Raw genomic sequence first — 144179 nt, forward strand, 5'->3', positions numbered from 1 at the left:
TATCTGTTCTCACACAAGATCAAGCAGGACAATACAAGCCATGTGCTTATTTTTCGAGCACATTAGATCCTGTAGCCCAGGCTCTGCCTGCGTGCCTCAAGTCAGTTGCAGCCACAGCACTAGCTATCAGGCAAAGTGATTCCATAGTCTTAGGACATTTCCTGACAGTACAGGTTCCACACTCTGTGGAAGTTCTTTTGAACCGAACACAAACTCAGCACTTGACAATTGCACGTTTAACAGGTTATGAATTGACATTATTCCAGCCACACATAGAAATCAGACGCTGCAACATCCTTAATCCTGCTACACTGTTACCATCAGTTAATTCAAATCCAGCCACACATGATTGCGTGGAAGTAGTTAACATTACGACAAAGCCAAGACAAGATCTGACAGATACTCCGTTACCAGATCCCGACCTGACACTTTATGTGGATGGTTCATGTATGAGAACAAGTACAGGAGAACTAGTCGCCGCGTATGCAGTGACTACTGACACTGAAGTTATTGAGACACACCGTATTGACACCCTGTCCGCTCAAGCAGCAGAGCTAGTTGCTCTGACACAAGCCTGCATACACGCCAAGAACTTGAAAGTTAATGTCTACACGGATTCACGTTACGCATTTGGAGTCGTACACGACTTCGGAGTGCTCTGGCAGGAGAGAGGTTTCATGACTTCTCATGGAACCAAGATTCAGCATGGTCTCCTTATTCAAGCTCTGTTAGATGCCATACACTTACCGACATCTATCGCTATCATGAAATGCAAAGCACATACGAAAGTTACTGACATTATTTCCCAAGGTAATGATCTAGCAGATCGCACAGCCAAGCTTACAGCACAGACTCCAGACATTCCAGTTAATCAGACACATACTCCAGATCCGACTACATGTATGACAGTTAAGGACCCTACTCAAGATGTCATAGACATACAGTTACATGCTACTCCCGAAGAAATTAAGAAATGGTCCGAACAAGGAGGGGTCCAGACAGATCAAGGATGGTTAACGAAGGGTAGAGCAACATGGTTTCTCCCCGACTCTATGGTTCAAGTCATTATTAATACCGCACATAGTCCAGCACATTTAGGAGAAAAAGCTATGTTAGACAGTATCCAGAATATTTGGTTCAACAAACATTTACGAGCTGCAGCCAAGCAGAAAGTCCTTACCTGTATGATATGTTGTCAGTTTAATCCAGGTAAAAGTGTCCCGGTGGAACAAGGTGGATTCCAGCCCCCTGACCACCCTTTTGAAGTCCTCCAGATGGATTATATTCAGATGGAGCGATGTCGAGGTTTCAAGTATGTCCTTGTAGTTGTATGCGCTTTGTCCAGGTGGACAGAAGCATATCCAGTCCCAGATTACACAGCCGCGACCACTGCCAAGCAGTTGGTTCGTGAGTTCTTCCCCCGTTATGGACTCCCTAGAGTCGTATATTCTGATAACGGTCAGCCATTCTCATCTGAGTTGATGAAGCATGTTTCCCTTTTGTTAGGGTACCAGTGGAAGTTTCATTGTGTACGCCATCCTGAAGCAGCCGGTCTCGTAGAGAGACATAATCAGACTCTGAAAATCCGTATCGCCAAAGTATGCAAAGGAAAAGGTGTGGACTGGCTGGTAGCTCTACCAGTTGCTTTATTTTATATGCGCATGGTCGCACATTCCAGATCAGGTCTGTCCCCGTATGAGGTCGTATTCGGCCGCCCCCCTAATATGTGGGGTACTCCTAGACCCCGAAGTATTACCGATGTTTCAAGTAATATGCTGACAGATTACCTAGCTTCCTTGATGTCTGCCCTCAACTCATGTCGTTCACAGGTTGCCGCCGCATTTCCAGACAATACCGAGGTGGCACCGCATGAAATCGTTCCAGGATCCATGGTGTTGGTGAGGAATTTTGACAGATAAAGTCCGCTGGAGCCTCGCTGGAAGGAGCCCCGACAGGTCCTCCTCACCACCCGTACAGCCGTGAAGTTGGAAGGTCGCAAAGGCTGGGTGCACCTTTCTCATATAAAAAAGTTTTATGGACTGAAACCCGTCTTAAAGAACATTTCCCAGGATTTGAAGGATTGCCAAAGCACCATTTTTAAGGACTGTCCCGCAAAAGACATTGCTACAAACCCTCCCCTGTTAGAGAAAACTCCGCAACAGGAGTATAAGTTAAAACTCCGGTCTAGTAAAATAAGTCAGTCAGTTTGATTGTCTAAGTCCTCCCCTAGGTGAAACGGTTAGACTGTTTCTGACATGTATAAAATAGACCCCCATAGTGAGAGAGTCAGTCAAAACTCAATTCGATGTATCGTTTTTATATGTTTCATATTGTTTCTCAGCATTATGATTTCCTGCACCAGTTATGCATTTTTACTGTATCTTCCAGTTCCTCATGTAAATATGTCTTCTAATGCTACTGTAGAGCACATGTTTAGTGACCAACCTCCCCATGAACTCTCTTACCGCCTCGCTATGCGAAATAATTCCTTTATCCGCATGTTACATTACTCACACCAGACCAGCAATGCCACTAATTGTTGGGTGTGTGGTCGACTCCCCCCTTTCCAGACACCGAAGGGAGTTCTGCCACTTTTTCCTTATCCATTTTCACATAATGGTTCGTGTGGAGCATGGTCCACGTTAACGTCATCCTCAACAGATATGTCTTTTCTTAACAGTACATGTTTCCCAGACAAGCAAGGTCTCCCCCACAGAACAGGTTTAGATCTAGAAAATGAAGTGTATAATTTAGGTAACTATTCTTCGAATTTCATGGTCCTGAATGTTCAGTCTGATACTACTCCAGACTTACCTGCTATTTCAGTATTACCAGTCAAAGGCGAATTATGTGTCCGAAATTATGGTTCTGTACATGTAGGACATAGTGATTGTACTACTATTGTCAAGTATAGTGACAGTGGGAAATCTATTTTCAAAGCTTCACGTCATTCTTATTTTATTTGTGGTCAAACTGCATATGTTCGTCTGCCCCTCGATTGGGAGGGAACCTGCTACATTGCCTTCCTACTGCCACCTGTTTTCCTAGCCCCATCTGATTATCACAGAAACACACATCTAGTACACATTAGACATAGAAGGGAGTCCCCAATTGTCGATTATACTGAAACTGCTCTAGAACAATATACAGATTTCAACAGAGGTTTCTTTTTCTTTATAGGACCTATCCAGAATAGTAAGCTAATCCGTAGGTTAACCAGAACCCTCGAAGCTGTAGTAAATGAGACTGCCTCTGCTCTAGGTAACTTAACCGAAGAGCAATCTGCTATGAGATTTGTCGTTTTACAGAATCGTCTCGTCCTTGACGTCATACTGGCCGATAGGGGCGGGGCCTGTAGAGTCATCGGATCTAGTTGCTGCATTTTCATTCCAAATAACGCGCCGTCTGTTTATTCAGCTATAACCAGACTCCATAAAATTGCCCATCTGATACACCAAGATCCAGGCACCTGGACATGGTCCGGTTGGTTCTGGAATATAATTTCCGCCTGGGGATGGAAAGTCTTGTCCTTCCTAGGTATTGCAGTAGCGATCATATTCAGCTGCTGCCTCTGTATACAATGTGGCCCTGCGATTTGCGGCATTTGTGCTACCTCTTGTATTCCTAGTCCCAAGCCCCGTTCTAAATCCCGTTCCAGGATAATTCGAGACGAGCAAATGATACTGTATGAAATGATAGATGGTATCATGAATATTGATGTTTCCTGATGGAAACGTAGTGACAAGGAGGGAATGTGGAAAAGTAAATTTTGCCATGTTCTGTGTCCCTACGTGTCATCCATCATATGTTATGTGTGCATGATTAAATATGCATATGCATTCCCCATGTTCGATTCAAGACGCAATTATAGTTGTGTCCACCTCTAGTATGTCAGTTTCCAGTTCTCGTGAATACTACGAATATCAGGCCTATGTAAAGCTACGTTGCCACGTTTCTCAGTGTGCACGTTATTCCATTATAAAGTCCCCGTTTCTAGGCCTCAAAAGGGCCTGGACACCAGATTCAGCTCCTGTCTCCTGAAACATCGCTGAGGAGCGATACAGCCCCCACCTGTATCCTCGACCCTTCACTTACTTCCTGCCTCGCAGTGCCCGGCTCACCCTGGCTCTGCCTCTGAGTCTGCCAAGAATATGTTATGATTCCAGTTATCAGTTCAGTCCTCCTTCTCTGCATTCCTAAAGCTACTGAACTGCATCAATAGTTTCCGTCATTGTCTAGCCTTCACGTCTCCACGTTAGAGAAATACTGCATTTAATGGTCATTTCGTATTCTTCATCACGCACTACATGTAGAATAATGCATGGTCCAGTCTTAGAGTCTGTTAGCCTTTCCCCTCCTGACTTCTAGTTTATATCAACATGTTCTCTAAACATCAGATACTAGATACTGCTTAGGTACATGTCGCCCTGACTCTCCAGACTTCAGTCTCTGCTCCTAGCACAGAGTTCATAGCCCCCAGTTTCTCCTAGTGATACGTCATTGCCAGCTTGCGCGCACCATCAGGTTAGAGGTCCCGGCTCCTTAGGTAGCCCCCTCCATGTTTCCGCCCCATTCATGACATATTCTGTTACGTTTGCATCACATGTCTATGTATACGCCCTGTTACACCCACTTTCACCCTTATCTTTCGCGACTGCTACGCGTCACACCCTTTGCTCCACCCACTGCTCCGCCTATCATATGTACTGTAATGCAACTGTTTTACTATATATGCTTGTGTATTGTTATTAAATGCTAGCGCGCTCATCCCAGATCCAGCCCCAGCAGCTGCTGGGCCCTGCCATCCTATTCCTATGCAGGTTGTCCTGTTCCTGTCCTTTATGCTGTAATAAACCTGCGAAACTCCTACTACCTCGAATCTTGACTCTTATTTATTGAGCTATCTGTTATTCATTTATACATTCAAAAATAGGGTATTATTTATTTATTTACCACAAAGCCACCATCCCAACAAGCGTGGAGGACATCTGGACATCACCCACTCGGGGATCCCTTCAGGCCCAAGATCACCGCCCGTGAGTGCAACAACACCTTGAAGGCTGGGCTGAAAGCATGTACCCCAGCAATGTCGAGACGATCATGCTGTGTAAATAAGTAATGCTTATTTGTCTAACCTTAATCGCTTCAACTTTTCTTTAAATATAGCCTTGAGTGAATTTGCAACATGTATATATGTAACGAACCACTAGTATCTGTAGTAGACTTGTGTACTTACTACCATTCTTATGTGAATTTAGAGTTTATCTGTTTGCATCTTTTATGTAATACATGTATTCTGAAGTTAGCAACAGCTATTAGGAGATAGCGATCATCTTGGGGCCCACTTTGCATGTCAGCGATAATTATCGCTAATGACAAGCAAAGTGGGCGTCCCAAGATGTTAGCGACTGGAAAAAGTCGCTAACATCGCTATCTCCTATTATCTACTTTTGGAAATAATCGCGCTAAGCGCGATTATCTCCTAAAGCTAACGCCTGCCCAGGGCAGTTCTTAGCCATGTTATCCAATGGAAGGTGAATAACATGGCTAAGAGCATTGTCACGATAATGCATGCATATCGCAGATTTTTCAGCGATATTCATGCATTTCGCACGATTTTTACCGCTTTTGAGATAAACCTTGATAATATCAAGGTATCTCAGCTGTAAAAATCGTCGGAGCGTGGCGATATAATTCTAGCCGCTAACCAAGCTTAGCGATAATTATCGCTAGTGCTTGGTAATATGCCCCTCAATCTTTTAGTTATTTCTATTTTCCATTGCATGTCATGGAATCATCAGGCACCCCTTCCATAACCCTATTTGTAGGATGTGGCCTTTACTGCTTGGCCTTAATCATGCTAGTAGTTGTCTATGCAGCACTATGAAGGTATGTCTGTGATCTAAATGAATAATACAGAAAACAAGTGTACATTCCTTGGTATATACATTATGAAATTGGTAAGCCACCATCCCAACAAGCGTGGAGGACATCTGGACATCACCCACTCGGGGATCCCTTCAGGCCCAAGATCACCGCCCGTGAGTGCAACAACACCTTGAAGGCTGGGCTGAAAGCATGTACCCCAGCAATGTCGAGACGATCTTGCTGTGTAAATAAGTAATGCTTATTTGTCTAACCTTAATCGCTTCAACTTTTCTTTAAATATAGCCTTGAGTGAATTTGCAACATGTATATATGTAACGAACCACTAGTATCTGTAGTAGACTTGTGTACTTACTACCATTTTTATGTGAATTTAGAGTTTATCTGTTTGCATCTTTTATGTAATACATGTATTCTGAAGTTCTTATGAAATGTAACTGGTTCTATTGTGAAGCGCTCTGACACCTTCGGGTAAGATTTGTGCTAAATAAAAACATAAATAAATAAATAACTTGATCCTTTCAGCCTAATGCCTTCCATGTTGTATATGTTTAGCATATTATGCGCATAATTAATTCATTTTCTCTTTGCTCTGGAGACAATGATAGGTTTTTTTGCCCAGTCAAAGTTTTATAACTCTTTAGACTTCTACAGTGTTTATGAAGCCATTAGGAAGAAGTATTTTATTTGAAAACCCAAAAGGTCCGGCTTGCCATGAAGTCCTGCCTAAAACATTAAAAGCCTGCTAAAATGAAAACAAGTATTGGCAAAGCCAATTGGTCTCAGCCATCCGAGCACTATGCGCGGTGGCAATGTTAAAACATTTGTGTATATCAATAAAAACAGCCCCTGAATGTACACAAATACATGTACATTTCCAATGCCGATAGCTCTTGGATTGCTGAGACCTACTGGTGTTGCAAATGCTCCTTTTGTTTGCTAATAGCTTTGCCACAGTTTGACAAATCTTCACAAACCTTTCCCCAAAAAAAGCAAATTCATTTTAGCTCCTGTCTGGAAGGTTTTGGTGTGATCTGTCAAGCAAGGGCGAGAAACGGGGGAGGGGATGACGAAAAAGCTAATTTTCTCATGCTTTTTTCCTCAGGCTTCTTCTTCTACAGCAAAACCTGCTAAATGGAATTACACCAAATTTGGCAGAAAGCTAGATCCTGGTCAGTAGTTTGTGCTTTTTGTAATTTGGTGTAAATCCTTTTAGTAGTTTTTGAAAATTAGGGTTTAAAAAATATGTCTCTCTAGAACTTTGGGCCCATGAGAGGCTTTCGAGAGGCTTGCAGGAGCACCTATTTAACAATAGTAAAGAAGATGTGGGAAACCCAATAAACCCTTGAAGGCTTGGGATATGTAATAATTGATAGGTAAAAGTGCCAGCAAGGGATTTACTTTAAAGAAATTAAATAAACACAAATCACATGAATAAATCTATTATCCAGCCCAATAATGGTGACTGACTAATGAACAATCAAACTTAGAATGAACTTATTTGTACTTTGATGAATCTTACAATAAACAATTCGAACACAGGTGTATATATTTCAACAAATTAGAATATTTAATACAAGCAAATGGACAGGGTACAAAATGATATAACTACATATGAAGACCTAGGTAAATCAATATTGTACAAAAGTTGTGACCTCAGGGTCAAGTATGTAAGCATCTATTCCAGAGTTTTTGTATAGTGGAAAACTAATCTGAAATAACTGAAAACAATTCCAAAAAAGCAGATAATTGTGGAAACAGATGAACTAGTCTACAATTATATGCTTTTTTGGAATTGTTCTGTCCACTATACAAAAACTCTGGAATAGATGTTTACATATTTGCCCCTGAGGTCACAACTTTTGTACAATATTTATTTACCTCGGTCTTCATATGTAGGTATATTGTAGTGTAGTTCCTATCATCCCAATAGGCTCTGCGCATTGGAATAATACCTACAGCAGTAAAGGCCTAGACCAGACGTTAACTAGGTCTACTACTGTCGATACTAGACTTAAAGTTTTGGGTTTGCCAGCTTAGCTCAGAGTTCACTAGAAACTTTCTCGAATGTTCAAGGAGGACTTAACTTCCCTGATTAGACAAGAAGGGATTTAGTTTCTGACAACCATAGAACATGACAACTTTGCTCTCCCCTAATCAAGAGTAAATCTCGAGAGTCGTGTGAACAAAAGGCAATTTATTTTACTCAGTCAGTACGTGCATTCTTAGTCTCATCAGATTGTAGAGAAAAGGAAGAGACGGGCGTGTTCAATAAAAAGGTGTTATTTATTGATCAGTCTCTTTTCTCATACAAGAGAAATGGATCGATATTATTGCAATACTTATAGTTAAGTAAAGTGCATACATTAAAAGCAATGGTATAAAATAATACTGTAAAAACATTGATATGGTTTCTAAGCCATAAGATGTTTTAAAATGAATAAAATATATTATATACACATATACATTTGACTAAACGTACTCAACTGGTGTTTCTAAATACGCCTACCCCGTGTACCTGACCTAAGCCTAATACGTGGGCGGGAATAGAAAGTTACAGTTTAAGTTAAGTTTGTTTTTGCCAAGTGAATAACTAAAGAATTCTCTGTGAGGGGTTATTCAGTTCTGTTGCTGGAATCTAGGTTGAATGAGGGATGGTATCTCTCGTCTCTGGTCTCGATATTCCAGGCTGCCTGCGAGGGCTACCCAGAAACGCCGGTGCTGGATTTCTCGGCAGGAGAAAGCAGCTTCTCTCAGCGCGTCAGGAAGGCGGGGCTGCGCCAGCGGGGTCTGCTCTGCTCTTCGCTTCGGCAAGTATGGCTGCTCCGTCTCGTCACCACGCGTGTGTTTGCATAGGGCAATATCGGTAATATTTATACCTTTAAGGTGCCGAGATTGACGTAAGGATGGACATAGATACGTCAATAAGGATGTCATACGACTTGCTCGTTAGCACATTCTTTTACTGAAGTTCTCGGTGAAATCAAAACAATGGCCGCAGGGTTTTGCCCAGGTTGTCATAGGTTTGATTTGTTATGAGAACTCCGTATGCCTTATCAGGGGCTGGAGGAATATCGCTTGTCTAATTAGATCGCAAGCGTTATGACCTAATCAGATAACACGTTCCTGTGCCGTAGTGTGACTGCGTCAGATAACGGTATCTGCATCATGGGGGTTTTCTGCCTCATGGGCTGACTGCTAGTTAACTTGTTGGTTTGTTTAACCAGAATAGGGTCAGGAATAGGGGGATCGATTCAGAACCTATAGGAATACATCACACCCACTCCACGCTAACTATGGTCATATTTACTAATCTATGCATAGTATAACATAGTACAACATACTATAGAGTATAGTGTATACCTTACCACCCCAAAATACATAAATGCATTTTGAAATTTTCAAATATACGGAAAAATTGCAGTCATATGTATTGTATGCACTCAAGCTGTAGAATAATGCCAAAGTAATCACGCATTTGTATACATTATTGCTATTCGGTATATGAGAATTTACACATGAAATGGCTCTTAATACAGAAAAAAAGTTCAAGACCATTCCATCACAGAATAAAATATATATATGTGAACATACCAGCGGGCAGCTAATGTTTATAAGCTATCTAAAATTTAGAAACCTTAGTTCTCTAAGAATAGTTCTTACTTTAAGCAGAAGATAGTGTCCCGGAAAATATGCAAAAATATTTTGGGGCTGCTGAAAAACTTGCTGTCCGTGAACTGGAGGGAAAATTGTTCATGTGACTTTATTTTTAAAGTTGAAGGCCGAATTCAGGGAACGCCGTGTGCGAGCTTGCTCAAAAGTCTCTATTTCTGCTCTGGTGAGAACATCATATCATTTAGGCTTTCGAAAAAGCTGTCAACAGCTTCCTGGGAAAGTTCCACTAACTCGGAAATAGGTGTAATCATGCATTCGTGCGCATGATTGTCTCCATTGACATTCTGATTTGCATTGCTGACAGAAGGTCGTACCTGATCGATGCTGCTTTCATCTTGAACTTCACTACCCATCAATCGTAGTGGTGAAGCTTCCACGAATGCCGTCATCAGGATTGGTAGCCTTTGAGGGCAGCACAAAGCATGAACCTTGATCGGGCTCAACAATGTTTCTGCATCCATTGGCGCATCCGATTGTAGCGTCAGACAGGTGTCTAACACGCATTCTTCTCCGCATAGCAGACACCTTAATACAGGTAAAACACATCTTTGCCACATTGGTCGAAATGATAGAAACCAAGTCATGTTCAGGTCTCTAAGCCGGGAGAGTCCCAGGATTTTTGATATCCGGTCCCGGTATCCAATGGCTAGGATTGTTTCTTCCCTTGTCGCAAGAGTTTTGTCTGTGACATGGGTTGCCATAACGAAAAATAAGGACTAAGAATAGGATTCCTGCAATCAGTCCCAAGATCAGTGGAAGTCCGCCAAAAATCGAATGGACGAAATCTGGAAAAATACCCAGTATGGCTTTGAATGGTGTTAATGCCATCGAAATTACTGTCTTAAATACCTTTGAGACCCCATTGGTATCAGAAATATTTAAGATTTCATTCAGGATTTCTGCGAAATGTATGGGGGAATTAGTTGATAACAATGAATGTATCTCTGCAGTCGTCCTTGCGACTTGTAGATCATACGTTTCTTTTGATGACGTGAGCCTTGTAGGCGTCTGAAGAAGCACTGTTTTCATTCTGTTTAAAGTATCTATTCGAATAGAAGTAATTTTCAAATTGGGCCATGCCCTTGCCTCCCTGTCTGGAAAGGAGCTGGGGAACAACGAGCGTCCACAGCACTTGACCTTCGTAGTCGTAGTTACTAGATAAGGAGTCCCGGGCATAAGACTACAACATCTGCGGTCTACAATTAGAATGTAACTCCCATTATAGAGTCTTTGAAAGAATGGTTCTATTTCTGTTGCAGGTGCGCCTTGCTGGTGACATGAAAGGTTGTATGAATTCCCTTCACAGGCTCCATGCAAACTAATTCCGTCACACAGAAGTGTGCCACTTAGTGACATCGCACAATTGTTGCCACTAAGAAACACTTTCTGTCCTTTATTACTGACACATACATGTGAATAGGGCAGGTTCCATGTTGTTTTAAGGTACCCCTTTCCCAATTTCTCGTACATGCCAGCCTGTATATATTTTTGGCAGTATTGAAACCTGAAGGTTGAGATTGGAATATTTATTATCCCATGTATTATCCATTCACTGACAGGTCGTTCTGACATTGTCACTGGTAATCTTTCGAGTTTCTCAATGCTCAGGATTGTATAATCAGCACCCTTTTGTGCCATACTGATTTGTCTATCAGTAAGGTTAAAGATTTGGAATAGTGACGTTGTGTTGATTAAACGCCAAGGCACATAGCCTGAACGCAGATTTTGTAACGTCCAGCCAAGCTGTACAATAGAGCGCAATTGTGACTGACCGTGTTGTAATAACAGTAAGTCTTGCGACAATATGTCGATTGCTGAAGACACAATGCTGTCCAAAGAAAAAATTCTGGAGGACAGAGTCATTAACCCATTGTCCACTACAGAAAGTGATTTTTCCAAATTAATACGGTCAATTTCCCGTATTCTCTCTGCTGTTTCAATTTGAGTAACCTTCCAGGCCTCATTGTATGCTGCATATACAGAGGCTGCTATGAAACGTTTTTGACGCTGTTTGCGTGGTCCCATTATGAAATCATGCAAGTCAGCACCATCAGTAAGTAAAGTTAGGTGTTGTTTAATTTCTGCCAGTGTGGAGGTGTGTAGCCATTGAAGGCATAATTTGCCCACACTGTAGGTTGTTATTATCCCTGGGTGATGTCTTTGGGGATATCTAGGGTCTGGCCTGGTCATTTTGAACCCCTGTGTTTTATTCAGGAATCTGTCTTGACAGTTATTAGTATCTGTGGGCCAGATCAACCATTGTTTCCAATCAGGATGTGTTCTGTTTTGGTTTAATATATTGTTTACGTCTATCTCTTCATCTGTAGAAGTGTTGCTAAACATTGTTGGCTTTGGAATAGACGGTTTATTTAAATCTTTGATTTTGGCTAGGCCAAGACAGGTGGTTTGTTGAACAGTGTCATTTAAAAATATCATTTGTTCTGGGATCATGCAGGCTCTGAACAAAGCTTCTATACCCTGTACCAATCTTTTGTACCCCAAACACTTTTCAATTCAACATTTTTGTCCCAATAATCAAAACCAAAAGTATTCATTTGTTCAAAGAATGAGTCTGAATATATCAATTTTGTGTTTGTTATCATGGTTTTTGTCCCTGTCTTGTTTGACAATTTAAAATAGAATGCTTCAGCATTACTTGTGTTAAAACCTGAAAAGTATGAATATTTGTCATAGAAGGTCCTTGAGCTTCCTTTTGGAGGGGTTGCACAATGTTCCCATTGATTATAATTTAAAACATTTCTAGGTTGTGCAGATCTATGTAAAAAATGGTTACCATAGTGGTTATAACAGTACATACTATCATAATTTGTAGAACCCTGCAAATAATCATGTTTGGTAAATTTAGCAGACATTACTAAGTCAGACATCATATTATTAATGCTTTCGAAGTCCCAATCATCAGCAAATGAGCTTGGTTTCACAAACTCACTCAAGGAGATCTTAATTTGGTGTGGATATTTCAGGATTTCGATCGGACCATAAATTTCATAGTCAGTGTTGTCCCAGGCTACCCCACCCGGTATCGGATTGGCTGTGAAGTTGACTGAAGAAAGTTCTCTTTTCTCGATGTGTGAAGATGTGTGTGGTTTGAGGATCAAGTTGATTTTCTGACTTGCTGTGTCCATTTTAGCATATTTTCCCTCAATGAAGCGTCCCAAAGTTAGTATCATGATGAGCCAAAGTATGAGGATAAATGCACCAAAACCCACCCAAAATTCAATCCATGGGGAAATCAGATATGTTTCTTTCAGTTGTTTCAAAAGTTCTTTAGCTTTATCTTTAAAGGTTTTTGATGATGGCTGTGTCTTTGATTCACTGAAGCCTTCAGAGGAATCATCGAAGTTTATGAAGTAGCCGGATGCAGTTCTGTCAATTGTTCCAATTGGTTCAGGATTTCTGTTTCTTGCATTTTCACTTGGTACTTCATTATAGATTGGTGTGTCTCTGCTAAATGTTTTTATTTTGGGTTTTCAGAGGTCTGAGTTCTATTGCATTGTTGCATAGTCCTTGTTGTTCTTCTGTAGGCGTTTCGAATGTGATGAGCCTCTTCGTTAGGACCTCTGTACTGGTAGCAAACCTTGGTGTTCTGCTACTTATTGGGAGTCCACTTGGCCTACTGTTTGTTATCGGCCACATGTTGTGGTTTTACCAGGTCGATGGATACAACTCGGTTCTCCTTTTTTCCAGCAAGTGGCGGTAGCACAACTGATCTTGTCCCGTTGACAGACAAGACAGGAACTGCTTTTCTGTAAGAAGGCCCAAATTCCTTCTTTACCGCGATCTTTTCCCTGACTAGATCCCCGACTTTTGGAATCCAGACAGGTCTTGCTGGGACAGGTGGTGGTTCTTCAGTGGTTGTTGGCTGTTGTTTCAACTTTATGTTGCTCAGGTCTTTTCTTGTTTTGTTTAAGTCCTGCAAAATAGCCAAACGGTCTTTGATATCAAAGCTTTTTTCTTCTACCACTGAAGTCTGACTATCAATGTCAGAGATCAACATCCTAGTTCCAAATAATAATTCGTACGCACTGAATCCCTTCAGAGAATTTCTTGGCAAGTTATTTAGACTACGTTGGACACTTATTAGATGTTTGACCCACCCAGCTCCCGAACCTAATATCCTTTCCGCTATAGATTGCTTTATGCCTTGGTTTTTTCTTTACACCATCCCGTACCCTCAGGAAGGAAGTGAGAAGATTCCCGCTGGGCTATGCTCATTTGGTCATGTTTCCCCTCAGGCTGTTGGGCTAGAGTGGAGACAATGGTCAAACGTAGCATGCTCTTAGCGTATATGCCATTTAGACTCGCAAATCTTTGTATAACAGTCCAGACGTCAGCCGAGTGCTGGTGATCTACATTATAAGTGGAACTAGCCTGTATATGTTAATCACAACCCTTCCTTTTTACTCCTGATTTTTCCTGGAGTAAACCGACGAGGTATTAAACTGTTTCTCTCCCCACTGCGATCTCTGTTGCAGTTTGGGCAGTTTTTTACAAACATGGTGTGACGCAGGCTCATGCCTGGCCACCAGTACCGTGATTGTAATTCTTCCAGAGAATCTTCTAGTTTGAGGTGTCTGAGACCCTCGCCCATATGTGCGTCTGCGATTAACAAGTTTCTCCTGTCCATGTTTGGAATCACCCTATCCCCCACTCCAGGGATTCGAGCAAAAGGGTCGGAGTTTGCATCGATTATGTATGTATAATTGAGTGGATAGTTGATCGGTAACGCTGAGCAGTCGCCTTTTGATGACGTTTTCACTGCCAGCACTGTTTCACCGTCAATGTATTTTAATGTACGCTTTTTTCGAACTACGGGAGCCGATTTAGTGGCTGCCGCTGTGGCTGTTTCAGCCAATGAATTCCCTGCAACGTGAACGCCATCACGCTGATGACTCAGTGAGTGTGTCACGTGAATCTTTGGTAGTTCTTTTTGTAAAAGAGCTATTTGTTCCCAGAGCAGTTTCTGCTTTATTGGTGCATCTGTGTCATCTTTGTAACCGTTTCGAATCCATGTCTGCAAATCCTTGTTATATGATTTGACGCAGTAATATGAATCTGACACTATAAGTGTCGGGAATTCGCGATCCGCATTATCTAGCGCCATTTTCAAAGCTAATATTTCAGTTTGTTGTTCTGAATTAGTTTCTACTGAGTGTGTTTTTGTTAATAGAGGTTTTAGTTTACCTCCGTGCCACACTTCTTTTGTAATCCCACATGTGGGGTTGTATGCCTGTTCGCCCCAAACGGGGGGTTGAGCATGTCCGTCTGTATAAATTACACAGGCGTAATGTCGTAAAGGCAGAATATCGATTGGCAGAGGATATGTTTTTTCATATTCTAGATTTTTTAATTCTTCTAGTTCTGGAAGGTTGTAAGCCAGGCTACACTTGATAATTCATATCCTACGAACAGGACTGTCAGATGGGCAATTCTGGATTTTTTAAAGTTGAATTTGTAACCCTCTGCAGCGAACCCAAGTATTATGGTGTTCACTCTTTTCAAGTGAGTCTCCAAGTCATCATCTGTTAAGTAAATGTCATCGACATAAGATAATGCTTCATCATCATATATTTGTAGTAATTCTGTTACTCTCGCTGAGAATACTCCCGGGCTGTTCTTGTACCCCTGGGCTAACCGACAGAATTGTTTTTGAGTGCCATTTATTGAGAATGCAGTTAAATATCTGCTCTCTGGTGCTATGTTTTGACAAAAGAATCCATTAGAGATGTCTAATGTTGTTTTGTATTTTTTGCGCACTATGTTATTCATTAGTGCAGCACTATGTGAGTTTTGCACTGCAAAAGTTTTGCAACATGTGTTAAGGTGTCGGTAATCCAAAACTAGACGATATGAATTGTCTGGTTTGGAGACCGGAAACAAAGGGTTGTTCATTTGTGAGGTGCAAGTTTCAATCACCCCCTGGTATTCTAGCTGATCTAGTATTTCATTTACCTGTTTTTTAGCTTCTTGCTTAATTGGGTACTGCCTTTGTGCAGTAGGTTGTGATTTTAACTGGATTTTGTGAGGAGGAGAGTCCTCATCCCATCCCACGTGATTTTTATATAAAGCAGGAGCTAGAGCTACTGCCCACTTTCTGGCAAGTGTGTATTTTTTATGAATTGGGATATGATTTGAGAAGGCAGGCATAATTACTTCTTCGCCATGAGGGCACTCCCTGACAACCTCTGGTGGCCAGTCTTTTTCAGCTAGAAGGATATCATAGCCCTTGGAGAGATTAACTCAAAATAGTCCCCTTATTTTCCTAGTCTTATCTCCCTCTATACGCAATGTTATTTCGTATATTTTGTGAGGTTTGCTAACTCTGGTGTCCGCAGTTTCCACTTGAAGATATTCATTCGTGTCCACTGTCTCCAGATGATTCATAAGGACTTTGCGAGCTATGCTCACTTCTGCTGCGCTGTCTAGCATTGTCTGAGCCCATTCCCCGTTTTTCAGTTGTGTCCTCAGTATTCTCGGCATTGTTAACTACCTTGATACTGGCTACCTTCTTTTTTGGAAATTGTAATTTCTTTTTTAGCTGAGCAGGTTCCTTGTCTTTGGACTTGGTGTGCTCTTATCTTTGTTCTGATCGTCCTCTTCTTTCCGATTTCTGCGAGGAAGTCTGAAAAGATTGAGAGGGACGTGTATCAATGTCTTGATATCTATCAGGCTTTTTAATATTATCCCTATTTCTAAGGTTATATCTTTTCCCAGAGGGGTCACTCTGTGGTGACCTGTGTCTTTGGTTCGGAGATTTTTCTCTTCGCCTAGGAGACCTTCCTCGGGACTGGAATTTCTTTTCTTTAGGATTGGATTGTTTGTTTCCATCCCAGTTCTTTTTTGGTGATGTAGAATTATTATTAAAAAACATTTTTTCAGGACTTTCAATTAGTTGCGGTTTTACTGGTATTCCACCTAAACTGTCTCTACCTAGTTCCTCTTAGGATTTTTCTATGATTCTGGCAATTTCAGCTGGTTGGTCTGCTATATCTGTCTCTTTTAACCTCTGGCGGATCGCCACGTTTGCTGCTTCTCCTTTTATGTTGGCTAATAGTATAGCCGAGACCTGCTTGAAGTCTTTTAGTAATTTCATACCAAGAGTTAAAGCGGGTTCAGGACCATATTCATCTTGAATTTGTTTTAGCACATCTGGTATTACCGAAATGGATGGAACACCGTGCGTTTTTGTGTAGATGGAAGCAAAGACTGTACCCCAAGTGTCACAGTCCTCAATGTGTGGTGCGATTCCCATTGGAAGACAGATAGTCAGAATCCTGTGCTTTTCTAGCGGGGTGGTGTCTGGAAACACCGCCTCTATTTGGGTGATTTTCTGCGCTAGCCAGAATGGTATTTGTTCCCATTTAGCCGGTACTTTACCTAGGCAGGACTGGATGTTCTGTGGTGTAATTTTATTTGTGTTCCCCTGGTGAGGGGTCAGCTGTGGGAGTTTAATCGCTGGCTGAATTGTTGAAGTCCGCATCACATATTGGACTAATTGTCTGTGTATCTTTATTAGTTGTTTTAGCTGTGTTAACAGCTCTGCTGCAGACATCCCATTGATGTCTGGATGTGGTGTGTATCCGGCTAGGACCGGCCACGTTGCTCCTGGTCTACCTAAAGGACCGAGCCTGGTGATGTGATTATTATGTTTTAGGGCGCCATCAAATAAGAGCAAATGCTCTTGAAATTTGAGTGGTACTTCCACCTCCTCGAAAGGAGTGTACGTTTCAGGAGGTTCCTCTATTTTGTAATAGTGGAAGTACTTTGTTACAGGATTTGCTGCTGGAAAATTTATCCATGAATAGTATACCTCTGTCTGCCGATATTCGTGTGCCTCAATTACGAATATGACTGTGCCACCTCTAGGTGTCAGTCCATTTTCTATAAGTTTTATGGTTATAGATTTCCTTTTGATGACCGGGATGAGTATTATATCCGGGTCTGCGTCTTGCATGGTAGCATCAGCTGCTGCGAGTTCAGTTGCTAATCTAACTGCCTCTCTTTCATCCTCATTGTCTGACATTTTACTGTCCAAAAGGTTATTTTGTTTGTTTGCAGATCAGGTTTCTTATGGAAACAAAGATTAGATGCACAATATTTTGGAACTGTTTTTATCCTTCAACGTTGACTAAACCAAGTACCATACATAGGAGTTTCTTCCTGCGAGGTTTGGCGGATATTACCTTTCACCCACTCCAGACGTCTTTGGAGTATTTGGGAAAAGGGGTCTGAGTGAGAAAGCACGACTGAGTTACTCTAAATGTCTTACGTTAGTTTTATCGCCCTTTCCAAACGCGTTGGGCGCCATGTAGTGTAGTTCCTATCATCCCAATAGGCTCTGCGCATTGGAATAATACCTACAGCAGTAAAGGCCTAGACCAGACGTTAACTAGGTCTACTACTGTCGATACTAGACTTAAAGTTTTGGGTTTGCCAGCTTAGCTCAGAGTTCACTAGAAACTTTCTCGAATGTTCAAGGAGGACTTAACTTCCCTGATTAGACAAGAAGGGATTTAGTTTCTGACAACCATAGAACATGACAACTTTGCTCTCCCCTAATCAAGAGTAAATCTCGAGAGTCGTGTGAACAAAAGGCAATTTATTTTACTCAGTCAGTACGTGCATTCTTAGTCTCATCAGATTGTAGAGAAAAGGAAGAGACGGGCGTGTTCAATAAAAAGGTGTTATTTATTGATCAGTCTCTTTTCTCATACAAGAGAAATGGATCGATATTATTGCAATACTTATAGTTAAGTAAAGTGCATACATTAAAAGCAATAGTATAAAATAATACTGTAAAAACATTGATATGGTTTCTAAGCCATAAGATGTTTTAAAATGAATAAAATATATTATATACACATATACATTTGACTAAACGTACTCAACTGGTGTTTCTAAATACGCCTACCCGTGTACCTGACCTAAGCCTAATACGTGGGCGGGAATAGAAAGTTACAGTTTAAGTTAAGTTTGTTTTTGCCAAGTGAATAACTAAAGAATTCTCTGTGAGGGGTTATTCAGTTCTGTTGCTGGAATCTAGGTTGAATGAGGGATGGTATCTCTCGTCTCTGGTCTCGATATTCCAGGCTGCCTGCGAGGGCTACCCAGAAACGCCGGTGCTGGATTTCTCGGCAGGAGAAAGCAGCTTCTCTCAGCGCGTCAGGAAGGCGGGGCTGCGCCAGCGGGGTCTGCTCTGCTCTTCGCTTCGGCAAGTATGGCTGCTCCGTCTCGTCACCACGCGTGTGTTTGCATAGGGCAATATCGGTAATATTTATACCTTTAAGGTGCCGAGATTGACGTAAGGATGGACATAGATACGTCAATAAGGATGTCATACGACTTGCTCGTTAGCACATTCTTTTACTGAAGTTCTCGGTGAAATTAAAACAATGGCCGCAGGGTTTTGCCCAGGTTGTCATAGGTTTGATTTGTTATGAGAACTCCGTATGCCTTATCAGGGGCTGGAGGAATATCGCTTGTCTAATTAGATCGCAAGCGCTATGACCTAATCAGATAACACGTTCCTGTGCCGTAGTGTGACTGCGTCAGATAACGGTATCTGCATCATGGGGGTTTTCTGCCTCATGGGCTGACTGCTAGTTAACTTGTTGGTTTGTTTAACCAGAATAGGGTCAGTAATAGGGGGATCGATTCAGAACCTATAGGAATACATCACAATATCATTTTGTACCCTGTCCATTTGCTTGAAATACATATTCTGATTTGTTGAAATATACACACCTGTGTTCAAATTGTTTATTGGAAGATTCATCAAAGTACAAATAAGTTAATTGTAAGTTTGATTGTTCATTAGTCCACCAGCATTGTTGGGCTGGATAATAGATGTATTCATATGATTGATATTTAACAATAGAGCATTCTGATTGTTCCAGGGAGCATTTTTTCCTTGGGCGAATTGGCTCTCGACTCCAGTTGGAGTGAGTACTCTGATTGGCTGCCAGCAACAAGAGAAAAAATATTGCTGGCACCCCTACAGTTTTTGAGTATTAATCCCCTAAACTGAACTTGTAAAAAAAAATAGGATACCCTGCCCTCCTATGCCCCATATTTACAACAAGGGGTGGTGAGGGACAGAGTCTCTGAATAAAGCAGAATACTCTCACCCAGTCAAGAGATCAGGGCTAGATCCAACACCGTTTTTTAGCTCATTGCACCATCCCAGTTTCAGAACCTGGCTGTATGCAAATTAGTCTGTCCCTGGCCCAGTGCATCATGGGAACAGGGCAGACCAGACTACAAAAGCCAATTCTTACACTGGGAAGGAAACAAGCTTCCGGGGACCGGTTTCTGGCATTACAGCCGTCTTCGGCCCGGCTTGCTTGAATCCTGATGGTGCAATGAGCAAGGGACTCATGTCTGAGTATACCCTTCCACGCTTAGGGTGGACAAAAATATTTACAACAAGGGGTGGTGAGGGACAGAGTCTCTGAATAAAGCAGAATACTCTCACCCAGTCAAGAGATCAGGGCTAGATCCAACACCGTTTTTTAGCTCATTGCACCATCCCAGTTTCAGAACCTGGCTGTATGCAAATTAGTCTGTCCCTGGCCCAGTGCATCATGGGAACAGGGCAGACCAGACTACAAAAGCCAATTCTTACACTGGGAAGGAAACAAGCTTCCGGGGACCGGTTTCTGGCATTACAGCCGTCTTCGGCCCGGCTTGCTTGAATCCTGATGGTGCAATGAGCAAGGGACTCATGTCTGAGTATACCCTTCCACGCTTAGGGTGGACAAAAATATTTACAACAAGGGGTGGTGAGGGACAGAGTCTCTGAATAAAGCAGAATACTCTCACCCAGTCAAGAGATCAGGGCTAGATCCAACACCGTTTTTTAGCTCATTGCACCATCCCAGTTTCAGAACCTGGCTGTATGCAAATTAGTCTGTCCCTGGCCCAGTGCATCATGGGAACAGAGCAGACCAGACTACAAAAGCCAATTCTTACACTGGGAAGGAAACAAGCTTCCGGGGACCGGTTTCTGGCATTACAGCCGTCTTCGGCCCGGCTTGCTTGAATCCTGATGGTGCAATGAGCAAGGGACTCATGTCTGAGTATACCCTTCCACGCTTAGGGTGGACAAAAATATTTACAACAAGGGGTGGTGAGGGACAGAGTCTCTGAATAAAGCAGAATACTCTCACCCAGTCAAGAGATCAGGGCTAGATCCAACACCGTTTTTTAGCTCATTGCACCATCCCAGTTTCAGAACCTGGCTGTATGCAAATTAGTCTGTCCCTGGCCCAGTGCATCATGGGAACAGGGCAGACCAGACTACAAAAGCCAATTCTTACACTGGGAAGGAAACAAGCTTCCGGGGACCGGTTTCTGGCATTACAGCCGTCTTCGGCCCGGCTTGCTTGAATCCTGATGGTGCAATGAGCAAGGGACTCATGTCTGAGTATACCCTTCCACGCTTAGGGTGGACAAAAATATTTACAACAAGGGGTGGTGAGGGACAGAGTCTCTGAATAAAGCAGAATACTCTCACCCAGTCAAGAGATCAGGGCTAGATCCAACACCGTTTGCCCCATGGCAGGGACCAAGAGGGACCACCTCCCACTGAGGTAAAAATAAATGGCAAGTTTCGCAGTGATGCTGAGGGATTGCAGGCAATAGAAAATGGTGCCCGCCTTTATTTAACATTTATATTAGGAGGGAGCATCAGTAGGGCTCCCCTCCATGCCCATTTGGGGACCCCAACCCCTGGGCCCAATCTATTCCTTAAGGTGAGGGCAAGGGGGCCTGAGCCAAGCTGTTTTCTGCCCCAGGGTTCCCATACCTCTGGGCCCACCAATTAAATTATTATGGGGTAGGGGGCTACGGGCCCCATACCAAATCTGTATTCGGCCCTCAAAACCCAATCCCCCATTGACCAATGAATTTAAAAAGGGGAGGGGGATGTGGGTCCCCATTCCCCGAGTGTGGAGAAGGCCCTGGAGACCCCAAGGCCATCACTACAGAAAAAGGAAGGCAGGCCACGTGGCCACCATCCCTGAGCCATCAATGGCCATAGGGACCCTATCCCTCTGGGCAGGCTCACTTTCTGAGTGCCGGGGAGCCCATCCAAGGGGCATAGTGTTTTCCTGCTTACACCTATGCAGGCAGGGAAACATGTATTTGCTCAAGTCTGGTTGGAGCATTTTTTAAATCTCCTGCCAAACGAGAGCAAAGACACAGTTGATCCCTCACTGAGCCTTACAAAGTCCCTGGGAACCCCATTCCCCAAGGCTGTCACTTAAAGAAAGGAAACAGGCAACGCGTACCCCCTTCCTGAGCCTTTAATGGCCTTTGGGGCTACTTTACACCAGGACAGCCTGTCTCCTGCAAAGCCCACCCCAGGACACAGTGGTTTCCCTTGCCACACTGGTGCAGGCAGGAAAACATGTGTTTGCTCAAGGCGGGCTGGGGCATTTTCAAATTTCCCTTGATGGGAGCAAACACAAAGTCTGCTCCCAGCAGGCGGGAACTTTAAAGATGCTCCAGCTGGCAGAGAGCAGACATGTGCTCTGTTTCCCTGCCTTCACTGATGGAGGTATAGAAACAACAGATTGCTCCTACCCAGAAGGAGCAGTTCCCTCCTGGCGGGAGCAATGCTGACTCCCAAATGATGCAGGGTGCTGGCTCGGGCTGTGGGAGCCTGGAGCTCCCCTGCTGTCCCAACAGTGTGCTTGGTGGGGATAGGGTCCAGGGGCCTTTAAAGGCTTGGGAAAGGGAGCCAGAAGGCCCATTCCCCTTTTTACTGGAACTGGCCACAATTAAGGATTGAGGAGGGGGTGCGCACCTTCTCTCCCTAATATATATGTTTTGGTTCAAAGGATATGTGGTTGGCAGCCACCGGGGATTTGGCCACAGGGCCGGATGGCAGGCAAAGCTCTGTGGCCAACCCCACCCGCTGCGCACATCTAAAGGCCGTGTGCAGCATGGGTTCCGCTGCCTGCATGGAGTTGAGCCTGGCTGCAACACAAACTCCATGCCAAACACGACCAAAGGCCATGAGAGGCACGGGGTTAACTGCCTGTGGATTGCTGCCTGTGAGGGGTTGAATACAGGGCCTGGCTGTAAGAGCCAGCCCCATGCCACATGTGACAAAAGGCTATGCGCAGCATTGGGTTGGCTGCCTGCAGGAGGGTTAGCTGTCTCCAGGTGGGTTGGTAGGCCTCGTTGCCACCCCACCACGGAGCAGGGCCAATGGCCTCATGCTGGGCAGGCTGGCTTTATGTATGGTAATAATATATTAATTTACACCAAAAATATCAAGATGAAACACGTGTTGGCTGGCTGCAATAGAGCACATGAAAATTAAAGAATTGAAGACTACATTTTCTGTTCTGGAAATCACTGTTTTTCTGCTGCTATGCGTTTTTTCTTATTGTATGTCAATACTATTCAAGTTAAATTCGATACTCAGATGTGTGTGCATAGGGTTTGCCTTTCGCTGAATCCTCGTGTTGCACCAGCTTGCTGGTTTAACCTATGAGTGGTTATTAGGTTTTCCCACTCACCCAGTTGCACCACCTTACTTTACTCTTGTGCCTCTATTATTGGCAGTGCGCTCATAGCTTTGCTGACATTTAAAACCTTCCTGAAGTAACCTCAATATTAAGCATTAATAATGCCATCACAGACACAACTCCCTTAGGTGTCACAAGCAAGTGTTATGTGCAACATTGACCCCATACCATACACTACACAACAGAAAACCTAGTCCACATTAATAATCAACCAGAGTTATATGGAAAATCCTCATTGCACAAAGTGTTCAATCTGTATTCAACTGTTCAGAGAAAGAAGAGTTAGGCAAGATACTCAACATCCGTTCCAAAATTAATGCCCTACTATGGAAAGCTTTTATTTATATCAAACTGCTCTCAGTAACTGAACCTACATTGAGAATGAAATTGATATGAGTAGAAAAGTGGATAATGTAGCCAGTGTTTACTGTATGGAGTGATTTTACTCTGTACCACACTGTTTGCAGACAGTAAAACTCTTATGAGAAATACACCACAGAGTATTTTACCGTATCTACTAAGAACAGTGTACACTCTATGCAACACCTGTCAAAAAACACTATTCACTTAAAATAACCAAGGCCTGAAGGTTCTAAAGGTTATACTAGCTGGAGCCTTCACACTGTGGTGAAACAATCACAGATAGCCCATTTTCTGAAGCAAAAGAGGCTCATGAAACCTATGTTAGTATCTGATAACACATTCTTCTATGTTACATAGAAATTGTCATGCTGAGACAATTCTGTGAAATACCTCAAGGCTGCTTACTATACATAGTGTCTACTACGTAGAATTTTTGCCCTGTTTGCAAAAGCAAAAAACTTGTGTGTAACATACTGGACACAAGTCACCAACTGTTATCTGCACACATAGTTACTCTACAATACAATTATTTCTAATGTATTCAATACACCTATGATGCATTAGAAGCATATGCATTTTGTAAACACTTAGACCCTTTAGCTGGGGACAGGCCATACAAAACTAAGATTAAAAGTAATATGGTACCTACTCGCCACTATGTAAACGATAAAGAAAAGTAGCACACTCATTAGATGATGTCTTGAGAGATTCCATCAAGGATGTTTTTTGAGAAGTCATGAGTGATGTCATAAATGTCACAGAACATGCCATGAGTGACGTAATATGTGAGGTTATAAGCAGTGCATGGCTGGGGCACAAGTTATATATAGCTCTGCCAACTATAACATGTGAATTTATGTGGGTTCTTTTGTTGTTCAAAATGTTAATCCTGTCACTAACATATTCATCTAACTATAATGTTACTTAAACCTTCGGTTATTTCAGTGAACTTCTAAGATTGTTTTTGAAACAATTCTTTTCACACCTAACTGTGTTTTTACTTTAAGCTTTGTTTTTTTGAGAGGATAGACAGATAGATAGATAGATAGATAGATAGATAGATAGATGGATGGATAGATGGAGAGATAGCTAGATGGATAGATAGATAATAATAATAATCCACATTTGTAAAGCGCACAATCACCCGTAAGGGTCTCTAGGCGCTGGGGGCCGTCGGGAAGATTAAGCAAGCTATTGCCCAGAGTCACATGGTGCTGGGCTGACCTGCCGCCGGAGCCGGGGATCGAACCGTGATCCCCAGATTCCAGCGTCAGTCGCCCTGGCCGCGGCGCCACACCTCTCCCACTGTGGAGAGAACCCCAGATAGGCTATGGGGTTCTCTCCACAGTGCTTTTCTAGACAAATGACATTACTGGTGAAGGAAAGGGCCACTTTTTTCATGGTTACCCCCTACATTTTTGCCAGATACCTGATGCCAACTTGACCAAGTGTGTGCTGGGACCCTGCTAACCAGGCCCCAGCCCCAGTGTTCTTTCTTAAACCTGTACCTATGTTTTCACAATTGGCACACCCCTGGGCCACATGTAAATCCCTTGTTAAAGTACCCCTGGTACTAAAGGCCTTGTGACCAGAGAAGGGCCTCTGAGGGCTGTAGCATGTATTCCGCCACACTCAGAGACCCCTCACCTTAATACCCACACACTGCCATTGAAGGCTTCATGTTTTGGTGCAGTCCAAACTGAAGAGTCGATATGGCATACATTTCTGAGTGTCATGCCCACCAACACTGACTGTGGAATGGAAAAGTCACTCCTTAAGCATGCCTTACAGCCCTAAGGCAGGGTACACCAAAGCCCTAAGGCAGGGTGCACCATACCACGGGTTAGGGCATAGCTGCATGACCAATATGCCCCTACAGTGTCTGTGCCATTCATAGACATTCTAGGTGCAGTGAAGCCATTTTGAGTACATGGACTGGGAGGTTGTCATTACAAATTACACAGATCCAAGATGGCGTTACTGAAAACTGGGATGTTTGGCATCAAATGTCTCCGCATAATAATTATTTATTTAACGACTTGTAGAGCGCCTGGTGACCTGAAGGCATCCCCGCGCTGTGATGATTTTGATATCCAGATGAGATGGAGGAAAAAAGGGGGGGACGTTATTTAGGGAATAGGAGTGTTTTCAATTTTTTTCTGAAAATCAGATAGCTGGGTTCCAGTCTGAGGGTGCGGGGGAGGGAGTTCCATCCGCTGGAAGCTTTCACAGAGAAGCGTCGGCCTCCAGTGCGTGTCTTTTTAAATTTGGGGATGTTGGCTAGATGTTCATTCTCGGACCGCAGGGATCTGGGAGCTTTATAAGGAGTTACCAGGTCGCTGAGGATCGGGGGGCCAGCTCCGTTAATCAGTTTGTATGCCGTGCACATGGCTTTGAATTCTTACCCTTTGACGCACCGGGAGCCAGTGCAGGGCCTTGATGGCAGGTTTAGCTGACACTCTGGAGGGAAGGTTCATGAGTAGTCGGGCTGCTGCGTTCTGTGTTCATTGCATTTTAGCCAGGGAGGCCTCTGGGGCTCCCAGGTAAACCATGTTACTGTAGTCCAACCGTGACAGTATTAGCCCTTGGACTAGGAGTTTTCTGGAGGCGGGCGGGAGTAAGGGAAGAATCTTGCGGGTGGTGCGCATAAGCCCAAAACAGGTTCCTGCAGTTTTGTCCGCTTGCGTTTTCATTGAAAGCTCGGGTTCTAGCCAGACTCCTAGGGTCTTAATTTCTTTTTTCGGGGTGGGAATTTCCCCGAACACGTCTGGCCAGACCGATGGGGGGATGGTCACCCATTGCTTTCCCATGAGCATCACTTCGGTCTTCGACCCGTTTAATTTGAGTGAAGATTCACACATCCAGCCGTGAATTTCCGTAAGGCAATTTGCCAAGTTGTCTGGGTGGTCGTCTAGTTGGGATAGGGAGACGACCAGCTGTGTGTCATCCGCGTAACTCACTATTTTAATGCCGAAGGGTGTCACCACGTCTTCAAAAGGGGGCCATGTAAGCATTAAAAAGCGTAGGGCTTAGAGATGATCCCTGGGGGACCCCGCTCGTGAGGGGGAGGGTGGACGAGTGGTGATTGCTATCCCATACCTGGAACGTGCGCCCGGCAAGGAAGGACTCTATCCACCTGAGCGCCATCCCGGTGAGCCCTGCTGCCGGCAGCCGCTGGAGAAGGACACGATGGTTGACTGTGTCGAAGGCTGCACTAAGATCCAGGAGGATCACTGCCACTGACCCTCCTGAATGCAAAATGCGCCTTGCTTCCTCGATAACGGCCAGAAGGGCGGTATCAGTGCCATGACCCGGGCGAAACCCAGTTTGGGATTGCCGTAAGATGTTATTTACCTCGAGAAACTGAGACAATTGTCCATTGACCAATTTCTCTGCTACCTTGCTAATGCCAGGGAGGCTTGAGATTGGCCGGTAGTTTGCCATATCTGCTGGGTCTAGCTGGGGTTTTTTAAGGAGTGCTTTCACCACTGCGCTCTTCCAGCTAGCGGGAACAGATCCTTGGGCAAGCGAGCTGTTAATAAGCTCTGTGATCGTGGGGACGATGACAGGGGCTACGGTTTTGAGGAATCTAATTGGTGCGGGATCCAGAGGTGATCCGCTTTTCATTTTGGCCATGGTTGCATCTACCTCGTTGCAGGTTACTGCCCTAAATGTAGCTAGTTGGGGGCGCATGCTGCTTCCTGCCTGGCTGGGGGGTGATTCATTGTCCATGTGGCTAGAGGGACAGGGGGGGGGGGAAGGGATGCTAAGATACGGGCAATTTTGTCATTAAAATAGGTGGCTAATTCGTTGCTTCGGTCCACAGGGGGGGCGTTGGAGGAAGGAGTGGTTGGTACTTTCAGTAGCTCTTTTACGATTAGGAAGGATTCCCTAGCTGAGTTGGTAGATTCTCTTATCCGAGTGTCGTAATGGGAAGCTTTAGAGCGCTTAATGGTAGCTTTGTATAATCTAACTGAGTTCTGGTAGGCTTCCTTGCTGGCGTGCTGCCAGTCTTTCCTCCATAGCCGTTCGGCTTTCTTGCATTTTTTACGTAGTAATCGAAGTTCCGGGGTATACCACGGGGCGGAACCTGGTTTCCCGTTTTTGTCCTCCCGGGTTCTAAATGGGAGTACGGAGTCCAGGGAAGTAGTAATCCACTCTCTGAATTTACTATCGGCGATAGCCGGGTCTTCTGCATAGGCAGGGGTAGTTGACTCTAGGGTCCTGGCCCAGTCTTCGGTGGGGAGCTTGGACCAGGCCCTGTCCCTGGTGTAAGTGGGAGGATTTTGAGATTTCCTAAAAGGTCCTGGTAGTTGGAAAGAGACTAAAACGTGGTCCGTCGAGGGGAGGGGGAGGGACTCACTGAATTGCATGGTGGGGGTGCTCGTAAACACAGGGTCCAGCAAGTGACCTTTGTTGTGTGTAGCTCCGGAGTTTAAGAGGTGGAGGTCGAGAGCCGCCAGATCGGTGATCAGGTCGGCTGCCCCAGTATCTAAAGGGTCATCAAAATGAATATTCAGGTCTCCTAGTATCATGAAGTTGGTGATGGAATGGGCCTGTGTTGCTACCGTGTCCAGGAGAGCACTAGAAAAAGGACCTGGGTGACCGGGGGGGGGCGGTACAGTAGGATGCCTGTGAGTGAGTTAGTCGGGTCTAACTTGATTGTGAACTGTAGGCTTTCAGAGTCAGGAACCTGCGCATCGTTGGATTTGCAGGGGAGATAATCCCGGTGAATAATGGCGACACCACCACCTCTACCTAAAGGACGAGGTAGGGACTGAATGAGAAAGCCCGGAGGGGTAGCTAGAACCATATCTGACTCCGAGTGTGGGGGGAGCCACGTTTCCGTCAGAAATAGAACGTCGATCTCATGGTCTTCTATGAGATGGTTAATAAGCGTCGCATGTTTAGGGAGAGAACGACAGTTCAGAGAAGCAAGTTTAAGGGCTGAGGGTTTGTAGGGTCGAATAGGGAGTTTGAGCAGGACTGGGTGGCAGTGAGTGCAGCTGATGAATGGTCCCTCTAGATCGTGAACATACTCACACGAGGAGGCGATGGTGGGTCTGAGACTTAGGAGGTCCCGGCGTGAGTAGGTTACCTTAGGGGCAACTTTATCCGACAGGGGTTCTGGCCCTAGGCCCGGCCGTGCGCGGACGGGCGCAGACGGGCTTGCCTTAGGCGCGCCTTCGGCGCGCAAACGGCGCTCCCGCTGCGCTCGTCCGCTGCGCTGGTATGGCCGGAACATTTGTAGTGAGTGTTATGGGCGTGGCCTCGCAGTGGGCGTGGCTTCGCCTAGGGCCCGCGCTGGCGGTGTGGGCGTTTTCCCCTGTGTCAGCGCTGGAAGTCGCTGTGTCAGGGGGGGTCTGGGAGGGCTGCTTTAGCGCGTGAGAGCCGGCGCTTCAGTGCAGGTATGCTCAGTGCTTTTTTAAAATCAAAGACAGAGAGAATTACAAATTTTAAAATCAATTTGCAAAATGCAGTCCTCCGGCTTCCGCCTCAGAGGATAATCAAAACAATAATGCGACGCGCTTTCTATCAGCGTTTTGTAGTAGTCCTGGTGGGCGTGGTCTCGCAGTGGGCGAGGCTTCGCCTAGGGCCCGCGCTGGCGGTGTGGGCGTTTTCCCCTGTGTCAGCGCTGGAAGTCGCTGTGTCAGGGGGGGTCTGGGAGGGCTGCTTTAGCGCGTGAGAGCCGGCGCTTCAGTGCAGGTATGCTCAGTGCTTTTTTAAAATCAAAGACAGAGAGAATGACACATTTTAAAATCAATTTGCAAAATGCAGTCCTCCGGCTTCCGCCTCAGAGGATAATCAAAACAATAAATCCACACTGATATTAGTGTTAGATTTATTATACACTCAGAGGGCACCTTGGAGATGCCCCCTGAAAAATGGCAAACTTTTAGTGTATTGGCTAACTGGTCCCTGCAAGCTAGCCACCACCAGACAGGTTTCTGAATTCATGGGTGAGAGCCGTTGTGCTCTCTGTAGTAAGGAACAAAGCCTGCTGTGGGTGAAGGTGCTTCACACCTCCACCTGACAGGAAAATCCAAACTTGGCAGTGAGACTCAACTGCTCTCACCTGGTGATGTGCTGAACTGGGCAGCTCCAACTAGTGGAGATGCTCACCCTCCCAGTCCAGGCCCCACTTTTGGCAGTGGGACGGGTGAGTAAATTAGTAAGCAGAGTGGGAGTGTCCACCTCAGCTTGGCACACCCCTAGGGTCACCAGGAACTGAGGTGAATCCCTCTCTTAGAAATTCTCCATCTTGAATTGGAGAATTAGGCCAAATGGGAAGAGGGATGTGTTCCTCTACCTAAAGGGAGGGAGAACCCAAATGGTGTAGTCACCCTAGGGGACATTAGGCAAAGGCTACTGCCTCCTGACCTCAGTAACAGCCTAACATTTAGTATTTAAGGACTCCCTTGAACCTTGTTCCTCAGGTTCGTCATACCAAAGAAAAAGACAGCCCAGGACTGCTGCTGGGCCAGGAACTGAACACCTGCAGACAAAACCCTGCAAGAACCCCACCACCTACACCCGGTTCAACCACTGGATCTGCTGTCCTTCCAGAAACACTGTCGGCCTCCAAGAACCCGGGAGACTCTGCAACCTTCGCCACAGTGCCAAGAACCTCCCTATTGAGTAAAGGCTCTAGTTACCAGCATCCACTGGTACAAGACCTACCAGCCACCACAGGGGGGACCAACACTTTTTTTGACGCTACTCCCTGCTCCAAAAGAACTGCAAGAGCCACCACAGTTGTGGACCAACACCGCTGTCACAATATTCACTGCTACCCAAGGGCTCCAAAGGCTGCAGTGGTAGAAGACTGGCACCTGTGCCAACGTGACTCTGCCCTGCCAGAAGAATGCACTGCAGCCGGATGGCCTCCACGACCTCCAGTGATCTTCCCACCCAACGACCGTAGTTGTTAACAGCCCCATGCCTGAGAGCCCCTTGCCTGAGAGCCCGTACCCTCCTGTAAGTTGCCCAGTTGGCCCCCTCCCACACCGCCCGCCAGACCGCCGCAGGACAGTATGATGATTGCAGAAACCCATCCAATCTACAGCAACCGACCGCCAGCAATCACAACAGTACTTGTGTTGGCCACCTGCTGAAACCTATCCTGCTCATTGTCCCCACTGACAGCCAGGATAAATATCATTGCCAGTATCGACCAACTCTGCACCGATACTGAATTCTGCATATTTTGAGTGGCCACAGCCTCCCACGATTGACACTGTGCTCAGAGGTGGCCTGTATGCAAAGTATTTTCTTCTAGGTTAACATGTGTCTCATATACGTGAAAAGTATTGGTTGAAGCTATATAAACCTATTTCCAAGATTATTGAAAATATTGCATAATTGGAAAGTCTGCATGTCTATTACTGAGTTTGCTTAGTTCCTAAAATAAAAGTAACTTTAATAATATTTTTACAACAATTGGCCTGGAGTTAAGCCATTGAGTATGTGTTCCTGCCTTGTTTGAGTATATACAACAAATGCATTCACACTTCCCTCTGATAAACCTAACTACTCAGTGCAGTTACCACTAAATTGAGAATAATGTAACCACTGCCACACCTGTGGGGACTCACTGGACTCTTTGCACACTATACCTCTTTTTGGTCTAGTAAATACAGAGAGGGCTTCCCACAGCTGGTAAAAACTATGGGCCAGATGTAGGAAAGTTCAATTTACCGACTCATAAATACCGAATTTTACCGATTCGGTATTTATGAATCGGTAAATATGAAGGGGTGAGATGTAGGACATTTTTTAGTTTGATTTACCGAATCGGTAACATTCGGTATTTACCGATTCGGTAAATACCGAATCGGTATTTCCCATTGATTCCTATGGGCTGTGAACCCTAAGGGCATGTCTGTGTGTCACATTGCACAGTGTGCATGCACAGATGTGCATGCACACCTGGATTCCGTATTTTACCACACAATAGGATTGTGTGGTAAAATACCGACTCTTTAAGGCCTGTGGCACTCTCAGGAGTGTCACCTACATTTGGATTTACCGAATCGGTAAAATTACCAATTCGGTATTTTACAGAATAGGTAAATTTACCGAATCGGTAAATTTACAGATTCTGTAAAATAATGGCCCCTACATCTGAAAACCCAAATACCGGTCGGTAACGGCCGAATTCGGCCGTTACCGACCGGTATTACGGCTCCTACATCTGGCCCTATATCCTTTTCTAACGGTCTGTGATTATCTTCCTGTGCCAAGAAAATATTTATGACTGTGGACAGCTGAGGGAGGAGAAAGGTGTGAGGATGTTTAGTGCAGTCAACTCCTGCACTCAGTTTTGCTTGATGCTTTTTCTTGGTATCTTCACAGCTACCAGTTTGCCCTGCCACGGATAGATTGGGACATGGAAGCACCCCAGTGATCACAATCATACATCATGCTGGTGGGAGAGAAAGGGTAGGTGAGAGGAAATGTTAGTGTACTGAGTTGGAACCATGTATTTGAATGTTTCCCCTTGGCCTTCCATGCTAGGGATAAAGACATTGTCTCTTGTAGTTTTCAAGCATGGTATAATACATAAATTAACCATTATTCCTCAGAGCATCTAACATTACCTAGAAAATTATGTAATTTTAATTGGCACATAGGTCCTGAAAAATTGGAGGTGTAGACTCATATCCTTATTTAGGGAAACTAAGGGCAGGCTGCACAAAGAATAAATTCCATACTGAACACAGCGCATCTAAAGCAGTATCGCACGCCAACGGCTTGCGCATCTTTTATAATGCTATGGGTAGAAGGCATTTTTTACATGCATTAATGGTTTTTAAAGTAAAAATTCCATCAACGCAGCTTCATGCCATTGAATCCATCCCTGTCAAAGATTGGAATTTTTTGGACAGAATCGAAGGTGAGATATTACGCAAATTATAATTTTAACACTTTACTCCAAACCGCCGCTATTAGGCTGGAATTTGGCTTAATAAGCTCCTACATCCAAGGTTTAGCTAGGGTATTGCGTTGGGGATACCAGTTGAAAAATAGCGAGCAAGATTCATTAAGAGGGATCATGTGTCAAGAAGTTTTCGGTGTTCGGGCAAACAATTATTCTTTTTATCATGATTTTCTATTTGCAAAAAAAACTTCTCGGTACAAGAAGATTTAGTGAATACTCTTCTTCCTTCAGAATTTAAATCTCTTTTAAAAACCACTAGTGGTAAGATTAGTTTTAATAGGGATATTGAATTCTGTAATTCCAAAAAGAGATTAGAGTTAATTTTAAGGACAAACATACCAAAAACTTCTCAAAAATATGTATACTGGAATTTACAGCATGGAACCCGAAGGCTTCTCACACTTTGTCGCATGAATCTTCTACCTTTAAACGATTAAACCACACACTGGTCCCCAAATCTAAGTAATTGAAAAATCTGTAATCTCTGCAATTTGAGTGTTCAGACCCTGGATCACGTCTTGTTTGCATGTCCTGCATTGACTTTGTGCCGGCGTCGTTGGCTTCGGCCAATGTTCTTACAAAATGGTGTCAAAAATGTAACTTCTGCACACGACTTCTTATTTTGTTCAAAAAATGAAGCAGTGTGTCTTAAACTTTTTAATTATTTTAAAGAGTTCATGTGTATATTTTAGTCATGTTTTCGATGCTGTTTGCACAAAATGGAGTTGCTGTGTTCCTCTTCCCTCTTCCTTCTGCTGCGACCTTAAACTCTCAGATAAAGTAAGATACTGGATTGTGTCTTTTTGCACATGTACTGCTGCTATTGCATTACTCTCTGGTTATGATAGGATATGCTTTATAAATCCAGTTTGCTGCTAAATTCAAATAATCTGCTGACAATGAATTTTGCATTTTACTTAGTATTTTAACTTGTTGACTTATTGTCTCTAGCACATTTTTTTTTACTTTTTAGGATATATTTTGTCATTCTATTCTGTCTTATGGCCGTGGAAACGAGTGTTGCTATATTTACATTTTCATGTATTAATTTGTATGTATTTTATGTGGACCTCATATGAGTTCCAAATCTGGATAAATATTTGAATTGAATTACCTCTTCCAGGTCTTTCCAATAGTGTCTTGATCAAAAGTCGCTCATTATGATTCACACTTGTTTCTTTTTTCTCATCTCAGTCATAGACTTTTTGTAGTGACATTGCGATACTTTCTATCAGCGACAGGAGATTTATTTTCCTTGAGTCCTTGTTTTTTTAACTGTATAATTATTTTTCTATATCATCTACATCAGGGCCCAACATGATAGACATGTAGAATGGATCAATATTGTAAGCATCTAATATTTCTCTGATTCTTCTAGAAACCCATGCTGAGAGTTTTTAAAAAGTGACTGTCCCTTTTAACAGCACATTTGAGGGGACACATAGAATGCGATGTTGATCCTGCTAATACCCTCCCGCTCCATGATAATCTGGGCACTTGGCAGTTCCTTGGCAAATCCTAATCATATTTGTACCCTTAGACTCTATGTAAAAGACATCCTAACTAGCTTAACATAGAAATATTCAAGAATATCCCAATATACATTCCTAGCCAATCCCTCTCAGGCACATTCTGTTTTCACTCACCAAAGCCGACCCATCAGATCCTGATATTTCCCAATAAGTCAAGCATGCCCAGCATTGTCTAAGGACCATCATTAGGCCGAAGATATGCACCATCACATACCCACAACATGCCAGAATGTATTACTATTGTTTCAGGCTGTTACTAGTGGGTGGGCATTATGCCACATATGACCGCAGGTTGCCAAGAAATATACTCATTAGTAGCCAGCATTTTACCATAGTTGGACAATGTGAATCCTCCCTTGGAAGAAACAAAATGCCAAGAATTATCACCACTGTGCTAGGGCCACCATTTAACTAGGTGTGAATGGGCAACATGCAGTAGATGCCCATGAATTGCCAAGTATTGCGACCATTAGTGGGAACCAGCATTTTACCACACAAGGGCAGTAAGTCATTCCATGGATGCCCACAATCTGTTAACAATTCGAACTATTGTGCCTGGACCAGCAATTTACCCAGGTGAGCAGTAGGTACAATACTTGCACACTCCTCATACATGCATGCAGCCTCAAATACACCTGCATTCACACATATGCTTATGCACACTCACACACAAACAGGCTTATCTCTTTTTCTCAGCAAGATCTCGCTCCCAACTGGTGCTCCTAGGAGGAGGGTTTGATGGACAAGAGTCCTTCTAGTGCATGGGCATTGTGGGAGTGCTTGGGGGTTAAAGCAGAGTGATAGGAGAATGAGATACCAAGAGGAACTTATGAGAGGATGGTGTTTCTATCTATGTAAGAGGTGGAAGAGGGCAGGCATGGGGAGTAAAGTAGAAAGTTGCAGTGCCTCTGCGTGGGACAAGCATGACACTAAGCTGGAAAAACTCATGTGCCAAGGAAGAAGCTCTGGCAAACTTTCTTTTTCTGGCGGATATACATTTTTCCCTTGCTGTAAATGCTAGCTATAGAAAAATATTTTTAACCATTTGCTATAGAGGCAGAATGTTTCCATTTAACAAGAATCTAAATGAGAAAAGAAACAAATGTAAATAAGCAGGCATCATTGAGGTGCCGGGTTTTTAAGAACCCGGTGGTGCCAGGGGATAACACCCGAAGACCTCTGAGTTCTCCCTTGTTCCGGACCACAGAAACACGGAGTCTTCTAGTCGCAGTCAGAGATCAAGTTTTATTGGCAGCTACCAAGTAACATGTGTCCTAGAAGCACGACAAACGCGGATCGTGTGTTCTCAGGAGACTGTTCGTTTTTACAGAACAAGCCTTCTCCTTATATACAGAAATAATAGCTGCAAGCAAGAATTCTTGAGTTTATGATATGGCTGTACACATATTTCTACAATAATACAAAGAGCGAAGTCATGTAGGCAAGCCCATATTTTAGACGTCCAGTTCGTGATAGATTACCCGGTCAGGCCCGGAACTCCCATCAGATATCGACGAAACCCCAATAAAGAAGGGCACCTCCTAGTCATAAAACTGGCCATAAACAGGGTGCGTGGACAGGTGTGTGTGTGTAGAAAACATGATCTGTACGCGGTGAATGGTTTGTGGTATGTTATGCATTGATGCTATCGTATTCGGCCACTGGGCGAGGAGCTGCCCAAACAGGTTTGGCTGGAGGCAAGGGAGTCAGTTGAGACAGGTCAGGGGGGAGTCGGGGAGAGGTGGACGTGTCCTTTTAGATCAAGCTCGACCTTACTCAATTGACTTATCATGAGGGCAAGACACAAGATGGATGCCGTTTACAAAATGGAGTCTGAGGGGTCAGAACGGAAACTACGATTTAGGGGCGTTGGCATTCCTCGATCATGACGCAAATGCATAGGAATGATGTCCTAATCATTACCAGTCTGTTGATACCAAATTCGTCATGGGATATTGATATTTTGTGGCACGGGTATTGGATCTCGATATCGTGATAACAGTAGGGTTCAGAATTTCAGAACCACAGACCCTCCTTTTGCCCTTATGTAAGGCAATAACTCATGTTAATCTGAGTCAAAATCTGTATTAATGAATTCATGGAGATGTTGCTGTAGCATCATTCTGTTGCTCAGTTCGTCCCTTGACACAGGCTTCCTTACACATGAGGTAGCACAGAGGCCACATAGTGCAGGAGCGCACTGTACACACAGGCAGAACATAAACAGAAGCGCTAAGATCATCCCAACGAAGATCAGTGTTTTCCATCCCCAGGCAGTGATCAGGCCCCAGAACCACCCTAGAAGGGACCAATCTCCTTTTTCCATGTGAAGGGAACCAGATATTTCTTGTAGTTTGGAGATGGCCTGGTACACTGTCGGTGCATTATCAGGGATGAAAATACAGCAACTAGATTGGATCACTCTGCATACACCACCACGATCGGCGAGTATGATATCTAGGGCAACTCGGTTCTGAAGGGTCATAAGTCGATCCGACTGAAGCTCGGTTGTCAAGTTGTCAAGGGCTCCGGCCGTTGTAATCACGGCGGATTCAACTATCCTCGATAACTGGCGAATATTCCTGCTGTTCACCATAGGCCCCCAAAATGGCAGAAAACCCTTTGCGAAGTCTGCAAATTCCTGACTCGCGGTGTCGTCTTTACTCACAACACCTCTAGCTGTCCTTGTCCGATGGTAATCTGCTCTGGCCGTGTAGGTGGGAGGCAGCAGAAATGAGATGAAGCATGTACCTGAGAAGTCAGGGGGCAACCATGTATAGGCTTGGTCGTGGCAGACGAAATACGTGCCTTTGGCTGCTAAGAATATAGGGGAAGTTCGGGAAGCGAACACATATGTTTCCGTGCATATGCTCTTTCCTAATTGTGCTTTGGGATCCCTACCGATACCTTGTAAACATAAGTGACCTTTGTGGGGCACTATCCAAACTGGGCGGGATTTCTTTGCTGTCTGTCCCTTACTCAGGGAAATCCCATTCTTAGTTATGTTCCAACGACTGTATGGAGTGAGTTCATCTTTGGGGATCGTTTGATATGTGTCGAACTCCCTACTCATATTTCTTATCCCTGCTACTAGTGCCTTGTTACTGGAATCGCTCTCAGTGGAACGGGTCGGGTATGGTTCTAGGGCGAATAGGAACATGGTCTGGAAAGCCCACAGAGAACCATAATAACTGAATGGCAGGATGAAGTATGGGATACCCTTATCCGTTGTGTGTGGCATGAGTCCACATATCCAACAGTTCGATGTGTTCATTATGGACTGGTGTTGGTGTAGGAGTTGAATGAATGAGTTGTTTACAAATTCGAGTCTTCTGGCAGACTCGTGTTCAGGTAGAGGGTGAAAGGAGTGTGGAGAGATAGTAGGAGGAGGTGGTGGCCGGGTGTCATTTGAAAAAGTAACTTGGAATACGAATAGAGTATAACCAGTCAAAAACATTGTTATGCTACACAACATTAAAATACATGTTATCAAAAACCTTCTTTTGGCCAGTACAGTGCATAGTTGTCTTTCAATGTTCGTGAATCTGATAGGTCTCTTTACCCTAGGAAACTCCATCCTCTAGTTGCTGCCCGCAGTGGTAGATTGATTCTGCCAGGGAGTGCGCTCTGTTCAGTCCGGGGTAACTCCCTTGGACCAACCAGAACCGTTGACCTAAATGTCCCCAGTTGCACTCCCCAGACTTCAACCGCGACCCTAGCAGCAGAACCGGATGGCGGTTCGAAAATCAAAAATGAGCAAGTTCCCTGGGCGAGAGAGCTGAAAAATCAAAAATAGTTCTTAGGGGAAGGGAAATCACATTAATTAGCTTTTTTATTAGTCTCTTTGTCTAGACCGTAGATTGTATCGTCGTTTCCCAGGTACGGTGTGGTCTTCAAACAATGTCTCAGGTTCGGTAGTGTCCAACTGCATTGACGGTGGCACAAGTCCTTGTAAAATATGATCACTCTCCTTTTCGGTACCAGTTTCTTTTAAACGTGCATCGCTGAAAGGGATGAAGTGAGGTATGGATTCTGTCTCAGAGTCGGCAAGTCCTTCATTGACCCACCGGTCGTATGGGAGGGGTAGAGGGACCCGTTTACAATGGGTCCCGTGCACCCAGTTCTTTTTGCCTTCCACCCGAACGGCTGATCTCGTGGAAAGAAGTACCAGGTATGGTCCGGTCCACCTCGGCTGTCCGTTGTTTGTGCGCTGGAAATTCCGCACCAAGACCCACGTGCCGGGTTCGATGGAGTGACCTGGATCGTCAGAGGCTGGCGGAGAGGAACTGTGAACCTGTTGGTGTAAAACACGCAATTTAGTTGTCAATTCGCACAAATAGTCAAGCAGTACAGGGTGTTCTATTTTGCTGAGTTTCTTTGGCCTTGGCACGCCCCAGACGTTGGCTGGGCGGCCAAACACTATCTCATGGGGGCTAAGTCCTAATCTGGAATGGACGGTCATTCTGGTTGACAAGAGTGCTAGAGGCAAGGCGTCAGGCCATTTAAGACCTGTACAGGCTTGGATCTTGGCTAATTTGAGTTTTAACGTGCCATTGTAGCATTCTACTAATCCAGCTGATTGGGGGTGATTTGCAGCGTGGAACTTTTGGTGTATGCCTAGATACTCACACACTCTCTTCATCACGCGTCCTACGAATTCACTTCCATTATCACTCCAGACAATTCTAGGCATACCAAATCTAGGGAAGAACTCTTTGACAAGGGCTTTGGCAGTTGACAAGGCGGTATTGTCCTTAAGGGGGTACGCTTCCACCCACCTTGAAAAAGCGCAAACAACAACGAGCACATACTTCAGATTGTTGCACCTCTCCATGTGGATGAAATCGAGCTGCAAAACCTCGAACGGATACGTTGGAGGCGCAAAATGACCAGCTGGAGTTGGGGTTCCCTTACGGATAATGCTTCAAACATACCATACATTTTCTGATCACGTTCTCTGCATATTTTGGGATATTACTATTCTGCCATACTGGGGCCAATAGCTTACATATTCCTTTCGAATTGATGTGCGCAAATCCATGAGCCATCGTTACTACTGCAAGTACATAGGCGTTAGGTAATAGCCATCGCTGGTGTTCTGACAATTCGACCCAACAACCATTCGCATCTAATCTACCTTTACTTTCTCTCCATTCATTCACCTCTTTCTCAGTTGCCTCGGCTTGTATAGATTTCACGCTTTCGATGGTGTCCTGTCCTCACACATTCCCACATCAGTAATCCATCTAGCGGGACCTACAACATACATCCGACTCATTGTGTTCCTTGCAGTCTCTTTCGCAACCTCGTCTGCAAATGCATTCCCGCGGCCAACATCGTCTTGAATCTTTTTGTGTGCACTGCATTTCACGATGGCAACTTGTAGTGGCAAGGTCAGTGACTCGAGGAGCTCATTAACTAGCTGACCATGCTGTATCTTTGCACCATGTGACCTTAGGAATCCACGTTCACGCCACAATCTCCCAAAACTGTGAGCCACACCAAAGGCGTATTGGCTGTCAGTGTACACATTCACTCGCTTTCCTTTCGCCAACACACATGCTCTTGTAAGTGCAATTAGCTCTGCAGCTTGTGCAGAATTGTGGGAAATGCGCGCGGTCTCTATAATGGTGTGTAATGTTGTTACGGCATAGGCTGCAGTCGTATCACCATTTGGCAACTTGAAACATGAACCATCAACCCATAAAGTATCATTGCATTCAGGAAGGGGAGTGTCCTGCAAGTCTACTCTCCCTTTTGTCTCTTCTTCTGTCCTAAAGCAGCAGTCATGTTTATCAATCTCATCTGTTTCTGTCGGGATGGGTAGTAGCGTAGCAGGGTTGAGTGTATCACACCTCTTTATGTGGATGTGACTTGCTAACAGTGTAAGTTCGTAACTGGATAGTCGAGCGCTAGTGAGATGTTGTGTCTTCGTCCTGTTTAGCAAAATGTCTACTGCATGCGGGACCATAACGATCAGAGTATTATTCGTGACTAATCCAGCGGACTGTCGAATGCAGACAGCTGCTGCGGCGGTAGCCCTCAGACAACTTGGTAGGGCTTTAGCCACAGGGTCTAGAGTTGCCGAAAAATACGCGCATGGGCGCTGCTTGTCCCCAAAGTGTTGTGTTAGGACTGATAATGCACAACCTTCCTTCTCATGGACGTATAATGTAAAAGGCTTACTGTAGTTGGGGTTTCCCAACACCGGAGCCGAACACAATGCATCACGCAACTCGTGGAAACTCGTCTGACAATCTTCAGACCAGGGCATAGGATTGGGCGTATCTTTACAGAGTAGTGCCAGCAAGGGTTTGGCTAGTAGTGAGAAATTCGGTATCCATTATCTACAGTACGATGTAATGCCCAAGAAGGCTCGAACCTCTCTCTGTGTCCTTGGGGCACTCAGTTCTGCAATTGCCTGTATTCTTCCTGGTGTCAGTCTCCTTCCCTCCTTCGATAAGATGTGACCTAGGTAGGTTACCTCTTGTCGACAAAATTGTAGTTTGGAAAGAGAGACTTTGTGCTTCATGTCACATAAGTGACGCAATAATGACAACGTAGCTTGTTTGCAAATTTCTTCAGTGTCTGCAGCGATCAGCAGATCGTCCACATACTGAATCAGAGTTGACCCATCTGGCAGAACAATAGTGTCCAGTTGTGTTTTCAGGGCCTGACTGAATATTGATGGGCTTTCGCAGTAGCCTTGAGGAGCGCACTTGAAGCGGAAGCTTCGTCCTCCTAAATTGAATCCAAAAATATCTCTACTCTCCTCAGCAATCGGGATGCTGAAGAAAGCGTTCCTCAGGTCAATCACCGAGAACCAAGCTGCTGAAGCTGGAACCATTGTCAATAAAGCAGTAATGTCGGGGACAACTGGAAACTGTGGGATAACTACCTTGTTCACTTCTCTGAGGTCAATCACAAACCTGTACACAGGGGGCTGTGAAGGATCAGTACGCTTTAAGACTGGTAAAACTGGACTGTTACAAACATTTCCTGTTGTTTCTTCGATGACATCTTTGTCAATCAGATCATAAACAATCGTCAACAACGCTTTTTCGCATTCGCTGGATATTTTGTATTGGGGAATACGTGGCAACCTAACGTTGGCTTTCAATGTTATGACATACGGTGCTATCTCCAAACGACCTACATCATTAGAACCATTAGCTCAAAGTATATCAGGAAGACACGACAATTCAGTTGCAATATTTTCTTTTGACACATACATTGGAGAAACGACTTTCTTACCTAAAGTAAGCTGTACTCCCAAGGGAGAACAGTACAAAGTCGCATACAACCTCTTTAGTAAATCCAAACCTAACAAATTTTCACCGCAACCTGTTGTCAAAATGAGGGGTGCTTCTAATTCGCATGGGCCAACAGAAAGGGACATGGGACTAGAGATCGGGTTTCTAACAGGGGCGCCAGAGAAACCTACTGAGACATTCATTTCGCCAGACAAAGGTGCGCCAGGAAGTTTTGAGTGCATAATAGAACTTTTTGTAGCACCAGTATCCAGCAGAAATGTCTCTGACACTCCTGAGGTAATTACCTCGACATAAGGTCCATTCTGATCTACTGGAACTGAAACGACTCCCTCTCTTTGTCCAAGGCTGTCCTAGCAATCATTACCCTCATTTTCGTGTTCGGTGTAATAGTCGTCAGCATAGTACTGAGCTGACCTAGACGATGCATTAGTCTGTTGGTCAAAGCTGTTCATGGAATTCTGAGGCGGAAAAGAAGCTGTGTTCTGGGAGAAATTTCCACGGCCCCTACCTCTAGGGGCATGTTGAACACCTCTTCCCCTTACACCTGAAACACCGTTTAAACGTCGCGCAAGAGCCGGACAATTACTTTTAAAATGACCCTCTTCCTTGCAATACGCACATTGATTCGGGCCATACGGAAGACGCTGATGGGAAAACTCGTTTCCTTGCGCGTTTCTCGAATACTGCTGTTGTGGTTGATAATTGGGCTGACTAGCCATACGAGGCGGAAAGGCCTGCTGGAGAAGAACATTAGTTTTCAAATCTTTAGTCTTTTTGTCTACCTTATCTAGCTCGTCTTTGCGCCTATTTTCATAGTACTGGGCTGTAGCTAAAATCTGTGCTGACGTAGAGACAGCCCAAGCACTCTCGGAATCTTTTAGTTTAGTACACAGTTCAGGAAGCAAATTATGTACGAATTTGTCTACAAACAATCTTTGACCACCCTCGGTAGCCATATCTTGACCACTATGATCGGTGAAAGTCTCCTCAAATCTCGTGAAAAAGTCAGACACATTCTCATCTTTCTTCTGCTTGCACGCAGATAGCTTGTCCCAGTTTACGCGTACTTCAGGCATTATTGTTTTCATGTACGCTATAATCCTACCGGGAAGTTCGGCTATTAACGGCTCAGGTTTAGAACCACCAATTTGTCTAGCATCTATAGCGGTAATATTAGCCCATGAATCACCTAGTTCTTGGTCATGGTCCGTATGACGAATTTTACTCCATAAAGGATGTGGAACAACATTCCCCAACAACATGTCTACATCCGCTAAATTCATTATACATGAGCTTGCAGTTTGCGATAACTCCTTATAATACCCAGTCGGGTTTTTACGGGGATCAGGTAGTGTCTGCTTGAGCGCTAAAACTTCTGATCTTTTCCAGGGGACATGTACCCATACACGCTGGAAATGTGGCAGAATTGGCGGTACTACATTTGCATCGCCTTCCCTCCAAACCGGAGGAACCTCTCTCATGGGGTACTGTCTCGCTCTTTTCCTACCTGATACGTCGTCTTCGTGCAATGATCTAGAGACGTTTCCCTTACTCCTATAAGAGAACAACAACTCTATCGCTTTCTCAACATCTGCACCTATAATCATACCTTCATGGAACTTAAAACGCGTACGCCATAGTTCGTCCATTGTGTATTTGGGATCATTCGTCTCCAAATCTTCGCACATATATACACACATCTCTTCGAATACGTATCTCTGAGTGGGTGCATTCCATTGACGGAAAACTTCCATAACAGACTGAACATCATATCTAACAGTATCCACAATCCATTGGCGTGCTAGTTCATTCAGCACTTTTTTTTCCTCGTAATCAGGCAGTTGACTACGTAACTGTCTATCTTCTGTTTTAGGGGTCGTTTTAGGCGACCCGAAGAAAGGTGAAAGCAGACCAGTGACGGTACCTGTCACTCTTTGTCTAATAGAAGGAGAACCTTGCGGAGGGGCAAGTGCATCGGAAAAGACAGGCTGAGGCAAAGAAGAAATCGAGGCCATAGCAGAGGAAGTTGAAACAGTGGCAGACGTAGTATCATAGGGAACAGTTGGAGCTGTAGGCAAAGTGGTAGAAGTAGATGGAGTATGTAGCAAAGATGGCGGCCCTTGAGAAGGCTGCGCCGGAGAAGTAGAAACCAGCTGAAGAGGAGCTGGCATTCGTGCAAGAGCTGGGTTACGTGCGCCGGGGCGCGGTATAGTAAAATGCTTCGGTGGTGCGGTAGCGTCTAACGCATACGGCGGTGGCGAGTTCAATAATTGGGACATTAACGGATCTTTCTCGGATCTTTCCTCTTGACCTTGTCCCTTATTTTGTAACATCGGGTAACATTTATCTACTGCTAGTTTCTTGCTCCTAAGTATTTGTTCGCTTTCCTGCTCTTCCTCGTTATCCCTGTATGCAACGGCAGCTTGCACCATTGACATACCTCTTTTATTCCTTTTTGCTAATTTTATTTCTTTCTGTTTGGCTTCTTTGCGCCATAAGCGAAAAGAGTCAAACATCGCCGGCCGGGCTTTTTTCTTGAACAATTTGACCTCTAGGTTGTCTAATATTTCTGAGTCAAAACTACCATATTGGGGCCATTTTAAAACACCATCCTTGCGGGTGTATTTTATCCACACTTCATTATATGTGATGGGACCTACGCCATGCTTCACATAGAGCTCATACGTTGGAGTTCCAATCGGAGGAACCGGACAAGAATCCTCTAATCGGGAGTCCTTACTACAACCAAGACAAAACAAGTTTCCAAGTCTGCTAAAACCAGGCATCTTCGCTCACTAGTCTAGCTTCAAACTTCAAAGGATTATCTGTTACGATATTTCTCGTGAAAACACGAGTCCTTCGGCTTTGGGGCTTGCAAGTACCAAATCAAAGCGTATCTCAAGGATACCAAAAACTAAGGATCAAACTAAGGACTGGGAGACGCTCCACTTATACTTAACTGAAGTATTTGAAGATCAGTGACGTCGCTAGAAGACTCGTCTATCGTTTCGCTCTACCAAGGATCACTGGGTCCAAAACAAGGCGATAGTCAGGGCAGCAGTCCTTCGTAGCCGTCGGGACGCGGGGAACCTCGCAGCAAAGACCTTCGGAACCACGTCGACATACAGGGGTCGCTGAAGTGGCTGGCCGTCCTCTGGAATTTTCACACGAAGCTCCTCACGAACATCTGGCTTGGACCGTCGCCGCTTGATACCGCCCCGAGTTGGGCGCCAACTGAGGTGCCGGGTTTTTAAGAACCCGGTGGTGCCACAGGATAACACCCGAAGACCTCTGAGTTCTCCCTTGTTCCGGACCACAGAAACACGGAGTCTTCTAGTCGCAGTCAGAGATCAAGTTTTATTGGCAGCTACCAAGTAACATGTGTCCTAGAAGCACGACAAACGTGGATCGTGTGTTCTCAGGAGACTGTTCGTTTTTACAGAACAAGCCTTCTCCTTATATACAGAAATAATAGCTGCAAGCAAGAATTCTTGAGTTTATGATATGGCTGTACACATATTTCTACAATAATACAAAGAGCGAAGTCATGTAGGCAAGCCCATATTTTAGACGTCCAGTTCGTGATAGATTACCCGGTCAGGCCCGGAACTCCCATCAGATATCGACGAAACCCCAATAAAGAAGGGCACCTCCTAGTCATAAAACTGGCCATAAACAGGGTGCGTGGACAGGTGTGTGTGTGTAGAAAACATGATCTGTACGCGGTGAATGGTTTGTGGTATGTTATGCATTGATGCTATCGTATTCGGCCACTGGGCGAGGAGCTGCCCAAACAGGTTTGGCTGGAGGCAAGGGAGTCAGTTGAGACAGGTCAGGGGGGAGTCAGGGAGAGGTGGACGTGTCCTTTTAGATCAAGCTCGACCTTACTCAATTGACTTATCATGAGGGCAAGACACAAGATGGATGCCGTTTACAAAATGGAGTCTGAGGGGTCGGAACGGAAACTACGATTTATGGGCGTTGGCATTCCTCGATCATGACGCAAATGCATAGGAATGATGTCCTAATCATTACCGGTCTGTTGATACCAAATTCGTCATGGGATATTGATATTTTGTGGCACGGGTATTGGATCTCGATATCGTGATAACAGTAGGGTCCAGAATTTCAGAACCACATCATTTACAAAAAATTAAGATACATTCACACATGTGTGCACATTCACAAACATGCACACACACTAAAGTACACTTAAATAAACAAAGAAAAAAGCTAGAAGAAAACAAGTTGTCCACTGTTTATTTCTTTACTAAATAGTAATTTTTATCCTCCAGTTGTGGAGCCTGTCTCCAACAACCTAGCACAACCTCAAAGGCACAGAAAGTATATGGTTCCTTTGAAGAATCTTGACCTCTCAGGCACATTTGAATTGCTCTCAAATCTCTTCTGTAGATTGGAGTCTTGTAATAAGCTGCCCAAAGTTGGTCTAGCAAACGATAAAAAGCAAGAAATACCCATGATTCCTCTGAATATAGCCCCAAGAATATGTCGGCCTCAAGGGTCAAAAGAAAGATTAGATGCATGAGCAGGGCATTTTGGGAACCAAAATGCCCTGACAAAGTGCCCAGCCGCCCCTCTCCTATGGGTTTGGGTGTACAGCCCAGCAGTTTGCCAGGGCAGGTTTCTGCTGATTTTGTTACAGGGGCCGATATGGCAGCTCTGCTGCAAAACCGGCCCGGTAACAAAAAACGGCCCCCCAGGGGTGCAAAATGGCCCCACCCTGGCGGCCGAACAGGGAAACGCCCGGTGCCCGCTATCGCCAGTCCAGGTCTTGTCCATGAGTAACAACAGATCACTTTTCCATAGACTGATTGGCCTTTTTGTACTGTCCTCGACAGCTTTGCCATCTAATGCATACTGATTACTTCATGTAGGATCCTCAGGAGAGCACAAAGATAACAGTAATTGCATTGGGGTTTCTGATACATGTCAACTAGTACAACTGCTAAGTACTGCAGATATGGAAGCAAAGTGGGCATTTGGTACCCTCTGCATGTTTTGCAACTTGTTACTTCAGTGACATAACTTCTAGAAGGGACTGCTATGATGTGTAATGGTAAATAATGGTGTTATTTTTAGATGGTGCTGGATTGCCCTCTAACATTAGGGATTATTCATAGAATGTGAGTTTTTAAAGAAAACGGATGCTAATAGTGTTACAGGTAAATGCTATATCACCTGCTAATCAGCAGGATGTCACAGAGCCTACATTGATGATTATGTAGTATTCACCCTACTTAAACTGAGTAACTTGGAAAGTGTGGTCAAGTGATCATACAAGCATCATTTATGGTGGGCAGAGAGGGTGGCCATTAGAAGTGGCCCTTGGACTGAGTGAGTGCCTTTTTGTGTATTTACAGATGTCTGGCTGGTCATCCAGAGACAGAATGACACAGGGGAGCAGCTCGTGATTTTCAGCACCATACTGTATAAGACTGATGGAAACTGGGTAAGTGAAAGGGGTTATCAGTAGGGCCGAATTAACTAAATATTTAATTGTTTTCTATACACCCCCACACCTGCATTTCTATTACACGTTATCTGTATCCGGAAAAATCGTTCAATAGAGCTTATGCAAAGCATGATGCTGAGTTCTGCTATGATGAAACATCTTGAAGCTAAACATTCAAGAAGTGAACTGCTGCGACAATAATTTAAAGATAAGCACAAATAATGAGGTGCTTTTAAGTATGCAGAAAAGTGGCAACATGCTTATTCTTCTCAAATTAAAAAAACAAACATGAATCAATTCTTACATCTGAAAGATAAAACATGTCAGCCAAGCCAGACTAAGAGGCCTGGTTTGACCAAGCTCTAGAGCTTTGTTTTGGGCAGCACATCTGTATTCTGCTTAATTGTTGGTAAACTCACATCTGTTGCAATAGTGAAATCTCCGATTAACTATGAGATTTGATTTATCCATCAGAAAAGGCCAACTAGTTTAATTGCATTCTCTAATACTTCAAAGTGTTAAAATGAAATGTATTATGTTGATCAGTCATAATTGGCAGGGTGTAAGTCTTTCTGTGTTTCTATAAAATATAATAGCTGGAAATACTAATAATCTTCCAGCACCATGTGCCTTAAATGTTAATTTTTACATTGCACGCTGGTAGATGACTGCTTTCATTTCCTTTTATTTCTGTAAATTGGGCTTTTTTTCACAATGGATCACTGTCATTTCCATTCCTCAACCACTAGATTGCAACATGTTTTAGCTGAAAAGATAAGGAATTCATTATCTCGTTCTTTGACAAAAATATTGCAACACTACTCACACTGGTTAAACGGGTGTCACTAACTGTGATTTGTCAACATTGACAGTTCTGCACCGCGGGGCAGATATACTGAACCCAGCGAAGCTTAATAAACTGTATCTCTGATGTACATTCATGCAGGACATGCTTATTTAGTTTGACACTTTGACAACGTTGATAAAGTGTGTGAAGTCCAGTGCTGGTAAATGAGTGACAACAGATTGCCAACAGATTACCATGCAATGCAATGAAATCAGGAAGCAGAGGTTCCTTTTCAGTGCTATGAATGTAGCCTAAATGGACTATTGCAAGAGTCAAGAAGGATTTTCTAGGCCGAATGTTCATGGAATCACTGTTTGAAATAGACACAGAAGCAGAGTTGGTGTGCTCTATTGTGAGACACTTGGAAAAATAAAAATGCTGGAATAAGCATTTATGGTTTTGGGCATGTCCAAGCTCAAGAACATAGGGGCCTTCTTATGAGGTCATTTGCATAACTCGTGCACTATGTAGCGTGGCAAAAGTGCAATGCAAACTTTAACCCCTCCCACGCTTATGACGGAACCGCTCCGTCACGCTCCTTGGGTGGGCTGTGCTGGTGACGGAGCGGTTCCGTCACGGCCCGCTCGCCGCGCCTGCGCGGCACTTATTTTGCACCTGCGCGGCGCGTTCTATTGAGCGGGCGGGACCGTGACCGAACCGCTCCGTCACAAGCACAGCCCAGCCGAGGGGCATGACGGAGCGGTTCCGTCATAAGCGTCGGGCGGCCCCCCCGCCCCTTAGCGCTGCGGCAGAATTGCTGCTGCAGCGAAAGGGTTAAGACAGATTTTTTAAGCCACTCAAAAATATCTGGAGTGACGCAGAGCAAATCGCTGCGTTGCATTACTCTGCCCTGTTAAAGCCTTCCATGGGTTTGTGAGGGTGTTGCCATGGATTTTGACACATCCCCAAATTTGCACAAACTTGCATATCTGGTGGATGCATCAAAATCTCACACCTTCCCAGGGGAGGTGTAACAGGGAGACATATTTCTAATTTTCCTTGTTTCTTCCTCTTTATTTCTTCCTCACACACATAAAAAGCAATGTGTCTCCCAGGATTGTTTTTGTGCAGGAAGGTGTCCTTCCCTTGTGCGTCAGCACATGGGAAACGGGAGGAATGCACCATATTCCATTAAATACGGTGCATTTCTGCCATTTCCTTATCACACAGTGCAGTGCATAAAGGCAACTTGCTGTATTGCCCTGCGTCACAAAGCTCATAAATGAGCCCATAATTCTATGTCAGGACAGGAGGCTCCGATTATGCTTTCTCATTTCTTTTATTAGAAATGCCCAGCAGCCAATAAAACAGTAAAAAACTACAGTACCCATGAACACCAGGGTAACAACCATAGTGACCACAGTATAAAAGGCCATATAGATAGTCTCTCTTCCTCTTTCTTTGCTGCTCCGCAGCCAGTTAAGTGCTTTGGACTTCTTATCTACTGTTGTATTTACATTTCATGCTTGTATACTGCTTATATGCTTTGTTTTGCTTGGCACTTCAACTCGCGCTGCATTTCGCGTCTCACGCGCTTTGTTTACCTTTGGCGGCTCGTTCCTTGTTGCCGTGTTCATTATTTCGCGGCTTCTGCGTGCGCTGGTGCAGGGAGCGTGGGCGCACCTTCCTTTAAACTGGGCGCTTGTCGCCAGCGTTTTCATTTGCTTTGTGGAGCGGGAGAACGGGGTTTAGGAGGCCCGTGCGCTGTGCGGGAGCTCTTAACTTTGTGTCCCGAGGCGGCCATTTCCCGGTTTTGTTACTGTGTTTCCACAGCGCCGGGAGTGTTTGCAGGTGGTCTTTGTTACGGCAGAGCCCACAGCCTCGAGATTTAACCCCATTTACGCCTTTTGCTCACAGAATAGCATTGGGCTGTACAATAAGCATAGGCTTTGCCTAGAGTGTGTTTTTTCTTTGGCAGCAAGCCCTCCCTCCACATTTAATTAATTACTGTGCAGGTTTTGCCTGTATTGCTGGCTTGCTGTGGGTTTTTTTGTCACTCCCCCTGCATTGTGCCTTTGGCCACGCTTATTTTAGTCATCTTGTGGGCATTAATTTTACATGCTGTGTAACCATGGAGGATTATTACGATGACGAGGAATACTACTATGAGGAGGATGCCTCTGGCTCTTTGGAGCATTATTTAGTGGAGGCTTTAGATCAAGGTGTGCAGCGCTCCGTGAATAAGGCACTTGTGCGTGCCATTAATACTTTGAAGCGCCATTTGACTCAATATGCTCAACAGCAAGGTTGGTTGCCTGCTGCACGTTAGTCCTCTAAGTCCCCTGTCAATCCTCACAAGTCTGATTTTCAGAGGTTGGCTAAGAGTTTGGCGTCTGACAAATCCAAGTCCACTGTGGGTGCATAGTCGGCCGCTCCTCCTACTACTGATACCGATGACACGCATGCTTCTACGTCTTCAGATCATGATGACCCTCCCCCTAGGAAGAAGGTCTGTAAAGAACATTTCGTGGATGCCCCCACACACCCTCCCGTGTTAACTTTTGATCCGTCGGATATTGTTCACCCTCATTTCACGTCTTGGCTTCCCTCTCCTGCTGTAGCGGAGTATGTCCAGACACACATACGCCAGCCTTTTGAAAAGGATGTCAGGGCTCGACTTCGGTCCGAATGCCCTCGACTGGATCTCGCTGACCACCTGGCGGAGACTCCAGATGGTCACCTACCTCAAGAAGTATGCTAAGGATCCAAAAAAGGGTCTGGACAGGTCTTGGCGCTCCCGTCAAGACAAGCTTCTTGATTTATTGTGTCCTCTCACCAAAATCCTTGATCTTGGGTTTCTGGCCAAGGAATCGTCGGCCCTTGTGGACCCGGATGAACTTATTGAGTGGGCACAAAGGGCTGTTTGCCAGTTGGGTAATGCCAACTGTGTGGTTTCGTGTGAGAGGCGCCGTTCAATCCTTCTCAAACTAGATCCAAAGTTGGCTGAACTCTCCTCCTCGGCTCAAGGTCTTCTGTTTGGTCAACCCTTTTTAAAGGAACTCACCAAATTTGTGGCCACCTTCAGTGGTTTGGCTAAAGCTCAGGCTTCCTTGCGGCACGCGTTTCGTCCGGTTTTTGCAAGGGCCGGATGACACAGAGGACGCTCGTTCGGCCATGGCTCTCAACAACCTTCCCAGAGGGGGTACCAGTCCCAAAGAGGTGGTGGTCAAGATGCCGGCTACAATACCCGCTCCACTTTCTATCCCTCTTGCAAAGGGAGAGGGCAATATAAAAAAGGACATTCCAGTGGAAACCACGGTGGCTACCAGGATTCCAACACTTTAGGTGAGTCTAATTCCTGCTTGCGATGTGGTTCTGGGGGGCAGGATACAACATTTTCTAAACAATTGGCGTCTGATCTCCAACGATGCTTGGGTGCTGGAAACTGTTCAAGGATACAAAATAGAATTTTACCAACCCCAACATCAAACCCACCCTCCCACTCCTCTAACTTTTTCCCTTCAGGATCAGGACTTCATTTTGTCCGAAATAAATTCACTCCTCCAGTAGGGGGCGATAGTTCCAATGGTCCGTCATCCCAATGGGTTTGTCAGCACGGTGTTTCAAGTCGAGAAGAAAGGGTGTGGGTCCCGCCTAGTTCTCAATCTGAAGGAGTTCAACGGAGGGGTCGTTTACAGGCATTTCAAGATGGAGGGGATCCATCTGTTGCGAGATCTTCTGCGAGAAGGGGATTGGATGGTTTGTCTCGATCTCAAAGACGCGTATTTGTCGATTCACGTCTTCGGTCCTCATCGTCGAGACCTTCAATTCCATTGGCGGGGGACTTGGTTCGAGTATCAGGTTCTCCTGTTCGGCCTCTCGTCAGCACCTTGGTGCTTCACGAAACTTCTGAGGCCTGTCGTGGAACATTTGCACGCTCGGGGTGTTCGCCTGATTATTTACTTGGACGACATTCTGATTATGGCAGATTGTCCGCTCAAACTCCTGTCTCATCTGGAGTGGTCCATTGACCTCTTGCAATCTCTGGGGTTTCTGGTGAACGTTCAGAAATCTGTCTTGGCTCCAACTCAGGTGATAGACTTTCTGGGCTTCAAGGTCAATTCACTTTCGTGTCAACTTCTTTTACCCAATCAAAAGATTCGGTATATCAAGAGGGAATTGACTTCGATTATCTCCAGACAGACTGTGTTATTGAGATCGTTAGCACGAGTTATGAGTCTCTTGGCGTCCTCCATTCAGGCGATCTTCCCAGGTCCCCTTCATTACAGAGCTCTTCAGCGTTTGAAGATTCGTCATCTCCAAAAAGGACTTCGCTACTCACATCAGAGTCCTCTTTCAGAGGAAGAGAGGTGGGAGATGCAGTGGTGGTTAGACCACATGGATGACTGGAATGGACGAGCCCTGTTCCGTGCATCGCCGGAACTAGTGATAGAGTCCGATGCCAGCCTGTGGGGCTGGGGAGCCCGGTGCGGTCCTGTCTCGACGGGGAGTTGATGGTCTCCCCAGGAGTTATCTCTCCACATCAATTGCCTAGAACTCCTGGCAGGGTTGTTTGCGATCCGTTGTTTCTGTCCTCTTCAATCCAATTGCTGCATTCTTCTCCGCATGGACAACATTTTGGCGGTTCGCTATGTCAACAAGTTGGGCAGAACGCGATCCAAGATATTAGCGGAAATAGCCAAGGATTTTTGGCATTTTTGTCTGCAACACAAGATCACGGTTATTGCAGAATATCTTCACGGCCGCAACAATCAGATTGCGGATTGGAATTCGCGACATCTTCGGGACTTCAGCGATTGGAGGATTCATCCTCACGTTTTCCGTTCTCTCCTCCGGCTTTGGGGCCGGTGTCAGATCGACCTGTTTGCCTCTCGCCTCAATACTCAGCTCCCGCTGTTCTTCAGTTGGAGGCCGGATCCGGAAGCCCTGGTCATGGATGCCTTTCTGCGGACTTGGCCGTCGAGCCTGTGTTATGCCTTTCCCCCGTTCATGATGATTCCCAGAGTCTTGGCTTACACGAAAGGTTATCGATCCGAATTGATTCTGATTGCTCCTCTGTGGCGGGCTCAAGCGTGGTTACCGGTTCTCCTGGAAATGTGTTGTGCAGTGCCGCTCCTTCTTCCCCAGAAGTGAAATCGCCTACTGGATCCTCTCGGCAATCCGCATCCCCTGATTCTGTCCGACAATCTTCATCTGCTGGCGTGGTGAATTTCGGGGACCGCTAAACTATCTTGAGACGCTTCCAAGTTCATTAGTGAGGCCTGGTCACCCAATACTCACAAACGCTACAAGGGGTCTTGGAAACGATGGTGTGACTGGTGTGTTCAATGGGAGGTTGATCCCGGTTCAGCGGATGTCTCCATGATCATTAATTTTTTGGCCTCTCTCGCTTCCTCCGGTTTGGCTTATTGGACTGTCAACAATTTCCGTTCCACCATTTCTGCGGGTCATATCCCTATTGATGGTAAACCTGCGGGTGAGCATCCTATGATTGCAAAGTTGCTTAAGGGTATCCGTCTGGCGAAACCTCCATGTCCTAAGTACGTCTCTTTATGGGATGTTTCCATTGTTTTACGATTTCTTGAGGCCTGGCCTCCCAATTCTCTATTGTCCCGTAAACAGCTGTCAGCCAAACTGACTATGTTGTTATGCCTTGTTTCCTGCAAGCGGGTGTCTGATGTTCGGGCTTTGGATTTGGCAGGCCGCAGCTTTACACCTGACGGTGTTACGTTTCTCCTTTCCAGACGTACAAAAACGAATACTACTTCGATTACCTATCTATCCTTCCTTTCCCACTAATCCCAACCTTTGAGTTGTTCAATGTGTCAAAGATTATGAAGTAAGTACTGCTCCTTTGTGTTCAGATATGCAAGGTCAGTTGTTGATTGCTTTGCAGAAGTCTTTTCGTCCCGTTACCCCAGCTACATTAGCTCGCTGGGTTCGATGGCTCATGTCAAAGGCTGGCAATGATGTTTCCATTTTTGGTGCCCATTCGGCACGTGGGGCAATTGCTTCTAAGGCATTCTCAATGGGTGTCACTCTTTTTGACATAAGAAGGCCGTGGATTGGTCTTCTGATTCTGTGTTCAAAACTTTTTATTACAAACCGATTGATCATATTTCTTCTGTGGTGGTGAATCAGCTTTAAACAAGCATAATCGGAGCCTCCTGTCCTGACATAAAATTCAAAATTTGCGAACATTCGTGACAAGAATTTTCAATTCTATTAAGGACAAGGAGGCGAGGATTATCCCACCCGTTGTTATTGTTTTCTGCATATATTGCTAATGTGAACATGCTTGATATTTGTATATGGATTTCTTCAAATTCCTTGTTTTTTCTACCCCCCCTGATTTCTGTTTACAACTTATGCACTTGATGTGTATTACGGCTATGTGTCTCTTTTCAGGCTCTGACCCGAAGTAGAGGTTTTTCTTTCCACCTGGCTTCGCTTCACTTTCCAGGGACTTCTGGTTCCAGTATTCTTCAATTGCCTGCATCCTCGTTCAGCTTGGACTTCGCCTGCGTTCGTGGACTTCCTTCTTGGTGTTCTTCGTTTGGATTTCTGTTTTGATTTGACCTGTTTTTTCCTCACCAAAGAAAGAGGAAGAGAGACTATCTATATGGCCTTTTATAATGTGGTCTCTGTGGTTGTTACCCTGGTGTTCATGGGTACTTTAGTTTTTTACTATTTTATTGGCTGCTGGGCATTTCTAATAAAAGAAATGAGAAAGCATAATTCTCGCCTCCTTGTCCTTAATAGAATTGAAAATTCTTGTCACGAATTTTCGCAAATTTTGAATTGTTAACTCTTTTTTGCAAGCACAACTTCACAACCAGGCCTACTCTTGCATGACATATTAATGCTCTAGATCATCAGGTACAGCATCTCGAGTAGGATTTCCCCTCCTTATTCAATAGACTCCTTTTCTTTAAAAGACACTAGTTTTTTTCATACCCTGTAATGTGTTTAATATTTTTTAAACACTGGTAGATATGGCAAGTTGGATCTTGTTGAGTAAATAAAAAAATGGAAGATTAAAACAAATCCTGTTAGGTACCTCCCAAGCTGGGTGACATTATTAGACATCAACATTATGGGTTATGGGGATACCTCTTGCACTGCCTACTTATCCTGCACCAGTTAAAGTCCTCTCTTTTGACCTATATCCCATGGTGAGAGTAAGTTAGGAGTGACAGCACATGTGAGTGGTCAAGAATGCCATGTCTTCCCATATTAAGGTGACTGACTGGTTTATTTGTAAATACCCCTGGAAGTATCAATTAAACTCATTTTCTATACAGTATACACATGGGCAACCGCTTATATATAGACATAGAATCAATAACTATTTTTTTATAAAGGAGTGGATCTCACTCAGTCCCACACAAAAGGTGTGTGATGATCATGAAGGGAATCACACACTCACCTCTGTCATCTCAGGCTCCAGCACCTAAACTGGGACTAAGGAAATATGCTTGAGGTTCCTCACCTCTCAAAGGGGTTAGAAAGTAGTCTAGACTATTGTCCCTAGAGACATCCCACCAGACCCTAGGATAACATTCCAGCCATGTGCCTCTGTGCCATCCACATGAACATAAGAAAAGCATAGTGCGCAGTGCTTAATTTGTAACAAAAATAAGTGCTGTAGCCCTAAATGCCTTCTGTGAATACTGAAAGTCTTAAAATTAGGATTTGTCTCAGTTTAGTAGTAGTAAAGTTAGAAGCCCTAACTTTAGGACTCCTAAATGCCTTCTGTGAATACCGAAAGTCTTAAAATTCATACCTTCAAAGATATCTCAGACTAGCACACTCTGATGAGCCTTCCTCATGGAGACGTTTTGGTGAATCCAAACTCTTCCAGTCAAAGCAGTCCATGAGAAAAGGAACCACATCTCTGAAGCAAGTAAAGATCTTCACTGGCTTCTAATCTCATCATGCATCTAGTTTAAATTATTATGATTGGCAGTTGCAGCTTGGCCTGAGTCAGTCTCTGCTTTTACAATAGATTCTTAAATACTCCATCCTAAAATAGATTCTGTGCTCCGCTTCTAATTCGAAGCAGATTGGAGCGGGTGTCATCCTGCTGTTGGGTCATGTATCCTCAGACACATTGTGATGCACAACAGCTCTTTAACTGCAGTGGCACCAACACTCATGGCACTGCTGTTGTTCAACTCTTCCAGGCTCAGCTGACTTGCATATCCTGAGAAGGATGGCGGGGAGGGGTTGTGGGCTGGTCCTGTGGTACTCCTGGATGAGAGAGTGCTTTATAGATGGACTGTGACATTACAATGTATCCAAGCGTTTGTCATGCAACATTATTTTTACTGTGCCCCTCGAAAACATGGCAGCCAACAGGAAAGACCAATAGGCTTGCATACTTCTGAGGTTAGCAGTTCTCTGAGAAGAGTCAGAATTTGCTTAGGTGAGTGGTTGGCATGGCTGTCCTGTGGTTGGTGGCAGAACAACTGTAAATACTGCACTGTGTTGTAATGACAATTATGCAACTGTATTGCACCGCATGGATGCCTTGCCATCCATGCTTTGCAAAGGAAAACCACTTTAAGGGGATTAATATGCATGTTGGCAACCGAAAAATATGCATAGTACACCCTTAATCCCTGCTCCTGCCCACTAACATACAGCACATTGATGTTAACTCCAGCCTTCCGAGTGTTGTCTGGGCTCTTCATCCCCACAGCATGATTCTGTCAGGATTGCTCCATCCCTGTGGAAGGTTGCAGCAGGGGCGCAGCCGTGCGAGATTAAAAGCACCCAACGAGACGGAAGAAGTGCTTTGCGTTCTAGTTGTGCGAGCGTCTCCTTCACGTCCGGGTTCACTCACCGGCTTCCGGGCCATAGCGGGGTCCTTCCTGATGATTCCTTGCTTCCCTCGCCAGTGTACCCAATTGACATATTGTTGGATGTGGCGTCCTCTGTTCCTCTCTTGTCTTGTTGAACTCCTCCCTGGGGGTGGTCGTGTTGAGAGCTCCACTCCCATTGTGTTCTCTGCGGCATTTTCTGTAAAACACAAAGAAGAAGAAAATACTGCAAGGTATCGACTCATGCTTATGTCGTAACACACTTGCACTGCAGCATAATTAAAGGCATTGATAATATGTATCTGACTAAATCCTTGTGGCCTGTTGGGCATCTTTGTTCTTTTTGTTGCCTGTTCTTGGCTGCACTAGAGTTGTGCAGTCAGTGAGTTGTTTCCTGCAGTTAAGGAAATAATATACTAGCCTACCCAATTTTTGAATTTTTTGTTTGAGAGCAAAGTTATATCTTTCTTGTCCATTGTATATAAATATCAACAGTATTTTGGGTTATATTTTTACTTTTCCTTATTTCTCAATTATGGCAAGCAGGTCACCATGAAAACTTAAATTGCATACAGGAAATTATACATTGGCTTATCTCTGTCTTTTCTGTTCATTTATTCACTACAGGTTTATTTAACTCCTGAGGGAATTCTTTTTGACTATAATAGAAGAGGGGAGTAAATCAGGTAGCAAAGGTAGTAATATAATTACTCAGGTCATATACAACTGTTACTCTCTTCCCTTTACTCCATCTTAATCTGGTTCTCTATATTTAGGGTCACACACATTTCAAGTGACGAGATCTCACTGCCCAGGCCACACCGAGGGACCTTTGTCATTTATCCTTCCCCTGTTCCCTCTCTTCCCCCTGTACACTAGTCTTGCGTTGACTGGGTTGGGCATACTAAGTGATACCGGGAAGTGGGGACCTGCTCTTCAGCTTCTAGCCTCTCGTTCCTGTGGAAACTTCAGGTGAGCCTTGATAGATTCTAGCTGTCCAGGAACTCTATCCCTGTCTTTAACTTTATGTCTGGATAAACGATTGCTTATGTTTTTCTCCCTGCAGGGCTTCTTCTCACATACTCATTTCCAATCTCACTTTCATTCTAAACCTATTCACAATAAACAAATTCTCTAAGCTGCTCATTACCCAAAACAAACGTTTTAGACACCATACCAGACTCCCCAGCTTAAACATAAGGCATCTTTGCGCATAGAGAATCACTTGCCAGTGAAAAGAAAAATATCATTCATTGTCAGCAAAGAGAAAGTGTATGTATTGATAGAGGGGATGATATTTTAACTGGGTTGCATTTGATGCTCTTTTTTTTCTTTTGAAGTGTCTTCACAGCAGCCATCTCACCCCCCCTGATGCACTAGAAATGAGACAGATCCCAGACCTTTTGGAAGTCAAAGGGTAAGAAATTACGGACAGGCGAAAAGTAGGGGGCCTGTTGTGGATAGAGTGAAAGTAGTGGCCCATCTATAAGGGCACAGGAGCCACACCCTTCCATCTTTTGGACATAAAGAGTGTCTGTCATCCTGAGAAAAGGTCAGCCTGACAGACACTTTTTACTTTCAAGTCAGGCAGCCTGGAGCTAGACATTCACTAAATGCGCAGGCTCCTGGATGCTTAAGGTTACTTTACTGTGCTGACGGTGTCTTAACTCCTGTAGGCGTTACCTCCTCAGCTCAGCAAAGGTACCCTAGGCCCTCACCCTTGTGACAAGGGGGAGTGTCAGTGATAGCCTTGTACCTGGGTGCTTCATTTTTAGGCTCTGAAGTGCACATGGCCATGTGTCTATCAGTGACACCTCTTCATAGAGTGGGTGGGGTCAGCAGTCTCTTTGACCTACTCTGTGACGAAGTAGGGATTGCTGTCACCACTCATCTAAGGTTAGCCAATGAAGGGAGGAAGCAGTCCCAGCCCCAATGGCCCCTCTAAAGCTTCCCACCCAAAAGCTGCAGCAGTTAAGTATTAATTGACTGTTCGGTGCATGGGTGTATGTATGAATGTATGTTTATTTGTTAGTGTGTGTTGTGAATGGGTGTGTGCATGTGTGCCTTGCTGTTAATATATGGGTGTAAGTGAGTGTACATGTATTTGTTTGGGCCATCAGCCGCTCTCTACCTTGTACTTACCGACCACCACTGTTGCCTGGGTGTGTTGATTTGGGTAAGGGTCTTGCCTGATTCTTGTTTTGTCTGTCTTCACAGATAATCAGTCTTGTTTACCTCAATTAGAATTCCACAAATCAACAGTGCAATCATGCACCTCATAAATCTCACTTCAGGGAGAAAAGTGGTAAGTGATTGAATACTGGTAGACAGGGTGACACTCATGTCTGTGTGTTTTTTTTGTCCCCAGCACGTGCTCTGTTAAACAGCTGTAGCTCTGAAGCCTGTTCAAACGTTACCCTATTCTTACATATACTGCTCCCCCTAGATGAGCTACTAAGTCTAGAAGTTATTATTTCCTCTACATCTCTGTAGTAGCCTTTACACTCTACACTCTTATTCCATCTACTAACCCACTTGCACTCGCTACATTGATATAATTTCCATACACCCCATCCATACACAACACTTCTTGCCAATCAATGTTTATGTTTATTTAGTTAAGCACTCACATCATGCCGTCATTACTTCTAGGCTTCTGAGAGAGGCATATGTGGTACTGGCTGAGAGTTATTGGGATGTCCATGTTTTCTTAGTCACTACCTTCAGTTTGTAGAGAAGTCAATATCTTGCAGTCAGGCAGTTCTGTGGTTATGGAAAATGCAGCCCTGCCTCTGAAGTCAGTAAATATCTTTATTGCCTTCTTATCTCATCACACATTAAATTCAAATAATTATTATTGCCAGTTGCAGCTTCCCAGCATTGGAATTCATCTTTTCCCAGAAATACTCAAATCGTCCATCCTAAGATCCTGTTCCATGCCCCATAACTGCTGATAATTTTGCCTAAAAGATGCCTAGATAGAGGAGTGAGTGCTTGGATGGTTGTAGAGTAACAATACATGGATGGATGATTAGATGAAAGGAAATACACATGAATACACCATGGATGGATGATTTGATGAAAGAAAATATACATGAAGAGTCAGGTGCCATACATGTGGGGTTAGGGTATCCATGGTAGACAATGGCAGTGGCACATGAATAGGTAGACTGTGGTAAGTTGAAAGCTAATGGTATGGTGCTGCCTGGCTGGTGGAACCAGAGCTCAGGAGAAGTCACCCGTATTAAGTACCGGAAAGCTGCACCCAAACAGTTCCTCATGAAGCACAGGGCAAAGAGGGAGCATCTCACTGGGTAGAAGTGGTTTTGAGGGTTGGGGAAATGGTTGTCCTCTACTGCTGGGCAATGCAGCTCAAGACCCACTTTCTGATCTGCGCCAGCTCTTCAGCAGCAGTGGAACCGAGGCTCATGGCCTCGCTGCATGATCACAGCTGACCAAGAACCCCCTCCCTTGTTTTTTTTCTTTATGTCTAGGTGAACAGTTGCTCATGCTTTCTTCCCCTGAAATATTTCTTCTTGCATACCATCAATTTTCATTCTGAGCCTATTCACAGCAAACAAATGAATTAGGTTACATATTACCCAAATTAGATTTTCTTTGCACTGTACCAGAATCGATAGAAGTAATCATCCATTATCTTACAGAATGGACACACTTAAACATAAGCCTTTTCATTACTTAGAAGATCACATGTCGGCTCCACACCAGAGAAAAGCAAAAGATCTTTCATTGTGGGTAGAGAGACCATGTGTGTGGATAGAGGGGATGATCCTTGGACTGGATCCTGCCTGATGTTTTGTTTGGTGTCTTCACAGCAATAATCCAGCCCTACCACACTGAAAATAGAACAGCACAAACCTCGTACCTTATGCTAGCGGAAATCAAAGTGTAAGTGAAAGGAAATATATTGGGAATTACTTTTCTATATTTTAATGTTCCCACATCAGCTATGAAGGAATGGCCTAGATCATTAATTTTGAAATTCTTCAACACAGGATGTTCTAAAATCCCATCATCCCTTATCCGAACATTAGTTCTATTAGGCTAGCTATTGACCAAACAATCAATGAATCAAACACACTTCATTCGGTTTCTCCATAAAAACATAAAACTAGTCTGGTACAGTCTGTTTATACAAGCATCACAAGAAAAACACATCTTACCTAAAAATGTCATACAATGCATACAATATATTATAAAGTGCATATATCATAAATCATTAGAAGTAAAAAGCTGAAAGGAGAATGACGATTCTCCAATTAACATGAAGAGAGAATCTTGATTTCATTAAAGACATACGGAGGCTAACATTATACAAATACTTTTATTTGCTGCCCAAACATGCAGCCCTTTAAAGAATGTCATTACATCACAATAAATAGAACTTTAACAACATAACAACTACGTTGAGCAGGCTCCTATCTTCCTCGTGGGCTGAGATGACACAGGAGTAAAGTGAAGAAATTTCATCAAAATAGTTATTCCTTAAGATTGTTATCTGAGAAGGAACAAGAAAACACCATATAGTGAAAAAGGCAACAGACAATAATCAAATTTTCAGATATAATAAGAAAACAATTGACATCAATCAACCCAAACCTCTCAGGGAGAGGAGGGTGGGATAATGTTAGCCTCCGTATGTCTTTAATTAAATCAAGATTCTCTCTTCATGTTATTTGGAGAATCGTCATTTCATTACAAGACCGGAGGCTACTATTATGCATGTTTAAAGCCATGCAAAGCTGCACCGCTAACATGTTCTATCGGTCTCAAGTAGAACTTCGAGAAGGTACTTGCATTAGACCAATCTGCAGCTTTAAGTATTTCGGGCAGAGAACCTCCAGCCCAAAAAACTTTGCTAGCCATTGCACCTCTGGAAGAGTGAGCACCAAACCTAGACAGATCTACACCTGCCTCATGCATAATCAGACGGATCCATCTCGCTAAAGTTGCTGATGACACTGGCCTAAAAGGTCTAACATAAGATAAAATAAGTTGATCACATCCAGGAGGTCTAAAAACGGAAATCTTATTCTCATAACACTTCATGCAATTAACAACACATAATTTTTCACATTCATGAAAGAAGGGATAGAAGATAGATTCTGACATCGTTTTCGTTCTTTTCCAGATATCGAAATGGACACCTTCAGAAGAATAAAATCTGTAGGAAAGCTCAAGAGCTTTAATATCAGACACCCTCCTGAAGGATATTAAACACAATAGGGTTGCTAATTTCATTGAAATTCTTTTAAGGGAAAGTAATTGATTAGCAGGCCAGGACATGAAAAGGTTAAAAATAAGATTAACATCCCAAAGGGATTCATAGCGAGCTCTAGGAGGTCTCCTTAGTCTAATACCCTTCATGACCCTTTTGATTAGGGGATTACTTCCGATAGCAAGGGTATTAATCAAACAATGACCTGAAGAAATAGCTGACCTGTAACAGTTGATGGTTCTAAAAGAAAGACCTGACTCAAAAAGATGAGCGAGGTAATTAGCTACATATTGTAAAGGACATTGAACGGGATCCAAATCCCTTTCAAGGCACCAACCAGACCATTTCTTCCATACTCCTCTGTATCTCTTTCTGGTCCCAGGGGCCCATGATTCTTCCAGTAAGCTTTTAGCTTCTCCCGAAAGTTCAGAATATCTCCCTGAATCCCTGATATCCTCCAAACAAGAGGGTTCATTTTCCCCTCCAAGACTAAAGGATGTTCTTCTCCGTCTGGGCCTTGTAGTAGGCCCGGACATGAAGGGATTAACCATGGGAAATCTACCGCCAGTTCCATTACACCGGGGAACCATACTTGGGATTTCCAAAAAGGAGTCACCAGAATTATGTTGCATGATTCGAGTCTCACTTTCCACAACAATCTTTGAATCATTGAGAAGGGAGGGAAGGCGTAGCAGCCCTTCATCCCTTCCCAAGGTTGGAGAAAGGCATCTACTCCCGACGCGTTTGGGTCTGGTCTCCAGCTGAAGTATTTCTGAACTTGGTTCGTCAATTGGCTGGCAAACAAATCTAACAGGATTGGACCCCAAACTTCCTGAATTAGATGAAAAAATCTGGGATTCAGCATCCAATCGCTGGAATCGTGAAGAAAACGTGAATTCCAGTCTGCTCTCAGATTTAGCGAACCGGGAATGTAATCTGCCCTGAGGGTGATTTTGTGTTCCCAACAGAAATACCATATTTTCTTTGCGATATCCGAGAGATTTTTGGATTTCGCGCCACCCAATCGATTTATGTAAGAGACGGCTGAAAAATTGTCCAGACGGATTAGGATACTGGAGTTCTTCAGAACTTCTTTGAAACTCATTAGGGCATTTAAGGCTGCCAACATTTCTAAAGAGTTTATGTGGAGGGATTGTTCTGAAAAGGACCATCTCCCACCGGTTTCTAAGTCGATCAGACGAGCACCCCAACCATGGTTGCTCGCATCTGATTCTAGGATAAAATCTGGTACATTTCCAAATATAGCTTTTCCATTCCAAGCTTGGAGGTTGTTTAACCACCAATGCAGGTCTTCTCGAGCGCCTTCTGAAAGGGGAAGGGAATCTTCGTACCAGAGACCCTTCCTCAGACCTTGAGCTTTTAATCTCTGCAAGCCCCTGTAGTGAAGTGGGTCCGGAGAAATTGCCTGTATAGAAGACGAAAGGAGACCCAAAACCCTGGCTAGGTCTTTCAGACGGATAATATCTTTTGAAAGGACGTAGCAGACGTGCTTCCTGATCTTGGCAACCTTTTGGTGGGGAAGGATCAGGTTGGATAGAATAGTATTGACTTTGAAACCCAAGAATTCTATTTCTTGAGTTGGGGTTAAAATAGATTTTTCTAAATTTATGATAAAACCCAAATCTCGAAGGAGGTTCATAGTGATATCTAAGTGTTCCAAAATGTCTGTCTTGTCTTGAGACATGATGAGGATATCGCCTAAATAAATTATAAGACGAATCCCCCTTTCCCTTAGGTAACTGACCACCGGACGAAGAACCTTGGTGAAACACAAAGGGGCTGAAGATAGACCGAAGGGGAGACATTGGAACTGATAGAGAGTTCCTTTCCAAGTAAATCGGAGATATATGCGACAATCCTCGTGCATGGGAATGGTGAAATAGGCATCTTTCAGATCCAATTTCACTAGCCAGTCTTTGGTCTGAAGAATGTCCCTCAAAAGATGGATACCTTCCATCTTGAAATGTCTGTAGATTAGAAAATTGTTCAAATTCTTTAAATTTATAACAGGTCGCCAACCCTTGTCTTTCTTTTTGACTAGAAAGATAGAACTCAGAAAGCTTTTCGTTAACTCTGAAAGTGGAATTTTTATAATAGCCCCTTTCTCTAACATTTGGGAGATCTCTGTCTCTATTAATTTCGAATTTTCCTCGTCTAAAATGAGTTCTCTGGGAGCTCTTTCCTGAAAGGGTTCTTCCCAAAATTCTATTTTGAATCCCACAACAGTCTCCAAAACCCATGGATCTTGAGTAACTCGAAGCCAATTGTTTTCGAATTGTCTCAATCTTCCTGCCACCTTTAAGGGGATAGAAGGGGTTGTCCTTACCATAGTTTCCTGGATTGGGTGATCGAGGTCTGCCGCCACAGGATCTTGAGCCCCTTCCTCTTTGTGGATAGAAGTTTGAGTTTCCACGGAAATCTCTATAGGGACGATAGCCTCTGTTGTCTTGATAAAACTGGGACCGGAATGAGGTGTGGCTGACAGATTGTCCCCTTCTGTCAGTCCTTCCAAAAAGTGATCTAATTCCAAAGACTCTACGCATATTTGACTGTGCCCCACTAAAGGCATTGAAGGTGGAGACATACTTCCCGAGTGTTTTAACGAAGTTGTCTCCGAATAAGAGTCCTTTGGTGTTGGACATACCTTCACTAGCTGAGAGATCAGCTAGTTTCGGGTTCATCCTCAAGAGAACAGCCTTTCTACGTTCGGTAATTAGATTCGCGTTAGCATTGCCAATAAGGCAAATAGCGCGTTGCGACCGTCCTCGTAGCACTTCGATGTCTATAGGTGAGTCATTCGCTTTAGCTTCCTCGGTCATATCCAGGATTATAGAAAGTGGTCCCATTACATCAAGCAGTTTATCTTGAGCTTGTTTAAGACATCTTTCGATTCCTTTTCTAGGGTCCCTTCCAGATTTGAACAGGAAGGTGATTAGGTCAGGATCAAGATTAGGTGTATTACAAATCTTGTCCTCCGATGAGGGACGAGGGCATTCATTCCTTAAAAGATTACGGGTATTGATATCAAGGGGTTTTCTAACCCATTGTGATAGATATTTACCAACATGATCCATAGGCCACCATTCAGTGCTACGAGGAGGACGGATTGTAGTGGGATTAAACATTTCCCCACCAAATGGGTCTTTGACTGAGGTAGAAGTAGAGGGTTTTTCTAAATCCTCGTCAATATCTTCAAAAGAGTCTTGAGGATCAAAGATAAATTCATCGAAGTCATCATAGTCTGTTGGTTGACTTTCCAAATAATCATTAAAATCATTTGTCCCGTAGAGGGTACTGCCTTCTATTGTGCCGCTAGGGACACCTCTTCTCCCTGCCTCAAGTAATTGAGGTCTATCTATTGTGCTGCAAGCAGCACCAATGACTCTTGTGGCGCGAGGGCCACTAAACTCGTATGCATTTTTGGATGCTTCAATAGAATAATTCCTCTTTTGGAGTACTTTTCCCTTTTTCTGCCCTGCAGATGTTGAAGGAGATTCCCCATCCGAGAGTGAGAAATAATTCTCCTCCGTAGGCGAAACTCTCTTTCTCTTTGCGAGAGCAGCATCAACAGCCTCTCTAATAGAAGATCTAAATTCCTCTCCAAAGAGGTTTCTGATGTTGTCAGGCAAAGGTTCCTTAGGGGAAGCATTTGCATCACTGGTGTTGTCTTCCATGACGATTTAATTATAATAAAAAAGTACACCAGATAGTTTATAGGTCTAAATAACCTCCTCAAGGGTTAATTATAAAGGTAGTATCCTTAAAATAATTTACAGGGAAAGACTCTCTTTGTAAGAGCGAGTTTTTCACTTATCTTAAAGGGAGAGACTCTTGCGTCGATTCTGTTAGAAGACAGTAGATGGCGATCCTCTTCCATAATTAAATCTGTAAATATGAATGTCTGTCGTTCAGTTTTCGATTTAGGCTCTCGTCAGTTTTTCGATTTAGGCTCTTGTAAAAGGACTGTCCTCTCCGTCTCCGTTACACTCTCGAGGAAGGTGTAACTATGGAGACCAGGACAGAATACAAACGAATCTCCGTGTATCGGAGCGCGAGGATGTTCGCGTGAGGATGTTCGCGTGAGGATGTTCGCGTGAGGATGTTCTGCATTTCCGCGTCCCCAGCTAGTTGCTAGGAGACGTGTGAGGTTGCAAGAGCATAATGGAGCATAATGGGCATGCGCAAGGCCCGTTGTCAAGCTGGCACGTACCCGCGTCTCTATGTTGCTAAGAGACGCTTGAAATAAAATGAATGTGTCACCGTTTCCGTCTTTACATTTAAATTCCTTTTCTTTTTTTTTTTTTTGTAAACAAGAGAAGCGCTTCCAAGCTTTAGGTGACCTCACTCGATAGCAAGAGAAGCGCTTCCAAGCTTTTAGGTGTCCTCACTCAATAGGTCTTTACCCGATAAGAAAATGCTCAAATCAGATACACAAGACAATGTTAAAAAACACTAAAATACTTACCATAAATTAATTTCTCCTGATCACATAAAGCAAACAGGAATGAAAGGTTAATCCCGACCATAAATTGGACTGGGAATGATATTTACAATGACGTTAAATTAAACACTATTGAAACAATAAATTGAAGTAAATAAGTAAACATTAGTCGTCTAATAATAGCAAAGTCATAAAATACATCTAAAACATACCAAAATATCTATAAATAAAGCCAAGATGGTATGCTAGAAAAAATAGTACTTATCTGTGTCAGAGCAGCGAACAATAAGCCCAAGGTCCCTAACTAGACTATATAAGCCATCGGGGTACCTAATATAAGACTCTCCCTTCATTTAACCCGTTGGCTGCTGCCATCGGCCATTGGCTGATTGCAGCACTACCTCGCTGGTGCTGCCCTCAGCCAATGGCCGACGCGACCGCGCCCGTTTTTTAAAACGGCCGCACTGCCGCAAAAAAACGGAAGCAGCCAACGGGTTAAAAGCCACTATCAATTAATTGTGACAGGCTCTAAGCTTCACTGCTGATTTCAAAAAGTTAACAATAAATAAAATAGAATCACCATACAGCAATTGTAAATAGATAAGAGCTGGTCGCCCCTGCTTGATCTCCAACCTCTTTAAAATAGGAATAATAAAAGTTTTCCGGGCGTCACATATTGCTTACAGAGTATTAAAAAATGAAGCATGTCCTGTGGAGACTCACCATCACAGCCACTGGGCTCTAAAATCTGGCCTCTGCTACACCCCCATGGCAGTGCCAACAGGACATGAAAAGATCAAAACGAAACCTGGACAATAAAAAACGTTCAAAGGTGTTAAAAGGACCTAGAAGATATTGCTCTATCGATTGTGTTGTTTTCAGAATTAAACATTTACGAACACTGTGTTTCCTCTGCTCAAGCTCTTCCCTCTCTAGTCTCCTCTGGCTAAAAAAAGACTCCCAAGCCCACCCCAAATTCTTCTTGGTCCCTTATTCTGGATTTGTGAATAATTCAACTCTTCCCAATCTTTCAAAGCTACTCTTTATATAGTTAAGCCAAGGGATGTGATGAGCGTAATCAAGAGGCATACACTCCTTCAAAGTAATTCTACTCAAGGATAATCTTTCAATCAGCCAAGTCTTCAGGCAAAATGTTAAAGGGCGAAGTGCCAACAGGTCAGACAGATAGGACACCCCAGTTCCTCATTTACCACCATATTAGACATTCCCTGGGTCACACCTAAAAGATGTTTCAAGAAAGTATTCTCAGCCACTTGTAACTCATCCATAGTGACATGACCCCATATTTCACTACCATAGGAGGCTTTAGCGACACATTTACCCTGATATATCTGCAAGAGTGCTGCAATCTGTCTCCCACCCAATCTGGAGGCAAAATTTGTGCGCACCAAGTCTCTTCTAATTCTCTGTTTTAGTGGTCCCCATTTCATCTTCTCGTCTATTAGAACCCCTAGGTATGAAAAGGCGTCTGTGCAGGGAACCTGAGCAGATCCAGTCATAAATTGATAGGGTTTTTTAGGGTGAGGTCCCACCTGCATCACATAAGATTTGGAATCATTTATTGACAAGTCAAAATCCACCATAAAGGAGGAAAAGGAATTGAGCAATGTTTGCAACCCTCTAGCGGTCCTGGACATGAGGACCGCATCATATGCATTTAATAAAACTGGCAGGCCATGCTGACACTACCCGGGGTAATCTACCTACGTCTTTAATAAAAAAATCCAAATTATTGATATACAAATTAAACAAAAAAGGGGCTAAAATACACCCTTGGCGTACTGCTCTTTTTATAGACAAATAACAGGGAACCTTAAGATCTTGATAAAATCTGATCTGATCCTTTGTTGCTTGGTGCAGGTCTTCCACAAAGTGAACAATATTGCCATCCACCCCGATGGCCAACATGGTCTGCCAGAGTTTAGCTCTATTCAGGCAATGAAACACGGATGACAGATCCATGAAGGCCAGATAGATAGTACCGGGGTGGGCAACTGTATATTTATTGAGAATAATAAATAAGTTAAGGCACTGGTCTTCAGTGGACCACCCACGGCGGAACCCTAACTGGACTTCCGATAAAATGTCATGTTCGTCTGCCAAGCTAGTCAACCTGTCTAGAAGAACTCAACTCACAACCTTAACCGCAGAGTCCAGCAAAGATATTGGTCTGTAGCAATGGGTGCTATCTTGGTTGCCCTTTTTAAAAACAGGAACTATGGTGGAAGTGGCCCATGATTCTGGACAACCGTTTTTTGCCGCTGCGTTCATAATTGCTGTGAGGAGAGATGCCCAAAAGGTTTGGTCAGATTTATAAAGAACCAACGGAATACCATCAGGACCCGGGGCTTTATTACTTGACACCCCAAAGATACCTTTCTTAATCTCTTCTGCATTCAAAACCAGTCTTGAAATTCCTGCTTAACGACCAGAGGAACCATTTAAGTCAGGGGGACACTGGAACATAGCTTCAAAATGAAGCACCCAATCCTCCTCTGTAACGTGGGCACCCATCGCGTTTCCTTCCTCTTGGTCAGGAAACAGCTATTTATTATACTGCAAAACCTAGAGCTGTTGCTCAAAGTGCTAATCTCAATTAACTCCCTCCAAACCTCCTCCTTTAGCATTGTCCTGTCTCTGGCCAATTCTGTCTTATACTCTCTACGACAGGTTCTAACTAATATAGGATCTCTTGGGCTCTTATTTCATACTTCCTTCAATTTCCTGACCGCCCAGGAACAATAGGAATCAAACCATCTAGGAACCTAAATAGCGGGTCGCTGTGCTGGGGCACTGAGGACATCACTTATTTTAGCAGAAATTGTTTTAAAAGCTTTGATGACCTCACCCGGGGCCGATACTGGTATTGTGCACAATGCTGACTCGTTTCACACATGATGGTTAGTGATTCGTAAAATACCTCTGGGGATATCACAGCCCATTTTAACCTTCCTCCACCATCCATTGGTATCGCCACCCCCACTCTGCCTACCCCCCCCCCCTTTGAGCCAATAGGGGCCCACTTAGATAAACACACAAAGGGTATGGCCACTATGTATACTAAGCAAACACAAGAAGATGATGGGCGGAGCGCTGAAACTCTTCAGACACTCACCCCCCAGTCACAGATCTGGGTTGAATTCATCATCATTCTTTAGCTCACTTAGCCTTTCCAGCTTAGACAAAGCTATATGCAAATCAGCCTTGACCCTGTGCCTCATGGGAACAGTCCAGCATGAACTGCCAAGCCATACCTTCCCTGGACCGGAAACAAGCATCCTGTAAGCATGGGCGTAAAATCTGTTCCGCTCGTGGATTTTGCGGATTTTCGGCAAATTCGCAATCCGCGAACTCTCGCGAACTTGCCGAAAATTCGTAAAATCCGTGCGAAGCGGATTTTTTGCTTGGTCGCACTTGCCAACTAGAATACTATACAATTTCGGGGGAGTAAACACTTGCGAACACGTAGATGCGGCGGGCAGCGACAATCTCGCAATTGCGAGATTGCAAAATTTGCAATTTCGCACAAGAAATCCACCAGCAGGCAGCATAAACCTTGAAAATTATGATTTTTATCAGAATAACTCCTCAGGTTGACATTTGCCTGCACTTTTTCTTTGCAAGGAGTCCATTTTGGGGGGGTGGGGGTGGGAGGAAGGAAGTGCCCCACAGTCTCCAACTTCCTGTTCCTGTCCAGCAGGCTCCTCCCAGTGCTTTCTTCATGTGCTGGTCACTTTGATTTGGATCTTGACCTGGAAGGATTACTTTTTGTGGATGCTGCTGGATATTTGGATTTTTGCAAAACTGAAAGCACTCAGCAGGTGCAAAAGTTCAATCTTATCATTAGTAACCATTCCCTGTAGTGCTTCCTGAGGGGCCCCTTCAGAGTTCAGTTGCCTACTTGCAACTATTCTATGACCCTGCTCTGACCCTCACAGCAGGCTCAGAGAATAGCTACAAGTAGGCCACAAAGGTCCTGTGAAAAAAAATTGCACTGCAACAGAAAACAAATTACAGATAAGGAAGCAGGTGCCAGCCAGACTGGAAGTTTAAATTCAGTGACACATTAATCAACCCCAAATTAATTCATGTCAGTTGTAGCAGGGCAGGTTTGCTTGCTTTTTTTCACCCCCCATAATCTACAGTGATAAACCAACCAGAGGGTGGCAGTGATGTACCAGAGGGTGGCATGGGTGTACCAGAGGGTGGCAGTGGTGAAACAGAGGGTGCTGTGAACCTGTGATGATGAACCAGACGTAGAAACAACATAGTCGCGGCCGTTGCGAGCCGACAAGTAAGTTCGCAATTGCGAACTGGTACACAATCCTCGCAAACTGGCAGAAACCCTTGCGAACACACAAAAAAAAACCAAATCCGCAAATTCGCGAGAGTTCGTGGATTTTGCGGATTGCGAATCCGTAAATACGCAAGTTCGCAGATTGCCAATTCGCAAAATCCGCCCTTAGCATCCTGGGACCGGTTTTGGTCTAACAGCCTTCATCAGCCAGGCTAGCTTTAATCCAGTGGCAAAGTGAGGAAGGGACCCTCGTCTGGGCATACCCTGCCAACTTAGGGCAAGCAAAGCAAACACAAGGAGATGATAGACAGAACACTGAAAGTTTTCAGACACTCATCCCCAGTCACAGATCTGGGCTGAATCCATCATTTTTCTTTAGCTCAATTTGCCAGCCCAGTTCAGACACAGCTAAATCCAAATCAGTCTTGACCTTGTGCCTCATGGGAACAGTACTGTACAAACTGCCAAGTCCCAGGATGCTTGTTTCCGGTTGAGGGAAGACCTGGCTTGTCAGTTCGGGCTGGACTGTTTCCATGAGTCACATGGTCAAGACATTATTTGCATATAGCTGGGTCTGAACTGAGGTGGCCAATAGAGCTAAATAACGATAATGGATTCAACCCAGATCTGTGACTGGAGCTGAGTGTCTGAAAAGTTTCAGCGTTCCGTCCATCATCTCCTTGCGTTTACTTAGTTCGCCCTAAGTTGGCAGGGTATGCCCAGACGTGGGTCCCTTGCTCACTTTGCCACTGGATTCAAGCTAGCTGGCCGAAGAGAGGTGTTACCCCGAAACCGGTCCCAGGATGCTTGTTTCCGGGTTCAGGGAAGACCAGGTTTGGCAGTTCGGGCGGGACTGTTTCCATAAGGCACATGGTCAAGACAGTTTTGCATATAGCTGGGACTGTACTGAGGTGGCGAAGTGAGCTAAAGAACAATGATGGATTCAAACCATATCTGTGACTGGTGTGCCTGAAAAGTTTCAGCTCTCCGTCCATCATTTTGTGTTTGCTGTGTTTGCCCTAAGTTGGCAGGGTATGCCCAGACCAGGGTCCCTTGCTCACTTTACCACTGGATTCAAGCTAGCCTGGCCAGAGAAGGGTGTTACCCCGAAACCGGTCCTAGGATTCTTGTTACCAGTTCAGGGAAGACCTGGCTTGGCAGTTTGGGGAGGACTGTTCCTATGAGGCACAGGGTCAAGACTGATTTGAATGTAGCTGGGTCTGAACTGAGGTGGCGAAGTGAGCTAAAGAATGATGATGGATTCATCCAGATCTGTGACTGGAGAAGAGTGTCTTAAAAGTTTCAGCGTTCTGTCCATCATCTCCTAGTGTTTGTTTTGTTTGCCCTAGTCTGGGCAAGGTATGCCCGGACGTGGGTCCCTTGCTCACTTTGCCACTGGATTCAAGCTAGCCTGGGCGAAGATGGGTGTTACCCCGAAACCGGTCCCTGGATGCTTGCTTCTGGTTCAGGGAAGACCTGGCTTGGCAGTTCGGGCTGGACTGTTTCCATGAGGCACAGGGTCAAGACTGATTTGCATATAGTTGGGACTGAACTGAGATGGCGAAGTGAGCTAAAGAATGATGATGGATTCAAACCATATCTGCGATTGGTGTGAGTGTTTAAAAAGTTTCAGCGCTCCGTCCATCATCTCCTTCTGTTTGCCATGTTCGCCCTAAGTTGGCAGGATATGCCCTGACATGGGTCCCTTGCTCACTTTGCCAAAGGTTTCAAGCTAGCCTAGCTGAAGAGGGGTGTTACCCGGAAACCGGTCCCAGGATGCTTGTTTCCAGTTCAGGGAAGACCTGGCTTGGCAGTTTGGGCTGGACTGTTCCCATGAGGCACAGGGTCAAGAATGTTTTGCATATATCTGGGTCTGAACCGAGGTGGCGACGAGAGCTGAAGAACAATGATGGATTGAACCCAGATGTGTGACTAGAGCTGAGTGTCTGAAAAGTTTCTATGCTCCATCCATCATCTCTTTGTGTTTGCTTTGTTTGCCCTAAGTTGGCAGGTTATGCCCAGACGTGGGTCACTTGCTCACTTTGCCAGTGGATTCATGCTAGCCTGGCTGAAAAGGGGTTGTTACCCCAAAACCAGTCCCAGGATGCTTGTTTCCGCTTCAGGTAAGGCCTGACTTGGCAGTTTGGGTTGGACTGTACGCATGAGGCTCAGGGTCAAGTCTGATTTGCATATAGCTGGGTCTGAACTGAGGTGGCGAAGTGAGCTAAAGAATGATGATGGATTCAAACCATATCTGTGATTGGTGTGAGTGTTTAAAAAGTTTCAGCGCTCCGTCCATCATCTCCTTCTGTTTGCCATGTTCGCCCTAAGTTGGCAGGATATGCCCTGACATGGGTCCCTTGCTCACTTTGCCAAAGGTTTCAAGCTAGCCTAGCTGAAGAGGGGTGTTACCCGGAAACCGGTCCCAGGATGCTTGTTTCCAGTTCAGGGAAGACCTGGCTTGGCAGTTTGGGCTGGACTGTTCCCATGAGGCACAGGGTCAAGAATGTTTTGCATATATCTGGGTCTGAACTGAGGTGGCGACGAGAGCTGAAGAACAATGATGTATTGAACCCAGATGTGTGACTAGAGCTGAGTGTCTGAAAAGTTTCTATGCTCCATCCATCATCTCTTTGTGTTTGCTTTGTTTGCCCTAAGTTGGCAGGTTATGCCCAGACGTGGGTCACTTGCTCACTTTGCCAGTGGATTCATGCTAGCCTGGCTGAAAAGGGGTTGTTACCCCAAAACCAGTCCCAGGATGCTTGTTTCCGCTTCAGGTAAGGCCTGACTTGGCAGTTTGGGTTGGACTGTACGCATGAGGCTCAGGGTCAAGTCTGATTTGCATATAGCTGGGTCTGAACTGAGGTGGCGAAGTGAGCTAAAGAACAATGATGGACTCAACCCGATCTGTGACTGAGGGTGAGAGTCTGATAAGTTTCAGCGCTCCGTCCATCATCTCCTTGAGTTTGCTTTGTTCGCCCTAAGTCGGCAGGGTATGCCCAGACGTGGGTCCCTTGCTCACTTTGCCACTGGATTCAAGCTAGCCTGGCTAAAGAGGGGTATTACCCCCAAACCAGTCCCAGGATGTTGTTTCCGGTTCAGGGAAGACCTGGCTTGGCATTTCAGGCTGGGCTGTTACCATGAGGCACAGGGTCAAGACTGATTCGCATATAGCTGGGTCTGAACTGAGGTGGCGAATTGAGGTAAAGAACGATGATGGATTCAACCCAGATCTGTGACTGGGGGTGAGTGTCTGAAAAGTTTCAGAACTCCGTCCATCATCTCCTTTTGTTTGCACTTTGTATACTAGTCAGAATAGAGAATTCTGTGGTTGGTACAAGAAGAGGCGTTGATACCAGTATAAAGTCAATAAATGAACCACCTCCCTGCCCATCAAAGGATGGAGTAAGGGCCTTGCTACGGGGACCTATTGTGCACATAACTTATGATAAATCAAATTCATGTAAAAAACCAATCAGTATATCGCCTTGTGGATCAATCAGAGAATCCCTTACCCTGCATCCAGACCGGGTTATAACTCTTTGGTCCAACCTCTCAGCCACCTACATCGCCACATTGATGTCATCTCTATCTTTCCTAGCCCAACATGTGTGCTTCATCGTTATGTCATGATTTAGGTGGCCACAAACCACCTGTCTTTCATATGGTGCAGCAGATAGCAAAGAAGAATTGTGCTCAGTCTCTCCCCATAAACGCCAAAATACAATGTTCAGGCTTTATTCAGTACTTGGGCACACCTAGTAGGTGGCACGCTAAGGCTTTTTTACCTTGCTTTAAAGCGTCAGCTCCGAATGCAGAAAACAGATTTACCAAACTGAACCATTTTTTCATAACAATTTTAGGTTCCTCTCTGACAGAGACAAACATGCATTTTGGTCCTGATATATGTGTAGGTCAATCTTTTGGAATTAAATAATGTTCCAACAGTGGGTCAACAGGTTTGTGAAAAATAGAGGCTCTTATGATGAGTGTGTGGGTGTGGGAGTGGTTTTGGCTGATACTTTTTTTGTTATCTCCTCAGTTGCCAGACTGGCATACCCTAGGCGGAACAAAAAAAAGCAGCATTGCATTGGTGTTGCACCACATAGCAAAGGGTAAGTGACAGGATATCAGTGTACAGACATTTTTTTGTAATTTCTTTATTGGAATTTAAATCAGACAACAGTACAACTGCATCAACAACTGAGTGTTGCACTGGGGCTTGATAATGGGGGAGGGAAGGAAACAAAGGGAAAGAGAAGGGAATGGACGCACGCTATCAAATCAACTACAAGTGTGCTTACAATGACTTTTAGTACACATCTGTATACCACTCAAACAGACCAGGTTCTGATGTTTCTTCCCCACATTCAGAAATATCAGCAGGGGTTCCCAAATGTCTTTGGTCGGGAAGAAGCGTGGCATTTGTTCTTGGCAATATCCTGCATCTCGACACCACACCTCTGCTGTAGGAGTGGGCCACTGTCCCCAAAGCATTACCATTCTGTGCTTGTCCAGAAGAAGGAGCATAACAGTGAGTCGTTAGTAAGTAGCAGGCACATTTTTAACATAGCCCAAGTGGCACACCAGATGATTGTGAGGAGGGAGATGCCCTGGTGAACAGGCTTATATGTTTGTTTCCTTTGGTCCCGATGTATGGTTGGTTTTAATTCGCTAGCAGTGAATCCTCTGCAAATCTACTGTAATCTTTTATACTCTGCTCCCCTACTAAATCTCTAACATATTATGTACTCTGCACCAATGAAGGCACCATTCAGCTCTATGGTGAAAAACTTACCATTCATGCAATGCAGCACAACAAGCAAGGTTGCTGTGATGGATTGTGTGAAAGAGAGAAAGTGGGACAGTGCTATATATATATAAAGATTTGGTACTGCTGATCTCTTCCCAAGCAGTGATTCTCCTTAAGGCTGCCTAGTGACTGGCACAGACCCATACACAATAGTGAAAATATGTCTGTGTTAAGTCTAGAATAGGTTTTTAATCAGAAGGATACCCTTCCTGTACAAAATACTTTGCTTAGACTTGCTTTTAAACTTTCACACTTTGTATTTGTGCTGTACACACAGCTAAAAATAGAATATTTTGGAAACAAACCTATTTTCTCCTACTTTGCAGCCACCTGAAGGAGGCATAATGTTTTGGTACAAAGCCCTGTCTACCCCTTATAGTAGATAGGTCTTTGCCTTTGTTGGTTGTTTCAAGGGAATGCCAGTCAGTCAGCCAGTCAGTCAAAACTCTTTATTTCGATTAATTAAAATCATAAAAGAAGCAGCAATACATACATACATTGTGCATAAAATGAATAAAATAGATACAAAAATAAATATGCATACATTTGCAGGCATTCATATATACACACTATTTACAGTTCATGATTTGTACCAAACAGTTAATACAGATATCTCCACATAACCTATGAAGCCACAATGTGAGCTGCAATATAAAAATCTAAAAAACATCATATATATTTCCCTACTAATAGGACAGATATACCCCCCCCTTCTCAGTCTGGTGTACTCAGTGCATACAAATACTTCTTCTGTTATTCACTCTGGTTGCAGCCACCAGAAAGCTTGCTACGCTAAAAATAACGCGGACGCTACTCAGCAATTGTAGATGTAAGAGTGCAGGCCTCACCTGCAAAAACCCAGCTTCGCGTAATATAGGACATAGGAATTTTTTACGTGCCCTGGTGAAATTTTCACAAAACATGATCAGGTGAAGGGTATCTTGTGACGAAAAATTATCGCAAGAACATGGTGGAGACTCATCTGGTTTACCCCAGTGCGGGAAAGTTCCTAAAGTGAGGTGAATTAAATTGAATCTGAATCGAGTCAGCAAAAAGCGATGGAAGGGCTTAGTGACGTATGGCAGACAGCGGAGGCAAGATGGCGGCCGCCTTGGACGGCTGAACGGCAGCACGACTGAAGAGATGCCGGCAGACGATTTGACCCGCTTCGTTGCTTAAACCTGCATTCAGCATCCAGTTTCTGTACAAACATACGAGCGTGTATCCCTGCGGTTTGTAAAGGCCTTGCTCCGGAAGGAAAAAACGGTGATTGTGAACTTGCCGTATGCCCCGTATGCCCCTTACCTGTAATCGACCGCTAAGGCGGCTCCTACGGGAGCTGACACAAACTGCGAGGAGGGTTGCGTCAGGAGGCGCAGCAGGGGGAGGTTTGATCGCGGAGCTCACGGAGTTTGCCGATTGGAAGCGGAGCTTGCGAGGAGGACGGCGCTTGCTTCACAGATCTCGGCAACAGCTCCTGAGAGCAAAGAAGAAAACGAGCCCTCAGGGGGAAGGAGAGCCTAAAGGATTACGGAGCAAGCTGGAAGCTCCTAAAGAAGAGGAGGGAAGCGATCAGGACTCTGAAGCTGCGGGTAAGGGGGATTTTGGTGTTAAAGAGAGGAGAAAATTGATAATGGCTCCTAAAATGAATGCTGCAGCCAAAGCGGCTGCAAAAAGGAAAGCCGCTGCGGAGCAGGCAGGGCTGACATTGGAAAAAGGGGGAGATGGAATGAAAAGGAAAATTCAAAGTCCAATATCCCCGGTTAAAAAAGCAGCACAGCAAGGAGTGGCGAAAGCTAGTCACGGTACTACCCCAATTACGAACATCTTTCAAAAGATAAGGAAAGACAAGGAGATTATTGGCGATGCGCTGGAGGACTCTGAATTAGGGTCCAAAGAGAAAGATAATTTGAAGGACGAAATGACGGGTGTACAGGTCTTAGGTCTTCAGAGTCAGGTGATGGGCTCCATAAACAAAGAGGAGGGCGGTAATGTGCTGCCATACGGAGTGGAGAATACTGAAAATCTGAAAAACTCTATTCAATCTGTATCCCAACCCGAGCCTAATATATGTACTATGCCGGTGCTAGAACAAGCCACTAAAATCCCAAATCAGGAGCTGGAGGGGGGAATGGAGCAGGAGCAGGAGCTCAAGGAGAGTGCAGAAACTGCAGAGAATACAGAAACTTTTGAAGATAAAAAAGAGGCTCCTAGCGAGGCCTTCTTCTCACTCTCTGAGGGAGGGGAATGGTCGGATGAAGATGAAGGGAGCTTGGATCAAGAGGAAAGTGGCTCTGCCTCAGAAAGTGACCCTGATCGGGAAGAGGCTTTACCCTCAACATCAGCTGGAAAATCTAGTATAGGACCTGGAATACGCGGTCAGAGACATGATCAGCCTCAGCGTAATCCACTAATAGAGAGCCCTGGTGGAGATCTAGCACAGATGTCACTGCTGGAGGTAATACATCAAGAAATATTGGCGCACAGAGAAGAGGCTCGACAAGAGAGCCGTAAGTCACAAGCAACAGCTAGGAAAATACAAGGAGCGGTAAGGAAATTGGCAAGAGTATGTACGAACTTGGGAGAACGGGTGACTAATCTTGAGGAAAGAATTGTGACGACAGAATCAGAAACGACTACTACCTTGCACAAAGTGGCTCAGCAAGGTGAGCAGCTGATTGACGTGCAGTGGAAGCTCGAGGCGTTGGAAAATAGAGCGAGACAAAATAATCTACGTATTCTTGGAATACCGGAGGGATCAGAAAATACGGACACAAGAGCCTTCGTGATAAAACTTTTTGAGCATGCCTTCACTGAATTGAAGGGGTGGGATTGGCCGAAGGAGATACAGAGAGCACATCGTACCCCCGCTAGAGTTCATAAAAATGCTAAAGAGGGAGATAAACCCAGAGCGATTTTAATCTTTCTGGGTAATTTTAATCTGAAACAGGCAATTTCAGAAAAAGCAAGACCGGATTCGAAAAAGAATATTGATGGCTTTTCTTTCTTTGTCCGACCGGATTTTTGTCATGTCACGGTGGAGAGACGCTGGCGGCTCAGGCAGATGATAAAACCATTTCAGGACAAGGGCATGCAAGTTTATTTAATTAATCCGGCACAACTCAAAGTAATTAATGGGGGCAGAACCCTGTATTTTTCCTCGGAGGTCAAAGCAAAAGAGTATCTTGATTCTCAAAGCTCTTAGACGGTATTTTGCACTGTGGTTGTACGATGGCTGTATTATGGATGTGACTAGATAGAATTGTACAGGGTGTTGGTGTAGGTGCTGGTGCTGGTGTAGGTGGCACATAGGTTTAGGGAGGTAAACGGGTCTACGGGTTCATGATGGTTAATATTGAATCTCTTCAGTTAGTACTGCAACCATCACATGCACAGACCACTGGGTCTGAGCGCCTCTGTAAGGGGGAGGAAGGGGAGGAGGGGGGGAAGGGGTGGGAGGGGCAAGAGTGTTGAAGGGGAGGAAGGGTGGAGCGGGGGGTTCAAGGGGAGGGCAGGGGGGGTGGGGGTGGGGAAAAAGGGAGAAAAAAATATTGAGATGAAAAAGGGCCAAATACCAGTTCGGGATGGTTTTGATAGATGTGTGTATACAATCAGGTTGGAATTGAAAAAAGATAATAATGTCAGACATTAGGATATGCACTATTAATGTAGGGGGCTTAAATGATTGGAAGAAGAGACAGAGACTGAATCAATTTGTGAAGTTTAACAATATTGATGTAGCTTGTATCCAAGAAACACACTTACCCTGGGCTAAAAGGAATTTATTGAGTATCCCTGGCTATAATCTATTAGGCTGCTCGTCCCATACATCAACTACAAGGGGAGTTGCTATTGTAGGGAAACGTAATCTGGGGGGAGCGAGACGCACCAAAACAGATGGCTCAGGTAGATGGGCCTTGGTTGAGCTGGAGCTGGGCATTACTTTAGGGGTAATTTATGGTGCAAATGAGGATGACCCAGAAGTGTTCAATTTGATGGAGGAGGAAATGGCTAACTGGGGTACCCCTGTAGTGTTATGTGGCGATTTAAACATTTCGGTAAATTGGAGTCAAAAAGACAATTACAAAGGACGTAAACAGAAGGTGTATAGAGCATTAAGCTCTCTTATAGTGTCGCATGGTTTGTCTGATGTATGGTCGGAAAAAGTTATTGGAGACCCAGGATACACATACTTTTCATTTCCAGCTCAGAAATTCTCTAAGTTAGATTATTTTTTTATCTCTACGGGTGAATTAGGGAAGGTTAAAATTGCCAAAATGCCAAGATTGATCTCAGATCATAACCCCTTGATATTGACATACAGAGTATGTAATGTAGCTAAAAAGACAACCAAATGGACTTTTGAAAAGAAACTTCTAAACGATGAAAGATTTGTTACACATATAAAACAGTGGGCAAAGGAGTTTTTCGAAATAAATAGATATAGTTCGTCCAGGAATGGGGTTTGGGAAACTTTTAAAGCGGCTTTAAGGGGGGAAATCATTAGTTGCTCCGCAAGATTAAGAAAGGAGGACAGAAAGAAACTTGAAACGCTCCTCTTAGAGCTAACAGAATCAGAAAATCGGCATTTAGAAGAAATAAGATTAGGTAATGATGGGAGGGAAACAGCTAAAAGTATTGCGCTGATTAAAGGGGATGCTCTAAGAATATTTACGCAAAAAGAGACCAGAGAATACCAGACATCGCGAGCTAAAAGATATGAGACAGGAGAGCAAGCTGGCAGGGTGTTGGCATTGCGCATAAGGCAAGATCTCAATAAGAATAACATAAAGAAGCTGGAAGAGAATGGAATAGGTTACACTGAGCCTAGTGAGATAATGGGGGTCTTTCAAAGATTTTACCAAAATTTATATGATCAAGAGGCCAGCCAGATACCATCTAGACTAGATTTCGGAATTCCTTATCCAGTTTTAGAGGAAAGGGATATAGAGCAGCTGGAGAAAGATATATCCCCTGAAGAGATCAGAGTTGCGTTACAAGAACTTGAGGCAGGTAAAGCGGCAGGCCCAGACGGGATACCTATTGAGTTATATAAAACTCTAGAAGAGGAATTACTGCTTATAATTCTAGATCTCTTTAATGGAATAGTTTGTTCAGGGAAGATTCCAGATTCATGGAAACTGACTAATATCGTGGTCTTCCATAAAAAAGGTAAACCAGAAGATAATCCAGGGTCTTATAGGACTATTTCTTTAATAAATGCAGACACTAAACTGTATTCAAAGGTGTGGGCGAAGAGGATGGGAGGAGTCATTGGACAACTTGTCTCTCCTTGGCAGCATGGGTTTGTCCCGGGAAGAGGTACGACGGATCACATCTCGCGGGCAATTTCCATGTTCGATGCGTCAGCTGCCACGGGGAAGGAGATGGCCATGATTCTCCTGGACGCTGAAAAAGCCTTCGATCGAGTAGTTTGGAAATTCTTATGGGAGGTTTTGCTCAGTAGAGGGTTCGGAGGAAAATGTTTGAAAGCTATAAAAGCCATGTATGAAGATCCGGTAGCCCGAATTACAACTATGGGGTTACAGTCAGAAGAAGTGGTTATTAGGAGAGGGACGCGCCAGGGGTGTCCCTGTTCCCCTATACTTTTCGCGCTGTACATAGATCCACTAATTAGAAAAATTCTGGCTTCAGATCAAATCTCTCCGGTTAAACTCAATGGTCATGCCACTAAAATATTGGCCTATGCAGATGACTTGGCGATAACAACTACCAACCCACAGATGGCCATGACAGAATTGATTCAATTAGCTAAAACTTTTGGGTCTCATTCGGGGTACAAGCTAAATGAAGGAAAAACTATAATAATCAGCACTAAGAATATATATAAGGTTGATCGAAGCTATGTGGATTCTGCAGTTTATTTGGGGGTGAGGATTAACGCGAATGTGGAGAAAATTGTACAAGAGAACTATGTACCCTTGATAACATCAATAGATAAAGAGCTGAGAAGAGTAGACGTCCTACATCTATCATTAATCGGTAGAGTGAACGTTTTGAAGATGTCTATGTTTCCTAAAATTTTGTATCTTTTCCGGGCCATACCTTTACTGATAGATGAAAGTGTATTTAGGAAATTGGAAGCAGTTTTCTCACAATTTCTATGGCAATATGGGAAAATTCGAAGATCTCTAGCTAGACTATCAGCTCCATTGGAAGGTGGGGGTTTGACGGCACCAAACTTGAGATTATATCATTGGGTTTGTCTTATATTACAAATGAATGTTCTGTTCAAATATGATGATAATGAGGTCTTAAAAATACTAGATAGAACTCCAACAATATATGAATTATTAGTTGGCAGAAAAGCAGTGGGTTTGCTTACTCGAGAAATAAACTATAGGTATTTTAAAAGGAGTGGGAGTAGGTTGATGATGAGTGCTTGGGGTTTATGGAAAGCAGTAAAGAGATATTTGAAGATTCCGAAAATTAATTGTATTACAGACATTTGGCATGCAAAACCTTTTGAGCATCTAGGGCAGATTAGAAATAGTAAGCGATGGAAGGAAGCGGGGATTAAGTGTCTTGGCGATGTTATGGTAGAGGATGGAATTTTGGGCTTTGATGTGCTTCAACAAGAATTTGGTATACCAACTGACCAATGGTTTCTATATAGACAGCTAGAAGGAACAGTTAAGGCTGTTAGACCTAGGATTCGGATTCAGGAGCTTAACCCAATTCTGAAATATGTGAGGAATGGTGGTAAGAAGATAAAAATTGGCTACAGCTATCTTCTCCAAGGTTTGGGGGATGATATCGGGCGAGTGGAATCTGACTGGGCGGAAAGAATTAGTGATCCAGATGTGGATATTGATTATGTTCTTGCAATGAATAAAAAGGTGCTAAGAGCTTCAAATTTAAAAGCACAGCATTATAAAACTATTTTTAATTTATATTATACACCTGCCAAATTGTATAAATGGGGTAAGAGGGATAATGATAGATGCCCCAGGTGTGATCAAGGACCAGCAGACCTACCCCATATGTTTTATAAATGCCAGAATATGAATCCGGTCATTATGGAAATTGAAAGATTTATAACAGGGTTGTTAGAGGAACAGATTATCTTATCCCCTACGATGGTTTTGATCGGTAGGGATGCTAGTCTAAGATTAGAATATGAAGCGGAAGCCTTTATCTTTATCTCCATGGCTGTGCTGAGGATTCTAATCTCGGCTGGATGGAAAGATCCGGTAGCCCCCACTTTCCAGCTGTGGATTACTAAACTGCTGGGAATACACAATAGTGAGGAATGTTTATACGAGTTTAAAGGAAGAAGAATGAGGGAATTGGGTTTGAAGATATGGGCCCCGTTAAAGAAATGGAGAGAAAATAGATGAGTAAGAATGTAAGGATCATAATGCTGAGATTTAAGTTAGTATTATTAATAGTATATGTTAGTTGCATGTCTTATTGTCAGATTAGGTTGAACTTATATTTGCTGTTTTGTGTACTTCTTTTTTTTTTTTTTTTTTTTGTATATCTGATTTGTACTTTGGTAAGTTATGTATGTATGTGATTTTCTTTTGTTGCCCTGAATTTTCTCAATAAAAAAAAAAAAAAAAAAAAAAGGAAGGGCTTAGTGACGATCTTTAAATAAGGTTCAATAGATGGAGAGGTCTGTAAAACATAGATACTTCTTACTCCTTGTTTTTTAAGCTCCACCTCTTCCCTCTCTGCCTCCAACATGATCCGGAAGTTGTGTTTGATCCACACCAGATCCTCTTTCTTAATTCCCTCTGGGGCTGTATATAGTTCAGGACGTCCCAGTCTGACACACGCCGCTCTAACGTATGGCAGCCATGGGATGCTATCTGCCTTATCGAGGGCCAAGCAGTCTTTTAAGATAAGGTGATTGAGAGTAATTTCCTCGTTGAGCCACGTCTTTGCCCAGCAAATCAGTGGGGCTGCTTTTAAGTGGTCTGTTATGTAACCCAGACCTAATTCGGAGTGAACAGACAAAATCGGGGACGACTGAGGGACCGCCAACAGGGATCTAAGGAACCTATTCTCTGCTAATTGTATTTTATCCACAGGCGCGTAGCCCCATACCCATGCCCCATAGGAGGCGATTGCACAACACTTAGACTTATATATTTTAAGCATGGCCTCCATGGGCCTAGATCCCAGCCTTTTGGCGAAACTAAGAAGGGCTACTGTAGATCTTACAACGGCATTACTTTTATGCTTCTGCTGAGGGCCCCAGTTGCCCTTCCCAGGTAAGTGAACACTGGGACCCTGGAGACTTCCGCACCCAAGCATCTAAAAGATTTAACCTTACTGACCCTCCTGCGGGACCCAACGATCATGACATGGGATTTGTTGCTATTTACTTTTAAACCTAGGGACTCCATGAATGTGCCAAAGTTGTCCAGCAGCCTCTGTAAACCCAGGCCTGTGCGGGCGATGAGTACGGCGTCATCCGCATAGAGGAGGACCGGGATACCAGATCCCCCTGCATGCAGAATGTCAGCACTGACCTCAGCTAAGGATTTTTCCAGGCCATTAATATAAATCTTGAAAAGCAGAGGGGCCAGAATGCAACCTTGTCTGACCCCCCGCCTGGAGCTGAATTTGCCAGTGCATCTGCCGTCCTGCGAGACCCTAATGACTGCCGCAAGGTCCTGGTGTACATCGCTAAGAAAGTGAACCAGGGGTGCATCTATGCCCATTTCCAACAAAATACACCATAGTTTAGATCGGTTCACCAGATCGAAGGCTGATGATAAATCCATGAACCCAAGATATAAAAAGCCCGCTTTTGCTATTGTGTACTTATTGATCAAAAGGTGTAGGTTTAGGCATTCGTCCATGGTACTTCTATGTTGCCTAAAACCATACTGGAGGTTCGAGAGCACCCCCCTGCCATCCATCCAATCTCCCAGTTTCTGAAGGATGACTCTGCCCATGATCTTAACGGCAGAGTCCAACAGGGAGATTGGCCTATAGCAGGCGGGGTCCCCTCTGCTCCCATTTTTGAAAATAAGCACGATAATAGAAGATGCCCACGAGGTAGGGAAACCCACTAGGGTTGCTGCATTGAACACGTTGGTTAAAATCTTCGCCCAGAAATTGGGGTACATGATATAGAGGTCAGCAGGAACCCCATCGGATCCTGGGGCCCTATTTTTAGATGTATCTCGAATAGCCCTTTCTACTTCAGCCTACTCAAATTTGAAAGGGTTTGTGGGACAGCCGCCCATGGTGGGTAGTCCTAAAGTTGGCTCCTGATGCTCCTTATCGTCATAAATACCCTTAAAGTCTGTAACCAGATGTCGTCAGGATTTACACATTCCATGTCTAGATTATCGCTTTCTGAGAAGAATGGCTGATTTATCGTTGCCCAAAACTTTCTGCTGTCCCTCAATACGTCCGTAGACTGCAAATTATGCCAGGCCTCCTCCTTAATTTTATTTTTCCGCCTGGTAATTGCTTGTTTATATTCCTTGCGGAGGGAGGACACTAGAGCCCTATCCCTCGGGGACTTCTTAAGAGCATTAAGAAGAGCCTCATGGGCCTTTGTGCATGAGGAATCGAACCATTTCTGGGCCTTCCTGGAGTGTGGCCCACTCCCCTTGTGTAGGTTTTCTGCAATTTGCTTGCAGATTGCTGTAAAGGAAGTTATAGTTCCTGCTCCTACAGCACAATCGTCCAGGCAGATACCAATGTTGGTTTCTGCCTTGACTACCAGGTCCTTGAAAAAGGCTTCCGAAACTATAGCATCCCACTTTTTCCGCCTGCCTTGGTCTTTTGTGGATAAATCCCGCACTACCTCCCTTCCTTGATCAATGGTGACGCAGTTAATCCCTAGATCAACTTCCAATACAAGGGGATTATGATCACTGAAGGTTGACGTTACCACTCTATAGTCCATGGTCTTAGTCAGAACTAAGGGGGATAAGAAGATGTAGTCGATCACAGAGTTAGCTCCTCGACCTATAAAAGTGGGGACAGTCTCGCTGCCGCTTTCCTGCCTGGTTCAAATAGATTTAAATTGGAAAGCAGTTCCTCCAGGGCCCCACCATGTTTACCGTGTTCAAAATGTGGTACCCTCCCGTTCATCTGCCCATCAAGGTCATCACCATAACAGTCCCACAAACAAGGGTGTATGTTAAAATCTCCCATTAAAAACATCTCTGGCTCAAAAGAATTATTCATTTTATAGACTGACAAAAATTGCTCTAATACACTAAAATGCTCCTTCTGTACTGAGCCTTCCATGGCGTTATACAAATTAATCAAAAGATAATACTTATCGGAAACAAACCATTCTAAAATGAGGAAATTATCTGACTCCCCATTAAGTTTCCTGAAAGTACCAGCAAGATTTAGAGAAATAAGGAAGAGTAAACCCCCCATAGGCCTCCCCGCAGACCCTCGAGCCGCCGGAATAGTGAAGCTGTGGTAGCCATCCAAAATAAAATTAGAATCTGAATCCCAGGTTTCCTGGAAGGCCAGGATGTCGAATTGTTTTAAAAATTGCAACCAGATGGGGTCAGTGTTTTTAGGTCTAATGCCTGCCACGTTCCAGCTTAGAATTTTACATGGGACTGTCTGATTACTTGCTATATTGGATGTACCATCTGTACCAGTCCCAAGTCCTGAAATTTCAGGGCCCAGTCAATCGTTGGACTCCATCTGGGACAAGGGCGAAAATCGGTTACAGACCTCTACCCTCCCCCTGGATTGGGGGTGCACCGGGGATGCTGCTAGCATAGTTAAGGGTACAGTATGCCCTCCCCAAGCAGGTCCCTGGGCAGATCCCATCTGTGTGCTCATCCTGGCCTGGTATGATGAAGTGCATTTGTTATTAGGGTGGGTATAGGGCCGGGTAGATAGCTGTGGGTATCTATAGGTCCTAGTTGGGGGATAAAAGAATCCCAAGGGGAATGGTCTGATACCTTTGTTGTTAAGAACGGAACCGTCCCAAAATAATCTTTCAGCACTATTCTTGTTGTTAAAATTTACCACCACACAATCCCCTGGAATATTCTTGGGGCAATGTCCAACCCACCAAACCCTCCTTGCCATTGTAACAGCACTTGCGACATCAGTTCCACCCGTGCTGAACTGTGTGCACCAATGTCTAGCCTGATTCATTAGGTCAGCGGTTGTTTCACTGGAGCCCCCCCTAGCAGGAGGCACCCCGGTGAAGACAGCCACCAGCGGAGCTGCGGCCGGAGGCTGCTCCAGAGTGTTACCATGATGGCGAGTACGCCTGCTGCTGTCATAAACCTGGCTGCCTCTGACATTGGCATAGAGTTCCCTGGCACGTCCCTTGTGGTTTGCTGCCCTGCTATATCTACAGTCCCTGCCGATCCATACGGTCGGCAAGAGATTGGGTTGATGTTCCTGGTATCAGCTGTAGGGAGGTTATCAGCTGAAACTATTTGCTCACTCAGGCTCCCCTTTGGCCCCCTATCTTGTGTCAACAATACATCAATTTTCTCGCATTTGGATAAAAGCCCCATTACACAGGTGTTTAAAGTGTCCACAATGTCTTTAGCAATGGACACAAGTGCTGGTTCTAAACGTGAGATGAATAGGTCCTCTATTATGCTCCCAATCAGGCCCTTAAATCGATGGTCTGTTCGAGTAGTCTGAGCCAAGTCTTTTTTCTTCCTCCCCGTTGTTCTTAGCAACTTTCGATTCCTATGCTGTTTATGTGGGAGGACAGCAGGCATTATAGGCAATGGGTGGTGTAAAGCCTCTTGTGGGGTAGGTGATACAGTGTTAGTTGGGTTCACTTCCCGATTGGTGATCACAATATTTGGCTCCAGCGGTATCACCCTACTGTAATCTGTAGGTGGGACTGGGTCACTCTCCCCTGTATTCAGACCCAACTCTTTCTCCGCATTTGCGATCTCTTTAGTCAATACCCCTACTGCAGAAGTTAAATACGAGATGATGGACTCGGACTTTCTAGGGTGTTTTGCCTTCGTCCCATCGTCGTCCCTGGCACATACCTGTTTCCTCTTGCCCATCGTGGATGTTAGGGGGTAGCCCGGCCCGGCCTCTTCCGGCCTCAGATGGCCCGCCCTTTGCCCAGGCTTCGCCCGGCGCTGCCCGCGCGCTCTCGCGACGCGGGGGGTGACCTGCTTCTTGTGCGCCTCCTGGCGCGCTAGTCCCGTGGGTGGCTTCCGGCCGCCGAGGCTGCTGGTAGATGGAGTCTGCTCTCCGCTCTCCCCACGGCGGCTGCGCCAAGCAGGGATGTGCTTGCAGCAGCGGGAGGCGGGAGTCGGGTGAGCACAGCAGCCGTCGGCGGAGTTCAAGATGACCCAGGTAAGAGCAGGGGCCTCGAGTGTTACCCCAGATGGTCAGAAATGTTCAAGGGAATGCCAATGTATCACCCATGGAACACTTCTTAGTGCAAAATAATGCACAGTAGCCAAATAGCTACTTTGAGTTGCTTTTTGTCACCCTTCCAGAGTAAATTAAGTTTTGCACTGGTGTGTGTCTTTCTGTGACTTTGCTCTGGCACAAACCCTTGGTATATCTGCCCCTACATTCTTATTTCATCTACCATACACTGATGTCACCTTCATCCACCTTGACTTATGTAACCACTTAATTCTTACACCATGCTTCTTGACAAACATTTATGTTTATTTGTTTAATTGAGCACTCACTTCATTACATAATTGTTTCTAGGCTTCTGTGAGATGCAAATGTCATAAAGGATGAGAGTTATTGCATGGTTTTCTTATTGGTTTTAATTTTAGTGGTAAGTGGTTGTACAAATGTGAAAGGAGGATATTACAAAAGTGAGGATCAGTGACTGAGATGCATCTTCACCTTGGTTTCTAGAGTTGATTTTAGGGACCGTTAGAAGGTTGGTTTTTTTGATTCTTAGATAGCAAGCTGGTGAAGCTGGATTTTGCTGGTTTAAAGGTGTTGAACCTTTAAAGTAGTTTAAAGGTTAGTGTACAGGGTATTGCCATATTCATATTAACTAGTGTCCCTAGCACCAGAGGATGGTGTTTTTTGTGATGTGGGGCAGGATTTTTGAGGATCTTTATTTGGGAGAAAGTGGTGATGACCTTCGCTTCTGTCAGTTGAAGAGGTGCTCTGTGGCTAAATAATGACAAGGTACCTACATTTTATTTTGATGGAACAGTGCCCCAAAGAAGAAGTGGCAGACTGATAGTATTTTTTAAGGGAAGTGTGGTCTCTTATGTACCAGGATTTCTGTTTTGAATCCAGTCAAATTCAGGCTGCTCTAGCTCCTCCACATCTCTTGCTTTAAGGTGTTCTGTCACATTGGTGAATTACATTTTGTGACCCGCCGGTAATACTGCATGCCATCATCATAGGAGTGAGAGGGAAGGCTGTGGGTTCTAGGAGGTCCATGAATGACTTCATGTAATTATTAAAGTGAAGTATAGGAGATATATTCCTATACTTCATAGCAGATTTCACATTTCTTCGCATTGAAAAATACATTCCTTATTAGTTTTAAATATTAGGAAAGGTCGTCAGCTTTACTGTCACATTTTGTGCAGGAGCGTGGTCTATTAATGGGTCCCCCAATACTGAAGGAGTACATTTTCCTTGTTAGTCAGATTATTTATGATTGTTGGGCAAAAATAATGCACATGCACCAGAATGATCACCTCTGAAGCTGAAAAATAAGTCAAAGACTTTTAAACATCCTATGAAGCTGCCGCACAAGGGGGGCTTTCATTGCCTTCAAGGAAGAATCCCATTCTACGATTCATAATTGTTTAGGATGTCATTAGTTTCAACATAAGCTTGATATTGAATGGTGAAGCTTGTCCAGCAATTAGATCTTTCATTGCTTTAATTTTCATCTACTCAGCTTCCAGTGAGGCAGTGACAGGAATACCTATGAGGTGGAAAATCTGCGTGCATTGTAAAAGTTGACCTCAAGTCACATAATCTAAAGTGGATTGTGGAATGTACCACACTACATACAGTCTTAATGGATTCTAGGAGTAGCATGACAATGGGGAGTTTATAATTCTTTCGAAAGTCTATGAAGAGTAAAGTAGACAGACTGCAGACATGAAAAGATAGGGAAATTTTGTAATCGGCAGAGAGAAAATGTGTATACGGAGAGTGACACTATACGTTGAATGAGTCACTCCTAAATGCTCTTTTTTGTGTCATCGCAGCACTCACTGTGGCATGGAACATTGAGAATATTTTAGAAGTGCAGCCCTATAATTATGAAGTGTATCTATCATATTTCTGGGAGAGACAGGGTGAGTGACAGAGAATATCTGTGGGTGGATATGAAACATATGTGTGAGTATTTAGATAGCCCCACCTACATGCTCGGTTGTTGTCCTTCAACAATGGGTGCCTAAGATCCACCCTCATTTCACACCACCTGCTGCTCCTCCTCTGTGCCTGATGTGTCCAATCTCTAAACTAAAATGGCTCCATGACACTCCTGTAACCCACCTCCTTTCACCACAGTAATGTCTCCTCCATCCCTCCTAGCCCAGTCTGACTAACTGACAGCAGAGGCTTCTCCACAATGCAAGAGGAGCTTCCCCACTGGCTGAAAGCCAGTAGCTGAAAAATAAAATTATGTATTAGAATTGTTTTTTTTTGTCCATTTACTGGCTGAGCCAAGCGTGTGCATGGAGGGGCGGGGCCAGGCTAGGCCGTGGGAGGGAGGAGGAGTGAAGTGGCGTACACTTATAAGTGTGCATGTCAGTTAGGCCTGCCGTCTTAGGCCAGTCAAACAGACATGCACAGTTAGGTTTCTCCAATACAGCTGTATCCAACACCCTGGTGGAGAAATAGCACAGACTCCCTGTGCCAGAGCGAGCGTTAAACCAGCCCACTCAGGCCAATCCCCATGCAGCTCTTATGCAGCATGAGAGCAGCGCAGGTGTCACATGTGACTGAAGGCAGTTTTGGCAGGACGGCTGGCTGCACCAACATGGTGGTACAAGTAGACTGCACTACTTAATGTGGAGCAGGGGAGTAGTGTGATGATCCACAGAAGGTCCTAAAGTTAGGTTTACTACTCCTTAACTGTGAAAAATCCTAACTTTAAGACTTTCGGTATTTACAGAAGGCATTTAGGAGTCCTAAAGTTAGGAGTCCTAACTTTACTACTCCTAAACTGAGAAAAATCCTAACTTTAAGTCTTTCGGTATTCACAGAAGGCATTTAGGAGTCCTACAGTTAGGACTCCTTATTTCTGTGAATACCGAACTCAGTAAGTGCCTTCTGTGAATACCAAAATGAGTAAGTGCCTTCTGTGAATACCAAAATGGTAGTAAGTTTAGGATTTTGTCTTAAGTTAGTTCTGTGAATCGGGCCCTGTTTCCCATTGACCCATCCCTCTATACCTTTACCCAAACTTAGAATAGTAGGCCTAGTCCGTCAGAAGAGGATTATTAGGAAATGGGAAAATGTGGGGTATAGGGTTCTTGGTCATGTTTTAATTGGGAGGGCAAATAAAACACAGGCATAAATAGTAGAGGATAAGGAAATTGTCCCCTTATTTGATATTCTTCTTCCTTCCAATCCACAAACACCTTGGGACCTATGTTCAGACAGCTAATACCGCTAAAGATCATATTAGTAGAGTGCATTTTGGAATCAAGCTAGTAGGGGTAGGCAGTAGGTATCAATTGTTATATTTATATGTTCACGAGTCTACTGCTGTGTCAACTCTCTTCTCAATTTCATAAGTTTTCAAAGGGAGGATGGACCATGCATGTTGGCAGCGGTACAACCTGGTGGCTCATAAAGCTGTACGTGGAGCCAATTTTAAACGCATAGCTTTTTTTTCAAAATGGGTCTTATATTATACCCCGTATCGCATCAAAATAATGTATTCATCCTTGTCCGCAAGTTGCTTGGTGCGGGCAGATTTGGGGGTATTGGGCCCATGTAATGATCTTTGTCCGAAACTCTACACTTTCTGGAGCAAGGTTATGGAGAGTTACACATTTCAGTTAAACCTGATTTGGAAGGGACATTATTCAGGGTCCCTCCCATTGATTTTTCTACGTCAACAACTATTTTTTTACATCAAGTCACTAATAGCCAAATCATTGATTCTGCAAAGATGGAAATTGATGGAGCATGGTGGCAAAACAAAATTATGTGTACCCCTTGCGAAATCAATGTTCCATAACGTTCTCGTTTGCTAATGGTGTGTTGTGGTGAATTAATCAACAATAGTATAAGATGCACACACATCCACACGTGGGAATACTAATTTTGCCTGCATGAAGCAATATAATTACCTAATTTGTATTGTTATTGTGTTGTGAACTAATGAACAGCTTAAAAATAAATAAACGCAATATGAATATGCTTATTGTACACGCTATTGTGCTAGAAAGTCGTGGGATATGTAAGTATGAAACGCATTTATGTGGCTTATTTGCTAGGTAACAACTAATAGGGAAACATTAGTACGGTGGGAGGTAAACAGAAGTGTTTTAGTTCTATATTTAACATGAATTTGTGTTTGTTTCTATGATAGTTCCAAAAGTGGCCTCTGAGGTTTAGTGAAAACATGGCTGCTCTGGTAAACTGCGAGCAAGTGCTGGACTGCGCATGCGTGCCCAAAACCTGCAGGCAAGAGTGAATGGCCTGTGCTCGGATGGGAAGTTCAAGGCTACTATGCCCTGGAAGTCAGGATGATTGCCAAAACATGGACAGTCGAGTGTTCTGAATGTGGGAATATAATGCGAAGTTGCAAGTCAAGGAAGTGACCAGGCCAAAGACTGTCCTAAACAATACCCCTTTATTAAAATGCTGATTCGCCGTGAATATGATGTTGTAATGGTGAGGAGATGCTCACCCATCCCAAACTTGTCCAATCAGAACCTGAATTGGTGATGGTAGATACTTTTTAGATAGATTAAGTTAGGAAATTAGTGTATAAAAACCCCTGATTTTGCTTAGAGAGGGTCGCTTTTTCGATTTCCTCTCGAAGTGCTGCCGGATTGCAGATTGATTCCTGGATGTAAGACTCTTTGATTTATTTCTTGTTTGTTTTGCAGGACTGATGGATAAGATGAGGGCGTTAGTTAGGGATGTTAGGAGAGAATGAATTTGGAACTATCTATTCTTTGCTAAACTTTTAACTGACTTCTGAATAAACGACTGTTTTCCTGAGCTCTAAATAAAATGATCATTCTTGAAATAAAGTTTATGATTTTAACGAATAAAAAATGAATTAATGCCTAAATGTCAGACATATTAAAGTTTGCTTTTAATAAAATTGGGAAAATTGAATATTAAAGCTGGTCTTGTGATTTTCCTACCCCTAATTTTCTTTCTAGCAGATCCATTGCCACTATGGTGGTGTGTCTGAATAAAATTTGTTTGATTAAAACCATGGTAAATCGTATAAAACTATAGGTGTAAATAATAACTGGTTAAATAGGTTTAGACACTCCGCCAAATGTTACAGCATTACTCCTTTGTGTTTCACCAAGCCTTGAAGCCGAATCAAGTGATTTGAGTAAATGTGCAGTGTTATGGGCTCCACTGACGTATGAATATGTGTTAGGAGGTTTCAGGGAAAAGGTGATGTCGATTAGAAATGATTTTTGGAGTTCCGCTGTAGCAGTTATATCTTGGTAGCAGAGGAGTGGGTACTAAGGAAATTAGCTATGATTATGTATAAAGTACAATATAAAAATTAAGGTACAAAATTATGAACTAACATCTGTTGAGTTCGTATTACGTTATATGTAGTTCTGAAAAGGCTTGCAAGTGTTGCGTGAAGCTAGTGCCTCTGTCTGCAGGCAGAGGAAGTGTGGCAAGTAAAGTCGCACAGTGCATTGGTCTGTTTCAAAAAAGTAGTATCGTCGTATACTGCGGTGGTATTGTCGCATATCACTGTTTAGGGACATTAGGTGTGAAAGGATAAATGTATAGTGAGGACAGACTATAAAATCTTAGCCTTCAAGTACAGGGATCATTGCATATCCTGATTAAAACTTACGGCTGGGAGAGTAGTAGGACTTAACCCGAGCTTGATAGAAGGGTAAAGGAGTGCCGTCTACTTTACTAACGGTAGAGGAATTCTGTGGTGGGCTAGAGGTAAGCGCTGCCTACTGGAGATACAGAATTCATGTGTTTATGAATAGGGATTTCTGTTTGAACGTATGTAAATGAAATTGCAATTGGTGTTCTGGTGAAACTCTGGGATTGTCTCTAAGGAGGTGAACAAGATCTCTGTATGTGCTTACCTGGAGAAACGAGTTCGTTATTGCCTGATAGAAGGGTAAGGTAGAGGGTAGTGCTACTTTATCGACGGGTCTAAAATTCTGTGGAGGTAAGCGTCGTCTACTCCAGTTACAGAATACTTTTGTGATTGAAAAATTCTATCACTTTATTAGCGAAACAGGCAAATGGTATTGTTTTGTGTAAGTTACTAACAAATTTTGTAAAATATCTTGTAAATACGGCTTCTTGAAAAAACCCTGTAAAGGAGGGGTCAGCTAGCGCTGCAGAAGCCGGAGCGCTGGTGACGTCAAAAGTGTCACGCTGGGATTGGTCCTCGTGACCAAGACGGAGTAGAGGCTGATTGGTGCATCACGAAAAACAGCAAAAGCTATTGGTTAAGCACTATAGTGACGTATCGTGTTCTAATAGGTACATTAGTGCAAACCGCGCTGTGATAGGTTGGTGTTACGGAAACAGCAATAGAATAGTACGCGATCTTTTGAAAACAGGAAATTTGTTGAAAATGGCTTACTACTATTATGACGAAGACAAGAAGAAACCCTCATGGTTTAAAAAGTTGAAAAATATGTTTGTAAAAGACAAAGAGGTAGTTACAAGAGAGGGAAACATGCTTCCTCCGCCAAAGACGCCTGCTTCTCTGATGTTGTCAAAATATGGTTACCATACGTGTGTTTGGTTAGAGAATTGGGTACGGTATACCAAGGATGATGGTGTGTTAGCCTTTCCAGAAGGAGGATCTTTTGATATGGCAATTTTGAGAAATCTGAGAGACAGAATGATGAAGCTTGAGCCAAGACCTAGACCGACTCAATTTGAGGCACTGGTTAAATGGGAAGATGAGATGCATGAATTGGAAAGAGAGAAGTTAACCAGGCATATCAGACCAAGAGGTAGAGGTAGAGATTCATGGGGAGAGACACATGAAAGTAGAATGCGTAGATGGAGAAATGGTAACATGTGTGATGGCATGTATCCGGTTAGATTAGTGGAAGAATATGAGGGACGGAAATGCACAGAAAAGAAAAAGAACATAGAAATAGGGAACAAAGGTTATGGTGAAAGTGAACAAGAGGATGCTGTATTGGAGGAAATATTAAACAGGAGACCGCCACCATATCAACCAGGTTCTTTATGGACTACCCCGAATGCTCCAATAGCAGATGAGAAAGTTAGTGAAACTCCGAGACAACCACCAAATTTCCGAGATTTCCCTGAAAGAGTAGAAACAAGATATATTCCAAGTACACCAATAGGAGAAGCTAGAATTACAGGTACTCCTGTACAAAGTAATGACTTGCATAAAACTGTGCTAAGTACTGAAAAGCAAAATGACAGACGACCAGATATTTCTGATTATGAACGTTCCACACGTGAGCTGCTTCAAGACCTTACTCAGAATATGGAAGCAGTAACTGTCCCAGTAACAATAGGACCTGTAATATCAGTATTCGAAAATCAAAAAATAAAAGAGCCAAGCTTAACAATTCCATTGCAACAAAGTTTGCAGAAAGTAAAAGAGAATATTTATCCTGATTTGTCAGAAATAAAGCGGAATATAAATGTGAATCCACCTGAATTGACTTTTAATCAAAGTTTGGCATGCTGATACCCGACTGGAGCAGAATCTGACTCTGCAACCCCAGAGAGATGTGTAGATAAAATAGATTTAACGCAACACCTGTAGGACCATCAGACAAAGAATTGAGTGATTGGATTAAAACTTTAAAATTAAAAGAGCGGGAATCAAAAGTGCTGGATGTGGCAAAATTAAAAGTAGACATGGAAGAATTAATTACTGGAACTATTGGAACAGACAGACTAAAAACGTATCAGGATGATGAGCTTATGTTTTTGTGTAAAAGCATAACATGGAAGGCTAAAACGGTGTATGATCAGTTGGAAGAATTGGCAAGCGAATTTGGAATAGAATTTTCAAAAATTAAGTCATTGCAGAAATCATATAGAATAGATTTTGCAGAAGGAGACATTGAGAACATGAATACTGCTGGAAGGTTAGCACAAATAAAAGAGTTGATTGTGCAATCGCGAAAATGGGGAGATGTAAGTAAATGGAGGGTTAAGTGGGCAAAGAAGAAAGAAGAAATTAGTGATAAATCCACATTAGCTTTTCCAATCAGGGAAAAAGAAACAGTGGCAACTGAATTTCCCATGAGAGAGATACCTGGAGGAGGATATGTACATGTTCCCTGGAGCAGAAAAGATATATTATCATTTACAAATGATTTTCCTTGGGCTGAGAGAGAAACCAGTGGAATGGTATCAACAGGTAGACAGATTTGTAAAAGTGTCAAAAATTTTATGGATCGATCTGGATGGATTGTTTGACATAGTGGTGCCAGCAGACTTATGGACAGAATGAAAAATATCTGTAGATTGGCCAAGGGAGGAGTATCCCAGAGATAAAGTAACAGGAGCTCCATCACTAGATGTAATGCGAAAGTACGAACAAGTAATAGTATAGCTGAAAAATAAAATACATCCAAAGGAAACTGATTGGGTGAAAATAGACAGGACCACACAAGAACGAAAAGAAACTGTACACTCATTCTATGAAAGATTGTTGTTAGTTTTCAAACAGTATAGCGGTTAGGAGGAGCTGAATGAAAAGGACATGAGCCATTTCATATATAGATGTGTATATGGTTCGAGACCAGACATTTCAGACATGATTAGACACAGCATGATAGGATGGCAGTCGAGCTCAGTAGATAAAGTACTGAGACAGGTGAAATATTGCAGTGAAGAAATTGATGCAAAACTGAAAAAGTTAAAGGAGAAAGCCATGTGGGCACAAGTGAAGGTAGCGGAACAACAAATAGCGCAAATAGAGAGCAAGAATGTAGGGAATCAAGGAAGTTTTAAGGGTAAACCCAAATTAGTGGGAAATATTGATGAATTGAAGAAGAAATTCCCATGTTTCAATTGCGGCAAGTTAGGGCATTGGAAAAAAGAGTGTAAATGTCCGCCAAGTCTTAATGGGGAAAATACATCATTGAATCAGCAGGTGCAGTTTGAGGTAAATCAACAGCAACCGCAACAACAGCAGATAGCAAATCAGCAAAGTCAGGTGCCACAACCGCCACTGCCGTACAGTGTAAACCAGCAGAGGTACAGTGCAGAGACAGGATAGAGCAGAGGTGAACAGGTAAAAATACCGCAGAGAGTGAATGCGTGTCCTCAGTATTGGTTACAAGAGGAGAATGGCAGTGAGCCGGATGAAAGTTTCTGACGGTGCCTGAGAGAGGAAGAAGAGTGTGTGCTTGGAGCCACTCTTGAGATAGATCAGTCTGGTCCATTTGTGAGCGGAAAGGTGAATGATGTAGAAATAACTTTCCTAGTGGCCACTGGTGTACTGTTAGATCAGTGGAAGTTCAAAATCTTCCTCTCTCGGGAGAGACAATTGCAAACTCCAGATGAGGATAGTTTGTATAAAATGACAATGCTCATGATTGAGGCAGAGCAAAGCAAGCTATTTCCTGTTTTTGACAAAGAAAAGATTCCTGTTGAACTAAAAGAGACAGTGAAAGAAGGAGTATGGGATTTCACTGGAAAAGATATAGGATTGATGAAAGGCGTTGATCCTGTGAAAGTCACAGTAAAAGAAGGTGCAAGTTACCCAAATATACCTCAGTATAAGATGACAACAGAAGTAATTGAAGGAATAACTCCAGTGATTGACAAAATGATTGAGCAGGGAATACTGAGAGAAATAGAAAGCAGTCCTTGTAATTCACCAATTATGGGATTGAAAAAGCAGAACCTTTAGAATTGTGCAAGACCTTAGAAAGGTTAATATAATTGTTGTCCCATGTTGTCTGATTGTTCCGAATCCGGCAGTCATTCTGTACCAAATTCCTCATGATGCAGAATGGTACACTGTTATTGACCTGTGCAATGCATTCTTTACTGTTCCATTGCATCCAGAAAGCCAACCAATTTTTGCGTTCCGATTCCAAAATCGTATCCTAGCATGGTGTAGAATTCCACAAGGGTACACTGAGAGTCCATCGATTTTTAATCAGCTGCTAAAGAAATCATCAGAAAACTTGAGCATGCCTGGACAGTCTGTGTTAGTACAATACATTGATGATCTTTTGGTTGCATCGAAAACAAAAGATGCATGTGTAACTGACACCGTAGCATTGTTGAATCATTTGGCTGAAGAGGGACATAAAGTGTCTCCATCAAAATTGCAGTTTTGTCAAAATGAAGTACAATATTTAGGTCACAGGATTGCTAAGGGAATCAGACAAGTCACAACAGAAAGAATGAAAATGATACAAGGAATGCAGCCACCTAAAACTCAAAGACAGGTGAGAATGTTCTTGGGAATGGTAGGTTATTGTAGACAGTGGATTAGTGGATTTTCATTGATTGCAAAACCATTACAGAGACTGACAAAAGCAGATATCAGAGACCCCATTGTTTTGACTATAACAGAAATGAAAGCATTTGAACAGCTGCAAACGAAACTGTGCGAAGCACCAGCTTTAGGAATGCCTGATTATGAGAAGGAATTTGAACTGTACTGCAGTGAGCGAGAAGGATGTGCATTGTCAATGTTGGTTCAGAGACATGAACGACTGAGTAAACCAATTGCATATTTCTCAGCTGTTTTGGATCCTGTAGCAAAAGCTTTGCCAGGTTGTCTGAAAGCAGTAGCAGCCACTAGTGTAAGCTTGGAGCAAAGTGAAGGAATAGTGATGGGATTTCCTGTGAAGGTGTATGTACCTCATTCTCCTCACTAGAGCTAAAACACAGTATATGACCAACAGTAGAATGACCCGATATGAGAAAATAATTTTGGGAGTTGAGAATGTGACCGTTACCAGATGTGTAAACGTTAATCCTTCTACATTGTTACCTGACACCATTGAAGCAGAAGTGAAAGGTGAGCTTGATCATAAATGTTTGGATGTTCTGGAATATTGCACAAAACCCAGACCAGATATCAGAGATGAACCTTTACCTGAATCAGATTTTGTGATGTTTGTGGTTGGATCATGCCTGAGAACGGAGATAGGTGTTTTAAGTGCTGCTTATGCTGTTTGCACTGTAGCAGAAGAGTTGGAAGCATCTTGTCTGAAAGGAATTCATTCTGCTCAAGTAGCTGAGTTAATTGCTTTGATACGAGCATGTGAATTGGGAAAAGAGGTGAAAGTAACCATAGTGACTGATAGTCAATATGGCTACGGAGATGTTCATGATTATGGACAGCTTTGGTCCCAAAGAGGTTATTTGACTTCTGCAGGAACACCTATCCAGAATGCTGAATTTGTGAAAACACTAATAGATGTGATCCATCTATCTGAGAAAATAGCCGTTGTAAAATGTTCAGCCCATAAAAAGAGTGAGGATTACATTACCCATGGAAACAATTATGTAGATGCAATTGCAAAGCATTGTGCGGAAAATCAAATTTCAATCAATCGAGAAAAGTCAAAAGAACATGTTCCGAGTCCTTTAATGCTAACCACTGTAGTTGAGACTTGGCAGGAAGTGAAACATATACAGGAAGAAGCAGAAGCAGAGGAAAAATATATTTGGCTAAAAGCAGGATGCAGACAAAGAGAGGAAGATGACATTTGAGTTTACAAAGATGAAAGACCAGTAATGCCCGATTGCATGATTTCAGACATGGCCCGAATGTACCATGGTCAGGCTCACATTGGTAGAGACGCCATGATTCGTCTCTTTAGGCAGACTTGGTATAATCCCAAGTTTAGGATAATTGCTGAAAGCTTGTGCCAAAGGTGTTTAGTATGCCAACAATTCAATCCAAACAGGAGAACCACTCTAAGTTTGGGAACCATAGGACGGGATGGCGGTCCATTTACAAGGGTTCAGATGGATTTTGTGGAGTTGCCTCCATGCAACAGGCTAAGGTACATTCTTGTAATAATCTGTTTGTTCTCCCGATGGGTGGAAGCTTTCCCCACGAGAAGGAACGATGGGTTGACTGTTGCTAAACTGTTTTTACGTGAGATAATACCACGTTTCAAGTTCCCGGTGACGATTGAGTCAGACCGAGGCCCTCATTTCCAAAATGAGCTTATGCAGATGATCTGTGAAGCTCTGGACATTCGCCAGAAGCTGCATTGTGCTTACAGACCTGAGCCTTCAGGAGTAGTGGAGCAAGTGAATGGAACAATTAAGAGCAGAATTGTAAAAATGTGTCTAGCAACAGGACTTAAGTGGCCCGATGCCTTGCCGCTTGTCTTAATGACACTAAGAAGCATACCTGACAGGAAAACTGGACAAAGTCCACATGAGATTCTGATGGGCAGGGTGATGAGGCAGGCCTATGTACCTGTTGATAAGTTGTTAACAATTAATTATGACATCATACTGGATTACTGCAAAAATCTGTCTGATGTGGTAACTTCTGTGCTCTACCAGGTGGGAACTGAGTCAAATTCCAAAGAGAAAAATCCAGCTCACGATCTTGTCCCTGGAGACTGGGTTTGAGTGAAAGTGCATCGCAGGAGAAATTGCTTGGTACCTCGGTGGCAGAAAACACGACAGGTTATCTTGGTCAGTACTAATGCAGTCAAGTGTGCTGGATTGAAGAGGTGGGTGCATGCAAGCCACACCATTCGTGTGCCTGCACCTGAATGCCCATACGACGGTGAAAGTACAACTGACTCTGATTCTGAAGCTGAACCAGAAAAAACTCCAGATACTGAAGATCGACAGGAACGTCGACATCTGGAAGTATCAGAAGCCAGTTCTGCGTCTGAAGGTGAAGGTGAAAGGAAGGTTGTGGAAATACCAGATTCTGAAGATCAATCTGAAGATCGAGAATTGGTAAAGACAGACACCAGTAAAGAAGCAAAGGAAAGTGAAGACAAAGTTGTTGAAGAGGAGAAAACTGAAGAGCAATCTGAAAACTATGAAAGCAGGAACGGAAATCCTGAGACTGGGGAAGAGGAAGTGACTCACGATAAGGATGAGATACCAAGTACCAGTTATGAAGGTGTTCCTAACAGAGTAACAGAAGAGAAAGCTGAGTCTGATGAAGACAAAGACATTGTGAAAATCATAATCAATGATACAGTTGAAGATACTGAAAGTGAAACTGATGACAGTGCAGATGAAACTCCATTAAGAAAACGCCCAAGAAAAAGAGCTTGGAGAGTGGAGCATAATACAGTAGAGCCAAAGACTAAGAAAGTCTGTAAAGGAGACAATTGGCCTAAAGAAACTGGTGGATTGAGATTTAAACTAGAGAACAAAACAAAAGAGCCAGAAGAGCAGGTGAATGAGATCACTAGCCAGAAAGAAACTCTGGGAAAGAAAATAGAAATTGTCCAAAGACCAAAAAGAGTAAGACGACCAAACCAGAGGTATAAATCACCTGAGTGGACATATATTGTCGTACCACCCATTGTTGAAGTAAATAGCAGTCAAGAAAACCTGTACTACCCAAAGACGATTGGGAAAAGTGAGTAAAGAAGTCAACTAAGAGAAAAGAGATAGGTGCTCAAAGTATATGATATTAAGTAAAAATTCTGAAGTCCTGTGAGACAGATATTGTAAATATAGAAGAGGTCAGAGTTGACATAAGGTCGAATAAAACTTGTTAGAAAAACTTAACAATAGTATAATTTAGAATAGGATTGACACAAGGTCGAAGAATACTTGTTAGTGAATTGAGTGGTGTGTAACTCATAGGTGACGCAAGGTTGAAGAAATTGTGTTAGAGAAATATGTCAATCAGTAACCACAAAACAAAATGTTCTATTTTTAGAAAATGGTGTAGATGCTGCTAAATATGTATGGGATTGTTGATAATATTATGGGTAATTTTAGCTATTGTTATTCCTTTTCAAGATAGTTTAACGACATTGAAGCCAAATGTGAGTCTAAATAAGCCAAGTGAGAAAGAAAAAGTTCATGAGGTTCATGTGTACAAACCAGAGTTGCATCAAGATAGGTCAATTAGTGACTATATAAAGAATACATTTTCAAAGTTATTACTTGAGTATATTAAAACTATGAATGTTGATGATTGTTATGTTTGTGTAAATTTGCCAGCATCAGTGTCAGAAGGAGTGACCTATCACCACCTTCCTCTCACATATGGAGTAACTTGTAGTGTAATTGCAAGCTTGTTTTATCAGACTGGGAAATTGGAATATCATTATTCCAATGTAGACAAAATATTTGCAAAATTAAAAAATGATAGTGCATTGAACAAAAGGAAACCTGCAAAAGAGATGGGAGAATATTTCTTGGAATTAGATGAGCTGACACATGAATATGCTTTTAATAATAATTTGACATGTAAAATGAGAATTGAAGAGAAAGCATTACTGAATATGGTTGAGGAAAGAAGAGTTGCTTACAAACGAAATGAGAAAGTAAAACATGCAAAATCTAAATACTGGACATTTGATGATGAGAATCTTGATGATAAAAATGTAAATGTGGCTATAAATATAGATACTCCAATGTTAGGGAAATTTTGTATTAGAAGAGATAATTCAATGTATGACAATTATTTTGTGGGTGCAAGTCAATGCAAAGACACCTATAGAATTATAGGGGGTTGGGGATTTAAAGGAGGAGATGATCCTGTTTTTCTGGGAATATATTTTATTTGTGGGAATAGAGCTTACTATAGGTTGCCTAACCACTGGTATGGGACCTGTTATGTGGGCTTGGTCTTTCCTAAAATCTTTCATGTAGATAGAGGTACTAATGGAAAGCATGAGATAGTCAAAGCCTTAAGTCGAAAAAGAAGAGAGAGTGTATTGGAAATAATAGGTGAAGTCTTTGGAGCACTGATACCAACAGTGGGAATTTCGTTTAATGCAAATAGAATCAGAAAATTGTCCACAATAGTTGATCGATTGTCAACAGATACTGCAGGAGGATTCCTGATGGTTAATACTGAAATGGTTGCTATGAGAGCTATGGTAATGCAAAATTGACTTGCCCTTGATATAATTTTAGCAAAAGAAGGAGGAGTCTGTGGGATTTTAAAGGTGCAACATTGTTGTACTTATATCCCAGATAAAAGTCAGAATCTTGAAAAGTATATTTTAAATATTACAGATTTACATAAAGAAATTGAACCACTGGAGGTTGAAGGTGTTCTTGACAAGTTGGGCAAAAGTTTCTCAGCAATTAAGCATTGGTTCCAAGAAATAGGTAGTTCAATTATAGGTAAAATACTAATTCCAATAACAATTTTAGTGATAGTGATATTCCTGATAAGATTATGCTGTATATGTAAAGAAAGGGGAGATTTTAGAAAAGCAATAAAGAAGACAATTCAAGAACGAAATGCAAGGGAAAGAGAAAAGAATGAAATAGAAATGGAAGAAATCAGAGAGAAAATGTTTAAAGATTCAAAGGAGAAAGATACTAGAGTGCAGATGGTACTAATATGAAGAATTCAAAACATGTTCTACTAAATTTTTCAAAATTTTGAGAGATGTTTGGTGATAAAATCACCAGATGAGGGAATTGATGGAGCAAGGTGGCAAAACAAAATTTTGTGTACCCCTTGCGAAATCAATGTTCCATAATGTTAACGTTTACTAATGGTGTGTTGTGGTGAAGTAATCAACAATAGTATAAGACGCACACACATCCACACGCAGGAATACTAATTGTGCCTGCATGAAGCAATATAATGAACTAATTTGTATTGTTATTGTGTTGTGAACTAATGCACAGCTTAAAAATAAATAAACGCAATATGAATATGCTTATTGTACACATTATTGTGCTAGAAAGTCGTCGGATATGTAAGTATGAAAGGCATTTAAGTGGCTTACTTGCTAGGTAACAAATAATAGGGAAACATTAGTATGGTGGGAGGTAAACAGAAGGGCTTTAGTTCCATATTTAACATGAATTTGTGTTTGTTTCTATGATAGTTGCAAAAGTGGCCTCTAAGGCCTAGTGAAAACATGGCTGCTCTGGTAAACTGCGAGCAAGTGCTGGACTGCGCATGCGCGCCCAAAGTCTGCAGGCAAGAGTGAACGGCCTGTGCTCGGATGGGAAGTTCAAGGCTACTATGCCCTGGAAGTCAGGATGATTGCCAAAACATGGACAGTCGACTGTTCTGAACGTGGGAATATAATGCGAAGTTGCAAGTCAAGGAAGTGACCAGGCCAAAGACTGTCCCAAACAATACCCCTTTATTAAAATGCTGATTCACCGTGAATATGATTTTGTAATGGTGAGGAGATGCTCACCCATCCCCAACTTGTCCAATGCGAACCCGAATTGGTGATGTTAGATACTTTTTAGATAGATTAAGTTTGGAAATGAGTGTATAAAAACCCCTGATTTTGCTTAGAGAGGATCGCTTTTTCAATTTCCTCTCGAAGTGCTGTCGGATTGCAGATTGATTCCTGAATGTAAGACTCTTTAATTTATTTCTTGTTTGTTTTGCAGGACTGAAGGATAAGATGAGGGCGTTAGTTAGGGATGTTAGGAGAGAATGAATTTGGAACTATCTATTCTTTGCTAAACCTTTAACTGACTTCTAAATAAATGACTGTTTTCCTGAGCTCTAAATAAAATGATCATTCTTGAAATAAAGTTCATGATTTTAACGAATAAAGAATTAATTAATGCCGAAATGTCAGACATATTAAAGTTTGCTTTTAATAAAATTGGGAAAATGGAATATTAAAGCTGGTCTTGTGATTTTCCTACGCCTAATTTTCTTTCTAGCAGATCCATTGCCACTATGGTGGTGTGTCTGAATAAAATTCATGTTTGATTAAAACCATGGTAAATCGTATAAAACTATAGGTGCAAATAATAACTGGTTAAATAGGTTTAGACACTCTGCCAAATGTTACAGCATTACTCCTTTGTGTTTCACCAAGCCTTGAAGCCGAAACAAGTGATTTGAGTAAATGTGCAGTGTTATGGGCACCACCGACGTATGAATATGTGTTAGGAGGTTTCAGGGAAAAGGTGATGCCGATTAGAAATGATTTTTGGAGTTCCGCTGTAGCAAACTCAGTGGACCCACCATGGTTTGTGCTCTGGCTAGACAAAATGAATCGTGTTATGAAACACGAGGAACTCTATGCTCAAAGGGTTGGCACTGTAAAAAAATCTGAAGTAATTTGGGCACAGTTTTATGGGAGAGGAAATCAAGGGGGGCAACAATCGAGGTGGGGGCACCGAATACATTTGTAAGTTTTTTTAAATTATTTTTTCTTTTTTTTTTAGAGTTTGTACACCTTTGATTAATCATGTATTTGTATTGAAGAACTTTTTTTAAATTCTGCTTGTATGAATGTATTGTCGGTAACCTGATTATCAATTAAAGGTAATCTTTTTTGAAAAGAGAGCAGCACAGGTGTTGGACGGGGAGTCTCTGATGATGTCCTGCAGGAAGCAGAGGAGAACCAAGGCGTTAGCCGGCCGGCATGATCTAGTAAGTCTTTTTTTACTAATTCCCCCCCCACTCAGCTGCTGCCTTGCCGTCCGCCACTTTTTATTGCCGTGCAAAAGGGGGTGGTGATGCCACTGTATTCAAGCAAGCCGGGCTGAAGACGGCTGAAATGCCAGAAACCGGTCCTCGGAAGCTTGTTTCCGGTCCAGGGAAGGCATGGCTTGGCAGTTTGGGCTGGACTGTTCTCATGAGGCACAGGGTCCGACTGATTTGCATATGGCCTTGTCTGAACTGGGGTGGCAGAGTGGGCTAAAGAACGATGATGGATTAAACCCAGATCTGTTGACTGGGTGTGAGTGTTTGATTGGTTCAGATGCTCCGTCCATCACCACCCCTTTTTGTACCACTTTGTTCGCCATAAGTTGGCAGAGTATGCTTAGACGTGAGTCCCTTGCTCACTTTGCCACTGGATTCAAGCAAGCCGGGCTGAAGACGGCTGAAATGCCAGAAACCGGTCCTCGGAAGATTGTTTCCGGTCCAGGGAGAGCATGGCTTGGCAGTTCGGGCTGGATTGTTAGCATGAGGCACAGGGTCAGACTGATTTGCATATGGCCATGTCTGAACTGGGGTGGCAGAGTGGGCTAAAGAACGGTGATGGATTAAACCGAGATCTGTTGACTGGGTGTGAATGTTTTATTGGTTCAGATGCTCCGTCCATCACCACCCCCTTTTGTACCACTTTGTATTGCCAGCAACTGCGTCTGTTAGCTCATATTAACACCACAGTTCTTACCTTCCAGAACCCTCTTTTCTCTTTTCTATCTCATCTCACCACTTTATACCCTGACATATTGACTTGGCAATGCATGTTGATGATGCAGTGTCTATATTACAGATGAATCGTTTTGAAAGTGCAAAAAGTGAATAAATGGCCTTTTTTGCAAAAATACGCATTCTGTACTATTTCTGATAATCCTGCAAAACATTATAGAACAAAATGGTGTTGTCTCAAACATACTCCCATATTTTACATTTGAAAACTGTTTGCTCATTTAACATAAACAAAAAAATTGCGTGAAATCAGTTTGCTGCATGTTTTGCTCAGTTGCTAATATCATTTAGCAAATCTGCAGAACAGAAAAACACATTTTCCCAGGATTTTATTTCCACCCATGCAAACTTCTGTGGTATGGCCCTGGACCCTTAGCACTTTATGAGATTAGAAGACAAGCTGCACATCCTAATATTGGGTTTTTCCCACTCCTCCTAGGCTCCTCAGGCCTTTATCATCCTGCTGTTAACTCATAGCTACTAATATTAATTTTTCCTGTGGTTTCTGGGACTTGTAGTGCTGACTTTAAAAGGCTATACAATGATTAAAAAGCCCAGAATGCAAAGTAAAAACCTATTCTAGAGCAGTTTAGTCATGCATTGACCTGAGAAACTTGGTAAGACAGAGAAATTCCTGTTAGCTCTGTTCTGCAGTGTCCATACTCCAGTGGTATAAACTGTGGCCCTGAGGTGAGTATTGTGCAATGAAGCACTCCGCAATGATAATATTAATCCAGGAAACGTGTTAACACTAATTCCATGTCATACTTGTAAAAAAGGACCAGAAGGTGTGCCAAAAGCCATATAAGGCACTAATGCTTATACATATTAAAATGGAAGTAATGTAATTGTTCAATGCAGTTAACAAATCACTATTGCTGTTTAGTGCTTGTTTCGCTTATGATGTTGTGCAAGTTACCTAAAAATGTAAAACTGTTTTTCTGTTTCACTCTAACTGAAATGTATACTAATACAGGTATAATTTTTTCTTTTCCAGGCGACAGAGCATTTCTATGAAAGCATGTCTGATTCCCACACAAGTATGCAATGTAGCACAAATAAAGTACGTTGTGGAAAAGCATAATGGAAACTAAAAAATAATTTGATCAAGATGCGTATTTGTTGATGTCTAGATGTGTTTTGGAGATTTGTGCTGTATGATATCATTCTAGTCCATGCTGTCCAGTGTGCGCCTTCTTCATACATAGTACTCTTGCCTCAACAATGCTAACAAAGCATGTCCACCAGGTGTTTTATCAGTCCCCGATATGTTAAAGGTTTTCTGTTAGACCTGTGTATGCAATGTCGGAAGCAGAAACCTCTGGACTTAACTCAAATTATTTAAAAACATATGCTACGACAAAAGAGCCAACCCGGCACATTCAGCATTTTGTGGTATTTAGCCAGGGCTGCTGCCTCATCCTTAATAACCATTAGCAAAGCGAATAGATCTTGCCTTTTATAAAGTGAGTGACTGCCTTTGTACATGAAGAATGCTGGTTTGTAAAGCATAGTTAAAAAAGTAAGCGAAATAAATTGAAATATTGGAGGAAAAACACATTTTTATATTTAAAATATCTCAAATGAACCTTGAATATATTATCTTAAATCTTTATAAATGGCACAGTTCTTTTTTTGAATTTTATACAGAAAACTGAACACAAGTTAAGAAGTGTACTGCATGTAGTCCAGCTTCAAAAGAACAGAGAGGACTAGTTGCAGGTTCAGAAAAGAACAACAGTTGCCTCAGGAAGTGTCAGAATTTAAAGAAAATGCTCACCATTAACTTTCCATTCGACTGGGAGCTGAAACAAATGCTCCTGTTATATTGATCTGTGCAACAGCCTAAGAAACAGGTTTATGGGCCTCTCGGAGAAACTACTTCTACAGTTACTCTTCTGCCTCAAAGTCTGCTGAATGAGTGCCGTATTTCCCTCCACGTACGCCATAAATGCTGGCTTTGTGTGCAATGGCTTGGGCTTTAATGGAACATGTAGTAAGTGAGAGATAAAGAAAACCCGCATCACAGTGTCTCGATTTAGTTATATGTTGCAAAAATATACCTGCTGCTCTGCGTTTATGGATGAGGTGGGAGGGATCAGAAACAATATGGGGAACACTAGGAGGCAGAGATGTGAGGCAGAAACAGCACATGGAGATTGATGTAGTAGCTTTAGCTTTGGTTTTTTTCTGCTTATGTACCCTAATTGTATTTAATTTATTCATTTATGCATATATGCAGATTTATCATAAATGCATATTCATTTAGTATCATTTATACATGTTTATCATATAATGTGCTGGTTTATTATTAACCAAGGGCAGAGTATGCGAAGGTGGTGCTCCACGTAATTCCACAGAGTAAAAAAAACTCTGTGGAACTACGTGGAGATCCGCTCCGCCCCGGGCCCACAAAAGAGTTTAATTTTTTTTAAAACACGTACCTTCTGTTCTGCCTACCCTCCTCCTTGCCACAGTGTCTCCCTTCTTCCGTCTTCCTCCTCTTCGCACCCCTGTACGTATTACGTCTTGCGTGAACTGCGCAGTTCACGCAAGACATAATAGGTACAGGGAGGAGGAGGACGATGGAAGAAGGAAGACACTGCGGCGAGGAGGAGGGCAGGCAGAACAGAAGTTAAGTGGTTTTTTTTGTAAAAAATTGTAAGGGGGCTGGCCTTATACTCCGCTCCACCATAGAGTCAGAGTTTTGCAGCAAGTTTGCATTCCCAGTGGAGTGCAGAGTTGGTACGACGCCTGTGGTTATTTATTATAGGTTGATGGTGCCCTGACTATTCACATATTCATAATGTGACTTATAACATGTCAAAGGTTTTCGTGAATGTGCAACAGAATATGCAAATTCTTCAATTTTACATCACTAATCTCAGGCTATGACTTATCATAACAATAGGATATGTGAATGGGTGTGTGAGTGGCTGTATAGATCTGTAAGTGGGTGTGTGAGTGGCTGTATGGGATCTGTAAGTGGGTGTGTGAGTGGTTGTATGGTTGTGTGAGCGGGTAGTTTTGTGGGTGTCTGAGTGGCTGTATGGGTGTGTGAGTGAATGTAAGAGAGGCTGTGTGGGTCTGTGAATGTATGTGAGGGTGGCTAAATATGTGTTTTTCAGAGCAGGTGTGCCAATAGCTGTGTGAGTGACTGGGGCCAGAATGGAACATCATCTGCCCCTTTATCCAACAAGTGTCCACAGTTTTGAAGAACAAGTCTACCCAAATGGAATACTTTCAGCTGGTTAATTAGTAAGTGCTCCCTCGTTGGGAAGTAACTAGTTCCTATTCTACACTACAGCAGCGTAATGGAACACAAGGAAATGTCTCCAGTGAATTTGTGTGCATGTAAATTTGGAAATGTGATTGTTCCTTGAGCATCTTGATCCACAAATCTGTGCTAACATGAATCCTTGACTAGAGAAGATGACAAGACTACAAAGAGGGGAATCTCCATGAAAGAAAGGTACTTTCTCCTAGCTTTATGAAGTAGGTGCTTCTTTGTTTTGTGGAGATGTCTAAAAGGTTCCTCTACAACACAGTTCTTCAAACTGTGGGGCGCGCCCCCCTGGGGGGGCGTGGATGGGTTCCCAGGAGGGCGCAAAGGCCTCTGCCAGCACATGTAAATAAAGACGCCTGGAAGTGCAGCGATGTTTATTTGCTGCATTTCCAGGCTGTTTTCATTTACTCCGAAGGCCTTAGAGTGCCGTGGGGCCAGAGGTCAATGGGTGTGCTGCTGGGGGCTCGGCTGGGCAGTGTCTGGAGTCTTAAGACTCCAGCACAGCCGAGTTTTTCACAGGTCTTTAAAGCCCATTTGCATACATTTGGAAACTGGTTACCTAAGCTTAGTGTTTATTTTTCTTTTTCCAGTACCCCCTGGGCCCCAACTCTGCCTATTCCTTAAATTTGCATTTTAAGCTTACTGCTGTAGTGTGAAAATGCATTAATGAAATGGAATACAAAAAAGGGTTGCCAATAGAACAAAATGCCAGCCATGTATGTTTAAAGAGCCTGCAAAGACATGCTTTGATACTAAATAGGGTCTTAATGATGCCTGACCAGGGTTGATTTCTTCAATAAAAAAACATTTACTACTAAATAGGGTCTTAAATAAAAAAGTATGTATTCATTTGTAATGTGACTTTCTGTCTGTTCCTTTTATTTTCAGTCATGAATCATTCAGGCAGCCCTAGAACACATTTAAAAGTACTTTATATTTGCTTTTCGAAGTACGCACAGATAAGTGCTGAAAATAGGGCTTTAGGTGACTGTTTATTTTTGTGCCGTCTGCAACATCAAAATAATGAGCTGGCAACCCTAATCATAAGACTGGAAGTTTGTTGCAGGATCAGCACATTATTTATTTCCTTCACCCTCAATTCCCTGATTAATTCCATAATAGCAATAGTTTAACTTATATCTGAAACCCTGCGTCCTGCCAATAACATGCTGATTAACTTGAAGTGTCTGGGAATTCACCCTGCATTCAGACAACTCATTCCTCATTCTCACCCTTCACTTTCACACTCACCCTGCACTCACTGCGTATAGTTAGTTTTCCCGCATTTACCACATAATCCATTGTCTGCTGCATAATTTGCAGATTAAAAAATGCAGTAACACATGTTACCTCACAGTGGAAGGCCCTTTCTAAAGGTTGACTGGTCACCTTTCATTTGTTTATTGCTATATGTGGGTGTTAATGTGGTACTTATGAGGGGCAATAAAGGCCAGGACAATGTTAACAAGTGTAAAAATAGCAAAATAGTGCAGTAATGCTATCACAAAATATGCAGCATAATTTGTCTTTGCTTGCTGCAGAATTTAGTCAACCATGCTGCATAATTTGGCTTTCTCCTGCCGCATAATTCTAATGCCCTGTTTATAGTGCTATGAAGTCCCAGCCTGTGGCAGAAAGCACTGTGAATATGTAAGTTGTTATTTTAAAACAGTATTTACATACTCTAAGCTAGACAGCTGCAAAATGATGCAGTGATTGAGATAAAACAAGTTCTTACAAAATATACTTTTTAGTAATAAGTAAGCAAACTGTATGTAATGCAGACATTTTTGTAAGTGTCTCCGTTATTCCAGATCCCAGCTGCTAACTCTGTTACATTACATATTAAAAAGAATAGATCTTTGCCACCATAAAGCTTTAAGCAGATCCACTGGAATTATTCAGCAGAAAAGAACAAAATTATGCAGCAGGTTTAAGTAAATTATCCAGCAAGAAAAGGTAAATTATGCGGCACAATGCGCCACATTTTGTAGTTAGCATTACTTCATTATTTTGTCATTTTAACTCACGGTAATGCTGTCAGGGGAAATATTTCACCTCATTAGTACCAGTTTAACACCCATATAAAGTAGTAAGCAAGTACAAGATTACCAGTCTTTGCAGGGCCTTCCACTGCTCCGGAACACTTAGTCACGCTTTAAGTAACTTTTGTTCCGTTTGAGCTAGAATCAAGTTTTTAGGTTTCGGCTACCGTCCCACTGCGTAAGCAGTGGGTGGGCGGAGCCGAAATCTTTTGTTAGTAGTATGGGGGCCTGAACACGCCCCTCTTCTCCATTGGCTGGCCTCGTAAATGCTGGCCAGCCATTGGAGGAGAGGAGCGTCACTGAGTTCAGGGCCCGCCTTGACGCGATTCGGGGGCGTTTCCATGTCTTTTTTTAAGTCACGCCCTCTCCTCTTCCCATTGGCTGGAATTTTACCTTCCAGCCAATGGGAAGGGGAGAGCACGCCCCCGAATCCCTACAGGACGCTGTGCTTTCCGAGCAGCGTCTACCGGAGCCTCTGCCCCCTGTTTCTTGTTTGTCATTGAAATCTGGAGATTATGTAGCAAATGCAGTAAACTGATAATTATGTGGAAAGCGCTGCTGCTGCAGAAACTCATAATTCCAGTGGCCCTGGTTTTAAGTGACTCAATCAATTAATGGCTGGTAAGAAGGCCGGTTTCTTTCTTAACTTTCTGCACTACCACCACACACTTTTCGATTTCAGGCACAGGCACCTCAAAGTCAGTATTAACCATTCAGGGGAAGTTTTTTGTGTGAAAGCTGAGTCCATGGGGTGGCTGGTAGAAGGCCAGTAGGGTTTCTTTCAGATGCAGAGCCCTAATCCTCTCGATCCTTGGGGCCTCACAGAAATGGTCTAGGAGACAGAGGAAAGGATCGAGATTCATAGATATTGTCAAAGAGAAGGCCCAGAATAGTGAGCACTCTATGCAAACTCATCTATAGGTTTAAAAATGGCCAGAGACCACTTCTTCAGAGAGCTACCCCAAAGAAGGGGACGATATAAGTGTTTTTTTTTTTAAAGGGACATTAGTGAAGCTGGTATTGCTGCCAAGTGTGTAAGTGGCCACTGCTGGTTATCGTAAAGGAGTAGATGCTGATGCAGAAGGATTTGGGCCCAGGAATTTGGGGGGCCCACTGCATCACAATTATGACTGACTACCTTTAAAAAAAGATGCATCCAAGCGTATTGTCCTTTCAAGTATTAGGACAGAGGTGATGATCTATCATGGTGGGGAAGAGGTAAAAGAGGCAGAGAAGATAGCCTGCTACTCAGGACTGCAGTTATCATTAGTGCAGCAAATATAGTTGCATTGGGGTCAAAGAGTGTGAGGGGCTCACAACACCCCAATTATGGGGAGCAGTTTGTTTGGGATATCTGTTTTTGTATGATGCATTTGCCGTTTTATACGTTTCATATTTGGTGCGGTTCATAAGCTATAGAGAAAGTATTCCTGAAATCATCTCATAAGCCCCGCACCCTGCACGCAGCCATGTCCCTCCTGCTCCCCCAGTCCTAGCCATAAAGTTTTGGAGGGGGGCCCGACCTCAAAACATTTTGCTTAGGGGGGGCTCAGAGTAAAAAAGTTTGAAGACCTCTGCTCTACAACAAGAACGTATCACCAAAATTGGTGGGATATAAGCTTGGAGGCCTTTTGGTAAGCTGTCCATCAACGTGGGAAAAGCTGAGGATATTTGTGCATACTATTAAGGAAAACGGGGTGGGCCAAATGGGAGGACTTTGCAGATGCTATGGGTCACTGGCACTCTCAGGTTAATTAAAAGAGAGAACAATGAACTCTGCTCTCAAGGCAAGAAAGAAACCACTTGTCACAGTCACTATACATCAGATTGCGCTCAAATAGATCAATGATGCATTAACGATTAACGATTAATTAACCTCCATTAACGATTTCAGATTGTTTCCCAATGTGTAGTATGAGAAGAAACACATTTGCTTTGCCTTTGCTAAGCTCAAGAAGTTAGGATCATGTGTGCTTTACAAAAGTGGAGCTTCAACTGGGGCACAAGCTGTGCTTATATTTGTAGGTGCTTACTGTTCAGATTTAATTTCTGTGAAATGAGCATCAGGACCATACTGGAACCTCATTTTTTCCAAAAGGAGTAAACCATTTTCCCGAAAATGTCTAATCAACTGAAGTACTTTCTACTGGTTAATTAGCAAGTGCTCCGTCATTGGGTTAATGCCTAGAGCATATTTTACGCTTTAGCTGCAAAAAGGAACATGAAGATATGTCTTCAGTGACATTTTGAGCATATAACATCTACAATCTGATTGTTCCTCAAGCGTCTTCACCCACAAATCTGTGTTAACATGAATCCTCTAGACAAGATGACAAGACTTCAAAGAAGTGAATCTCCACCAAACAGGGATATTTCCTATTAGATATATAATTTTAAGGGGGGCACATGATTTTCCCTGCAAAAAATGTTTTACAAAATGCTTTTTGGCCCTGGTGGGGTCCCTGAGGATCCCGCCTCAAGCCTAGGGGGTTAGGGAATTCCACTTTTGTTCGGGATTCGTCTGAGTCAGAGTTGCAAGATGGCTGCCAACACTTCCTGGGCAAAGTGTTGGCAGCCAATCATATCTCTGCACGAGATTGGTAAGATTCACGGGGGATTCGCACCCCTAGATATGCAAATTTAGTTTTTCTTTAATATTTCCAAAACTACTGAATGGATATACACCAAATAACAAAAAGGGCCAAGCGGTTTGGGTTGTAGTCGTGTCTAAACTCTCCATGAGAATTAACATGGGAAACACACTTTTTTGGCTCCTTCTTTTTCTCGGGCCCCACTTGATGGATCACCCCTATACTCTCCATCCACAACAAAACACAGCAAAGCACTTCACGTCAAATGGTGGCAAAGTTATTAGCAAGTAAAAAAATGCCTTGCCCACGGAAACTAATCCTAACTATAATGGTAATACATCCATATATATATATATATATATATATATATATATATATATATATATATATATATATATATATATATATATATATATATATATATATATATATATATATATATATATATATATATATATGTATATATATCCAACTCCAGAACTTCAAAAGAAGAGAAAGCACACACGAGTCAGGAGAATAACTATTCTTTATTGTCGGGTTACTAGAACACATTTCGGCAAGCGCCTTTATCAACATCCAGTGATTTGCAGTTTCACTGTGTTTTTTATATAAACAGTCCACGTTACTTCCAATGCGGACACAATCATAGAAATAGGACATAAATGTAACAGAGAGTTTCTCAAGACAGCGGCCGCCATCTTTGAATACTGGGCAATACGATATTCAAACTCTCAGTGGCAGTGTATTGTACTGACATATTGCATACATTTCCCAATTTCATTAGTCATTAACAATTCATTTCTTTTCTAATATATTACTTTCCATAAATCATTAATCTCAATGTTACTCAGTATAGAATATATTTCATTTAAACATTGGGTTTACAATCTCGCTCTGAATGAGCAAATAATCCTCTTAGTCTGACAATCTGTCCATTGTATTTTAGAGATAATTAAAAGTCAATTTCACAAATTCTGCCCACCCCTACCTCCAATAAGCGCCACAGAGCTGCGTTGCTGAGTGTTGCAAAAGGGGCGTGGCCTCTGAACACCTCTCAGCAATGCAGCTTCCTGGCGCATACTGGAGGTACCTGGTGGGCTAGGTGTACCCCAGGGACCCTCAGGATTGAAGAGGAATTAATTAACCAACTTAAAATGCGCCACAGGGCGTGTTTGCACACATGTCACCTCAGGCCCCGCCCCCTTCCTTCACCACTGTGCAAACGCGCCCCCCTGGCGAGTTGTAAGTTGGGGAATTGATTCTCCTTTAATACTGAAGGTCCCTGGGGCCAACTAGCCCACCAGGTACCTCCAGTATGCGCCAGAAAACTGCATTGCAGAGAGGTGTTCAGACGTCGTGGCCCTTTTTACATCTCTCTGCAATGCAGCTCTGTGGCGCTTACTGGAGGTACCTAGCGCTAGTTGGACCCTATGGACCCTCAGGATTCAAGGAGACTTAATCTCCCAACTTAAAACGGCCACAGGGCGTGTTTACACAGTGGTGAAGGGAAGGGACGGAACCTGAGGTGACATGTGCAAACACGCCCTGTGACACGTTTTAAGTTGGGGAATTAAGGGGCACATTAGCAAAGGCAGTATCGCCGCTTTAGCGGCACTTATTGCCGCAAAAAGCAGTGATATTTTTATCGACCTATCAGCAAGCTGTCGCTAACAGGAGTTAGTGACAGCTTCCAGGCGATAGCGACCGGTTCTGGGCCCGCTTTGCATGCCAGTGATATTTATTGCTAATGACAAGCAAAGTGGGCGTACCCAAACTGGTAGAGACTGAAATCAGTCCCTAACACAGCTATCACCTATTAGCAACGCAGGCGAAGCGATAAAAATAGTCACGCTAAGCGCGATTATCGCTAGTAATTAACACCTGCTGTAAAACTGACTTACCTGTATTCCTCAATGAGAGGTGGATTATCAGGCTAAGTCTACCATGGCGTTAATGCGTGGATATCGCTGGGTTTCCAGCGATATTCAGGCATTTCGCAGCTATCGCTGGATATTTTATCACAGTGGAGATAAACGTTGCTAATAGCATGTTTTCTCAGCTAAAATATACAGCGATAAAAATAAATGTGCTAAGCGCGTTTTGCGATAAATATCGCAAGTTCTTGCTAATACGCCCCTAATCCCCTTTAATCCTGAGAGTCCCTGGGTCCAACTAGCCCACCATGTACCTCCAGTAAGCACCACAGAGCTGCGTTGCAGAGAGGTGGTCCGAGGCCATGCCCCGTTTTACACCTCTCTGCAATGCAACTCTGTGATACTTACTGGACATACCTGGTGGGTTAGGTGGCCCCCAGGGACCCTCAGAATTCAAGGGGACTTTATACCCCAACTTAAAACGCCCACAGGGCGTGTTTGCACACATGTCACCTCAGGCCCCCCTCCCTTCACCAGTGTGCAAACGCACCCCGTGGCACGTTTTAAGAGGTAGTTTTAATCCCCCTGCCCTATTATGTACTAGGGGCTTACAGAGGAGGTCATGCTAATAAAAGAGGCACCCCAATGCATACTGTTCCCTAGTGTATGTAGGCGTTTTACTGTATTCTAAGTGTCTTTTAGCATACCACTGGCTCTAGGCCTGGTTAGACAGAGTCAGTTAACACCAGTACCCGTCTGAAAAAGTTGTGGGCAGAGGATGATTTTGTAACAAGGCCTCTTTCTGCTCTTCTGTTGGTTCTTTCTGCACATGTCTTGCTTCTTCCTTCACTTTTCTTCGTCTTTGAGGACTTCTGTTGCTTCTTTCTGCATTTCTTTTGCTTCTTTCTGTGCGTTTTTTCTTCTTTCTTCATATGTCCTACATCTGTAGGCATAGTTAGAAACTAGCATTTAAAAAACATTAGAAATTCACTTAAAAAAACACAGGTTTCAGGCACATTATAGTTAGGAATTAGCATTTAAAAAACCTTTGACATTCAGTGAAAAAAACATAGGTTTCAGGCATGTTATAGTTAGAAATTTGCATTTAAAAAACCTTAGAAATTCACTGAAAAAAAATAGGTTTCAGGGGAGTTATAGTTAGTTGGACATTTCACTTGTACAAAACCATAGAAATTACCCCGTTATAGTTAGTTCAGCTAAACACACCGCGAACGGGCAGGAAAAGCAATCTTCGCATCTTCGGGAAAGTTCTGCGTGCTTGCGGAGATTTTGAGCAATTGCACGATAATTTGCGAAAGTCAATTTCGCAAATGCTTCCCACCCCTACCTCCAATAAGCGCCACAGAGCTGCGTTGCAGAGTGTTGTAAAAGGGGCGTGGCCTCTGAACACCTCTCAGCAACGCAGCTTCCTGGCGCATACTGGAGGTACCTGGTGGGCTAGTTGTCCCCCAGGGACCGCCAGGATTGAAAAGGAATGAATTCCCCAACTTAAAATGCGCCACAGGGCGTGTTTGCACACATGTCACCTCAGGCCCCGCCCCTTCCTTCACCACTATGCAAACGCGCCCCCCTGGCGTGTTGTAAGTTGGGGAATTCATTCTCCTTCAATACTGAAGGTCCCTGGGGCCAACTAGCCAACCAGGTATCTCCAGTATGCGCCAGGAAGCTGCATTGCAGAGAGGTGTTCAGAGGCCGCGCCCCTTTTTACACCTCTCTGCAACGCAGCGCTGTGGCGCTTACTGGAGGTACCTAGTGCGCTAGTTGGACCCTATGGACCCTCAGGATTCAAGGGGACTTAATCTCCCAACTTAAAACGGCCACAGGGCGTGTTTACACAGTGGTGAAGGGAGGGGACGGGGCCTGAGGTGATGTGTGCAAACACACCCTGTGGCACTTTTTAAGTTGGGGAAATAAGTCCCCTTCAATCCTGAGGGCCCCTGGGGGCCAACTAGCCCACAAGGTGCTTCCAGTAAGCGCCACTGTGCTGTGTTGCAGAGAGGTGATCTAGGCCGTGCCCCTTTTTACACCTCTCTGCAACGCAGCTCTGTGGCGCTTACTGGAGGTACCTAGTGGACTAGTTGCACCCTAGGGACCCTCAGGATTCAAGGGAACTTAATGTCTCAACTTAAAAAGGCCACAGGGCGTGTTCACAAAGTGGTGAAGGGAGGGGACGGAGCCTGTGGCGCGTTTTAAGTTGGGGAATTAAGGGGCACATTAGCAAAGGCAGTATCGCCGCTTTAGCGGCACTTATTGCCGCTAAAGCAGCGATATTTATATCGCCCTATCAGCAAGCTGTCGCTAACAGCAGTTAGCGACAGCTTCCAGGCGATAGCGACCGGTTCGGGGGCCCGCTTTGCATGTCAGCGATATTTATCGCTAATGACATGCAAAGTGGGCGTACCCAAACTGGTAGCGACTGAAATCAGTCGCTAACACAACTATCCCCTATTAGCAACACAGGCGAAGCGATAAAAATAGTCGCGCTAGGCGCGATTATCGCTAGTAATTAACACCTGCTGTAAACCTGACTTACCTGTATTCCTCAATGAGAGGTGGATTATCAGGCTAAGTCTACCATGGCGTTAATGCGTGGATATCGCTGGATTTCCAGCGATATTCAGGCATTTCGCCGCTATCGCTGGATATTTTATCACAGTGGAGATAAACGTTGCTAATAGCATGTTTTCTCAGCTAAGATATACAGCGATACGCAGCGATAATAATAAATGAACTAATCGTGTTTTGCGATAAATATCGCAAGTTCTTGCTAATATTCCCCTAAGTCCCCTTTAATCCTGAGAGTCCCTGGGTCCAACTAGCCCACCATGTACCTCCAGTAAGCACCACAGAGCTGCGTTGCAGAGAGGTGGTCCGAGGCTATGCCCCGTTTTACACCTCTCTGCAATGCAACTCTGTGGTACTTACTGGACATACCTGGTGGGTTAGGTGGCCCCCAGGGACCCTCCGAATTCAAGGGGACTTTATCCCCCAACTTAAAACGCACACAGGGCGTGTTTGCACACATGTCACCTCAGGCCCCCCCCTCCCTTCATCAGTGTGCAAACGCACCCCGTGGCATGTTTTAAGAGGTAGTTTTAATCCCCCTGCCCTATTCTGTACTAGGGGCTTACAGAGGAGGTCATGCTAATCAAAGAGGCACCCGAATGCATACTGTTCCCTAGTGTATGTAGGCGTTTTACTGTATTCTAAGTGTCTTTTAGCATACCACTGGCTCTAGGCCTGGTTAGACAGAGTCAGTTAACACCAGTACCCGTCTGAAAAAGTTGTGGGCAGAGGATGATTTTGTAACAAGGCCTCTTTCTGCTCCTCTGTTAGTTCATTCTGCACATGTCTTGCTTCTTCCTGCACTTTTCTTCGTCTTTGAGGACTTCTGTTGCTTCTTTCTGCATTTCTTTTGCTTCTTTCTGTGCAATTTTTCTTCTTTCTTCATATGTCCTACCTCTGTAGGCATAGTTAGAAACTAGCATTTAAGAAACATTAGAAATTCACTTAAAAAACCACAGGTTTCAGGCACATTATAGTTAGGAATTAGCATTTAAAAAACCTTTGAAATTCATTGAAAAAACCATAGGTTTCAGGCATTTTATAGTTAGAAATTTGCATTTAAAAAACCTTAGAAATTCACTGAAAAAACATAGATTTCAGGGGAGTTATAGTTAGTTGGACATTTCACTCTTACAAAACCATAGAAATTCCCCCGTTATAGTTAGTGCAGCTAACTAAAACTCGCGCGCCCGCAATGCACTACTGATGATGTCACATTTTACATCACTCATGACCTGGCCAGTGACATTACTCATGACATCACTGATGACATCTCAAATGACATCACTGATGACATCACTGATGACATCAACCTTGTGATAGAGTGGTAGACCTCCCATCACCTTAATATAACCTACGATACACACACTCAAAAATAGAAACTAACATTTTCAAAACAATGGACATACCAATACCAGTAACAACACACCTATTCAGTAATTCCAAGATCTACACACACATCCACTCATTCAGCAGCAACAGTCCTATACAGTCACTCATACATGTACTCACTAATCATATGTACTCATACACCTATACATCCTGTTACACACCGACACTCATCCATAGAGTTACTCACACACATAATCGCACATGCAAAGTATCAAACATCCAATTACTTGCATATACAGTTATACACACACCACCACACTTACTTCTACAGAAACTTACACATACTTACTCTCTTAAACAATAACTTATAGAAAGACATACTTATTTATACAGAAACTCTTCCAATCTCTCACTCTCACATATACTCACTTAAATACTCCAATACTCACATATACTAGTTTAACCCCTTCGCCACGGGGCTAATTCCCCCGCGGTGCTGGGGGGAGGGGTGCCAGGTGCAGCGCCATGATGTTTGTGACGAGCTCGGCTCGTCACGCTGCACGGTGGCGCTTTGCTCATGACGAGCTGAGCTCGTCATGATCACACCCGTTTCCGTGGAACGCTCAGCACAGCAGGGGAATTATCCCTGCGTGTGAGCGCCGCGCAGGTCATGACGAGCTCAGCTCGTCATGAGCACAGCGCCACCGTGCCTCATGACAAGCTGAGCTTGTCATGAGCACGGAAGGTGTTAAAACATATGTAGTTACTCATAAAGACACTATTGAGACAGTCATTCACTCACTACACACCCATACACACACTCATCCACCCATACAGTCCTGCACACATGCTGTCTTCAACACATACAAACAGTGAGTCACTCATTCATGCATCTATGCGCTAAGTAATACCCCCACTGAACCATGCAGACACTCAGACAATTATACTGATACTCAAAAAACAACTAATAACCCATATAGTCACTCATGTAGCTACTCACCAACCCATGCAGCCACTTATACACAAAGTGAGAGACTGATACAGATATGTACATATTTAAACATTACTTGCTAACCCATGTATTCACTGAGATACACCTAATCAGTCAGTTATACAATCAATTTTACAAAACAAAATCATCCATTTAGACACTTATATACCCATTTATTTTTCCATCGAGCTTGAGATATACATATATAGAAATATTTAATTTTCATAAAAACACACATTTACTGGATGTCATCAGTGATGTCATTTGAGATGTGATCAGTGATGTCATGAGTGATGTCACTGACCATCTCATGAGTGATGTAATATGTGACGTCATCAGCAGTGCATTGTGAGCGCGCAAGTTATAGTTAGCTGAACTAACTATAACGGGGGATTTTCAATGGTTTTGTATGAGTGAAATGTCAAACTAACAATAACACCCCGGAAACCTATGTTTTTTCAGTGAATACATATATATATGGATACATATATATTACCTACTGGCGGTCGCCAGTAGGTAGTTATAGTTAGGATTGTTTTCCATAGGGAAATCGCAACATTCTATTGGGAATAACTTTGGCGCCGGTTGAGGAATCTGCCTGAATTTTTCCCCGCTCCTTCCCTGAAAGTTTGGGGGGGATTCGTCAAGCGGGGGCTGAGATAAAAGGGGGGTCCCAAAACATGTTTTCCCCATGTTAATTTCCATAGGGCGGTCGGTCTCACTTTTAGCTCGAACGGCTAAATGGATTTTCACCAAACTTGGCAAAATTGTAGGGACCGGTAGCCCGATGTGCCTTTGCTATGTCTCAAGATATGTGCTCCAGAAGATTTTGAGTAATTTAGGTTCCAAAAAATGTATATATCTATAGCCGCGCACCGGTACGCGTACCGGGGAGCGCTCTGGGCGCGCCCTGCGACTTGCGCACGGAAAGCTGATTGGCTCTCGGGTGTCTGTAAACATTCGAAACAGTCCGGGGCGGCCGCCATCTTGTGTCTCGGTAGGATCGAGACACAAGAGGTGGTAAAAACAAAGTGGAAAATAATCAAAAGGGGGCAGGGTAGACCCCCCCCTGACCCCCTAGGTTTGATGTGGGGGCCATAAAAGAGTCCCGCGGGTCAAAAAAAAATGTAATTTTTTTTTGATTTTCGCTGGGGGAGCGGCCGGTACTCGCCCCGGGGAGCGTACCGGTACGCGTACCCTGTAGAAAAAAGATTGACAGAGATTCTTTAAAACTATAGGTTTATTTTTATGAATTAAAGGTAGTTCTAAAAAGAACTGTTTTTTTATTCTTTTTGTTGTTTTATATTTTTTTATTGTTTTTTGGAACATTCTTTATTTTTTTGGGCTTTTCTGAAGTTTTATATATTTTTTAGTATTTTTTAAGGGGAGAAACAAAAAATAGGGAATTCTAAAGGGCTCAACAGGAGCAACAAAAAAGGCGGAAAAAATCAATGTTTCTTTGGGCACTTGTGGTTATCCCAAGCAAGGTTAATAAGTGTGATGCTTTGCTGTCCATAGCATATTGTTTGTCCACAAAAAATACAAACCATTTTTAAATTGTGAAACTTTCTTTGTATGGTGGAGCACATTTCCCTAACTTCCGGTCCCCATGGGGTGGGATCATTAGTTTGGGAGGTGCTGGCAAAAGTTTGGACATGGTTTCTGGCAAGTTCCCTGACCTCTGCCCTAGCATAGTTATTTGGATGCCTGCGTAGCATATGCCTGATCATGTTGCGGTTGCCAAAGGAGTACTTTTTGTTGGGATTCCCCCATGACAGCTCCTGATGACATATTAAGCAGGTTGCCTTAGGCGCATTTACTTTTTTCTTGTCATTGGGGATTGAAAAAAGCTGCCAGATGATGTGCTCTTTAGGTTTGTAGGGAATATTGTCCTCTCGGACGAATCTCCTCTCCTCCTCCTCCTCCTCATCCTCCTCCTCTTCTTGATCTCCACCACTGTGAAGTTGTGGTGGTCCTTGTGGTGGTGGTGGTGGTGGTGGACCAGAAGCTCCAGCAGCTGCAGCTAATGTAGCCATTTTCTATTGAAATAACTGCAGGTCTTCCTCTCTCAAAGCACAAAGGTAGAATGAGTAAAAAAGGTGGGGTCTTTTATCATTTGGAAAAGAAAACTGTTCTGAACCAATCAAAAGTGTTATTTTTAGGTCACATGACCTGGACTTACATCATTAGGAAAGCAAAAGTGAAATGAACCAATAAAAAGTTTTATTTTCAGGTCACATGACCCGACGCACTTACGCTACGCGCCCCGGGGCGCGCCCCGGGGCGCGTAGCGTAAGCGCGTCAGGACGTTGCGCGATCATATGCGCACGTGTGCTTCCGGGTGCGCTTACGCTGTGCGTCATATGACGCATCACGCGTCTACGCGATACGTCACGATGTTGTTTTCGTTCGTGAGAATAGCGCTAACGGGAGGCTCCGCGGTACGCGCCCCGGGGCGCGCCGTAACATTGCGCTTCCCCGTGCGTTCACCGGTACGCGCCCCGGGAGCGCCCCGGGGTTAAAAAAAAAATATATATATATATATATTATTTTTTATACCTATAAAGATTTGCTGTTAAAAAACCATTGAAATTCAATGAAAAACCATAGGTTTCACACCAGTTATAGTTAGGAATTAGCATTAAGAAAACCTATTAAATTCACTGAAAAAACCATAGGTTTTACACCAGTTATAGTTAGCTGGAAGTTTTACTTGCATAAAACCATTGAAATTCCCACGTTATAGTTAGTTGGACTCACTATAACTTGCGCGTGCAATGCACTGCTGATGACGTCACATATTACATCACTCATGACATGGTCAGTGACATCACTCATGACATCACTGATGACACCATCCTTGTGACAGACCTTCTTTCACTGTAATATAACCCTTGAAACACATATTCAAAAATAGAAACTAACATTTTCAAAAAAATGGAGATACCCATACCACTTACAACAACCAATTCAATAATTCCACCATCTATATACACATCCACTCATTCACCAACAGTTCTATATAGTCACTCATACATATACTCACTCATCATATGTAGTGATACACCTATACATCCTGTTACACACTGACAGGCATCCAAAAGTTACTCACACACATACTCACACATGCAAATAAACTATTGATATCCATTTATTTGCATATACAGCTATACACACACTACCACTTGACTTCTAAGAAAACTTACACATACTTACTCTCTTAAACAATCACTTATAGAAACACATACTAATTTAAACAGGAACTCTTACAATCCCTCACTCTCACATATACTCACTTATATACATCAATATTCACATATACTAGATTAAAACATATGTAGTTACTGATAAAGACACTAGTGAGACAGTCATTCACTCACTAACACACACATATACACACTCATCCACCCATACAGTCCTGCACATATGCTGTCTTCAAAACACATACAAAGAGAGAGTCAGTCATTCATGCATCTATGTGCTAAGTAATACCCCCACCAAACCATACAAACACTCATACTGATACTAAGAAAAACATCGTATAACCCATATACATACACATGTAGCTACTCACCAACCCATGCAGCCACTTATACACAAAGTGAAACACTAATACATATATTTGAATATTTAAACATTACTCACTAATATTTATTTTTTAGAAAGACACACATTCACTGGTTAGTGTCATCAGTGATGTCATGAGTGATGTCACTGACCATGTCATGAGTGATGTAATATGTGACGTCATCAGCAGTGCATTGCACGCGCAAGTTATAGTGAGTCCAACTAACTATAACGTGGGAATTTCAATGGTTTTATGCGAGTAAAACTTTCAGCTAACTATAACTGGTGTAAAACCTATGGTTTTTTCAGTGAAGATATATATAGATATATAAATAAAATATATATATGTATCTCAATTAATCCGTCAGTATTTGTATAGTGTTGCTAATCACCCATGAGGGTATCCAGGCGCTAGGCAGCAGAGCTTAGTAAAAAAAACAGGTCTTGAGTCTCTTCCTGAATTCTTCCAGCAAGGGTGATGTCCGTAGATGAAGGGGAAGGCCGTTCCAGGACTTGGTGGTAAGGTAGGAGAAGGGATGGCTTCTGCTGTGACTTCGGCGGATGTGAGGTGTCCGCGCGGGGGCAAGGGTGGTGCAGCGGAGGTCTCTGGATGATTGGTGGAAGTTCAGGCAGTGGTTGATGTACGCTGACCCTAGGTCATGGAAGGCTTTGTAGGTATGTGTCAATATCTTGAAGTGGCATCCTTTCTGGACTGGGAGCCAGTGTGGGGTGATGTGGGTCCATTTGGTCAGGTTAAGGATGAGTCTGATCTCTGAGTTCTGTATCATCTGTATTCTCTTTATGAGTTTGGTGGTGGTTCCTGTGTACAGTGTGTTGCCGTAGGCGGGCGGCTGGTGACTGGTTCTTGAGTGACGGTTTTCCTTGTACCGTTTGAAGATTCTTCAGAGCATGCAGAGGGTTAGGAAGCAGGTGGAGGAGTCTTTGCTGATCACTGCTTCATGGTGAGCTTGCTGACTAAAATGAAGCTATGGTTGTGGCCATGTTCTGTTGGTTTGGGTCTGAGTTCGGAGGGCCACCAGGTGTCGTTCCAAGGGAATGCATTGTTGCCAAAGATTAGCACTTCGGTCTTGAGAGTGTTGAGTTTCAGACACTTGCTCTTCATTCAGTGAGCGATGTTCTTCATGCAGTAGAGGAAGTTGGTCTTTGTGGTGGTGGGGGTAGGGTCTGCTGAGCGAGAGGATGAGCTTGGTGTCATCGGCTTAGTATATGATGTTGAGGTTGATTGCATTGCGGGGGAAAAAGTTATACTTAGCTCAACTAACCATAGCGGCTGAATTTCTCCGGTTTTAAATGAGTGAAATGTCCAACTAACTATCACGTCCCTGAAACCTGTGATTTTTTTCAGTGAATTTCTATGGGTTTTTAAAATCTAATTTCTAACTATAACGCCCGTGAAACCTATGGTTTTTTCAGTGAATTTCAAAGCTTTTTTAAATGCTAATTTCTAACTATAACCTCCTTGAAACCACTGGTTTTTCTGTGAATATCTAAGGTTTTTAAAATGCTAATTTCTAACTATAACATCCCTGAAACCTATGGTTTTGTCAGTGAATTTCAAAGGTTTTTTAAATGCTAATTTCTAACTCTGCCTACAGAGGTAGGGCATGTGCAGCAAGAGGAAGGAAGGCGCAGAAAGAAGAGAAAGGCAGAAAGAGGCAACAAAAGTCCAGAAAGACAAATAAAAGTGTAGACATAAGCAAGAGATACGCAGAAAGAGCCAACAGAGCTGCAGAAAGAAGCCTTGTTGCAAAGTCATCCTGTGTCCCCAACTTTTTGCTGACGGGTACTCGTGGTAACTGACCCTGACTAACTAGGCCCGGAGCCAGAACTATGCTGAAAGACACTTAGAATAGAGTGGAAACACCAACATACACTAGGGTACACTATGGGTTGGGGTACCACTGTGATTGGCATGACCTCCCCTGTAAGGCCCTAGTAGATAATAGGGCAGGGGGATTAAAACTATCTGTAACTCAGAGGTGCATTGAGAGGAAAGAGAAGTGTAGAAAGAACCAACAGAGATGCACAAAGAGGCAAGAGGGGTGCACAAAGCGGTAGGAGAGGTGCACAAAGAGGCAAGAGAGGTACAGAAAGAGGCAGGAGGGGTGCAGAAAGAAGTAAGAGAAGTGCAGAAAGAGGCAAGAGAATTGCTGAAAGAAGCACCAGAGGTACAGAAAGAGGCAAGTGAGGTGCAGAAAGAAGCAAGAGCAATGCAGAAAGAACCAACAGAGGTGACAAAAGAGGCAAGAGGGCTGCTGAAAAAGGTCTGAGAACTGCAAAAAGGGATACAGAAAGAGGCAAGGGCAGTGCAGAAAGAGCCAAGAGAACTGCAGAAAGAAGCAACAGGTGCAGAAGGGGGCACGGGGGGTGCATAAAGAAGGAAGAGATGTGCAGAAAGAAGCAACAGAGGTGCTGAAAGAGACACAAAGGGTACAGGAAAAGGCAAGAGAAGTGCAGAAAGAAGCAACAGAGGTACAGAAAGAGGCAAGAATGGTACAGAAAGAGGGCAGAGAGGTGTTGAAAGAGGCAAGAGAGTTGCACAAAGAGGGCAGACGGGTGCCGAAAAAAGCAGGAGAGGTGCAGAAAGAAGCAACAGAGGCACAGAAATAAGCAGGAGAGGTGCAGAAAGAAGCAAGTGAAGTACAGAAAGAGGCAATAGAGGTGCAGAAAGAGGCAAGAGGGGTGCAGAAAGAGGCATGAGAGATACAGAAAGAGGCAGGAGGTGTACAGAAAGAAGAAAGAGAAGCACAGAAAGAGGCAAGATAATTGTTGAAAGAAGGAACAGAGGTATAGAAAGAAGCAAAAGAAGTGCAGAAAGAGGCAAGTGAGGTGCATGGAGAAGCAAAAGCAGTGCAGAAAGAGCCAACAGAGGTGCAAAAAGGGGCAAGAGGTGTACAGAAAAAGGTAGGAGGGGTGCACAAAGAGGCAATAGGGGTACAGAAAAAGACAGGAGGGGTGCAGAAAGAAGGAAGAGAGGTGCGGAAAGAGGCAAGAGAATTGATGAAAGAAGTAGCAGAGGTGTAGAAAGTAGGGGTGGGCGGAATTTGCATAGTCGAGATATGCAAAGCTCTGCGAAACAGTAAAAAATATCTGCGAGCACACAAAAGAACCGCGAACGCGTGGAATTGCTTGTTCCGCGTATTTGCGAATCTTTTCACCTGTTCGCGAATGCTGTTTGCTTTCTGGGGGAGAAATATCTTGCGAACACGCATTTTGAAGGCGCGAACAAATAAAAAATTCCGCAAAGCCGCAGATCGCGGAATTTTTGGCAGGTCTGCGTTCTCTGAGGAACGCGAAATTACCTATTGCCACAAATTCCGCAAGTGGAACGGAATTTACCACCCAGGCCTAATAGAAGGAAGCTAGAAAAGTGCAGAAAGAGGCAAGTGAGGTACAGAAAGAAGAAAGAGAACTGTAGAAAGAACCAACAGAGGTGCTGAAAGAGGCGCAAAGGGTGCAGAAAGAGCAAGAGAATTGCAGAAAGAGGCAACAGAGGTAGAGAAATAGGCAAGAGAGGTACAGAAACAGGCAGGAAATGTACAGAAACAGGGAACAGTGGTGCAGTAAGAGGCAAGAGAGGTACAGAAAGAGCAAGAGAATTGCAGAAAGAGGCAACAGAGGTACAGAAATAGGCAAGAGAGGTACAGAAACAGGCAGGAAAGGTACAGAAACAGGGAACAGTGGTGCAGTAAGAGGCAAGAGAGGTACAGAAAGAGAAAAGAGGGCTGCAGAAAGAGGTAAGAGTTCTGCAGAAAAATGCAAGAGAGGTGCTGAAAGAGGCTAGTGAGGTGCAGAAAGAGGCAAGTGAGCTGCAGAAAAAAGCAACAGAGGTGCTGAAAGAGGCAAGTGAGGTGAAGAAAGAAGCAATAGAGGTGCAGAAAAAGGCAACAGAAGTGCAGAAAGAAGCAATAAAGGTACAGAAAGAGGCAAGTGGGGTACAGAAAGAGGAGGGAGAAGTGCAGATAGAAGAAAAAAAGTTGCCCCAAGAGGCAAGAGGGATGCAGAAAGAATCAAGAGAAGTGCAGAAAGCAGCAACAGAGGTGCAGAAGGAGGCAGGAGGGGTGCAGAAAGAAGCAACAGACGGTGCTGAAAGAGGCACAAATGGTGCAGAAAGAAGCAACATAGGTACAAAAAGAGGCAAGAGTGGTGCAGAAAGAGGGAAGAGAGTTATAGAAAAAAGGCAAGAGAGTTGCACAAAGAGGGAAGAGGGGTGCAGATAAAAGCAGGAGGGGTGCAGAAATAATCAACAGAGGTGCCGAAGGAGGCAGGAGAGGTGCAGAAAGAAGCAACTGAAGTGCAGGAAGAGGTAACAGAGGTGCAGAAATATGTAAGAGAGGCACAGAAACAAGCAAGAGAAGTCCTGAAAGAGGTAAGAGATCTGCTGGCCCTGGGGACCCCATCCCCCAGGGCCTGGCCTCCTTTTTTATTGAACTATGGAAGGGGGGCCGTGTGGCCCCCTTCCCTGAGCCACTTCTGGCCCCAGGGACCACATCCCAGCAGCCTGGCCAGACCTAATTTATTTACATTTTTTGGAGGGGGCAGCACGGCCCCACTCCTGAGGCAACTTCTGGCCCTGGGGACCCCATCCCCTGGGGCCCGGCCTTATTTTTTTTTTAAATAGACACCAAAAGGGAGGTGGCTGAATGGCAACCTTACCGGGCTACTTCTGGCCCTGGGAACCCCATCCCCCGGGGGCAACCCTAAAGTTGGGGACTGTGGGGGGAGCCCCAAGGTCCCTGCCGGCTCCCTGCCTCCAGCGGGAGGTGGCATTTTTTGGGCAAGGGGAGCTGTTGACATGGAGCTCCCCTTGCCCAAAAGCAATTCTGCTTTGCTTCGTTGAAGCAAGAGCAGGTTTCCTGCTCTCGCTTCAATGAAGCAAAGCAGAGTTTGCTATGGCAGGGCGGGAGCCATGCTCCTGCCCTGCCATAGCAAACAGAAATGTCCCGGGTGTGGGCACCCTAGGACATTGTAGGAACTGGCCCTGGGGGTTGGCGGTTCACAGGGCCATCGAAGGCTCCAGAAGGGGGCCCCCCTCCCAACTAATTTAGGCCCCAGGAGGTGGTGGTCCCCGGGGCCCGGGGGTCCGCAATGGAGCGCCGCAAATCAATAAAGAGTGCCCCATGGAGGTGGTGGTCCCTGGGCAGTGTAGGGGGCAGGAGCCCCCTCATTTTATTTGATAAATAGGCCCCAGGGAGGTGGTGGTCCCCAGGACTGCTGCCCCCCGCACATCATGAATGAAGCCCAAGGGAGTTGGCAGTCCCCGGGGCTGCAGGGACCCCCGTGGACCCCTGCGGACCCCCGCGACATAATTGGGCATTGCCCCGGGACCTGGCCCACCCAGCGGCATAAGGAAAGCGAAGCGCGGGAAAACGCTCTTCATTTTATCCTATTTTCTCTGTGTATTTGTGAAGATTGGTCAAACGGCACCAAAGATATTGGCAAAAGAAAAAATGCTGTTTGAATAGAAACAAGGTCCTACCTATAACTTCCCATATATATATCACCTGCTGGCAGTCGCCAGTGGGTAGTTATAGTTAGGACCTTGTTTCTATTAAAAAGTGCTTTTTCTTTTGCCAATATCTTTAGCGCCGTTTGACGAATCTTCACGAAATGCTCAAAACTAATGGTTCACTCAGTTCAGATGCTGTCTTGCAAGTTTCGGGGTAATTCATCAAGTGGGGGCCGAGATTAAAGGGGGGTCCCAAAATGGGTTTTCCCCATGTTAATTTCCATAGGAACTTTAGACACAGCTACACCCCGAACTGCAGAACGGAATTACTCCAAATTTGTCAAAAAGGTTGCTCTTGGTTTAGAAAGCACTCTTATTTCAAATGGTGTAAATCCGTTCAGTAGTTACTGAGAAATACAAGAAATAAAAATATCGATATCTGAACACCAAGGTGGAGTCGCTACTCCTCCAGAGCACAAGCTTCACTCTGATTGGCTGCCAACACTCCAAACCAGGAAGTGGTGGCAGCCATCTTGTGACTCGGTAGCCCAGTCACAAGAAAAAGGGAGGGGAAAGTGAACAATGAAGAAAAGGGGGTAGGGTAGAAACTCCCTGACCCCTTGGGCCTGCTCAGGGGGTCCCACAAAGACCCCCAGGGCCAAAAAAAGCACACGGCCCCCCAGCAGCCCTGGGGACCGCCACCTCCCGGGACTTTATTACAATAAGGATGTGGGGTCTCAAGGGTCCCCCCAAGACCAGGGACCGCCACCTCCCCGGGGCTGGAATAAATAATTATTGTGAGGGGCTTGAGCCCTCCTCCTGGAGCCCTTGATGGCCCTGGGGACCGCCACCCCCAGAGCCAGCTCCTGCGATGTCCTGGGGTGCCCACCCCAGGACATTGCTCCCGCCCTGCCATAGCAAACTCTGCTTTGCTCAGTTGAAGCGAGAGCAGGAAATCTTGCTCTCACTTCAACAAAGCAAAGCAGGATTGCTTTTGAGCAAGGGGAGCGGCATGTCAGCAGTTCCCCTTGCTCAAAAGCAATGCCTAGTCTCGCAGGAGGCGGGGAACTGGCTGGGACCGTGGGGGCATTGGGGCACCCCCAGGGTTCCCAACGGCGAGGCCAGGCCCTGGGGGATGGGGTTCCTGGGGCCAGAAGTAGCCCGGGAGGGGCCACCCGGCCCCCCTCCCATTTAATTTAAGAAAATAAAAAAACAGCAGGCCGGCCCCAGGGGATGGGGTCCCCAGGGCCAATAGTGGCCAATACATTCAAGTATTGTATTAGAGTCTGGTGAGGTGCATCAGATTGTCACTGGATGATGTCATCAGTGATGTCATTTGAGATGTCATCAGTGATGTCATCAGTGATGTCACTGACCATGTCATGAATGATATAATATGTGGCGTCATTAGCAGTGCATTTCGGTGGCATGAGTTATAGTAAGCTGAACTAACTATAACGGACGAATTTTACAGGTTTTATATGAGTGAAATGTCCAACTAACTATAACGTCACTGAAACCTGTGGTTTTTTTCAGTGAATTTCTAAGGTTTTTAAATGCTAATTCCTAACTATAACGTCTGTAAAACCTAAGTCTTTTTCTGTGAATTTCAAAGGTTTTTCAATGTTAATTTCATATTTTAATATTTATAAAACCTCTATTTTTTCTAATGTTTTTAAATAATATTTTCCAACTCTATTATCCTTTTTTTAACTTAAAAAATTATGTAATGTTTTATAGCTTCCCCAAAAATATGTGTATCATTTTTTCTTTTCTTTGGAGAAAACTAGAGTTCCGTACCGGTAGTCTACCAAGCTCCATGAGCACGCGAATCCTATCCACCATATTCAAATGATGCGCATTTCGTATTCAACGGATTCGTGGCACCGCGTCCCGCATAATAACATATACGTATGAGGTCGCGCCAGCTGCTACTTTGGTATGTGACGGGTACGCAGTACCAAGTTGCCCGTTACGTCATGTACGTATGGGGATGTGCCCGCTGCGCGTTGCATGTGCGACGAGTGCACGCTGCCAGGCCCTGTGTTATGTCATTTACGTATGGTGTTGCACCGGGTAAGCCATTTCCTCCTTTTTTTATATCTCAAAACTATATCTAAATAACTTTAAAGTGTATGTGAGAGCAAACGATAATCTAAAATATTTTAAACATTTATATATTTCTAACTGTAATAAACTTATATCATAGTAAATATATTTTCTCAAAATCGCATCGGGTGCGGTCTCCTTGCGTGCTGGTTGCGCGATTGCCATGTGACCTTAAAAAAAGCATTTCATTCGTTCATAACATTTCCCATTGTAGCAGTTGGAAAACGCCACCGTTTTAGTCATTCTCTGTACAGCATTTGATGAGACACACCTCTTCTGCTTAGAGAGCTTTTTTGACAACTTTTTGCTATGTACACATATCTTACCCTACACACAACATGCAACCATCATCTTCATCAATATTTATGGTCTGTAAAGTAGCCTTCCACCTGTGACAGTCACACACCTAAAAGTTACATAACCAAAGTTTTCCCCACTACCAGTCGTAACATGGTTGCATACGGTGTCCACAGCACAATGTAATGTGGTTCAGCCCAGAGGCAGTATTATGCATTGATAATGATGTACACATGGACACAGATAGATAGTGGAAGTAGGTTCGGGCACATGCGCTTAGCACCTTTTTATTACCAGGGTCAAATATCCAGTGACGTCTAAGCTGGATGCATGTGGGGTGAGTGTAAGCAAGCCTTAGGGAATGGTTGCTGCTAGCATCAACTACAACAGTAATCATTGGATCACACACAGAGATTCAATATTAAAAGAATCCATAGTTTGTGCTGCAGTAAGGTAGGGACAGTAGATGTGAAATAATACAGAAAATATTATATCGTAAAAGAACCACAACTTGTGGTATACTGAGACACAATCAATAGATCTGAAATAATACCGAAAAAGATTGTATCATAAAGGGTCCATCAGTTCTAGTGCACTCAGATAGCCACATCAAAAACATTCAGCATGTGCACAGGCAGCGATGATGCATGCTGCGGGTGGGCCGTACTAGGAGCAATGTCTGTTGCCATCAACACTGCATCATCTGCAAAAGCGACTCGATCTGAATTGTGAACACTGCTGTCTGCAGTGTAGGCCAGAGAGAGCGGTCAGCAAGGGCCCACAGCCACGTGGCATTGACTTGAGCTCCACAGTTTGCAATACGCGAAGCAACAAAAAGCGTGTGCAAAGCCTGAAATGATGCGTATGCGTGGTGCAGACAGAGCGCACTGGAGCAATGTCTTTTCCTACAGGACTGCGTCATCTACAATAGCGACTCGATCTGATCTGCAGTGTTAATTGAAGGCAGTACTCACAGACAACCATGAATACTTTTTCTCACTTCCTCTTCACAAAATACAACAACATAAATAACAGAAAACTCTGCAATAAATAAATCAAAACAATTTGAATTGCGATTTCTGCTGTCCACAGTGTACACTATTCAGTGTTCCTTTGGACTTGCAAGATGAATTTGGACATTTTAGTAAACCTATATTTCTTCTAAAAAAAGTTCTTCAAGCAAGTATACTAAAAGAATATTGTGTATATTTCAATAGACATTGTATTTACGCCTCACAGCCAAGTACCGTTGGATTTGAAAGCACGGAGTTGGTTACACCTGATTGGAGGGGGTACACCGAAATAATCACAGACTTTAACTTCTGACATCGTCAATCATAGAATCAAGACCCCTTGTCACTGTTCGGACCTGCTGTACCCGTGGTGTACTCCACCGACTGGTGTCAACCGAGCACAATAATCATGTGCAGCAGTTAGCTACGCAAGCACAGAGTCTGATGCACCTTAACGGAAGGAGTTCTATGAAAACCAAGCAGCAAGTAATATCGGACATCTTCCATTGTGGGATCAAGACACCGTTCCACTGTTGGGACCTAGAGTTTATTGCACCTGGTCAAAGGGAGTACCTTCATCTCCACTCTCAGATGCAGTTCTAACATCGCCCATTGTGGGATCAAGACACCATTCTACGGTTGGGACCTAGAGTTGGTTGCACCTGATCGGAGGGGTACACAGAAATCATCACACCCTTTAACTTTTGATATCCTCAATCATAGAATCAAGACCCCGTTTCACTGGTGCGACCTGCTTGCTGCAGCGTAGTCCAGCGACTACAGTCAACCAAGCCCAATAATCCTGTACAGCAGTTAGCTACGGAAGCACAGAGTGTGATGCACCTCAATGGAGGGAGTTCTGTGAAAAACAAGCAGCAGGTAATATCAGACATCGTCCATTGTGGGATCATGACACCAATCCACTGTTGGGACCTAGAGTTGGTTGCACCTGGTCGAAGGGAGTACCTTCATCTCCACTCTAAGATGCAGTTCTAAGATCGTCCATTGTCAGATCAAGACACTGTTCCACTGTTGGTACCTGTTTGACTACTGTGTTACTAGTATACAGAGCACTCCACGCTGCTGGGCCTCAGGATGGGTGCAGAGTGCCTGTGTCGCGGTAGCCAGCATTGATCTCAGGATTCTTCTGAACTCACAGACTTCGGCCCACGAGCTTCCGCCGGCACGTGGTGGGCCCTCTTTCACATACGGCGGTGTCGAAAGGTGAACTGTGTGGCATATATAAGTCGCAGCGGCCATGGCGGTTTCTGAGTACCAGCACACTGAGAGCATCATTCACGCAGCCACCTATGCTCACGGGGGCAACCTCGTGGCGGTGTAAGCTGCGCAGACCTGGCAGACATGTTCCCCATTCCAAAACAAAACCACTACCTGAGAAAGGTGATTTTATTCATACCCCTACGCTAGCCTTGCGTATGCTGAACCAGCCCACTACGCTAAAGATCTGGGGGGGGGGAGGCACATACGTGCTATGTTTCCGTAATCTTCCCTACTGACTGTACTATCTTGGTTGCGTCCACTGTCCAATTCACTCAATAGCCCATCAGTGTATGTTGATATGTACATGTCTGTGCTCTGCATACTCAAGTCTGTCCGGCACATACCCTCATCACTTTGCTTTGTATACTTTTATAATCGAGAATCACTTGCCAAATTCGCACATACTTTGCTCCTATCTCTCCCAGCATTCTGCATTGTGTAACAGAGGTGCCATGCCATGTTTGGTTTGTGTACATTGCTAGCCACGGATCCCACAGTACGTAGTGTCGTTGTGTCTGCTAGATGTACATGTTGTTTGTCATGTTGTATGTGATTATACAAGGTAGCACGTTTATTCACGAGCAGTGGTTTCTTCCTTTTTTTTTTTAATATTTTTTATTAGCATCATGAGTAACATCAAATACAGATAACTCAAAGAAGAAAAAAAAAAAAAAGAAAAAAAAATTCAAATTAACAAGGGTATCAGACAAATCATGTAAGATGAGACATCGATCAGAACAGTACTAAAAATCAATATTTCAGTTTAAACATTAAGACATAATTAATCCCCAAATTTTTTCCACTTTTAGTTTTTTCTTCTGTCCCTTAGTTATCGCCAAAGAGCTTTCCATATTATGAATGTCTTTAACCAAAAGCCACCATTCCATAACCGTGGGGGGATGACTTTGAATCCAAACCCTAGCAATAGCTAATCTGGCACATGTCAAAAGTATATTCATCAAGTCCCGGAATCTGTTATTTGCCCCAGCAACCCCGATCATAATATCCAGTTGCATGAGTACAATTGGCCTAGCCATTTTGGCTGAAACAACACCAGCTACATCCTTCCAGAAGATGGATAACTCAGGGCATGAAAAAAACATATGCACAATATCTGCCCCTTTAAGTGTGCATTTAGGACATTTTGTACGATCATTCATTTCATTATTGCAAGCCCATTTTAAAATCCTGTCTGGAGAATAGTACAGTTGAAACAAAGTTCTGAACAGCTGTAATTTCAGACTTGACGATTGAACTGCGTTATTTAGACTGTTCAGTGAGGAGGTTATCATATCTGTGGTTACATTCACCTCTAACTTTGTACTCCACTTTTCTGCCACCTTACTGATATCATCCTTGTGTAAGATAGAAAAAGTCTTATAACCACAGCTGATCAGTGCCTTGTCAGAATCTCTATACATACAACTCCAGATTTCAGATTTGGCTATGCTATCAAAGCCTGTTCTACGAATAATATAATCCTTGATCTGATTGTATTTAAACCAAGCCCCTTCTGGTAGGTTATATATCATCTTTAGCTTTTCAAAAGTAGAAAATCCAATATGGTCATACAGGTCTCCAAGATTACTTATGCTGTTATCCGAAAACATAGTACTAGCTGAATCATGAAAAATTCCTGGCAACCCTGGATTATACCAGAGGGGCGTTTTGGCATGAAATAAGGAGATGTTATTCCTATTAAGAATAGATCGCCAAATATTAACCGTGTCTCGAATCGTCTTAAAACGTACTCGTTTAAAGTAGTTAGGGTCATTAAGTCTATATAAAAACATAACAGCCTCCCCCCCTAATATAAATCTATGAAAATAAAGACATTTGTCAGGGATAAGCAAGCTGCGAAATCGAGTTAAAAAAGCAGCCCAATAATATAATTTAAAGTCTGGTAACCCAAGTCCACCTTGGTCATAGGGGAGTTTAAGCAAAGATAGAGCCCGCCATGCTTTTTTATACCCCCATATGAAGCTACTGATGATACCCTCCAGTCTGCTGAAATATGGGTTACACACTCTTAAAGGTATAGACCGAAAAAGATATAAAAATTTAGGCAAGATCTTCATTTAAATTAAGTTAATTCGCCCCAAAATCCCCATTGGAAGTTTGTGCCATTTCTTGAGGAGAAAAGAGGTTTCTTTTAACAGGGGTTCATAATTAAGTGCAATTATCGATTCAGGATTAGAAGAGATTTTTACCCCGAGGTAAGTTGCCACGTTACATACTCCAGCTACTGGTGTGATTGGAGAAAAGTTTATGATTACTTGCGTTTTGCTAGTATTTAACCGATACCCAGATACCAAACCATATTTATCTGCTTCGGTACCTATACCTAATATCGCATCAGGGACATTTGTAGAGAAAACCGCTACATCATCTGCATAAGCAGTTATTTTTAATATATTAAGGCCATTTTTAAATGGTATAATCATCTCTTGCTTATGCAGTGCAATCAAGAAGGGTTCTATTACTAAAGCGAATAACAAAGGAGATAAAGGACACCCTTGTCGTGTACCACATTTGATTGGAAAGGTAGGTGAGCAACGTCCTGAATAACATACCTTGCCCCTTGGTTGATCATACAAGGATTTAACCCATTTCAAATACTGACCTTTTATGCCGAATGCCGCCAAAACTGCCCAAAGGAAGTCCCACCCCACGCGATCAAATGCCTTTTCTGCATCTAAAAGGATCATGCCGAGTGGGGTGGAACACGTCCTAGCAACGTCAAATGCTGTTATAGCAGTATTAATGTGAGCGGTAGTATCCCGTTTAGGGATAAACCCCTGTTGAAATGGTGAAACCATCTGTGACATTAGTGACGCAAGTCTTGTCGCTAGTGTTTTTGCGAATATCTTAGCATCGGCATTAATTAATGATATTGGTCTATAAGACCCTCTCTCTTGTGGGGGTTTCCCCTTTTTAAGAAAAAATATAATTTGGGTGTAGTTCCAGGATTTTGGAGCTTATTCTCCTTCGCCAATGGCCTTGATGACCATTATTAGGAGAGGGATTAATTCTTCCATGCACTTTCTGTAAAGTTCTAAGGGGATTGCGTCTTCGCCTACTGCTTTTCCCAGTGCTAGGGAGTTAATAGCTGCCTGAATTTCTCCTGCTGTTATATCTGCTTCTAAGTAATCAGCTTGCTCATCCTCTATATTCTGTACAGCATTTTCTGTCAGATAAGCTTTTATATTATCTCCTGTTGGGGTCGTTTCAGGCGTGTATAGCTTTTGATAGTATGTGGCAAACTGGAGTAGGATTAATTTAGAATCTTGATGTAGTTGTCCGTCGTCACCTTTTATTTCCTTAATCAGCATTTGGGCTCGGTCTTCTGCCACTTTATATGCCAAAATTTTTCATATCCTTTCCCCACTTTCATATTGGTTCAGCCTATATTTAGCTAGTTTGGAAATGCTTTTCTTCCTAAAGAGATTTTTCAGTGCTAACCTTGATTCCATCAATTTTAAATTTAATTCTTCAATTTCTTTTACCATTGTAGTGGTAGCTAACATCTTAGATAGCCTATCTTCAATATTAGATATATCATCTAGTAATTTTTTATTTTGAATCCTACCAGCTTTGTTTTGTTGCCAGACAAACTGTTGGGTAAACCCACGAATGCTAGCCTTACATGCATCCCACACCATCAAAGGAGATGTAGAAAACCTATTGATATCAATAAAGTCCTTTATATGCCCTTTCAACAAGCTCACAAACTTAGTATCAGGGAATAAATACCTAGGAAAGGAAAAAGGCCTGGTGGGTGCATGTCCGTATCAATTTCTATTATAAATAAAAGCGGGTTATGGTCCGATGTTACCCTAGGGCATATTGACATTAAACTGGTTGATAGAATAGAATCAGAAGCAAAGACCATATCGATGCGTGAGCAGAGTTTATGGGCAGATGAATAATAGGTATAACCTGCTATGTGAAGGTATAGATACCTCCAAGCATCTCTGATTGCATGTATAGTGGCCAAGTCTGAAATAGCAGCCCTCGTCTTACGCATCCTCTGAAACGAACCCTTTCTGGTTGTGTCCAGATTGTAATCCATTACGCAATTAAAATCACCTAACACTATCCGCTCCCCCTCCCAAGTGAGTAACTCCATATTAACCTGATCAATTATTCTTGGTTCATCCTGATTTGAGGCATAAACCCCACATATTATATATTGGAGACCTTCCAAAGTCACTTGTACCATGGCCCACCTGCCCGCTTTATCTGTCATTTTTCTGTTAACTTCTACTTTAAGCTGTTTATGTTTCAGTATAGCCACACCTCGGATTGAGGCATTAAACTCCGTGCTAACCAAAAGATCATAGCCTAATTGATTCAATAAACGTCTATCCTTGTATGTAATATGAGTCTCAGTTATAACTACTATCTGAGGGTTATACATCCTAAGTTCTTCGTATACTAGACTCCTCTTAGTCCGACTGTTTAAACCAGCTACATTCCATACTAGAAGCTTTAATTGATACATTTAATTGTTTGTAATATATATTCTGACATGCCTTCTACCCATAAAAAAAAAAAGAAAAAAAGGAAGAAACACTTTGCAAACATGTAAGCTTTCCTTAGCCAATAAAACATAGATATATTTATACTCATGATGCTTTTTTTAAATTATTTCCCCTCCCCCATTTCCCACCCAGTAGCTACCTGCTGGTCCCCCCGTTTGGTTGACTGCTGTTCCCCTGGCAGTTGATGAGCGGATAGAGCACTGATAGGGTCCAGGTAATCAGTACTAATCATAGCGACAAAAGAAAAAGAAAAAAAAAACCCGTGCTACACAATGCTCTTTATCTCGACTGTAACTTAGCCACAAGAACAATCACCTAAATACCGCAAATTTTTAGAGCTAACAATCATATAACCAGAAAAACCAAAGAATCCTGAAAGCCATATATGCTAAGCATACGTCATTAACTTAATCATTTCCCCAATCGCCAGGAGGCAATAGCACTTTCAACCTCATTTACTTCCAAAAAGAAATAGGATCGGCCGTTTTTAATCACTTTCAATTTTGCAGGTTCCTGCAAATAAACTTGATATCCAAGTTCTTTAATCGGATCGATGAATTGCTTCAATTTCCAACGTCTTTCTAGCGAGAGTTTGCTTAGATCCGATCTCACAAAAAAAATAGTAGAATCAATGGTGACTGGAGTGTTAGGCCGTGCTTTTGAAGAGATAGCTTGTCGGAGCAAGTAGTTACCTATGTAAATCAAGATTGGTCGTGGGAATTTACCACTCTTATCCTTTAGAACTAGGGGTAATCGATGAGCCCGTGAATCTGAGAGTCCCAATCCCAATCTGAGAGGTCGGGAAAGGCCTTTTGAAATAATTGAGTGATATATGCTCTCGGGTCTGCCCCCTCTGCTACTTCAGCAATACCAAAAACGCGGAGATTTTGTCTCCTTTGTCTATTTTCTAAGTCTTCCAGCTTAGCTTGCATCTGAAGAAGCTGAGAGGCATGTTTATTCACTGCTATTTCAGAGCTTTGTGATTTCTCCTCTGTTACCACCACTCTTTGCTGCAGTTCCTCTATGTCTTGAGACACCGCCCGCAGTTTACACGCCATCTCTTGCAGAGAGGTTTGAGTTCTATTATTATCTTCCCTCATTTGCTGATAGTGATTTTTAGCTTCTTGTTTCTGTTCATTTAGAAGATGTAGTATTGTCTGAAAAGAAGCAGATACCTCCCCTTGCGGAATCCATTCTGTTGACCCGCTAGATAAAGAAGAAACAATATTTTCCGGATGTATTTTTCGTAAAGTCTCTTCTATTGGAGCTGTTGCTGCATCGCATATAGACGCCATCGGCAGTTCTTGGGTTATACTGCTACTGCTGTTATTACTGCTACTGCTATTACTGCTAATTGACAAAGAAGCAGAATTGTCTTCCATAGGTATCCTAGGAGGTACAGAAGGGTGTGGGTAATAAACTTTCCCCAGAAGACTTTATCGGTTCCTTAGTCAGGCCAGGCTTATCCAGGCTATCGGTCTTCGCCTTTGTAGTATTAGAGGTAGTAGACTGAGTGGGGCTGAGTGGTACATTCATCTGTTTTAAGTCTTTGGTGATAATAGTTTGATCATTAGGGCTATTACCAGACAGTCTCATCGCCATTGATTTTACGCCACCCTTAGCCTGCACCCATTGTCTAATTGGACTGTTCTCGGCAATCGCTTTCAAGACACTTGTCTTGGATTTGCTTGTGATTTTAGTGACCTTATTCTTGTTTTTACCCTTCGATTTTTTGGTATTGAAAGCTTTATTTTTGTCTTTGATCGCTTTTAAAGGCGTATTACCCCCTTGATCATTGAGATCCACATATTCTTCGTCTGTCTCAGCGGCATCTGTGTTGTCAGTATTTTCACCTCCCTCACCTTCTTCCACGCCTTCGGCATTCCCTTTGTCTGGAGGCATGCTAGTCGTGCTAATCTTTTCAATGTGAAAGGCGTTCACGTTAATGTCGGGGTAGATCACCTTACTCAAAGTCTGAGGCTCTAAGGGTTCTAAGGGTTCTAAGGGCTCGATACCTCCTTTAGCCAGAGTAGTAGACACATTAGTTAGATCTGTAACCCCAACTTCTGCACCAGCCAGCTCCGTGGTAGCTAGCGCAGATAAGTTATTTACATTGCTTAAAGTAGCATCATTCTGAATTACTGCAGTACCACTTTGACATAATGTCTCGGGTTCCTTTGCTCTTATATGAATCCCTTCGTTTAATAAAAGTTTTTTTGCTGTGTTATCCGTGTTATCTGTTAAGTTACCTTTCGCTTGAGTTGGGTTTTCCCCCCCCCAGGTTTACCGGTGTGCAGCTGCTCCACATCCAAAGTTGTCTCCGTGGCGTTATTGGTAGGTAGAGATTTTTTCCGCGCTGCTAGCTCGTTTATCGCCGCCACCGACACCGACATTGACAAGGGTACCGGTGTAACCGTCGCTTTCCCGCTAGCTGCTGTTGTGCGGGTAGTCCGTGTTGGAGGTTTCGGCGCCATCCCGCAAGCGCTCGCCTTCTCTGACAGCACTGCCGGTGCCGCGGGGGGACGCAGACCAAACCAGTTGCCTGCCGTCGATTTTGCCCAGCTCGTCAAGTTCGCCCAGCTCGACCAACCTTTTGATGGCTCCTGAGCAAGACTCGATATTTTCCCGACTTTCTGTGTGCTGGCGGAGCGTAGCAGGCTCCGAATGCGGCTCCCAATCAGCCGTAGATGCCGCATTCAAGATTCGATCCTTTGGTCTGGAAGAGTCACCAAGTCTTTACTTCTACAGAAAGGTGGCAGCGTCTTTGAATCCCGAAGCGTGATGCAGAAGTAAGTGTTCTAACCTCACATATGCTTGGTAGAGTTTTCTGGTACTGGGCTAGTCTGTGTTGGTTTGTTTTTTCGGCGCTCGCCTGCTCTACCTGCACTACTGCCGGTGCCGCGGGGGAACGCATACCAAACCAATTGACTGCCGTCGATCTCGCCCAACTCGTCAAGCTCCGGATACGGCTCCCAATCAACCGTAGCTGCCGCATTCAAAATTCACGGTCAAACAAAGTCACCGAGCTCTTCCGTTCCAATACAGCCTTACAGCGTTACAGCTCCTGCATTGTGTAGCTGTATCAGTCGCCCGCTAGCCTCACGTCCCCTGGACCCATTCAGCGTTCTCCACTCCGGCGGTGTCAATCCGCCATCTTGGGACCCATTACCTCGGCCACAATACGAGCAGTGGTTTCTTCCATTTACATATCGCTGTCTTAAAGAGCATAGAGGCGTTTTTCTCACAGGTGAAAAGTGCGACTACAATGGCAGTCATTCATTACTATCCAATAATGTTCAACTGCACAACGCTTCTAAGCTTAGAGCCCCCAACCTTGCGTGCTTTCTTAAAAGTACACCAACTCCCACAATCAGACCAACATTCACAAAGCTTTCTAACGGCAGTTATCTGCTTCTCAATAACATTCACTCCTACGATATTTGAGCTGGCATACCGTATGTCCTTACTCTTTCAAACCGAGTAACTTCCTGTGGCAATGTCTATTCCCACCCTCACAAAGTAACTCCCAAACTTCAACTTGGCCTTCAAACCCAAAACAGATTACATCAAACTAACCAAACTGAAAGCGCTTTTGTTCAGAACAGAAGTGTCCCTCACTTCTGCAAAAGAAATGTATCGAATGCAGATAGCCCAAACTTCAAGAAAATACAGGGGTATATTATCAAGGGGTTTTATCTCCGCTTTTTTGGCTTTAAAAGCCAAGAAAGCGGAGATAAAATTATCTCCCTATTACCAAGCTGTCGCTAACACCAGTTAGCGACAGCTAATAGGAGATAGCGACCATCATGGGCCCCACTTTGCATGTCAGTGATATTTATCACTAATGATATGCAAAGTGGGCGTGCCAAGATGTTAGCGACTGGAAACAGTCGCTAACATCGCTATCTCCTATTACCAACTTTTGGAGATATTTGCGCTAAGGGCGAATATCTCCAAAAGCTAACACCTGCCCTGAGCAGTTCTTAGCCATGTTATCCAATGGGAGGTGGATAACATGGCTAAGAGCATTTGCTCGATAATGCATGAATATCGCTGACTTTTCAGCGATATTCATGCATTGCGGGCGTTTTTTATCGCATTTGCGATAAACCTTGCTAATAGCAAGGTTTATCTGCGATAAAAATCGCCGATGTGCGGCGATAATTTTTGTCTCTAAACAAGTTAGAGACAAAAATTATCGCTAGTTGTTGATAATATACCCCACAGTCCCTTTTTAATACGAACCTCTCATTACACTTTGTGAATTGTTACACAATTTCCAACACATCTCACACTCAAGGTCTGGCACACTTTTTTAACATGGTCTGCTCCGGCCTTCTCACAGCCTTTTAAACTGTTTTTGGTATAATACCAGACTTCCTTAATCCGATCATCTCTGGAATAACAGGAACAGTGCCCAGAATTCTCGCTCTGTTTGCGGCTATCCTACTACTATTTTTGCTTGTAAAAAATGGCTGCGCTCCCTGTGGTAACAACCATGTCCGACAGAATACGCCTCTACGCGAAGCTACATCAATACCGTGAAAAAATGGAACAACTTTTCTGCTGTCTGCCTCTATCTATTATCGGAGCCAGTTACAACATGACATTTATTACACATATGCAATCTGCGTGCAACCATCTTTTTATTGCAAAACTTGCCCATTCGACTGACGAATGGATGTATGCCTTGCCAACATCCCAACAATCGCTCCCGATATCCAGCAGGTAATGTAGTATCTTGATAACCATGAACTTAATTGTTCAGGCAGTGGAGCAATGGCGGATGTGACGCAAAAAGGTATCGTGGGGGGATGGGATTTCTGTGCAGCTGCAAAAGATCTCCTGCAACATGCGACCTTTCACAACATCGCAGATTGCCTACCAATTCAAATTGCCACTCCAACATTCGAGGAACATTACTGTCCCTTCAAGGATATGAATTGGATCGCTTTGCTTTTCTCACACGATGGTAACAATGACCTCTTGGAACATTACGCATCTCAAGCCGCTGAAGAACTTCCGGACTGGAATCACCAAGACTTGTAAGAAACTCACTTTTTTCTTGGATTTGACTTTTTCCTTTACATATTTTTAATACACTTCAATTGTACTACTTTCCTATAATAACTTTCTAAGTATTCTCATGCATTTGAACTCTGTTTTCATTATTGTCCCTTACGGCTCCACTCTAACTAGGGATCGGTGATGTATGGCCTATGCAAATACGCTATTTACTTGCTAAAACCTAAACCAGATATCCATTTTGAAACCATATCTGTTCTTTGTGCACATGTCTCTCTGCCTGCCTGTTAGCCACAAAGCCCTTTCACACAAATGTACTCATCCTCAGCCTGTGCTCACAAGCTGGTGATCAAGATAAAAAAAAAACGACATTGTGTAGTAACTGTTTCCCACAGTGTGGTAATCATATCCTACCTTTATTTTCATTATAGAATTTAGTCATTCATGTCTAATAGCTATTGTTCATGTGATATGGAACTGTAACATGTAATGTGGAATTCACTGATGCAGGAGCTTCGATTTGAATACAGCAGAAGCGTTTGGAGTTTGCCTCAGCTCGAT

Source organism: Lissotriton helveticus, chromosome 9 (genome assembly GCF_964261635.1).
Source record: "Lissotriton helveticus chromosome 9, aLisHel1.1, whole genome shotgun sequence".
In the NCBI taxonomy this organism is placed as follows: Eukaryota; Metazoa; Chordata; class Amphibia; order Caudata; family Salamandridae; genus Lissotriton; species Lissotriton helveticus.